This window comes from Jaculus jaculus, chromosome 4 (assembly GCF_020740685.1).
Source record: "Jaculus jaculus isolate mJacJac1 chromosome 4, mJacJac1.mat.Y.cur, whole genome shotgun sequence".
Taxonomy (NCBI): Eukaryota; Metazoa; Chordata; class Mammalia; order Rodentia; family Dipodidae; genus Jaculus; species Jaculus jaculus.
In genome coordinates this window covers 178,552,953-178,697,131 of record NC_059105.1, presented here as the reverse complement: position 1 = coordinate 178,697,131, position 144,179 = coordinate 178,552,953, and the positions used below count along the sequence as shown (strand labels likewise).

General features: G+C 43.5%; 1 protein-coding gene across 1 annotated transcript; it reads right to left on the bottom strand.

The window, feature by feature from the left end:
* Positions 1-31,722: 31,722 nt before the first annotated feature.
* On the bottom strand, positions 31,723-133,888 carry LOC101601260 (nectin-3). Its single transcript, XM_045148423.1, has 9 exons — positions 133,696-133,888; positions 99,282-99,623; positions 96,045-96,341; positions 93,933-94,050; positions 87,338-87,489; positions 70,533-70,671; positions 68,067-68,148; positions 37,106-37,168; positions 31,723-36,139 (listed from the first exon to the last, which is right to left on the bottom strand). Exons 1-9 carry the CDS (start codon positions 133,886-133,888, stop codon positions 35,960-35,962), a joined length of 1,566 nt encoding a protein of 521 aa, XP_045004358.1. The 3' UTR covers positions 31,723-35,959.
* Positions 133,889-144,179: the final 10,291 nt, after the last annotated feature.

The window sequence follows — 144,179 nt, the reverse complement described above, 5'->3', positions numbered from 1 at the left end:
GACATGAGATTGTCACCTGCGTGTCTGGTATAGGAAAACGGGAGGAAGACAAACTGGAGATCAGACATATGCTATCATCATATTATCGTCACCCAGAAAGACATAATTCTGAATACCAGAATTCTGAATGTTGAATCACAACTTCCTTGCAAGGAAATTCTCAAAATTCACAAGCCTCAAAGATTAAAAGCCTGAATATGGACATCTGAAAAACCCGAATCAACAATCCCAATTCTCACAGGAAAAACAAGGCAAATGCAAGAGGTGGGGAGCCAGTTTCGGGGGACAGGATTAGCAGTGCTGGTTGGGGTACACAGGAGAGCTGCCGCATTGTTCAGCAGAGCTTCACTTCCAACCCCACACGTTTCCCAGTCACCCCTGCAGACAGCCTATGTGGAGTCAGTGCCGGTGATCTTCAGTCACAGCCCCTTCCTGGCTTATTGTACACATAGCTGGTTTTGAACCAGTCCGTAACTTAGCTGGGCTTCTTCAGACAAATGTGCCTTTAATTCATGGAAAGCTCCTGGAATTTCATCTGCTGGAAGGAACATGAATGTGTTCCCATTGTGCTGAAATATGGAATTAAAATATATCTGATAATGAACAAACCCATGCATTCCTCATCTGGTTGGCAAACAGATTTTTATTTATAGCTTCCATACACATCCATATACACATCCCAAATGAATGCATGCTTTAGCATTATAAAATCTTCTAAAAATATTTAAGGCTGGAGGGATGGCTTAGCAGTTAAGTGCTTGCCTGTGAATCCTAAGGACCCCAGTTCAAGGCTCAATTCCCCAGGACCCACGTTAGCCAGATGCATAAGGGGGCACACACGTCTGGAGTTCATTTGCAGAGGCTGGAAGCCCTAACATGCCCATCCTCTCTCTCTCTCTCTCTCTCTCTTTCTCTCTCTCTCTCTCTCTCTCTGTCTATCTGCCTCTTTCTCTCCCTCTCTCTCTGTCACTCTCAAATAAATCAGTAAAAATCAACAAAAAAACATTAAAAATTTATTTATTTGCAAACACAGAGAGAAATGCAGAGAGGGAAAGAGACAGAGAGGGAATGGGTGCACCAAGGTCTCTAGCTGCTGAAAATAAACTCCAGATGCATGCACTACTTTGTGCATCTGGCTTTATATGAGTACTGTGCACTCAAACCCAGGCCACCAGGCATTGCAAGCAAATGCCTTAACCACTGAGCCATCTTTCCATTTTTTTTTTTGTTGTTTATTTTCATGTATTTATTTAAGAGCAACAGATAGAGAAAGAGGGGAAGAGAGAGAGAGAGAGAGAATGGGCACACCAGGGCCTCCAGCCACTGCAAATGAACTCCAGATGCGTGCGCCCCCTTGTGCATCTGGCTAATGTGGGTCCTGGGGAATTGAGCCTTGAACAGGAATCCTTAGGCTTCACAGGCAAGCGCTTAACCCCTGAGCCAGCTCTCCAGCCCAATGTGCATTTTTACATTAGCACACTATCTAAGTGGGCTCTGGGATCCCTCCTACAAATCTGCAAATCAATTGGGTCTTCCCTTTGCATACCTGAGAATGATGAAAGAACACATTTTCTGAACTACAAAGGCCCGGGCGTTCTTCCTGTCTCTGTCCCTGCCTGCCTCCCCTCATTCTGGCCAGGGGACACACATGAGGCTGGCTTCCCCCTCACCCAGCCTGGCTGGGTGGCAGGGAGAACATATTATTTCTTGGTTTGAGGGAACTTCCCTGCTTGCCTCTGCTTTATAGTTTGATTACGTGTATGATTTTCCTCTGGTCTCTAAATCTACCACATGTGTATTGCCCTTACACTCCAGATCAACCATGCGGGTGCTTTCTCTGACTCTAGGCCTCTACCTGTGTAGCTTTACTACTCATTTCTCATCTGAATTTCTTGGTCTCTGCCTTGGTATTTTCCCTCTCCTATTCTTCCTTAAGCTCTTACAGTTTGTCCTCGTAACTTCCTTCCATGGGGTAGCACAAGGCAGGAGCGACGTGTTTCTTCTGAATCTCCCTACATACACACCTAAGTTCTATCTCCCATGTGCTTGTGGCTCAACTCCAGTCTTTCCTTAAAAACCTCAATTTAGCCGGGCGTGGTGGCGCACGCCTTTAATCCCAGCACTTGGGAGGCAGAGGTAGGAGGATCTCCATGAGTTCAAGGCCACCCTGAGACTACAGAGTTAATTCCAGGTCAGCCTGGACCAGAGTGAGACCTTACCTCAAAAAACCAAAAAAAAAAAAAAAAAAAAACCTCACATTTCTCTTAAGTGAACCTTATGAACTATGCAGTGTTTTCCTCCTGCATGTGTGGTGTGGTTCCTACTTCCCAAATGCTTGTGACTCAGCTCTAGACTTCTTCCGAGATCACAATTTCCCTTAAATAGACCCCACAATTTGATTTCTCCCTAAATAAACTGAGTAATTCATAATTTATCCTTGTTGAGCTCACTTTTATCAATTTTTTATTGAAAATAGAAATGAACCTAAAATTGGAGTTCATAAACTGAGGGAACCCATCTTTTTTTTTTTTTTAACATTTTTTGTTCATTTCTTATTTATTTGAGAGTGACAGAGAGAGAGAGAGAGAAAGAGAGAGAGAATGGGCACATCAGGGCCTACAGCCACTGCAAAGGAACTCCAGACGCGTGCGCCCCCTTGTGCATCTGGCTAACGTGGGTCCTGGAGAATCAAGCCTCGAACTGGGGTCCTTAGGCCTCACAGGCAAGCACTTAACCGCTAAGCCATTTCTTCAGCTTGAGGGAACCCATCTTGAACCCCCAAATCCTGCATCACCAGAATAGCTATGAATGTGGCCCAACGCATCTGTGGGTAGCAGCATCATGTGGCACTGTAAAAGTGTGGATACCCCTGAGTAATGTACCAAGTCAGCCAGTCATCTGAATGTCCCACCCAGTGCCCTGCCAGATGGAACACATTGATGCTGGCTTTTAGAAGCCTTGGTGGTTTTGTTTTTGTTGCTGCTGTTTGTTTCTTGAGGTGGGGTCTCATGTCTCATGCTAGCCCAGGCTGACCTAGAATTCACCATGTAGTCTCAGGGTGGCCTTGAACTCACAGTGATCCTCCTACCTCTGCCTCACGAGTGCTGGGATTAAAGGCATGTGCCACCAAGCCTTAGTGCCTAATTCCAATTCTGTCATGGTTTAGGAATTCCACTGAAATCATTTTCTTTTGCAAGGTCTACAAAATCTTCACAGAAGCATTTATAAGGACTAATTTCTAAAATGGTCATATCCAATAAGGGCATGAAATGTATATATTTGACAAAAATAATAAAGCTACAAAAAAAAAAAAAAAAGACCACAGTGGGAACAGTTTTGAAAGTTCCAGCCACCAGCCAGAATGAATGTTTTAAAATTTTTATTTTTATTTTTATTTGTGAGAGAGAGAGAAATAAAGCACCAGGACCTCCAGCCGCTACAAAGGAATTCCAAGTGCACGTGCCACCTTGTGCATCTGGCTTATGTGGGTCCACGGGAATCAAACTTTGTCAGCAAGTGCCACAACTGCTATGATCCAGCCCACTATTTTTGTTTGTTTGTTTGTTTTCCTGTTAGATTTGGTGATGAGTATAAAAAGTCTTCCATAGTTAAGCCTCTAGGCAGGGATAGCTCACTAGGAATCGAGCTGCTGTAATAAGGGAGAAATCTTTTCCTTCAGCAAGTATCTGGTTCAGAAGGTTGCTAAGCTTGTAAAATTCCTTCTAATTCTCTGACGCTGAGTGGGTTCTGAAGACAAGCATGGTGGTATGTGTGGAGAGGCAGAAAGAGTAGAGGACTGAGTAATTTGGCAACAATTTTGTGTTTAATTGAAAATGCACTAATCCCTTCGCCAGCATGTGACTTTGCACCCCTCCTCGAAAGCCTCTCGTTTAAATGGGAATTGCATTTAGAGGGTCTCAGCTGCTGAGATTTTTAACCTTTTGAGATGGCCATTTGTGAGATCTTGATGCAGGCTTTTTTGATTCTTAGTGATTTTAGACTTTACTGATTTTCACTTCCAGTATTTTACATTATGCCATTTGAGATTGTGCTTTTGGGGATCATGACCAAACCCCTTTCAAATGTCCACTCCACTTCTTGCCTAGCTGTATTCTTAGGCAAATTACTTCACCTCTGGACTTCACTCTCTGAATCTGCCTTTTCATTTGTAAAAGCAGGTAAAGGAACAAGATCTCTCAAGATGTGTGAGAATTTGCCAAACAATGGCAGTCTTAGGGGATTAGTCAAGGCTTATTCCTTTATTTGGGTTTTCTTGAGTAGAGGAGTGGGAAGTTCAGTTCAAGGCAGGGCGTACATAGTAGTTAACAGTGTTTATCCCGCTGCAAGACTGGCCACTAGGAATGGCAGCTCTCTCCATTTCCATTTATGTAACTGTGAAAGGTTATTCTGCCTCTCTGTTCATCAGCGCCCTCTCCTGGGAAGCTTGGATAACGCTGCATCTACTTCATGAGAATTTCATAATCTGGGGATGGGGCACTTGCTGAGAATAAAGGGGCCTGAGGTTCCATCAACAGCACCAAAACCAAAAAAAGCATTCAATGGGATCATACCAAGCTTCCAGAGCAGCCCCCAATATGCTGCAGACACTAGTAAGTGTGAGCTATTGTTTTATTATTGTTATGGGTTGTTTGAAGCCTTACCGTGCCATCTATTTATATCATACTATATCAGGTCAGTTAGTTTGAAACTTTATTTTGCTGTTTTTCCTATCAGTCACTTAATAAAACAACTTCTTTTCCATTTAAAATGCCTGTGTAATTCTGGCTCTCTCCCTTCCTGCATCATCAACATCAATTTTCCTTGGTGAGTGTGCTTGGAATGAGCGAATCGATGACCTTCATGAGTCCTTCTCAAGAAAAAACAGTGTGTGTGCTGACGTTCTGTCAACTGTCTGAAACATAGCGTCGCCTTGTTTCTCCTGGAAAATCCACCCTCAAGGCTTGCTATTCTCTAGGGTTTCTTTCTGCATTAAGAACCTGTGGGGAAATCCTTTTCCTCTTTGTAGATGATGAGCAGGAAAGCAATAACTTTATCTAGATCTCCATGGGAAATGTATGACAGGGAAGGAACAAAGCTGTTCTTCCTCCGTCTTCTTTAATGGTGAGTCCATTAAAGCTGTTCTGTGACAACAGATTTAAAGAAAAACCCAAGCTTCCTTTTCGGCTTTCTGTTTTATAAAGCAGTACATTTAGTGTATTAAGTGAAAACTAAGCCCAGCGCCGTCACCGAGTGTGCCTTTGCAGAGAGAGAGGGGGAGAGGCTCGGCGATTCTCCCCGGAAGGGTTCAGAGTGGAGTTTGCTTGTGGGGTTCCCCAGAGGGGTCCCCGCTCAGGGCTGTCTACGCGACCCCAAGAACACTCACGCAGGACGCTCTCAGTGCAAACCGCACGAGGTTTATTGAATCCGATGCATCGGAGCTCAACACAGATTCCTCTCACAGGAGGGGTGAAGAGCCCCTAGCAACGGGTTTGGTCAGCTTATAAAGGCTAAAACCACAGGTATGCAGAGTCACAGGGGCTTTCCAGCCGTGGGTCCCTCTGATTGGGTAGGGCGTACAAAAGGTCAGGTCCTCATGGTATACTTTTTACAAAATGGAGGCAGTTGCAAAATGGCAGTTCTGTGATTCAGTGCAGCAGCAAGCAAGCCATATTACAGAAGCTTAAAAAGGCAGGTTAGCAGAGCAGCTAGAAAACAGGGCAGCAGAAATAGGGCAACTTTTATCCTTTCATGCTCAGGAGGGGCCGGCTCTGTAACTCTCCCTGAGCATCCCACACTCCGCTCCCTCTGGCTCCCCCAGGCGGGAGGCCTGAGCTCGTCACAGCCCTCGAAGGAAACAGTAGCCAGTCCCCACCCCACCAAGATGCGAGCGGGTGGTGACAGTCCTGTCCTTTCTGGACTTTCGTGGGGTACGGTGTCGTACTTGTAAGACCGCTGCCTCACAGAATGCTGGCTAAGAGCCGACCATTCTCTGGAGGTCGGGATGTCTGAGTGCAGCCCTGAACTGCTCCAAGTGTGAGCTTTTCTTGGAGAAAACCACGAGATGTTCATTGCAAGAACAGCATGGGAGTTATACCTCAAAGTTGTACAAAGCCACGGTTACACGAGGGGGTCACTACACAAAGGTCACAAGGTCGTTACACAGGTCATGTAGGCAGAGCTGAGGCAAGAAACATTCTATGCTATGTCATCACAGAGGTACTTAGAGACAGAGAGGGGCAGGAAGGTCATGGTACGTTGCACAGAGGGGTCACCCATCCCTTAGATAACAGAAGATAGCTGCATGTTACAACAAGGCCCGTGGTAAGGAGTCCCGGAACTTCCCCTTCTTCTGTCAGCAAGATCAGCTTGAGTGGGTCCTCCGTTATGTGCGCCTGAAGGAGGGTGTGTGACCAGGTATACTGTGTCCCTTTCCATTCCATTTTCCAGGACCAGCTCAAAGCCAGCATGAGCCAAGGTGAGGCTGGGAACAGGACTTTAGACAGTCCCCTAACACAGGGTATGCACAATAAGGAGTCACCTTCAAAAGATTATCATGAGATTTTTCTCCTTAAAAATTCCTGTAAACCAGGCGTGGTGGCGCACACCTTTAATCCCAGCACTTGGGGAGGCAGAGGTAGGAGGATTGCCATGAGTCCAAGGCCACCCTGAGACTACATAGTGAATTCCATTTCAGCCTGGGCCAGAGTGAGACCCTACCTCGAAAAACCGAAATAAATAAATAAATAAAAATAATTCCTGTGAGCTACTGGCCAGGGAGATCCTACAAGCCCCCAAAGCAATACAGGCTATTGTCATTGCTCTTGGTTACCCACAAGAACTAGACAGCAAGACCTTGTTCCTGAAGAGGTCTGTAGTGGTTTGAATCACATGTCCCCAGAGAGCTCCTCTGTGCTGAATGCTCAGTCTCCAGCTGGCAGTGATTTGGAAGGTGGAGCCTTGCTACAGGAGGTGTGCTGTGCTGTGGCAAGGAGTAATATTCAGCCTCTGCTCACACCATGCTTGCCCCTGCCATCATGAAGCTTCCTCTTGAGACTATAAGCCACAATAAAAACTTGCCTTGGGCTGGAGAGATGGCTTAGTGGTTAAGGCATTTGCCCGCGAAGCCTACAAACCTAGGGTTCGATTCCCCAGGACCCATGTAAGCCAGATGCACAAAGTGGCACCTACATCTGGGGTTTGCAGTGGTGAGAGGCCATGGTGTGCCCATTCTCTCTCTTGCTTTCTCTCTCTTTGTCTTTTTCTCACTCTCTCTTTCAAATAAATTTAAATTAAAATATTCAAAATAAAAACCTTGCCTTCCATCGCTGCTTTTGGTCAGGTCTTTTGTGCCAACAGGAAGCAGGTAGCTACAATAAGACCAACACTGTGGTTGAATGACATAGAGAAATAAAGCTGCAAGCTTCCTCCTTGGAAGTACTGTTCAGGCCGCTGGGGGTCAAAAGTCATCAATGGTCCGACCCCAACTGTGGGTGCGTGTGCTGCAATATTGACCTGCCAGACAAGGGGTGCCCAGTAATGGAAACGTGGCAGGACGGTTACAGTGGTAAGGACCACTTTTTGAATGAATCTGAGGTCGGCTCCACGGAAAGGGAATTCATATCTGGTGCTGTATCCTGGCGAGAAGCTCCCAGCAGCACAGGTCGCAGCGTGGGGAGGGCGCGCTGGGGGAGGGTCGTGACTGGCGAATGGATATGTGGCCAAACGGCCTCTGGATATTTCTGTCTAGACGTGTAGTCTAGTGCTGCTGTCAAGCGTGGTCAAAGACACTCGTTTCTGCAGTGGGCAATGGATTCAGGCAGAGAATCATAACTGGCCAAAGTGCCTGGTGTAAGTGACTGCCGAGTGCTGAGACTGAAACATCGCTCCATCGCTCCTTCAAAGGTTCGGGGAGCTTCAGGGAAGACCTGAAAGAAGACTGGAAAGAAGGTGACGTACTGGAAGATGGGGAGAAGAGCTGTGAGACACTGTCTTCTGGATACGCCGTGGTGGCTACGCTCGTGAATTTAAAGCAGGTGGGATTTCCTACACGAGACTGAGGGCCACTGTTTCACCACGGATGATGTTTCACCCACGAGCCCCACACCTACCAGAGGAGCTAATGTCACCTAACGGTTGCTGTGAGAGAGAAGTCAGGTCCATCCGTGGTACGCTGTGAAGATGTACATTCCAGGGCTGGAGAGATGGCTTAGCGGTTAAGCGCTTGCCTGTGAAGCCTAAGGACCCCAGTTTGAGGCTTGGTTCCCTAGGACCCATGTTAGCCAGATGCACAAGGGGGCGCACATGTCTGGAGTTCCTTTTCAGTGGCTGGAGGCCCTGACATGCCCATTTGCTATCTATCTGTCTGTCTGTCTCTTTTTCTCTGCCTGTTGCTCTCAAATAAATAAATAAAAATAAACATTTTTTTTTAAAAAAAAGATGTACATTCCACAGTAAACAACCTTCTACCTATGGTCATATCAGCAATTCTAACTTACCTCAGTGGGTTAAAGAAATAACAGAGAGAAAGCAAGTCTGAAATTAAGGTAGGAATTAGTAAAGAAGAGTGTTGGTGAAGCAGGGAGGGGAATAAGAGAGGAAAGTTGACAGGGAATACAATCAAAATATATGATATACATGCACGAAGATGTCAACATGGAAAATAACTAAAATGTTTAAACAAAAGCATGCAAGAGCTGGAGGAAGGGAGGATCCCTGTAGAGTGCGGTTTTCGGGACGTGACGTGCCCATTGTACTTAGGAGCTCACAGCAGCCGTGGTTACCTGTGCCCCACGTGCGTAGTGGCCTGTCCACTGCCATCACGGATGGGGTGGGGCTGGTGAGGCCCCGCCCCTCCGCCAGGGCTGCCGGCCGCTGAGGGTCCCCTGGGAAGGAGGAGTGGCTCCCTTCAGTGTTGTGGCTGCCCGTGTGTCGTTCATTCGCCAGTGAACCATCCCATGTTCTTACTCACACAACTAATTAATTTGGTCAAAGAAAAATCACCAAAGGGGGTCTGGGTGGAAAGAAGGGGTTCAGCAGGGGCGAGAGGGGAATACAAGAAGGTAATACCAGTGGGGGTCATTGTGATCAAAACAATCATCGACATGTATAAAACTGTCAAATAAAGAGAGGAAGGGGGGAAGAGAAGGGAGGGAAAGAGGGAGAGATGGAAGAGGGAGGGGAGGAAAAAAGGAAAGAAGAAAGAAAGGAAGGAAGGAAGGAAGGAAAAGCTAGTGAGGGAGGAAAGGGAGGGAAAATTCCCTCTTTCTCATGCAGGTTCACCTTTGGAGTCACAGTGCTGCATCCATGAGGTACTTGGCCTATCCTAGAATTCACGGAAAGCAGACTGGTCTCAAAGACTGAGATCTCTAAACTGATCTCTAGACTGCCCTTACACCGAAGAGGAGGTCTTCCTATGCGAGAAAGCCCTTGAAGCTCCTCCATGTCTGCCTAGTTTGTCATCAGACTAGATCACTTTTATATTTGCACCCCAAGCAATATTTAATGTGAGAGAAATTGTTTGTCTTTAGTTGACCTTTGGGGGGTTAAAAAAAAATGAAACTACTATTGAAAAATCGGAGAAGACAGATCTCATGTTTTTAATGCTCATCAAATATATCGAGTGGTCTTAAAAGCTGGGGAGTGAAAAGGCTGCAGCTCCTTTGGGAGTCAGCTTAGAGATAGGAAGCTGCCTGCCCGATGGCCCACAGGTGGTCAGGAGATCACGCGCACAGCTCCCGCAGGAGACAGCAGCAAAGGGAAGAGCTGCTGCCAAGTTTAAACTGGAATCCAGCGACGTGAATAGCAGGGGAAGCCGGGACGGCCTCATCGCTTCTGCAGCCTCCACGGGACAGTCGGGGCTGTGACCACATGAGCCAGATGTTCCGCGAAAGCTTAAACGTCATGCAGCGTTTTGTTTCTTCCAAAGACACGTTGACTAAATATAACTAGATATGATCTAATTTTCATACGGCGAAGACTTTTTTTCCAAGACAAATTGGGGGGAAAGTATCCTTCTCCCACATGTTCTGGTTTGAGGTTAGGAAAGTGCAGCCTTCTCAGTAAGAAATGCTGAAGTCAGAGCCGGGCTGTTTGGTGCTGGCTGATGTGGAAAGGAGAGTGGCTGGAACAGGAGGCGTGGGTCACAATAGCCCTTGCCCAACAGAAGCCTGGGAATGAGGGATAAAGGCTTAAGCCAGATGGGGCAGGCAGCATCCCGAGCCAGTGGTTTATGATACAGCTGCACTGTGGCTCAAAGAACCAAAACCACATGTGGCCCGGCCCAGCCAGGCTGCTGAGCTCGGCCTGCCTGTTTGACTCCTTTATGAAGCTATCCATTCTCTTCCCCACACCCAAAAGGCAGTTGTTTAAGAAAGTCACTCAAGGGCTGGAGAAATGGTCCGATGGCCCAGGTCCCACATAAGCCAGACACACAGGTGGCATTGCATCAGGAGTTCGTTTGCAGTGGCTGGAGGCCCTGGCGTGACCACTCTCCTTCTCAAATAATTGAATGAATACAAATTAAATAACGTGGCTCGAAAAAAGTTTCAAGGAGAATGCAAAGACTTGGAACTAGTGGGAAGGCATTCTTCATTCGCAATGGCAGAGTCTTCCTGTTGGCCTCCTGCATCCTTGGCATCCTGCATCCTTTGCCCCACTTCAGAGCAAGGCTCCAGTTTGCTCCCGGATGCTGGCATTGCAGGAGGGCACAGTGCCCTGTGCCTCACAGCTTGTTGTTGCCTCCGACAAGGATTGCGATCTCCCAAGGGCCAGCGTCAGCACCGTTTAGTTCTGGCCTGCGGACAAGTTCCAGTATGATTGCTGAACATGAGAAAAGAAGAGCTAACATATGCAAGCCATGGGAACTGAAAGGCAGGCCTCTCACGAGACATAAAAGGAAATCTCGCGGAGAGAGGGAGTCTCCCATTAACTGCTGGGGGCTCTCCGACCCCCAACACACCTAGTTGCTAAGAAATATTTTTATTGAACTCTAGCTACTTTCATATTTTCAGTGCTATTTTTTGAGACTATAAAATGAATGCATACTTATTATGAAAATTCTGAGAAAATACAGAAGCATAAAAATAAAATCAACTCTAGCCCCATAAGGGAGAGCTCTTAAGATTTGAGTGTGTTCATTCGGGCCTTATTTTTTTTGTTTGTCTATTTTTATTTATTTATTTGAGAGCAACAGAGAAAGAGGCAGAGAGAGAGAAAGAGAGAGAGAGAGAGAACGGGCACTCCAGGGCCTCCAGCCACTGCAAACGAACTCCAGACGCGTGCGCCCCCTTGTGCATCTGGCTAACGTGGGTCCTGGGGAATCGAGCCTCAAACCGGGGTCCTTAGGCTTCACAGGCAAGCGCTTCACCACTAAGCCATCTCTCCAGCCCCCAGGCCTTATTTGTACAGAACACATGTTCAAACCACGCCACTGTGACATGCCATTACAGAGGCAGTCTTCTGAATCTTACTGTTTTCACTTACTAACATATCATTCATATTTTCCCACACATTAAAATATTCTTCAAAAGAATCTTAATGGCTGTATAATGTTATTAGGTATGTATATCGTTATATGTTCATTTTTCTTTATTATGGATATTTTTTGTTTATCAGTATTTGCTATTTTCAACACATCCTCATGAGTCCCATGTCTGTAGGCTCAATTAATTACAGATGGAAAATATTTAAGGAAAAAATGTGGCTGTATGGAACATGTAGACTCTTGTTTTCATCCTTCCCTAAACAAGGCAGTACAGTAACCGTTGACACAGCACTTACGTTGTGTTATATCTTATCAAGTCATCTAGAGATGCTGGGAGCAGATGGGAGGAAGTATATACATTCTGCACATGCAGATGCAAATGCAGGCCATTTGATTTCAAGGACTCAAGCCTCTTAGTTGTATTAGGTATGTTAGTTACCTTCCCCATTGCTTACAGCTCCAGGTTATGGTCCATCAGAGGGCGAGAGCAGGCGTGGTGACAGGAGCCTGGAGAAGTGGTCATGCTCAGCGCACTAGGAAGAAGCTGGAGTGATAAAAACCGGTGCTCAGCCAGCTGTCTCCTTCCTTTCTTTCTTTCTTCCTTCCTTCCTTCCTTTCTTTCTTTTTTTTTTTTTTTATTGATACCCTGTGTCGGACAGTGCATGGGGAAGGGTAGTGAGACCAAATGAGATAAACTACCCCTCACACTTCAGCCAAGCCATAGCTGAATCCACGGAGGAATTGGGGAGACGAGCAAGAGCGCTCCTTCCATGGTGAACCTGATAATCAGCGCCAGGGTGAAGGAGACAGACCCCGAGGACACTCAACTCCTACCAAAGCGGAGATCCAGAGGCTCCTAAGAACTTGTAACACACAGCTTCAGGTTCATTGAGATGAACTTTCAGATCAGGCACAGTTATAGAGGAAGAGATTTATTGAAGCTTACCGATCCAGGGGAAGTTCCATAATGGCAGAAGAAGCTGGCCTGCCTTCACAGGCCCAAGAAGACAGAGAGAAGAAGCACAAGCCTAAAGGCCAAAAGCCACAGCACACTTCAGGAGCTCCAGCTAGGCACACTTTGCATATCTCTAGATTGAAATCTGAAACCCATCACCACAACTTAAGATCCTCCCAGTGACATTGCCTCCAGCCAGGTAGCCAGCAGATGCAAACTACAAACAAACAACTGAATATATTGGGGGCCATCTATTCTATTCAAACCACCACAGAGCTCATCACTGAATCAGACTTAAAACTCACCCACCACAGCTCAGAAAATTTTGAGGAAGAGAGGAATTGAAAGATTATAAGAGCCACTGGTTGAGACATCACGCCCATAGGCATTCCCTCCCCACCAAAAATAACTGGCTGCTGCTCCCACAACTCATAACCCACAGCCTCATGAGGAATAACTGCAACCCCACTGAGGAGGGGCCCCAATGGAATGGGGGCAGAGGAAGGAAAAGAGGGTAACAACACATGATATATCCATATAACATATGTTGTTAATGATAATAACAATAAAACATGAAAAAAAGTTTATTTATGTGTGTGTGTGTGTGAGAGAGAGAGAGAGAGAGAGAGAGAGAGAGAGAGAGAGAGAACACACCAGGGCCCCTAGCCACTGCAAATGAACTCCAGATTCATGCACCACCTTCTGTATCTGGCTTAAATGGGTTCTGGGGAATCAAACCTGGGTCCCTAAGCTTCACAGGCAAGTGCCTTAACTGTTAAACCAACTCTCCAGCCCAACACTCTCCTTTTATATATGATCCAGGACCCTGACCCATGGGATAGAATTGCCTGAAGTTAAGGAGCTTCCTCCCACCTCAGTTAATCTAATCTAGATGATCTCTCACAGATATGGCCAAAGGCTTGTTTCCTAGGTGATTCTGGGTCCTGTAAAACTGACAACAAATATGAACCGTCATATGTGCACTTTGGTATCCACAGAGATCCCTTAACCATTCCCTTGTATACTGGGAGGCTCCTTTAGGAATATAATAAATATCTTGATACATGCATCTATGTGTGGTTATTTTTTATATTCATAAGGTTGGCTGCTTAATATGACATCACTTGGTCAGAGTGAATCTTTTTACAAAGATATACTATTTATATTCCTAAAAGCAAAAGATGAGTATTATTCGATTTCCTCATTCAAAGATGAATATTGGAGTTTTAAATTTATAGGTTTTTTTTTTGTTGTTGAGCATTGAAAAGTGGACGTTTCATTTCTGTTTATAGGCTCACAGTTCTTAATTGGTATCACTTTTCTAGAACAATAGAATCATGATTGGATATATGGTATATTTTCTGTAAATCAACCTTGGAGAGGAGTGCCTGCCTTCGCTATCACAAACAGAACCACTGTGTGATAACTGTGAATCTCTCCACAAAGAGCTTCAAGAGAATCACAAGAGAGCCTGTGAGGGTGAGCTCTGTAGAACCATCAGGTTAGGTTCCTGTGTGCAAAGTGGTTGGCCATTCTCAAGGCCAAACATCACAACTGTACTTTCGTCAGGAGAATTTGAGATACTGGGAAAGAGGATGCTAGAAAACAGCAAAGAGTTGGGAGATCAGGAGGAATGGAGACAACCTACCTACCTAACACCTTGCTTTGCTGAGGACCTTATTTTCTAAAATATTTTTATTTATTTATTTGCAAGTAGAGAGAGGAGAGAGAGAGAGAAGAGAGAGAATGGGCACACCTGCACCTCCTGCCGCTGCAAATGAACTCCAAGTACATGCGCCACTTTGTGCATCTGGCTTTATGTGGTTACTAGGGAATTGAACCCGGGTCCTTAGGCTTTCCAGGCAAGCGCGTTACCTGCTGAGCCATCTCTCCAGCCCTTCATTCATGATGAGAAGGAAGACTATAGAAATGGTGGTGTGAAAAGGAATCACTACACACTGCTAGCAGTGGTTGTCAAATGAGACACTTGTTAGCAGAGAAACACAGAACCATCTGGTGAGCCTGTCTTCTGTCAAGGAGTGGGTGGTACCAAGATGTCCGTGGGGGAGAGCAGAGCATGCATGGCATCCAGGGGAGAGGGTGGTAGGTCTTACCCAAGAAGACCACAGTTGGCATTAAGGAGTTCCTGGAGTTATTATCCTTGATAGATATCTTTGACCTTGATAGGGTATGGAGAACTAAGTGCATTGCCTACATAAACCTAAGGCTAAATCTGGGTGCTTGGACTCTCAGCTGTGGCTCAGGAGAAGAAATAGCAAACATAAGGACAACTTGGGAGATCCCGGGGATTCTGACAAGTCAGCAGATCGTGTCTTTGAGGACAACCAAACAGACGCGCGGTCACTAGAATTCATTTGCAAGTTACGGGCTACATAAGGATGTTTTCAAGACCTGTGACTCCCAATTCCAAATGTTCTTCTAGTAAGGCCTGGGATTAGGCCCGAAGCCTGCCTATGGATGGAGTGAGACACCCAGCCGTGCCTACTGGGCCACTCTGGAGTGAAGACCATCACGAGAGAGAACAAGAGCGTTATCCTCCAGGTTTGCTAAAGAAAAGCCACAGTACCACACGTGCCATTCTCCCATTCAAGCTCACGAAGAGCTGAAACATCAAATGACAGAGCGCAAGAGATTTATAGATAAGGAAGAGAGGTTCAAAAGGCAACTGGCAAAGACTGCACCCATTAAAGTAGGCAGAGAGGAAATGGGCAGCCAAAATGAAGTGTGCTTTGATACCCAGCACAGGGGATGAGAAAGTTTTGCAGGGAGACATTTTCTAAAAGCCTGTTCACAAATCAAGAGCATGAGATTAATGATGACTTTAAAATGGCTAAGGTATTGAACTGATTTCCTTAATCTGTCTTTAATAAGAGCAATGGAGCCAGGCAGCCGTTTCAATTAGGCAGTAATACAGAGTTTGCAAAAATGTCCACAGCCGCTAAGAAAAACCTGGAGCCTGTGTAAATATGTACCTTGGCAAGCCTTGGCGAGTTTGTCCTTGAAACTGATGCCTAGGAGTAATCCACACACTGCCGGATGAGGGAGGCAGCGTGAAGAGGGGCAGAAGGTTCGGGGTGCCCATGAGAGGAGGCAGCCAACTACTTAGTGCCTAAAGAGTGAACTGTGGATGCTGGGGGGGGTGAGATTTTATACATGAGGTATATGGGTTACCCCCGTTGCCCCTGGGAAAAAGGAATGCAAGTGTGCTACACCTCCAGGAAACATGTCACAGGAAGGTTAGTTGGAACACAAGTAGGCAATTCTAACTCATGATCAGTATCACCGTGTTTCCTGTGGTCAAAACAGCTGGCCAGGTCATCACAGACAGCTAACTGAATTTTTATTTCACCTTGAAATTATTATTTTTTTTAGGTTGGAAACAGTGTGACATCTTTGTACATATGTCATCTTTGTTCTTTCTTTTTTCCCCCCCTTAAACTAACAATTTTGAAGCTCATATGTTACATCCTGTCCAGTGCAACAACTATGTGCCAAACACACATTATACGCTGTGTCGGGGGCTGGAGGGCGGTGGAAGTTGCAAAACTAGCCCCAGTCCAGGTTTTTGTAGAGATTATAAGCTTAGTGAAGAAACAGAAAGTCGGTGAGAAAGTAATGCGAACGAGTGTGAGCTCCCCTATCGCTGTGTGTGAGAGGTGGGTGTTTTAGGAACAGAGGGACAGAGTTGTGCCATGGCCTTGGAACATGAAGTTCTATGCCACAGGAAGGCGCGCTTGCAGCTGGCTTTACGGATGGGGAGGCCTGGGCAGGAACTGCATGTGGGCTCTCTCCCTGAAGAGTGGGGGGCAAGCAGTGTGTGTGAGGTAGGGCGATGGCGGTTTAACCCGGCTGGAAGGGAGCGCTGGAGGCTAGGAAGTAGAGAAAGGGCCAGGGAGGGGGACACCAGCTACAAAGCGGTCAGTGGAAAAGGAAGCAAGCGCGTGGCCTGGTGAGCGAGGGCTTAGCTGTGTGACCTTGAGTTAGCGGCAGCTTTGAAAGAACGGCTGCGGGAGAACTCCTGTTCAGCCATGAAGACAGGTTCAGGGCAAGGAGAGCGGATCCTCTAAATAATCTCATCACTTTACCTGCTGTCGCTGCGCCCTAAACCACCGCACCCTCTCGGCCAAGTGACTGAATTGGTCTCTAGAACGTGCTCCCTGCTGCTGTCCTGGGCTCCTGTGGTCCAATACAGCACGGTGATCAGAAAGATCCTTTGACACTGAAAGCAACCCGATCACAGCCCTGTACTGTGGAGAAGCCTCACCTGGCGCCTCAAGAAGAAGCCCAAGTCCGTGCTTTGCCCCACAAAGCAATTCCTCAACCGGATCGGATCGGATCTCACCTTCTACTCCTCTTCCACCATCGTCTTCAGGTGCTTTCGCCTCGCTCATGGCTGCTCCCAGGCATGACCAGGTCAGACTTTGCACAGCACGTTAGCATTTGCTGATTTCTCTGCCCACATCATTCTTCCCCACAACGTATGGCCCCTTCTCTCTTTTAGGTCTTTTCTTAAATATCACCTTCGCTTTGCTGTGACAGAGTACCTGGCAGAAGCACCGTCGGGAAAGGGGTTATTCAGCTCAAGGTCTCTGCCATCGTGGCAGAGAAGGTGGAAGGAGGCAGTAACTTATTTCTACCATGACCACAGTCCAGGAAGCAGACAACGGAACTGGAAGCAGGACCACCCCAGCAATCTACTCTAAGCCACCCAGGCCTCACCTTCCTAAAGCTCTACAAGCTTGGAACTAGTATGACAAACTGGAGACGAGCATTCAAAACGTGAGCCTGTTAGGGGACATTTGGATTCAAACCACGACATTCTCCCCATGGCCCCTGAGGCTTATAGCCGCCTCCTAATATATAACGCATTCAGACCAAAGTCAAAATGTCCCTATGGTCTTGAGAGTCTCAGCGTTGTTCAGAACACCAGTGTCTTCAGAGACTCAAGGCAAATGCTTCACTGGGAGCCCATGCAAAGCAGTAAAACATGTTATTTAGTTCCAACGTCAGTGACACAGTGTAAACACTCCCATTCCAAAAGGGAGGAGTGAGGACACATGAGGAAAGATTGGATGTGATTATTATAAGCTGTAAAGGCCAATGTGAACTCGTGCACTTCCATGTCTGGCAAGTACTGGCATGATGTAAGATCCAGCAGCCTTAAGTTTGGGGTTCTCTGCCCCGTGGCTATTTGCAGCACACATGGTCTCCCTCTCTCTCTCTCTTTCTTGGCCAGCACTATTTGGCATCTGAAGATATCCCTGGTAGTTTTCCTACATTCCTCTCATCTCCAACATCCTCATGTCTCAAAGAAAACCTCGGCTTCACCCCCATCACTTCGAGAAGTGGCCTCTCAGAATCCGAACCTGCTCCCCATTGCCCAGACTTCACTGGCTTCTATCTTTCTAGAACCTTGGTGCCAGCTTCTATGGTCTTATAACTTGCATTCTGCATGCCTGTGCCAATCCAAGATGCGGCTGAACTGACTGGAGTACTGGCTGGATGCCTGGGTGGCTGAACTCAGAGAGACATTTCCATAGACAGTCATTGTGGAGCAGAGGACCCCTGTGGTTCCATCTTAATTCTGCTTAATATCACTGCAAAAGGATTATCTTAATAGTAATGAGAATTATACAATTGATCTTAGCATGTTCTATTCCATTTAACAGATCATTTAAAAAATACATTTTGTGGTTTCTTATGATAATAATTTTAACCCATTGTTTTACAATCAGAAATCTCAAAAGACCTCATATAAGTAGAAATTAGAAATAAGAAAGAAAAAAAATGGTATAAAGTGATATGAAGGAAGGGAAATGCATGGGAGATAGAGAAGTCTAAAAGTAGAGTGGGCCGACTCTTTCCTAAAGTGCTGCTATAAACAAACACGCTTGCTAGAACTGAGGTTCCATGATGCAGGGGGACGAGGGCGGGGCGCGCGGGCAAGGGCCTGCTGGCTCCCGCCCTGCGCGGACAAGGAGGCTCTAGAAGGCGGCTTTGAAGAAAACGCTTACCCTACGGTCAGATCCACCTGTAGATCCGAGGGCCAGCTGGCCCGGAGGACCCAGCAGGTGTGTATGGAAGCGGGTGGGAGACTTAGAGGACTTGGTGGAGAGAATGAGGGGCGGGTCAGGCGCCGCGTGGTGGGGTCCTTCGTGCAGGAGCAGCTGGTTCGAGCCGCCCGCGGGCTTTCATGAGCAGGAGCGCCGCGCTGCTCCGCGCTCCTCCCGCGGGGCCCTGCTCCCCCCGAAACCGAGCTGGAGCTGCAGCGCTCTGCTCAGCGCTGCTCCGCTTCCCTTCCCATGCCAAGGGCATGCCAAGGACCGTGGGCCCCCAAAGCACCGATGTGGCCGCAATGACTGCTTAGACTCTTGCCAGGACAGGCTCTGCGCAGGTGATCGGCTGGTGGCATTTACTCTCTGGTGCTATATGACACAAACAAGAAAATGCCCCAGACAGCATATTTGTCTGTGTTTCTTTGGGGAGCTTCCATTCTGAGACATCTTTTTTTTTTTTGAAAAGAATTTACTCCTCTTTGTACAATTCTCAGAACAATAGTTTTAAATTTCTAGGGAAGAATTTTAAAAAAGGAACAGAACAATCTTCCCTTGGGATGATAAGACATCGGAGTGTCTATCCCCTTGGAGGGGGGCGCGGGGGTCAACACAGAGAAAAAGCATGCATCCATAATTGAAGCTCGACTTCACCATTACAGAACATTTTTTCCTCAATTTTTATTAACATTTTCCATGATTGTAAAAAATATCCCATGGTAATACCCTCCCCCCTCTTTCCCCTTTGAGATTCCATTCTCCATCACATCCCCTCCCCATCTCAATCTGTCTCTCTTTTATTTTGATGTCATGATCTTTTCCTCTTCTTATGATGGTCTTGTGTAGGTAGTGTCAGGCATGGTGAGGTCATGGATATGCAGGCCAGAAGATTTTTTTAGCTTGTAAAACAACAGCAACAAAAAAGTTAATAGTCAGACACCTTCAATTCCTCTCCTGGTGTGGGAGACAAGCAAGCACACCTCCATTCTCCCTTCATGGAGGGACTGGCTGCCCCAGTGTCCCACGGCCAGGGCTGAGCTGTCGCTCGGGGGCCACCTGTATCCACTGACCGAGCAAAGCAAGAGTCAGCAAGCCTGAGAATTTCAGCCCCATGTGGGCCACGTGCTCTGTGGAGATGCTCCGTAGCTTTTCCATCAGTCTCGCTTCCTGTCTCTCCTCCAGAGACTCCTCTGAGGAGGGACACCCTGCACGCAGAAGTCACGCCCATGTCTACTTCAGAGAAGCCACCTGTACCAGGTCATTGATGAGTGATCCTAGAAAGCTGCTAAGGTGGGATTTTGGAAGCACATTGCTGACTGCAGGACTCACCCGGATGGAAGATTGAGCACTTGGAGGAGTAGCTGGTGCTTCTGACCCCAGGGCTTGACAAGCTAACACGGGCATACTTTCAAGGTCAGCTTGGACTACATATGAGCTCCAAGCCAGCCTGCGGTATAGAGGTTCTGTCTCAAAAGCAAGAATAAATCGATGGAATTCTGGTATCTGTTGGCCCAAAGTTACAGTCCCATGGGTGGGGAAATGGAATGGTAGAGCAATAGAAGAGAATTCAGTAGCTTGTGAGGTTTATCAGTTCTTGTTTTAAAAAATATTTTACTTAATAGGTTGGTATTGTATATATGTAATTACAATGATTGTAATGGGGAGGTAATATGATGGAGAATGGAATTTCAAATGGGAAAGTGTGGGGGTGGGGAGGGAGGGAATTACCATGGGATATATTTTATAATCATGGAAAATGTTAATAAAAATTTAAAAAAAAAGAAAAAAAAAGATGAGAAAAAAATATTTTATTGTTTAGTCATTTGAGAGAAGGAGGCAGATGGAGAAATAGAGAGAGAGAGAGAATGGGCACAGCAGGGTTTCTATCCACTGCAAACAAACTCCAGTTGCATGTACCACCATGTGCATTACGTGGGTACTGGGGAATAGAAACTGGATCCTTTGGCTTTACGGGCAAGCACCTTAACCGCCATGCCATTTCTCTAGCCTGGTTACTCAGCTCTTTAAGAAGTGAGAGGGACATAGTAAGAATGACAGAGAGGTTATAGGAATAGCACTGTGGTCCACTGGTTCCCTGAAGGCAATGAGCATCTGAGAAATTTCTGGGCAACTGAAAGCCAGTGATGACAGCCATAGCCGAAGCGGTGGCTCGGTGGCCTGGAGCACATCCGTGCAAGCATAGGGGTTTGAGGAGGCCTGAGAGACTGCTTGGGTTCGACCCCGTGATCCACATCAACAGCTGGGCATGGCGACAGACATCAGTAATCATGGTCCCTCGGTGGGAGCAGAGGCTGAACTCACCAAGCAAACAAACACCCCGCAAGCTCCCTAATCATGAAGACAGTCACAAATAAGAATGGACAGAAGTGCGAGGGAGCAGAACACCTGCTGTTGCACTCCAGCCACCTCTGGGGAGCACACCTCGCCACAGGGGAGCACACAGGATGTCATAAGAGCATATGCTTCTGCAGACAACCCCCACGCACCCACACTCACCACGGCCCCCACCACATACCACACGCACAAGCAAAAAGAAAAAGAAAAACATGGAAGAAAGAGGAACAATGAGAGAGAGCCAGAGGATTTCCCCATTCATTTACAAAGAGGCCCTCAGATGCTGCTTCAGGAAGTGGACACGCACTGAATCTAAGTGCAGCCCAAAATCCAGGGCTAATTTCAGAGATGACTAAGTCCCCATCCGATTCAGAACTGCTAATGACATCTCGTAGGGAAATGGGACCCTGACAACTGGGATGAGAACACGTGACCAGACACCCCTGCAGAATATGAACCTCCTGAATCTCAGGGTCACCTCTGCTTTGCACTGACTAGGGGTGCTCGTGTGAACATTCCCGAGGAAGGTCTCAGACAACAAACTGGGGATGCCGTGCAGTCTACTAGGCCTCTGAGTCCTCGGGGCGCAGAAAGGCTTTCCCTCCTTGGGGCTAGCAAGTCCATCTTGCTTGCAAACAAGGCAGTCTCTCCCTGTGAAGACAGAATAGCTTCTCAAAACCTACCCCACCCCTACTTCTTTCGTCTAGGCCTGTAAGGAGATGAAGTGCTATGTTGTAGCATCCTGGGCTTGACAAGGGGGAAGAGGAACTCTACCTTAAAGATGACAGGCCCTTGGAAGGTTGTTGGGCGCACAGTCGCATTAACACCCAGTGCTTAAGTGTCGTTATGTGTTGTCCCTTCATTGCCGTGGCTCGCGTGGGGAGCTGGGAATCAATCGAGTTCTTCGGGTAGATTACATGTGACAAATTCTGTGGCCTCATCTGATGACAACTTCCCCCATCCTAAGATATTGACAGACTTTATCAGTGGCACCAGCTCCATGTGTCCTTGGCCCGTGGAAGAGTTATTGTAGTGGAAAAGACCAAATAGAAGCAAGTCCCTGAAACTGCCTGTTGTGTGCCTTCTCCTGGAGAGGGGTCATGAAACAGCTATTCATCCTGGATAGAGGGCACCAAAGTCAAAAATTCCATCCAAGTCCAGCTTGATAAACCAGTGAGTTTATCGGGGTTACTCACAGAAGCATGGGTGACCCAAAGACAGTTACACTACTGAGAAGTCTCCCCTCCTCCACCCCCAAGGCAATTACTTACCTCTCACATAATCCCAGGGAAGGAATGACCTCCTGAGGATCTCCTGAAGGTGTGTGACCCTCCTCCTTCCAACACTGTCCGTGATGGAATGTTCATAGGACTGATCTCCTGAAGACATCTGGCGGTTCCTCGCAGCTGCCTTCTTCTCCTGTTCACGCTGGAGGAAGCAGCCTGACTGTAGTGCATCTCCTCTCCAGACAACCACTAAGTACAACAGAACACTGCTTCCCAGGAGAGAAAGCCAACACTGCCACACGGGAGGATGTGAGGGACAGTGACCCTCATTACATTTCAGATGAACTTGCCCGTCCAGCTTGAGGAGCAACCAGTGGACCGTGCAGGATTAAGTTGACGCGCACAGACTATCATGTAGCGATCTCAGCTGTAGCCACTGTATTAAAGGTGGGATCACGTCTAGAGCTGAATCACGAGGCTCTAAGTTCATGGCTCACCTGGCTATTGAAGATCAGAGAGTTCACAGGTGAAACATTTGGCAATATAGAGTTTTCTGTGTTTTTAAAACTTTTTATTTATTTGAGAAAGAGAGGAAGAGGGAGAAGAAAGAGTGGGGGAGGAAGGGAGATATTGGGTGTGCCAGGGCTTCCAGTCACTGCAAACGAACTCCAGACACATGCCCTACCTTGTGCATCTGGCTTACATGGATCCGGGGAATTGAACCCAGGTCCTTTGGCTTTGTAGGCAAGCCCCTTAACAGCTAAGCCATCTCTCCATCCCCTCTTTGTTTATGTTTTAATTAAAAAAATATTTTACTTATTTTGGGGAAAGGGAGTATGGGCATGCCAGGATCTTCAGCAGCAAACAAACTCCAGATGCATGTGCCACCTTGTGCATGTGGCTTACGTGGGTCCTGGGGGACTGAATCTAGGTCCTTTGGCTTTTCAGGCAAGCATGTTAATGGCTAAAACACCTCTCCAGGCCCTCTTGGTTTTTTGTTTCTTAAATTAAAAAAATATTTTATTTATTTCAGAGAGAGAGAGAAAGTATGGGTGTCCTAGGCCTCCTGCGACTGCAAACGAACTCTAGGTGCATGAACCACATTGTGCATCTGACTCTATGTGGGTATTGGACAACCATGCTTTGGCCATCAGGCTTTGCAAGGAAGCACCTTTAACAGCCGAGACATCTATCCAGCCCCTTCTTTTTTTATTTTTATTTCTGAGACACAGTCTCCTGCAGCCCAGGCTAGGTTTGAATACACTACATAGCCTAAGCTTCAACTATCTCCTGAGTGCTGGCGTATAGACAACTGTGCTGGTGGGAATTAGGTGTCTCCTATAAAACTATGGGTTTTGAATACCTGAATTTATAGTTTCGACCCAGGATTATATTAATAATCCTTGCCTCAGTCAAAATACAGTCTAAAGGAGCTAACCTCTAAATATCCCATATAATGTTTCGTTTATCCAGTACACTAATCCCATGCTTATGGACTTGACCGGGCTAGTAGGCTGTCGTCCATGGCAGAGAATATTAAGGATTCAAGAGGGTAGAAGATAAACTCTCTATATAAAGATTTTGGACCCCAAATTCCATTTATTTAACCCATTCCAGTAAATTGTTTGAAAATCTAGTGTTGAAAGTAGCTGGGATATTTTCTTCGACCATGGGGAAATGAAATATAAGGCCTGAGGCGACATCTCTTTGGGTGTTAAGGACTGAATTTTTCAGACCTGCAAATACTGTTCTTGCCCATATTTTTAGGAGACCAGGGAACCTTTCATTGTTGAGAAAGAATCACGGCAGGAAAGAGATCTATAACATGTCTAGGCAGACTCCATAGTGGGAACATTGTTCTGTTTGGTGAATCTTATGGAAGGTTTCAGTGGGAAAATCATAACATAAACCCTTGGGTTTGTGAGAGAAGGTAAGACTTTTGCATCAGAGAATTATGTGGCTTAAAAAGCAAAGCTAACAGAACACCGTTCTCCTTAGTGTACCCCCTGGTTTGTTCAGAGATGAAAATACCTCAGCATGGGGCAGTGCATGTGAGACTCCCCACTGGGTCCCGAGTCCACTCAGAATTCACACTTGTGAGGTTGGATAGTACCAGGAGCAGTCCACTTTTCCAGTGGAAGTGGTCCCCTTAAATTGCACACGAGCAGGACAAGAGGCATATATAGTCCACCCCCCCCCATGTCACCATTGTGCTTGTGCCATTCCCCAGACCACAACTGTGGTGGTAGGGAAATCCCTCTCCCACCAGCTGTTAAAGGAACGGGAGAACACAGTACTTTAGGGAAGAGGGCCCCACCAAGATCCTGGAGGAGCTATCTCTGTAAAAAGAGAATCTGACCATGTTTAGGGGTTGACTAGTGTGCACCTCAAGGAGCGCCACAGGGATCCTTCAAGGGAGGACTGTAACCTCAGTGTCAGCTCCCGCAAGGTTCCCCACAGCTGCACAAGGCAACCTTGCCAACTGTACCTCCTTCCAGAGTAGCCCATATCTAACAACTGCTTGAGGCAGAGGCCTAAGGACTGCACACTGAAGCCAACTGTAAGAAGCCATGCATGTTGCAGAATTCCTCCATGGGGTAGGCTGAAGTTTTGTTAGGCCTGCCTCCTCCTCTGTCTCATCCTACTTCTTCTTCTCCTTGTCTTTTTTGTTTTTGGTGTTTTGAGGTAGTCTCTCACTGTAGTCCAGGCTGACCTGATCTAGAATTCACTCTGGAGTCTCAGGGTGGTCTTGAACTCACAGTGATCCTCTTTCCCCTGCCTCCTGAGTGCTGGAATTAAAAACATGCACCACCATACCTGGTTTCTCCCCTCTTTCTTTCTTTCTCTTTCTTTCTTTCTTTCTTTCTTTCTTTCTTTCTTTCTTTCTTTCTTTCTTTCTTCTTTTTTCCTCCTTTCTTTATTTCTCTTTCTTTCTTGCTTTCTTCTTTTTTAAGGAATTGGTAGAGTCCTAATGTTTACTCTACAGCCAACCCAACCTTCATATCCTGAGTAGACACAGTTGTGTTGGAGTTGGCTTATGCAGGACTCTGCCTTTCCTTCTCACACACACCACTCCCATCGTGTACCATCTACTGGGGCGTGGGGGAGCCACCCCAGCTGCTTCCCACCTGGCTTTTCATGGGTGACATCCTGTCACCCGGCTCTGGAATCCATTCTCTGCACAGCCAGGCAGCCCTGCCTTGCTCTCTCACAGCTCTAAGCTGCCTTCTTGGACACAAGCAGCCTTGGGAAGCAGGATTCTTTGTTTGCAGAGCAGAGAATGAGACAGCAGCACATTTCCAGAGCCCAACTGCAGAAGGACACAAGATGGGCTGAAAGCACACGAGAGCCTCATTCCTGCAAACCCTGCCTTCACACTTACGCCATGTCTCCAGTCCTGTGGCGTGGCCAGAGCATCAGATATAAACCCTGGGGGGTTAGCCCAGCACAGTGCTTTGTCTGAAAGGCTTCTGTGGAAATGACAAGACAGACATCTGAAAGCAGGGCTATTCCAGGAAATCCTGGAAGTCTGGCTGAGTCACAACTGGGGCTGTCTGTGCCAGGCATCTTTTCCCTGGCAGAAGAGCCTTGCCAAGAGAAGGACTTGCAGAGCTACTCTGTGCAGCTCACAGAGATGGCACAAGATTGCTCAAGACCCTATCCCTGCACATTCCGTGTGGGGAATCTCACATTTGGCAAATCAGTCATGGTAATTGTGAGTATCCTTATTCTAGAATTATCTATGCAGCACAAGGTAGCATGGGACCACTGCTGCTCAGCAAAACGACCTCCTTCTCTTGCCTTTGATCTGACAACAATAGGGTTTCCATGAGTCCCTCACTGAACACTGGGCTTTACCAGGAGTGCATTCAGTTTTATTTTTTTATTTATTTTTATTTATTTGAGAGAGAGAAAGAAGCAGAAAGAGAGGGACAGCATGGGTGCACCAGGGCCTCCAGCCTCTGCAAACTAATTCTAGATGCATGTGCCACCTTGTGCATCTGGCTTACATGGGTCCTGGGGAATCGAGCTTTGAACCGGGGTCCTTACTCTTCAAAGGCAAGTGCTTAACCACTAAGCCATCTCTCCAGCCAAGGAGCACATTTAGACTAGGTAGGAGAGTGCCCAGGAGACTGCAGTAAGAAGGCTCAGTTCTTCTTAAATATACGGCACCATGTGATGCCAACCTGGAAACCGTAGACCACAACTGCACAGGACTGCTGACAGTCTGAGTTATGAACTGCTTATTTTCTGGATGATTCACCATCTAATGCCTCTGGAGCTTTATGTAACAATTTCAGAAGGTATAGAAGGAAATGTTTTTCCCCTCCGTGTTTTGATGGAAACAGAAATCTAAAGCTGGAACCTCTGGAGAGAAGAAACTGAGGAGCCAAACATCTGACCATGTGTTGCATAGCTAAATACTGAGACAGATGCTTCTCTCTGTTATTTTTCATAGTTTACTTTTGTGTAGTTTTTTAAGAGAGAGAGAAAGACAGGGCATGCCAGGGCCTCCAGCCACTGCAAATGAACTCCAGATTCATGCACCACCTTGTGCATTTGGCTTATGAGGGTCCTAGGGAATCGAACCTGGGACCTTGGGCTTCACAGGCAAGCACCTTAACTGCTAAGCCATCTCTGCAGCCCCTCTCATCTTTAAACTGATCACGAATGATCCTTATATGTGGGATAGGCCCTGATCTGCATTTGCACAGCCATTTATTTCCCGTGCATGTGACCTCCAGCTCGTTATATGTATTTTCCAGAAGCCTTCCTTCTCAGATCATAGAATGTCCTCCTTTATTATTTTGGATTTATTCTGTTTTGTTTTAGATTTTTGGGGTGTACATGTTCACTCACTTTGTTCATGCGTTAACCTGTGGTGGCCAGATGGGTATGATTCTAAGGTTGTGAAGACTAAGAAGGTCAAAGGCTTTGAGGTACTCTAATAATACAGTGGAAAGGTCAATATTTGCCCCTGTATCGGATGCTTACGAAAGACCTTCCCTAGCCTTGCAGCCTTTCATCATAGCCAGCAAGATGAGGCTGACATCAGAGATGCACAAGAGGGAGCCAGCACCAGCTCCCAGCGTGAGGGGTGTACTCCTTCCCAACTTCAGGCCCAGTGGCATCACCTTGACAGCTTAAGTGGGCCATAGTAAAGCCTGTGCATCCTTGCAAATCAGCAACCAATGCAGCCAAGTGTGGTATTATTTTTTTTTTCAATTAATCTGATTTATTTTACTTTTTACAGACAGGGTCTTATGTACTCTGGCTGGCCTTGAACTTGCCGTGAGGCTTAAGATGAACTCATGAACCTCCGTCTTGGGTCTTGAGCGCTGGCATTACAGTATGGACACGATGCCTGGTATAAGGAAGGTAGCTCATGGGCCCCGGGCCTCAAATTTTGTTTTCTGGAATAGCAGTTCATCTATTCTTGTGGCACCCTCCATGTCTATTTCTCACAGGAGTCTCTTCTTGTCCTCCACGTTGTTCAACATACACAGCATATCTGTAACCCATCTTTTCAACTTTCGGTCTACTAATTCTATTCTATAGGCCAGAGGTTGACTAGCTGTGGGTGCAATGTAGTCTGCAGCCTGCTTTTGTATGGCTCACGAGCTCAGAACGAGTTTTCTTCCTTAAACAGATGTAGTCATCCAGCAAACACCACTAGCTGTGAGCAAAAGTCAAAAAGCAAACATATGCGGCAACTTCACACAGCCTAGGAGTGCTATAGTTTGTCCATCTTTTGGATAAACAATAATAATGACCATTTAGTACCAAAATAGTTTCATAAAAAAGTAGTTTTAGTGACTAAATATTAATGAGGAATGACAAGCCATTAACTGGAATAAATATAGACTCATTTATAAAAGTGGTAATTTTTGTAAGTAACTACAGTGGGTTGTAAACATACACATTTAACATTTTTATTGCTTAAAGAATAAAAAGCACTTCTGTTAGTATATTTTAAAAAATATTTTATTTTTATTTATTTGAGAGAGGGAAAGAGGTAGAGTGTGATAGATACATGGGCGGGGAGTGCTCCAGGGCTTCCGGCAAACGACTCCAGACACATGAGTCAACTTGTGCATCTGGCTTACGTGGGTCCTGGGGAATTGAACTTAGGTCCTTTGGCTTTGAAGGCAAGCACCTTAACTGCTAAGCCATCTCTACAGCCCCTGTTAGTATATCGTTTAGATCTTTAAAAAAAGGCCTCCTTCAAGAGTAGAAATAATTCAGATGGTCATCAAATTTTATATTTTTCAGTCATGCAATTAGGTCATTGCTTTTACATGTATTTTAGTAATTGGTTTATTGAAAATATTATAAACAAAAAACTTCAGATTATAAGAACTTTATTTGAAACATGTGACAAACCATATAGTTTAAAACTGCAAAAAATAAAAGATAATTTCTAGTGACTTGAAAATAAAGACCATCTAAAAATACACCACATTAACATCTACTATTTAAAACACAATCTCAGATTCAGAGCCAATCTTAGTTTCTTTATGAATTCTTCAGCGTTTGAGCTAGAATTTTCTTCTTTATTCAGCTATGCTGTTGAGTAACTATTTCAGTTCTAACACTTAAAAATCTGACAGGTATTTCTGACTGAGCAGTAACCTATAGCATCAAGTACTTTTTATACAACAAAATGAAAAAAAAAAAACAGAAATGAACTTTCATTACAAAACAGAACAAGCCAGTCAAATACTTCTTTTGCAAACAATGGATGGCACAGAATGCACAGGTGAGCTACAAATATTGCAACGTGAAGATGCTGGATATGGACTAGAGGCACTTGCAAAACGCTTTTCCTCATTCATTGCTGGGCACTCACAACTTTGGTACTGCAAAGGAACCAGTTGGCTTCAGTTGACACAGGGTGAAGCAACGCCCATGGCGAGGTCTTACCAGGGCGAGTGGGGCCTCCCTGGCTTCTGGCTTCTTTTAGGAAGAGCTAGACCTTTCTTTCGCAGAGGGCATTATGTGTAATGATAGGATTTAAAATATCTGGGAGCATTTTGATTCTGTAAGCAAGACATTCAGAGCGCAGGTACAGCGGAGAGCTCAGTGTGAGGTGGGTTAACACAGTTAGAACCAGAATAAAGACTCTTCAGTCAGAGATTATTTTTCAGAAGTAAAAATAGCAAAGCAAGAATAGAAAAAAAAAATCATAGCTATAGAGTTTCTCATTTCTAAGCCAAGGGGGCTTTTGTAAAATCACTTTGAAAGAAGGACTGCTCTTGAACAGAGCGCTTATTCAATCTGCCTCCCACCCATGAAACCCCAGTGAGGCGCTGAGCACGAACAGGGATTCCCCGAGCGGGGCTGGGATGCCAGGTGGTGGAGTCCACATGCGGAGTGAGCAGCCGGGCAGATGTTCCGTCCTACAGCGTTGGCTCAGACTCAGAAGCAGCAGACAGAGGATCAACAGGACTTTTATGGGTGGACAAGTGGGATAATCCAGGGCTCCGGTAGCTATACTTGCCACTTCGCATTTTTTAAAAAATTTTTAAATAGAGGACTTGGAATTTCAAGTAGACAAGGAAACCCGAGATGGACACCCACTCGCCTGGGCATTAGTGCTCAGCTGAAGGCAGTCTACTCAGTTGCGGAAGACCACGCAAGACTGCACAGGCACAAATAAGCCATCTTGTGGGCAAGCTCAAACCCATGCGAGTGCATTAAAATAAACCAGGCACTAAGCTATTGGGAAGACCTGACAAAGGAATTTAACTGAGTCTGATCAATACTCAAGGGCAGGTCCAAAATAAAACTGATCATCACTGGAGAGGACGCTGAAAACCCAAACAGCGATGTCCCCTCACTTTGGAAATCATGTGCGTATCGGGGCTGCATCAGTCCACCGTGAGCCACTAAGGGAAAGTGACCTCGGAGGAAAACACGCAGCCTGCCTCCTAATGGCCGTCCGTCACGGCTGTGGTGGGACAGCGCGTGCAGCGCGAAATCAGCGTGACAAATTGGATGTTCCGGATTCCCAAGGAGGCATCCCTCGGGTCTCCTGTAATCGACTTTCACAGTTAAATCCCTTGCAATTTGAATAAAAGGAATCAAGAGTAGGTCACAGACCAGTGGCGGCATGGGGGCCATGGGGACCTGGCCCCGGAGACGCTGGAGTGGGTGCTGGGAAGACCCGCTTGAGGGCCACTCTTCGGTCTCCCACCTTTAGAGGACGCAATGGGGTGAGCTGTCTCACAGCCGGCTTTTCTTTTTCCCTGAAGGCTGCCTATGTGGACAGTTAGAATCGGATCATAATTGTCAGTCCAGTGATATCTCAGTTCATGTCCAGATGACTTACCTCCCGTGATTCAGGTTCTTGGGGCAACTAACTCTACAGTCATGGGCACGGGAGTCTTGCCGTTGTCCATAAATTGACACAGTGCCTGTGATACACACAGCCTCTGTTCCTCTGACATTACAGAATCGAACTCCACGCCTTACAGCTGGAGGACAGAACTGTGAACACTGCGCGTGTATGTCAGGCGATCACGGATCTTACCCCTAGCCCCCAAACGCTGATTCGCATGACCTGATTGAGATCAATGGACTGGTTTATTCACAGAAAAACAGCACGAGAGTACTACGTGTCACCAGTAGCTTCCTTCCCCCTGGAGGTTCAGAGAGGACTGTGACAGCATGATCCCAACTGACTATGACACAAACGGTGTTTGCAGTGTCTTCTGAACGTTTACATTCTATTTTATTCCAGTCTACTCAGTTTCCAACTGTGCAGTCAAGCGGAAACTTAAGTAGAGGATAATTAATCTAAAAATGGACACGGAGTCACTTAGTGCTAAACCTGATGTTTACAAAGTTAGGCTGTCAAAGTAAAATTTAGATTTCTCCCTCTCTCACACACACATCCTAAGATAGAAAGAAAAACAAATTCGTTACTATGGATGTCAAACTATCAAGTTGTTAACTACAGAGCAGTAAACAGCTCCACGCTAGTGGGAGGGTGTGAGAAATACCAAATTCTGTTACACGGATCAAACTTTATTTTGCCACAGGCTCATTAGTTTTACTATTTACTCTATGGTGGTTGGTCATCCTTAAAGTGTCCTAACCAGGTGCACACGCTTCCAGGGGCTATTGGTATTGGAAAAGCTCTGGTCACTTCAGAAGCTATTACCAAAAAAAAAAAAAAAAAAAAATCATGTATAGCCCAATTCTGAGGTTTTTGTTAATGGGTGAATATTTTCCGTGGTCAACTGAGGCTATGTGGATAGGCCTAAATAGCGTCGGGCACTCAAGCCATTCCAGGAGCACGCCCCGCAGACCTAGGATTGCCCACTCCTCCAGGGGGTGCGTCAAGTCTGGAGGACTATTGCTGGTAACTTCCAGGCAGGACACTCTTGGCTGCCTAAAAGGAGAGTTGTGTCTTCTCCCCTTGACTGGACGGGCTGGGCAGAGGCTGGCTGGGCAGAGGCTGGCTGGGCAGAGGCTGGCTGGGCAGAGGCTGGCTGGCAGGCGTGATTTCAGTGCCCAGTGTCACCTGGGGAGCTGAGGGGGCGGAGAGAGACCCATGGGGGAAGTTGAGAAAGCGCTCCTCTCCCCCTTCTGCCTGCTAAAGTCAATCAACACAACCTGGGAAGGGCGAGCTTACTGTTTTCTTTATTGCAGGAAGCCATGTATTTTATCACAGCTAACAAGATCAGCCACATTCCAGTTGACTATGCTTGCAAACACCAGCTTCTAGTTTGTAGGGATAGAACGCAACTCAGGCTCTTTCACAGAGTTTGCGAGTTAGGCCAGGATGAAGGAAGGGCCTTGTGATTCCAGAAAGGCAACGCAAGCACAAAGCTAAGTCACCGGTGGGGTCTCTGGCATTTGTACTTTCCAGACTGTCCATTGGTCACCTGGCTTTTGTTCCAGATGTCCACGGTGAGTGTAACCTTGCCCTGAGTTCAAGACAGGTGAAATCAACAGGGCAACAGTTTTGTCAAACTACTTTGAGGAAAGGCACGTCTACATTTGTGTCACTAAACTGGAACCAACTAGGGTGGAGTGCCTGCAGGAATTGACTGGTTGTTTTTGTACCTATGGTTAGTCTAATGCACAGGGGACTTACTTCTAAATGTTTAGAGAACAAAACCTAAGTTAAAAAAAGACCTCTCCTATATATTTGCTTTCTAGTTAATATTTCATGAGGTTTTCTTCCATGTAGCGTCTTAGAGCCCTGTTTAAAAATCAAGACAACTACATTGCCTAACATGTAAAGCAGGTAGGAAAAGCTGACTGAACACAGGAATGACCCATGATGGTGTGGCGTGGTGTGGTGTGGAATGAACCCCCATGGAGGTCTTAGAAAGTGAACAGAACAGGGGTCTGCTTGATCCTGTTTAGAGACATTGTTCATGTAAGGTGCTAGGCCTAGAACCCAGTCCACACCACTCTAGCTGTCCATAGTAATTTATAAAACAAGAGCAAACACTGGTTTTAACAGCATGCCATTTCAACTGTAGATAAGCTTCAAAGGCTATGGTTCAGATATGACGCTTTCTGCATAGCAAATGTTTATTCAAATGAATGCTTGACCCTTGCATCTTACATACCAATTATATCAAAATGAAATTTTCACACTGCTGCCTGGCTCTTCCTGGGAACCTTCTGGTTTTCTAAGCACTGGCAAAGGCACTAGAAATCTAGGTTCAATGTGCAACAGTATAGGAGTCATAGGCACTTGTCAGTTCAGAGAGAATTATGATTTGTCAACCGTTATTACCTTGTTCCTCACCACAGTTATAAGGGTTTGACCGGGAAGGCATTATCTCTGCTTCATGGATGGGGACAACTGAAGCCCTAGATAGTCATCACTTTCCTAGGGTTAGTGGTTAGAAAGGTGGAGTAGAACTGTTCCTTTGATTTTTGGAACAACGGTCTCTCTTCTAAACCTCAGGGAGCATGAGACTTGAAGGCAGGCTCCATTGTACAGAAAGAATAGCACCAGGAGACCAGCACGGCACAGGAAAAACCTGAACAATGGCAGCCAAAATTGTGAATTTTAGACTATTATGAAAGACTACATAGGGATTCATTCTCAGCAGAATGATGAAGACAATGTCTTATTTCCACAGGTTAACAAGGCCACAGAAACAAGGGCATCTTGGCACTTAGTTTATAGCGCATTTCCTCAGTCTCTAGTATGTACATGTTACACAGATGCCCAGCACAGAATACATTTTCTATAATGGGTCCCAAAGAGCACACACTTCTTCCAGTTCAGAACACGTAAGCCACCAGGCGTAGAGTGAATGCTCACAGAAGGGACAGCGCGTTGCTGTTAAGGACACTGCGACAACAGTTGCTGCTCCTGGACATTTGCTGACCACGAAATGGGCAATAAACTAAGGCTGTACTGGGGGGGGGGCGGAGGCTGTGTGCTCCTGTCCCCCTGAAGAATAAAGCTGCAATCTGAAGTGAAGAAGTGCTGTGATTTGTTTCAGTGAATCATCTATAGGAGTTATATCCATGAATATTTATCTGTGAATCATCTCCCTTGACCAGAATCACTGACCTTTCAGAGGCTAACTTCCAAATTTAAATAGCATCGAGTGATCTAGGCTGTAGATTCAGGTGAGGTTTGAATGGCAGCTATTGGTTGAGGGGGCTGGTTAATCAAACCTTTTTAAAGCTCTTCTCTATTTAGCTAAGGTTTTAGTGAGAACAGACAGAAGGCACTAGGAAAAGCTATTATAAAGCTTTTGTGATTTGTGGACAGGGCCAACAGCTACCAAATCTATCAGCTGGTTCAAGACATACAACAGCTGATAGAAATGCAGACAGGATTCTGAGCTAGCTGGCTGCAAGTTGTCCACATCCTGAAATTTCAATCCTATAACTGTACCAAGAAAACGGTAGAGTGGGCTCTTCACAGGAGGGGGATAAGGACAAAGGGCTTCCAGATCCTTTTCACTGGCACAAACAAAAATGTCTCCTCCACTCTTGGGTCCAAATTGTGCTTCCTAGCAGGACCTTAGAAACTGCCCCTCACATTAAGGTCTTTTTTAAGCTTTCTGAAGAAGGTGGTAGGCTGCTATCACCCTGCTAACATCCAGGACTTAGGGAGCCCTCTTTTGCGGTCAAAGAGCTCTCTCAGCACAGGCAAGTTACTGCTCCAAGACATGCACGAGGATTCCCATCCCTTGTTAGACAGATTCAGTGTAATTCCAGGCAATGCAGCCACCATCTTCTTGACTACAAAAGGCAATGAACTCTAATGATGCTCTACAGCTGTAACTTCTAAAAGTGCTAGCCCTAACCAAAGAAATGAGCAGGAATTTGATCGTCCTTTTCCTCAGAACTGTTGACCACCCAATTAATGGGGCCAGGGGCCTATTACTACTGACTTCTCTGGGAAAACCAGGCTACAAAGAAAAGGAAGCAAACAGGTAGTGAGGCCAGCACTGCACGAATCACAAAGGGTCTTGGGAACCTCACCAGAAATCTGTCCATCTTCTCATAGCGCAGAGTAGGTTGTACCTGCATTTTATTCATTTTGAGGTCTGTGCCACTTTTTGTTAATAGAGGACAGGCACATAATGTTTGCTTGTTTTTGTCTGTGACACACCTTTCATCTTCTAGGACCAGGACACGCAGTAAAGCCATGTTTTCCTTAAGACTGTGAAGGAGGGTGGGTGACAGACATTTGCACGTGTGCCAGCGACCCCTCTGCCTTTAATCCTTCCGCTCTCAGTACCAGCGGCAATCTGAGCGATGGAAGCTGGCAAAGGGAGATGGCCAAGCTCACGCAGACAGGACCGGGCATCACAGTGTGGCAGGTCACAAAGGTGAGAACTCTTGTGATCTGCCTGGGCATCTCTTGTCTTGCTGACAGGATCATGTGGGGGAGGAGGGACACAGGACATGTGGATGTATCACGCATGCAACACTGAAGTTGCTTTACAATGAAAGGCTTCCAAATTCCCCAACTGGCTGGGCCAAGCAAGAGCCACTTCCCAGTGACCTTCGGGCAGGCTGAGGAGTGCAGGAGCCAGCGCTTGCTGTGTGCACTAAGACTCATCTGAAAGAAACTTCTCGAATGAGCACTGAGCTGGTCATGTACAAGGGAGAGGAAGTGGTCAAGGAGGAGGCTGCCCGCCGTTCTGGCAGGGATTCCAGGGCTAACCTGGCCAGAACAGAAGCGGACTGAAGCGACAAGGACAAAACAGGTGCGGGGAAAGAGAGAGCGAGCAAGAGCAGAGGGTGCTATGCACCATTCATTCCCTGGGACCCTCCTGATGACCAGGTGGGAACACAAACCACACTAACACTGGTTACAAGCTTCTCCCCCCTCCCCCCGCAGGCCTGAAGTTCTGAATTGCCCTTTTGTTGTTGTCTCTTGGCTAGAGACCTCTTTCCTTGGGCCTCTGTTTGCACATAGGCATTGTAATTGTATTAAGCATGTCAGGGAAATCTAAATCCCAGCTAATAATTAGTGAGATGGATTCCGAGCTTGGTTTCCTGCCTGTTTGAATTACAGATGAGCAAGCTGGCCTGTCTGGGTCCCAGAGAGGTTCTTCCTACCATCTGGGCCCTTTCTTGCTGGAGAATCACTGCCCTCGTCACGGGCACATGCTGGGCTTTCAGCTGAGCACAGCTTTGCAGGCCACGCGTTGGGAGCTCACCGCTGACGCTGAAATGCGCACAGCTACAGGCCCATCCGCAAACCCAGCTTGGTGGCTAAGAAACCCTCAATGAAGCAAAGAAATCTGTGATTAGCTCTAGCTCATTCATCAAGCCTTCCAGTACATTTAGACTGAGTTGTTTATATGCCTCAGTTTCTCTCCCCAATTTAAGAATAAACATTTGTTAGGACAAGAGGAAAAAACAATCACACATAGTGTTCTCGGGGGTGCACGCAGGGTCTCTCGGGGCCGTCGTGTTGGTGGTGTCTGCGAGCGCTCCGCTCTTGGCAGCACATCTGCTTGTGCAGGGCGTACAACTGCTGCGTCTTGTCGTCCTGCGCTGGCTTCTGACCGCCGCAGTCGACTCTCCGGCTGTTTAGTCCACTCTGAAAAGTCAAACATTGCTTATGTCAGCAGAGCAGCTGTCTGCATTTTCTAGCATTTCTGGTAAATAACAAGCAAAGCCAGAATTCATTGATGTCTCCATCCCTGATTCATTACCCCGGGAGGAATTAAGCGGTAGAGTTCACATCTGGTCATGTCCAGTCACTTGTTCCTCACAACACCGGAATAAGAACAGCGGTGGCTTCGGACTCTAAAGCTGTGACTAACAGGGGACACGCAGCAGTTCCAGGGTTATGAAATTTGGAATTGTTATCAGTTAAGGCCAGCCAGAGAAGAACATGAACTTCAATTCAAGAAAAAAAAAAAAAAAGGCTTAAGCTACCCAGGTTCAATTCCCCAGAACCCATGCAAGCCAGGATACAAATGGTGGCACATGCATCTGGAGTTTGCTCGGGGTGGCTCAGGGCCTTGGCATGCCTGTTCTCTCTCCCTCTCTCTCTCTCAAATAAGTAAAATGCTAAAAAAAGGAAGCGGGGCTTAAGCTTAGTAAGAATACATGGGACAGAAACTAAAACAAACAAGATACACAAAAATAAACTTCAAGCTTTATCACTGGGGAAACAGGGACGGGACACAGCAAAATGAACTGTCATTTGACCATATGCCTGATGAAACGGAGAATAAAAATGCTGCCCAGAATATCCTTCTGTCTTGACCTTGGGCCACGGCTGGCATTCTAAAATGAACTCTCCACGGTAGTCTGGGGTGTCTCTGACACAGACCCTCTGTCTGGTTTTCTGCTGCATCAGCCTTGATCACTTCTGACATTACTTCGATATAATTTTTAGGTTAATTCTAAGAGTAATCAAGTTCAATGACATTAGCAAATCATAGTGCAGACACTAAAGAGGGTGATGGATAAGGTGGGCTTTTATGGACATTTGGTGCTAGTTTAATAAGCAAGCTAGCCGCTGTCTCCACCGGGGCGCATGCTGGCCAGCACTTACAGAAGGCGGAAGAGTGCCCGCGTCTCTCTCTTCTGACTGCATCCGCAAAGGCCAGTGTTCGGCCTGCAAGAAGCCAGAAAGACACACGATTTCAAGCTCCAGGCACACCAACCAGACAGACTCCTGTGTTTAAAGAGCCAGGCATGTCTGGGGAAAATTGTACCCATGCAGTGAAATATTCCCTGGGAAGCTGGGAATAACAACTGTATAATATCTCTCTCCCCTCTCCTGTTTTCCTGATCCCTGCCTTCGTTTAGAAAGAAAACGTGCAGAATGTCAGTTGTGGGAGTGCTGGTGCAAATCTGGACTTCCTTGAAAGCATAGCACACTCGGTCTTCTACCTTTTCCCAGTCTGCTGCTCTGCATCATATGAGTTGGTTCGAGGGGGGCAATGAAATGTTTCTCTGTGGACATCCATGTGGTCCTTGTTACTTTCTATTCCCTCCACACCCAGCTAAAGGGGGGAGTCATTTTCCCCTCAGCTAAAAAGAGTCTTTCTCTGCCTTGCAAATGAGGATGGCAGATTCTTCAGGCCTCTGCTCAAGTATCGGATCTTCTGTTTGTTTTTTGAGGTAGGGTCTCACTCTAGCCCAGGCTGACCTGGAATTCACTCTGTAGTCTCAGGGAGGCCTTGAACTCACGGCGATCCTCCTACCTCTGCCTCCCGAGGGCTGGGATTAAAGGCGTGCGCCACCACGCCCGGCTCAGGATCAGACCTCTGTGAAGCTATGAACCCCGCTGTCAGACAGAGGTAAGGTGGGCAGAGCACCTCACAGCACAACTGTCCACTTACCGGTCTCTTCTGCTTCACTGGGAATGCTGCCCGGAGCAGTTTATGAGCATTAGCTCATCTAAGTCTTATAAATAATTCTATAAAAGTGATCTCTATTTTTACAGATGCATAAATCTGAAGCTCAGAGTGGTTTAGGTGTCTTGGTCTCACAGCTGGCTAGGAGCTTCGCTTTATTCCAAATACTAGTGTCTTATGTCCCCTGCATCTAGCACAGTGCCTGGAAAATGGTTGTTTGGTAACTACAGTAAGATGACTGAATGTTGCCACAGGGAGGCGCACCCACTATGTTTTGCATTTTTCCATCTTTGTTCATATTTTCCTTTGGCCTGGAAGGCTTGCCCCTTATTCCCTGGCAGTTGAGACATTACCCATTTCTGTTTTTTTTTTTTTTTTTTTTAATTTTTAGGTTTTTTTTATTTGAGAGAATCAGAGAGAGTGAGAGACAGAATGGGTGCACCAGGGCCTCCAGCCACTGTAAATGGACTCCAGATGTGTGTGCCACCTTGAACATATGGATTACATGGGTTCTGGGGAATCAAACCAGGATCCTTTTGCTTTGCAGGCAAATGACATAACTGCTAAGTCATCCCTCCAGCCCATTTCTATTTTGATCCGATTAAAGCCATTCTTTCCCATGCCCTACCCTCAGCGGAGCCTTTCCACATTCCCTGTCAAACTTCATCTTTCCACTTCCAGATTTCCTACCATTTCTTGTTGACACCTCTTCTATAGCACACACCATGCTTTATTTTACAGTCTTGAAGGCCTGTAGCTTTCAATGCCATCAAACAGTAAGCCTGTGCGGTCCACTGCTATAGTCCGCATGTTTGAGTCCCCCCCAAATTTGTGGCAATCTAATCTCTGCTGTGGTGGGACTAGCAGGTGGGATGCTGTGATAAAGACTTTGGGCAGGGACCCCACAAATGGGGGAGATGAGGTGGTTTGAATGTACGCCCCTACAGACTCGGGTGTTGCTTGGGTCTCTGGCTTTCTAACTGGAGGAGGTACCACTGGGGGCAGGCCTGAACTCCACCAAGGAGCGCAGAGCTGCCTGCGCTCTGCTGGGGGCCCCCGCCGCTTGCTGAGTGGTTGGGCTGCTCTTGGTCTCGTGGACGCATGGATGCTCCTCTCTGCTCAAATGTTTGGAAGCAGTTTCTTCTGCCACCGACGGAACTTCTCCTTGGTTCTGTAAGCTGCAATAAATCCCTTCTTCCTCTACACTGCCTGGTTTGAATGTTCATGCCAGTGATGCAGAAATGACTACAACAGAGAGTCTGCACCAGAAGAGTGGGGTGTAGCTGTGGGATGAGTCCGATCATGTGGATCTTGGTCTTCTGGAACTTGTGTGCTGGAGGACATGCATACTTGTGTATGGACTTGGGGGACAGATTGCAGAAGCCACACCGAGCAGTAAGTCAAATTTTATGGGCTATTGTGGTTAAAGTTTGAAAATGCTACGTGCAGAGAAAATTGTTTGGCTAATGAACTTTAAAAGGGGAAGGAAAGAAGGCAGAGATCTTTGCTGGAGTTGGGACACTGGCATAAAGGCTGGTTTTGATGGTCATGTCTGGAGAGTCTGGTCAAGGAAGAATTTGAAAGCAATGGACTGATGTGCTTGCCAGAAGATACAGAGCTAAAAAGATATAAAATTTAAAGCTGGAAAATTTTAAGGAACTTTAAAGTTACTTGCACTAAGACTGGTTGCTGAAGCTGCTGATGTTAAACACACTACCACCATTAACTACTTTACACTGAAACAATGGAAAAGATGTTGGAGGTGATCCCAACTGGGAAAGACTAACTGACAGGACTACAAAGTCTTTATTATTATTATTATTATTATTATTATTATTACTTTTTTTTATTTCTACATTTTTATTCATTTATTTTTCTACAATCTCTTTTGAAAGGAGATGACCAAAAGAAAGGAACCTACTCTTCAATGTCATAATTTATTTCCTCCCTAGATAACAAATGACTGTATGACTACATACCTGGTATTGGTTTTGGAAGCATGGAAGTGGGTCATGAAGTGCACACGTTTCCAAGAACTGCTACTGAGATGCAGCAAATGGAGCAGGGCAAGGTCCCGATAGAGAGGCCAGCGAGGCCACTGTAAGTACCACAGTTTGCAATGGAGACCTAAAGACGCTCTGTGTACAGCAGGACTATACAAGGGCTGCTATGGAGCACTGTTGGTAGGAACTGAAGTTCTTCCCTGGCTACCCAGCCCAGCTAGAGGAATGGAAATTGGAAACCCAGAGAATGTCATCACTGGCTACGGATGCCAGACTTGAACTGCAGGTAGTTAGTAGTTACCCGATGGTTCCTGATTTTACACTGGAAGATTTTTCAGTGTTTTCTTGTGAATTTCTGTTTTGTCAGTTGTCTAAGGGGACAGAGGCACAGGACTAGAAACAAGGAGTGCTGCTCCTGGGAATCCTGTCTTCAGATGCTTAGCTTGTTGGTCCTAGTCTGCCATTCCCTTGTTCTAGTTCCCAGGCTCATTTAGCAACCCATCGGTGACTACTGCTGCCCTCTAACCTGAGCGCAGAAAGAGAGCTGGTGTAGGGATGGTCCAGGTAAGGAATGTATGCCCTGACAGTAATGAAAGGTTCCTGTGAGTGAGAACCCACAGAAGGAAAGCCTCTTACCCATGCTAACCTTGGGACCTGGCATTCTCACCTTCACATTTGCTTTCCTTAGGCCTCACCATTGTGTCCTTGGTCCTGGCACATTCAATAAGGACAAAAGAATTTCTAGAGCCCAACAAGAAAAAGTGGTGTGTGGTTACTACAATTTTCAAGTCACTGACTAGAGGATGAATGAATGGTTAAGCTCATCTCCAGCTCTTAATCCAAAGCTTTACCACTAAATCACTATGCCTCAGAGGAATACATGGATTCAGTCATGTTGAAATCAATACCTTTAGAATGCTATCAGGGAAATGCAAAATAAAATGACCTTGAGATACCATCTCACTCCATTTAGAATGACAATCATCAAAAAATTCAAATGAGAAAAAAAATGCTGGCAGGGTATGGGAAGAGGAACCCTCAGCCACTGCTGGAGGGAGGGCAAACTTGACCAGCCACTTACGGAAATGAAGATGGAAACTCCTCAAAAACCTGAAAGCAGATACATCATTTGATCACTCCTGAGCACCTAGCCTAAAGCCTTGACTATAGAAACACTTGCTCCTCTATGTTCATGGCTGTTTTATTTACAATAGCTAGGAACTGGAATCAACTGAGATGCCCATCAACTGATGAATGGATAACGAAGATGTGGTAAATATACACAGCGGAATTACACTTAGTAGGTAAAGAAAAATGAAATGTGCAGGAAAATGGATGGACTTGGAAAAAAATCATATTAGGTGAGGCAACGCATACTAAGTGAGGCTCAGAAACACAAACACTGCAGGTTCTCTCTCACATGCAGCTCCTAACATGGCACAGCTGAGTTGCTTCACAGCTGTAGTAAGCACCACTGGTGCTGTGAGAGAGTGGAAGCAGGGAGGGGTAGGAGGAGATCCTTGATAGGAAAGGAGAGGGACAGAATACACAGGGGTGGATGGCTCATGGTGAGGGGATACGGGAAGGGAGGGGAAGGATTACACAAAACCAACGATAGCATGAATCAGTACCATAGACACTTTCTTCCTGATTAATTAAAAGATATTAGTGTGTGTGTGTGTGTGTGTGTGTGTGTGTGAGTGTGAATATCCAGGCAGAAGTACTCTTCAGAGGGTGGAGAAAACAACCCTTAAACCCTAGACTATGGCTGGTAAATCACAGTACCAGAAATGGATTACCCTCCACAGAGAACTGTTGGTCAGGAAGGCCCATGAGATCTCCAATAAAGGCTATTGCCAAAACACTTGGTTACCCAGAGCTAAACGGTGAGACGCTATTGCTGAAGACACCGCAGGCTGCGAGCCCAGGACGGGGAGCGGAGAAGGAAGCTGGCTCCCGGCGGCCCTCACCGAGCTGGAAAGGGCCACGTGAGCTGCTGCAGGACCTCCGTCACCAGCAGCAGGAACAAGCAGGGGAGCCTGCGGTGTCAAAGCCAGCCGGGAAAGATGCACACCCCTGCGCGGTAGCGGCCCCCGGGCTGGGGGGCCATCAGCTGCTCTCCACTGGACATGAGGCCTGCTCAGGGGGATGGACCTCAGACCAGGCACTGAGAACAAGGTCAGACTCCTATGGGCAGGAAATTCCTAGACCCCGGAGAGAAGCTCCCACTGTTCCTTGGATAGGAAAGGAGAGTATTCCCATCAAAAAGTCTTTGAAAGGATTATGGTTACTCTCTCTGATCCATGCTGTTCTCTCTCTTGGTTGGAGTATCAGGGTTTTTTTTTTTTGTGTGTGTGTTTGTTTGTTTGTTTTTTGAGGTACCTCTCACTCTAGCCCAGGCTGACCTGGAATTCACTATTCACTATGTTGTCTCAGGGTGGCCTCAAACTCATGCCAATCCTCCTACTTCTGCCTCTTGAGTGCTGGGATTAAAGGGGTGCGCTACCACACCCAGTAGTACCTACTTTTATAGATGACAGCGAATACTGGAGAGAACCAAGATTTACCAGTATAAAAAAAATATAGTTGGGCTGAAGAGATGGCTTAGTGATTTAGGAGCTTACCTACAATGCCAAAAGACCCAGGTTCAGTTCTCAGTAAAGCAGATGCACAAGGTGACACATGGGTATGAAGTTTGTTCATTTGCAGTGGCTGGAAGCCATGGCACACTCATTCTCTATCCTCCCACCCCCCTCGTAAGTAAATAAAATGAAAGATAGCTGACTGCCCAGCACAAGACAAGCTGTCTCTATCAATCCACCAGGGCCCAGGAGCCATTACAGAGAAAATGGCTGTGGTGGTTTGATTCAGGTGTCCCCCATAAACTTAGGTGTTCTGAAGCTAGGTTCCCAGCTGATGGAGATTTGGGAATTAATACTTGCTGGAGGGAGTGTATTGTTGGGGGCGGGCTTATGGGTGTTATAGCCAGTTTCCCCTTGCCAGTGTTTGGCACACCCTCCTGTTGCTGTGGTCCACCTTACATTGGCCAGGGGGTGATGTCTACCCTCTGCTCATGCCATTGTTTTCCCCTGCCATCGTGGAGCTTCCCCTTGAGCCTGTGAGCCAAAATAAATCTCTTTTTCCCAGAAGCTGCTCTTGGTTGGGTGATTTCTATCAGCAATGCGAACCGGACTGCAACAATGGCTGTCTCCTGTCAAGTGTTTCCATTCAAGTGCTGTTCTTCCTGCTATCCTGACAACCTCCTTCAGGAAGACGGTGATGCTAGACACTGGTATATCAAAACTCATCAAAACAGAAAATCAGAGGAAGCAGGTAGCTCCACAATAAGGTAGACTTCTAACATGCCTGCCAAGGCTCAAGGAACATTGTGGACGAGGGGACAGAAAGATTGTTAAGAGACACAAGATGGGAAGGTGTATCCCAAGACCATGTCCCCCAGCCCACTGAGATGACTGGTATATTCATGAGCCCTCTGAGGGGGGCTCTCAATGGAATGGGGGCAGAAGAGAGAGACACAGAGAACCTGATGGGGATACAACCAATATGCAATGGCATAAAATTCACAATAATAAAAATAATTAATCCTAGCACTCAAGAGGCAGAGGTAGGATCGCCGTTGAGTTCGAGGCCACCCTGAGACTACATAATGAATTCCAGGTCAACCTGAGCTAGAGCAAGACCCTGCCTTGAAAAACAAAAGCAAAACAAACAAAAAAAAGATAATAATAATTACTACAAAAAGATAAACATGGGAAAAACAACAGCATATACTAAGAAACATAAGAAAGAATTATCTCCAGCTTTTTGCCAGCAATAATGGAAAAAAAAATGGAGGACAGGAGGTGACATAAAACTTACAACTTTAACATGGTCAATGAAAAAAAAAAATCAAGCTATGCAAAGCCTGACAGCCTGGGTTTGCCTACATCAAGCCAGATGCACAAAGAGATGTGTGCATATGGAGTCTGTTTGCAATGGCAGGAGGCCCTGGTGCACCCATTCTCTCCTGCTTCTTTTTCTCTGTCTCTCTCAAAAAAATAAAAATATTTTTAAAAATTAAAAAAAATCAAGGTAGAGTTTTTATATCCCACAGAAATGTTAATAAGCTGAAATAAAGACATTTCAGACCAACAGCGCTGAGGGTTCCTGTGATGACTAGAAAGAGACTAGAAGAGGTGTTAGAAGAAAGCACTTTAGGGTGAAGAACACCAACTCCAAACAACTCAATTTTTACAAACAAAAAGGAAACATTGTGGTGTAACACAGAAATAGTAAGAATTACTCATCAAGTTTATAACACATGGACAAAACAAAATATCTAACAAGGGAAGGAGAGTACTTGTAAAAATTAAAGTTCACATATTATACTTAAAGCAGTGTAATATGCATTAAAATAGATCATGACAAGTTAAAAGTATGTGAGACTCTAGATAAAACACTAATATAGTAAAACAAAGAAGTGTAGCTAATAATTAAAAAAAGAAGTTATCATCAAATGACTCAGCGTCTTGAAAGAAGATAAGAATAGAACAGATGATAATAGAACAAATGGAAAACAAACTCAAGGTAATAAACATAATACCAACTATAGTAATAAGTGAGTGAGAATGGATTAAGTGTTAACAATTAATGGTAAGAACTTTTAGAATGGGCAACCCCCCATCCAACAGCACATGATTTATCTGAAATTCGTCTGACACAACACACACACATATTAATACCAGAGTTAATACTGTTGCAACATTTACAACACTGATAAGGCTGTTTAATAACATACATAATTGTTATGTTCTCCATGATAATTACATGACAATTATACATTTGAGCCAACTACTCACATGGATGTCTCTTACCATTACAGTACACTGCCCATGGCATTCTTACAGACTTGATGTCACTGGTGCAAGAATTTACTAGCAAGCTTAAAAGCTTATGGCAGACAACAATCTGTAATTTTTATATGATACAAGCTGGAATCAAGACTGGGGAAGTTTTCACAATGAGGCTAACCATCTAGCTTTATAATGAGCACAGAAACCACACAATACCCACTTTTGTGTTTTATTTTCAATACACGCATACACCCACACGCTCTTAAATGAAAGACAGGTATTAAAGAATGTAGATCTAGGCTTTACATATAATTTACTTTCATACTACAGATTTCAACCAAAAGTGCCATATAAATTTGACCTCCTGAAAGCATGACGACTGACAAGGTTTATGATCAGACAGGCCTCGTGTGAGGTATTCCTGATGTCCCACTCTTACACTGTACACTGCCAGTAACAGTACCGCGATTTCCACGTTACGGCTGAAGACACTAAGGTTAAGAATGAAACAGCAATGCTGCCAAGAGTGGAGCACTCAGATTCAAACCCATGCTTTACAGTTCCAAAGTCTGTGCCTTCAGCCATGCCATGAAACCGCCTATCTTGAGTCTACCTCGTCTTCCTGATGTGACCGCAGAAGAGAGCTGAGGAGCGGGAGCCAGCGAGCGTGAAAATGGGGGGAGGCAGGAGGAGAGCGCTGCACCGCTCAGGGCTGGCTGGCTGCGCTCAGCAGCACGCACAGGCTGAGGCGTCATGTGCCAGCACCTTCTGCATTTGCTTGCATGCATTTTCTCTCCTGTGGGATGCTGGGTTTGTACTCTACAGAGATACAGTCACCTCATTAAAATGCAATGTCCGTTCCCTGACTTCGAATGTTAATAATTATAGTGGCAGTCAAAGAAGAAATGACCCATGGCTGTCTTTCCAAATGTAGGTTTAAGTCATGACTATATTTCTCGAGATGGAAGACCAGTAGATGTTTATCCCATACTGCAGCGCCAGATTCTCCTCAAATTCCCATACAACTGATGTCTCACCCAGAAGGAAAACTGTGTCCTTCTTACTAGGGTACTGGCAAATAAATTCAATACTTTTGCTGTGTTAACACTCTCAATCTTAATTTTTCAAAATGAAAATTGATAAGACATTTTAATGAAATTTCTTATCTTGATTTATAATCTCATTTAATCCTCATATTAAAATACATAAGATAGTGAAACCTCACTTACATTGTAATATGCATGCAAAGTATCTAATTAAAGTAACTTATGAAAAAAAAAATGATAGAAAAATACTTACAGGCAAACTAGATACCCAAATGTCAATCTAAGATGTCCCCAACCATGAAGTGTAGCCATTTCCAGGAAATAAATCAGATGGCTATAAGATTTTATGCATCATTTTTTTAATTTAAATTTTTTGTTTATTTTTATTTATTTATTTGAGAGTTACAGACAGAGGGAGAAAGAGGCAGATAGAGGGAGAGAGAGAATGGGCGCAACAGGGCCTCCGGCCACTGCAGACAAACTTCAGATATGTGCGCCCCCTTGTGCATCTGGCTAACGTGGGTCCCGGGAAATTGAGCCTCGTACCATGGTCCTTAGGTTTCACAGGCAAGCGCTTAACTGCTAAGCCATCTCTCCAGCCCTTTATGTGTCATTTTTTATAAACCATAAATATCACAGTCTTGACATAAGGAGGCCACTGACGCTTTACTTTCTTTGTTGTTCATCCCTATCCTAATCATATACCTGAAGATTGACTCATGCCATTTATCTCCAAGTTTTTCCACAAAGTAAACTTCTAATTCCAAGGCTTACCTGTTGGTACAATTTCCTTCGTACATGCAAACACCCTCTAAGATGAAAATTGCCTGTTTTGTATCAGGCACAGGACTGCACCTGAAGCTGGTAAGGGCAGAAGTACCACCTGTCGTAATACCTTGTGAAAGTATAGGAATTCACAGAAAATATGCCAAGAACTGAACCAAAATGGCTTTGGTGGATGGTAAACTCTAGAGCCAAAGCACAGCCTGCATCTAATTCCTCTCTGGAGATCATTAACGTGAACCTTCTTACATCTCGTATGTGACACAACATCTAATTTCCTTCTCGTGTTCAAGTAGTCTGTATCTGAACTTATAAGAAATACAAATTACAGAAAAATTAAGTATTTGCTTCAAAGGTGGCAGTATGTCAGACAGTCATCTGCTCCCTTAAAAACACAATCTTCCTGAACAAACCCCAGTAGTTCAGGAACTTAAGCAATCACTCAACCATTGGCATCTCATGAAGCTGGAAAGTTTCTTCACAGACAAACATACAATAAGCAGAGACAATAGATTACCCACAGAATGGGAGAAAATTTTTGCTGGCTATACAACTGACAGAGGCCTGATTTCTAGAATCTACAAAGAACTCAAAAACCTAAACAATAAAAGTCAAACAACCCATTCACAAAATGGGGCAAAGAACTGGACAGGGAGTTCTCAGAGGAAGAAATACAAATGGCAAACTCACACTTAAGAAAATGTTCATCATTCCTAATCACCAGGGAAATGCAAATTAAAACTACTATGAGATTCTACCTTACCCCAGTTATGATAGAAAACTTAGTACTAAAAAGTCAAATGAAGCCGGGCGTGGTGGTGCACGCCTTTCATCCCAGCACTCAGGAGGCAGAGGTAGGAGGACCGCCATGAGTTCAAGGCCAGCCTGAGACGACAGAGTGAATTCCAGGTCAGCCTGGACTAGTGTGAAACCCTATCTCGAAAAACCAAAAAATAAAATAAAATAAAATAAAAATAAAAAAATAAAAAGTCAAATGAAAACAAATGCTGGTGAGGATGTGGAGAAATAGGAACCTTCATCCACTGTTGGTGGGAATGTAAGATGGTACAACCACTGTGAAAAGCAATACAGAAACTCCTATAAAAGCTGACTATAGAGTTACCAACAGACCCAGTTATTCCCTTACTGAGCATGTCCCCTAAAAGCTCCATGCCTCAGTTCAGAGAAGTTTTCTCAACCATGTTTATAGCTGCTCAACTCATAATAGCTAAGAGCTGGAATCAGCCCAGATGTGCATCATTAAACAAATGTGGTATATCTACACGATGGAATTCTACACAGCAGCAAGGAAAAATGACACAATGAAATTGGAAAATAAAAAAAGGTCCAACCTGGAATAGATCCCTCAGTGAACACACCCAATCACAGGAAGAAAACTGTCACACATTCTCACTCATTGACGGTGAGTCAGCACTCATCTACCTGCATCTTCCCAAGATGCTGACCTGCCTAATAGGCATCTCGAGGACCGGACAATAGGGAGGGTGGTTTGGGGCTGGAGGGGAGGGCAAGGGTATGGGTGGGGGACACAAAACTGGCCCCAAATGTCAATGGTACCATAAAATTCTACATTCTAAAAGACATACTAAATGGTTGAACTTTCATCAGGTCCTTAGAGGGAACACCTGAATCATAGGACCCTGGAGAAGACTAACTGTCTCCTGTTTTTCTCTCTCTCTTTTTCTCTCTCCCTCTTCTCTCTATCTCTTATATTACCTACCATTTTTTTCCTTCTTTTCTTTGATGCTGGCCTATAACTCCCAGTACCAGGATGCAATTAATATCTACAATGAGCTATTGATCAGAGAGACCTCAAGGTTTCCCAAAAGAAGACAGATTTCTGTCAGAGTACCTGATGACCCACCAAAGATTAGTGGTAAGACCCTACTGCCAAAGACGCCATATGCTGTTGGTACAGAACATGGAGTGACCTGGCTGGAATCTGGAAGAGAGTCAGTCCCCAGACAGTTAGCTTGTCTAGTGTCAGAAGGTATTATATGACCAACTGGGGGAAAATGGCCAACATCTGTCCAAGCAATTCATAGTCTAAGCTGCTCAGCTGCAAACAACCTGATGTGATGCTCACACAAGTGCAAAAGTGGCACACAGCTGTGGTGGGAAACCAAGCGCTCTTGATTTGGCTAACTGATCCACTCAGTGGAACAAAACCCATAGCTGGAGCTGAGAAACAAGCCAGAATCATATCCAAAGAAACAAGCCTGCTCTCCACTATCAAGCTCCCAACAATCATGGGCTACAAGAGGGCCTACACTTATTAAATTCTCTCTAAAATAATAATGGTTATCCCATTAATCTGGTGCTGACTTCACTCTCTGTTGGAGAATGTGCTGCTCTTTTTCAGATGGTTGGAAATCCTGAGGAGAGAATCAGCCCATCACACCTCACCAGGGCCCCAGCTGAAACCATACAGTAATTGGGGAAATGAGCAAGAGTGCTGCTTTCTTGGTGAACCTGGTACCAGCACAAGGGTGAAGGAGATAGACACAGAGAACACTCCACTCCTACCAAACCAGAGACCCAGACAAAGAGGCTCCCAAGAACTTATCACTGAAGTAGACCTAAAACGAACCCAACACGGCTCAGGGACATTTGTGGAAGAGGAGGCGGAAAGATCGTTAGAGCCACATGTTGGGACATTATGCACAGAGTCATTGTCTCTTCCCCATAACTGATGGCTAACCCCGCAATGCATGACCCACATTCCCCAAGGAGGAGGGTCCCTGTGGAGGGGGGAGGACAGGGAGGAGACTAAAGATGGTACCAACATGGCTGTATACACTGTGTAAATAACTAATAAATAATACTCCCAAATCCTGTTTCACACAGTGGTTCCCCTCGATTTGTATCTTCATTTACAGGCAACAAGCTTCAATGACTTCAAGGCAGCCTGACAACCCTTACTTTGCAACTCTGCAGAGACAGTTGTGCCGTTCTTATAAAGAAAACAAAAGCAGCTATATATTGTGGGCTGGGAAAATCACTCAGTGGCTAAAGGTCTTGCAAGGCCTGCAGACCTGGGCTCACTTCCCAAGCCACTCATGTAAGCCAGACACAGAGAGTGCGGGACGTATCTGGTGTTCCTTTGCAGCAGTTAGAGGTCCTGGCCTGCCTTGACACAAACATACACACACCCATAGAAATTAAAGAAACAAACACACAAACAAAACAAAACTACAAAGGGCCTTGTGACATGAACCCTCAATGAGCTTACTGAGAAACCAATGCAGTCTAGTGAGATGGATACTAACCCATATGAACCATGAGGAGCCAGTGAGACGGGAGGACTCAGTTGCTTGCCCTGTGAATACTGGACCAACTATGGTGGGGTCAGAGCTCAAGGCCAGACTGCGAAGCCTCCAGAAGAACCCAGTGTCCAGGCTGAGGAACATGGTGGCGATAATTAACGTGTTGGTGGTGATGGTCACGGTGATGACGGTCGCGGCGATGATGGTGATAACAAAAATGACTAGGCTCCCGGAGCTCAGCAGAATGTAGGGTTTGGTTACCTTGTATTGAAAGTGAAGAAACCGCCCGAGGTGGAAAGGGCTATGCAGCCCGCTGGAAAAGGCGCCAAGTCTCACCGGCAGTGCACCCTGCAAAGCTGCATCGCTGGCCAGCCAGACATGTCTGCTTGGTGTAACTGTTTTCCAGTTGGATTTTGGGCTCTCTCCAGGGAATGAAATTCAGGCCAGGTACTAAATACCTAGTCAAGACGACAGACGGGCAGGTCACAAACCCTAGCAGGGGCCACTTACTGCTCTTTGGCTAAAGGAACACATCATGCTCACAAACTGCCCTCGAAAGGTGTATGTTTATGCCCATGAAGTACATATAATTATACCCATGAAATACCTATGTTTATGCCCACGAATCAGGACTGTTTTCACTTTGGTTAGAGACGCTTCTCTTTCTGGACAGCTGTGAAAACTGACTGGGGAGGCTCAAAGCTCATCAGTGGGCTAAGAAGTGACACTTGGATGTTCGGCATTGAGACATCTCTCTCACACCCATCATGGTTAGGGGAACAATGCATAAGAGGTGGCAGGAAGAATGTAAGAGCCAAAGGATGAGGAGGAGTGCTTTGGAACTCTGTCTTTCAGGTACAAAGTGATTGCTGTTATTATTACATTCACGACCTCACACAGCTGTCATTCCCTGTAGAGTAATGCACAAAGACATGCACAATATTGGGTCCAAAGCCACATAATTATGGATGATGGAGGAGGAAAAAAATGACATCAAAATACAAGAGGTACTAGTCAAAAAGAAGGGGTTCAGTAGAGGAGAGGGGGAAAGAAAGCAATGGAACGGGATTATGAGCAAAATACCTTATGTATAGGTATAAAATGGTTTTTAAAAAAGGCCAAGTAAGAAAGGAAAACAACAACATAACCAACGTTAAATCAAGTATATAGAAGCTGAAGGCATGTGGACAAAAGAAACAGAATAAATGTAAGCTTGCCATTTCATTACGGAAAGACCAAAGTGTCCTTTCATTGTGTGTAAGAAAGACATCTACGTTGACGGCAGAGGAGACTGGGTCTCGAGGTGGGCAGGATCAAATTCCACCTGTGCAGTGAAACAGAACTGGCATTTCCCAGGGCAGCAGAGGAGGGAGAAAGAACGCCAGCTCATCTGGAAAAGGGAGTGTGTCACAGGGACTGGCTGCCTGGGACACGGCCACTCCTGAAGGGAGGACAGGGTGCAAAACCCCTGGGTTGGGAGGAAACAGCTTGTCTCACAAACAATGCAGTAACTGTGAGGCTCAGGAAGAGGCAGAAGGTGTAAGATTACCAGGAGACAAGCAAGACTTTATGGGTCCCTGTAGAAAATCCCCATTGAAAAGATCATGTACAGGTAAAAGATCAAGAAGTGGCGACAGCTGGCCATGGCCTATAAATGACAAGGTGTCAGAAAATGGGAGTGCGTAAATGTTATCACGTAAGGAGACTCCATCTGGCTCGGGAGACGCTGGGCACCTGTTGCAGGCTGCGAATTTCAACTTTCCAATTCAGAGATGAAAGGTCGGCCCTGGATCGCATCCAGCCTTTACAAAAGAATATGGTATTTGTATCCAAGCTGCTTGGAAGAGAGGAAGTGAAGACCAGAGTCAATGTGAAAGGCTTCAAAAGTCACAGACGTCTTCCCTGACTTTTCTCTCAGAGCAGGTGGGAGGGCTTTGGGGGAGTTAACGAGACTCAGCAATACAGGAGGAGACATGGGGGTCCTCAGGAAGAGAAGAGCAGAATGGCACAGAGACGTCTGTGACCTTCAGCATTCTCAGAAAGCACGAGCCGCCCTCCTCCGTGCGCAGGGCAAACGGCACGCCATGGAAAGAGGCTGCAAGGAAAAACGTCCACCTGGAAACTTGTGGGCAGAGAAGTCACTAGTGAGTGTTATGGGACCTTGAACACTGAAACTTAGATTATCCAAAGTACTTTTCTATGAAATAAATAAAATCCAAGATAACTCTGCATTCTTTAAACACATAAATGTGGATGACAAGCATCTCATTTTTTCCCATCCTTTTTCATTCAAAGATTAAACATTTGTGCCATCCCATGTGTACTTTAGCTTAGCAATGCACAGGGTTCTGCAGCTAAGTACCAAGGGGCCTGCCTGCCACCTCACGAGGGCACCCAGGCTGGTACCCGAGCACAGCTCAGCAGGAGGCCTGGAAGCAAGGCTGAGGGACATGACAGTGAGGAAGGCAGCTCCAAAAAGGAGGGGACCGTGTCAAGAAGTAGCTCTGCTGTAGACACAAGGAGAAAAGGTAAAATTACAGGATTAAAAAAAAAAAAATCTACTTGCAAAATTCACGGGGAAACGTCATGAAGTCATGTGTCGGAAGAATAAGGCACTATGAAAAAATATCCTCTATTCTAAAATATCATTTTAGTTCAACTGTATTTGGTTCAAGAAGAGAAGGCACAAAATGCCTGAAAAGTCTCTTGATTTTGTGAAATGATGTATAAGTAATTATCTCAACAACATGGCTGTAGGCCTGGACAACAGAGCTAGGACGAGGCAAGGTGGGCGAGGTTGTGAGATGCTCTGAGAGAACCTGTGTTCACTTAAGACTTCACCGTTACTTTCCAACAGCCGACAATATACACGCATACACTAAATGCTAAATACATGCATACGCCTATCAGTCCACTGTTTTGAACAGTCATTTCCTTCTCTCTTGAGGTTCCACCCATATAGAGATAGGGTCATATGATATCCCTGTACCAGCAGCTTCAATCGTCAAGGCCAGCAGCTGAAGTCCCATCACCCGTGGGAAAGGACAGCAGAGCTCCCCTCGGCACCACCCAGCGGGCGTGGGATCCGCAGCTGCTCGAGCCGGAGCTGGAGTTCAACTCACGAACCACAAGGTTCGCAGACACTTGCTCACTCTTTCCATCCTCGGATTCCAAAACGCAAGAGCAAGTAGGGCCTCTGGATTTCTCTATGAACGTCTTCCTTTCACCTGTGGAGTTGCTGAAAGGTAGAACTCTTTTCCTGGGCTCATTTGGGGGCGTCTACGACACAAGTCCAAATCCATGGGCCTCGACCTGTGCTCCAGTGGTCTTTGCTGCCCTTGAAATGCAATGTAGGCTCTTGAGCAACACCCTTGATGGTGGGTGACACGTGTGCGTGGCCCAATTCTCTGAGCTAGCTCATCTGACAGTGCAGACAATAAGTCTGTGTGCACAGGGGTTGTAAAGGTTATGTGAGTTAATATGCATAAAGCACTTAGAACAATGCCTCTCACTTAAAAATGCTAAATAAATGAAAGCTATAATTAGGATTAACATATGTTCTTTCAGTTGGTAGGCAGTAAAGAATAGAACCCAAACTTGGTAACTGTCTATTAGAGGTGACCTTGGGGAAATGACCCCCTGACAGAGCGTGAGTGCAAGGATGAGGGGGTTCATGTACAGTGCTGAAAATCAGCATAAATAAGAGGTATGCTCGATAAGAGCATCTAGCTTCATATTTCCAACCTCCTTCCACCCTACCTTCACTGCCTTTCTCCTACTTTCCCCCTTTCTCATTCCGATGCCTCGTAAAGATGAATAGGATGTCTCCATGGGTTAAACTAGATGGGATTCAGAGGATGTCAAACCAGATGACTTATCAGATAGGCGCCAGAAACAGTCACGATATAACAACTTTCTTTTAGGTTGATTTCTTGGAATACTTAATTCCAATTTAGGGTTTAAAAAAAAACAAAACTATTGTCTCATTCTAGTCAGGTGAGGCCCTTCTAAAGTTCTACAAAGGAAACAAGTAGGCCCTTTGTTTTGTATTCAGTAATTCAATTTGCTTCCTACCCCTTTTTCTTTCTTTCTTTTTTTTTTTTTTTTTTTGAGCTAAGGTCTCATTCTAACTGACTTGGAACTTACTTTGTAGTCTCAGGTGGGCCTCAAACTGACAGCGATCCTCCTACCTCTGCCTTCCCAGAGCTGGGATGAAAGGCACGCGCCGCACGCTGGCTCTACTCTTTCCATTCTGTGCTCGTGAACCTTGGGGGCAGGTATAAATTGCTATTTGTTGTTATTGCTGTGTTTTTGAGGTAAGGTTTCACTGTAGCCCAGACTGACCTGGAACTCACTCTATAGTCCTAGGCTGGCCTTGAACTCTGTAATCCTCCTACCTCTGCCTCTCAATTGCTGGGAATAAGGCTATACACTATACCACACCCTGCTTATAAACTGCATTATGTAAGCGAGATAAATATGAAAGCAAACTTAGAGAAGGAAATCTGGAGTAGTTGTTACAATATCAACAACTAGTTCAGCTCATCATTACAGCATTAGTCAACCAAACGGGTTACAGTGGCATATCACCGTAATTTAATTTCTGGGGACTAATGATGCTGAATATAAGAGCATGTACTTATTGGCCATTAGTACATTTTCTCTAGTAAAACAGGCTACTCAGGGGCTGGAGATTCGGCTCAATGGTTAGGTGCTTGCCTGTGAAGCCTAAGGACCCTAGTTCAAGGCTCCATTCCCCAAGACCCAATAAGCCAGATGCACAAGGGGGTGCACACATCTGGAGTTCATTTGCAGTGGCTGGGGGTCCTGATACACCCATTCTCTATCTGCCTCTTTCTCTATCAAATAAATAAAAATTTTTTTAAAAAGGCTACTCAGGTTTCCTGCCCATTTCTTAAAAGTTGGATCACAGTCTTCCTAATATTGAGCTGTATGAATTCATATATTTCTAACAAAGCTCTCTGTTTGATATTTGGGTTACAAGGTATTATAGTCTGCACTTTATCTTTGCTTTCTAAATGGTGTCCTTAAAAGACTAAATACTTTATATTTTAATTAAGGCCATCCTAACACTTCTTATAGTTCATGTTTCATGGTTTTATGGACTCATACAATTACCTTGTATGGTAGGTATGCCAGCACATTGCTACAGTTTTACATGCAGCTGCATCTCAATGGGGAATAACCATAGAAATAGCCTGCAATTTCTCAGCTCCTACCTAAGGGTAAAGTTACTACATCACCTCATTTTTCTAAAGGGCCATTTGTGGTTACCATGGGAACACATACATCAAGAATAAGGCACTAAAATGTCTCAAGCAAATACATTTATATACCATTTAATAAATAAGACTAACATACTAAATAATTACTTCCCACTAAACATCTAAAATTGGAATTATTACTATCTGTAAAGTGGCACAAATTTCAAGATGGAAAGCATTATAGAGGCAAGGATTTTATTTTGAAAACCTATAACTGTTCTCATTCTCCAAACTTACCTAATACAAGAAATATGCTGCATCTAATAGATTTAATAGTTCAGCTGATGTTCATAGTTGGCTAAGCTATAGTAAAGATACCAAAGAACATTTTAAGCTTCTAGCATTTATGGGAACCAAGCAGTCAGAATTGTACACCAAACATTAGAATATATAATTTAGATACTTAAGAAGGCAACATTTTTGTTATTTAAAATAATTTTTTATAACACTTTGGGGTAACTTTTATTTATGTTAAACTGCTTTATAGAAGATCCAGTAATGTCTGGAATGGGTAACAGCTCTGACGATTACACGCAAATCATATATGGAATAATGCTGACTACTACTAACATGTGCATTAGCAACATGTAGTGAACTGTTAAAAGTATGGACCTAGAATGCTCCCCACTGGCCAGCTGTTAAAGGCCTGGTGCCTTTAGCAGACGAGACTATAAGGAAGCTAGCTAACTGGAGATGTGCCCTCCAAGGGGATTATGGGGTCTAGATCCTCTCCTGCTCCTCTGTCCTTTGCTTCTTGTCACGAGGAAAGCTGGCTAGCTTTACTACACTCTTCCACATAGGCACAGCGCCCTGGAACCACCAATCATGAGCTAGAATCTCAAAACTGATGAGGGTGAGTCAAAACAACCTTCTTTCTGGTCTTTACAACTTAATTATAACTTCAGATATTATTTTATAGGGATGAAAAACTAACTCACATACTAACCAATTTTATAGTTAAATGTTATACTTAGAATCACACAAAAAACGGAACAGCACTGATCTTAATGTTGCTTTTTGGTTTACTATTGTGTATCATGTTATCAAAGAAAAAAAGATCCAAGAGGTAAGTCAAAGAAAGCCTTGGGCTGGAGAGATAGCTCAGTGTGTAAAGGCGCTTGCTTTCCAAGCCCAGTGTCCCAGGTTTGAGTCCCCAGTACCCACGTAAAGCCAGATGTGCAAAGTAGTACATGCATATGGAGTTTGTTTTCAGTGGCAGAAGACCCTGGTGTGTGTGCAAGCACACAGATGCACACACACACACACACACATTCTCCCACTCTTCCTCTCTCACTCACTCCCTCCAATAAATACACAGAAGTGTACACACACACACACACACACACACACACAGGGAGAGAGAGAGAAGAGGCAGGGACAGAACTGACTTATATAATCTACAGCTAAGGTTACAAACAATTTCTCACACAGACTTCCCTATTAGAAAGGCCTTCTACATACTGAGTACTCAAATTTATCTTCTTGAAGCCTTTACTTTTGGTCTTAGCTCTATTTACTAAAACTATATATAAAAGTGTATTTAAGAAAACAGTGGAGCAATGGATAAGAAATTATCACAGAGACCAGCTCTGTAGGAGAAACAGATTAGCAACTATACAGTCATTAGACACATCAAAAGGTCTCAAGCCGAATATCTTGGAAAATTACAGAAGATAGCCTAAAAGAATTTAATATACAGTTCAAGTTACTGTTTGGTTGTGACAGAAATCATTGCAAGGGTTGATCCGAATGTAAGTGTGTTGCATTCGTACTTGGTAACAATCAGCAGGAAAGTACAGCCATGGAGCGTGATGCTCTGGTGAATGTGGAAGTGATTTACCAGGCCTGACGGTTTTTCAAAACATCTGTAAGGGAGCATCAACGATTCAAACTGAAGAGCCACTGCAGCTAAACCCCTTCTTTCTTTACCTCAAAACAACAGGTTTTATTAAGTCTTCAGTAATGAGACAGTTTTATCCTCAACTGTAAGATTAACTTAAACTTACACGTCTACAGTAAAAGCACATAGACCACATATGCTGGAGTCAGAGTTCTTTGGAAGAATGACTGACCAGTGGGCTCACTGCCGGCTCTGAACACGTTCCTGATCAAGCAGGTATCAGTAAGTCAAATAAACTAGTGCACGTGGAAGTGAGTGGGGGACATCTGGCCTGGCCAAAGGAAACAGCTAATCAGTTTGCAATCATTCCCTTCCACATTGAACCAGGGATAAAACACCACCTCTGAGTGATAACTGTGTCTACCACCATGCCTCGGAATAGGAGCTTTGTACTAAGCTAGCTTAGTAACTATGGAAACTTAGGTGACAGGTTGCCAGAGGAGACTAGGTTAAAGATCTCCAAACTCATATAAGGAAACAGAATAATCCAGTGTTTACAAGTAAAATTACTAAGGTCAGCTCAACCAAAGGTCAACTGTGGTCATGACTACTCAAATCAGATGATTCTTATGTTATTCTAGCTATTCAATTTTCTTTGAATTTTTTTTTTTCAAATTTTGGTATTGTAAAGCTTTCTCAATCAGTATGTATTCTGAATTTAATTTAGTTCAGTCAGTCCCCTGTATCTACGGGTTTCATGGCTACAGATTCAACCAACTATGGATGAAAAATGTTAGAGAAACTTTTCAGAAAATATAATTTATACATACGTAAATGCATATAGCTTTTCAGTATTTCTCCTGAATAGCATATTAACAACTATTTTTATAATATTTCTATTGCATGAAGTAATCTAGAAATGATTTGAAGTACACCAGAGGATGTATACAACTTATATGCAAATATAATATATTTCATACAAGAATGTTGAACCCTGTAGGATTTCAGTACCTGTGGGGGAGGTTAGAAATATAATGTCTCTCATATGCAGGCTATTGCACTTCTCATTTCTAACAGGTGGCTTTGCTAAAAATTATGGCCTATAACTACCACTGCTACCTATTTTTTTAAATAACCAACAAATTTAAAATAGTTAAGTCAGGCAGACATGGTGATTGACACACGTCTGTAATCTTGGCATTCAGGAGGCAGAGGCAAGAGGACCTCCAAGCTCAAGGCGAACTTGAGTATCATATGAAACTGAAGCTCAAAGAAATTTTTTTTATGAATTCAAATAGCTTTTCTTTGGGCTGGAGAGATGGCTTAGTGGGTAAGGCACCTTCCTCAAAGCCTAAGAACCCTAAAACTTTCCTTTGCATCTACCTTAATCCTTCCAGTATATGAAGTGCTTTAAAAAACATTTAATCTCAAAAAACCAGAGGCAAGTTTCTTTTACATGAATTCTCCAGCATTCATGTAAAGCCCGATACACTAGGTAGCACATGCATCTGGAGTTTGTTTGCAGTAGCTGAAGTCCCTGGCATGGCCATTCTCATTCTCATTCTCTCTCTCTCCCTCTCTCTCTGTTTGCAAATAAATAAATAAAAATTAAAAAGTGCTTTCTTCAGATTTAAAAAATTCTCAAATTAAAATTTCATTTTAATTAAAATGTTAATTTCTGGGCTGGAGAGATGGCTTAGCGGTTAAGCGCTTGCCTGTGAAGCCTAAGGACCCCGGTTCGAGGCTCGGTTCCCCAGGTCCCACGTTAGCCAGATGCACAAGGGGGCGCACGCGTCTGGAGTTCGTTTGCAGAGGCTGGAAGCCCTGGCACACCCATTCTATCTCTCTCCCTCTGTCTTTCTCTCTGTGTCTGTCGCTCTCAAATTAAAAAAAAAAAAAATTAAAATGTTAATTTCAATTTTGCTTAAGATATTTAAACTGATTATAAAAAAAAATCAAAGGATGGGCTGGTGAGATGGCTTAGCATTTAAAGCACTTGCCTGCAAAGCCCAAGGACCCAGGTTTGATTCCCTAGCACCCACGTAGGCCAGACGCACAAAGTGGTGCATGTGTCTGAAGTTCACTTGCAGTGGCTCAAGGCTCTGGCATGCCTATTCTCTCTCTCTGTCTCACTTTTTCAAATAAAGTAAATAAATTAGTTTTTTTAATCAAAGGGCAGTAAGTCATCACTAAAACTTTCCTTTGCATCTACCTTAATCCTTCCAGTATATGAAGTGCTTTAAAAAACACTTAATCTCAAAAAACTAGAGGCAAGTTTCTTCTTCTTACTCAGTGTCAGTGATACTAAGTATGAAAGTGACATTACACAGAAGCACACAGGTTTGCATAGGGTTCCTGCCTTCCTCTGTCTGATGTCTCTTCAGCCTGCCTGAGTGACTGACTTTATGAACAATTAACTTAATCTTCACTGCAAGGCAGCAAATGTAGTCTTCGTATGAGCAGATCACTGAATACGAAGGAAGGCCACCAGGAAGCGGTAGTCATGCCTTCCTTTCTGGGAGCTTGTAAATAAGAAGACACAAACATTGGAAAAGCAGTAATGTACACAGACAAGTACAAATAGAGAATGCAGGATTTCCTAAAATAATAGATCAGTTTGTGTAAGTCAGTGCCGAGATTAACTGGGAAAACAAAGCGGGAGGTTTATGATGCAGACAGAACTCCATGGAGTTATACTTAGGAGTCACTGAAAAGTATGAATTGGCTGTTCTCCTCTCAGCATTGTTCAGAACACATAACTGACTTAATATTTTTCTTCTAATCCCTTGCTTTATTTGGTACTGAATACTGGTGACTAGAATGAACTTAGCCCTTTTCCATAATTTGATATGTATAACAGTAATAGACACGGACCTGGAGGAATGGTTGTGAAGTGTGGGGCTCCCTTCCCGCCCTCCTGAAACAGGGCTCACTCTCCCACTCAGGCCGTCCAGGCACAAATCAGAAACAAGAACCGCGGTGAGTCTTCAAACCCTGTAGCTAGTGGCAGACTTTGTGTTCAGCCCAAAGTTCCAGGTTCAATCACCAAAATGTCAAATCAAAACTAAACCAGTTTCAACATCTGAAAAATCAACAATCTAATGTGATGCTCACAGTATCTGAATATTTTCATACCAACAGAAATACTGAAATGTTATGATTTCAGAATGTTTTTCTAGAAATCGTATCTTCAGGTTCCCTATATTAGTTTGAGTTTATACATATCCATAAATGGCTTAAAAAGTTCCACAACTTACAAGTAAAAATTACTAAATATCAATATTCTTTTTAGGCAAACCCTACAAAAAATAAGACTGTCTTTTATTATTATTAGTAGTAGTATATAGAGCATGAGAGAGAGGAGGAGGGAGCACTGGCATGCTGGGCCCTCTATCCTTTACAATTGAATTCCAAACATGCACTACCTTGTGCGCATGTGTGACCTTGCACATGCATCGCCTTGTGCATCTGGCTTATGTGGGATCTGGGTAGTTGAACAAGGGTCCTTAGGCTTCATGGGCAAGTGCCTTAACCGCTAAGCCATCTCTCCAGCCCAAGTATAAATATTCTTAGTTGTAATTAGATTATTGGATCCTATGTAGTTCTAGTAACAGTTAAAAACATGACTGTGAAATATTTGATTTAATGTGTTACTGACTTATATCCCATTTTAAAATCTTATTAATCTACTAGTTGTGCTAATTGTTGGTTTGAGAAATGAATCTAACATACAAAAGGCAAGAACTGCTCTCCCACAAGCCAGATCCACTACGGCTAAATCATTCTAACTTGTATATATCTCAGGTAAGATAAAAACTATGATTATCATGTTTCCTGAGTCCAGCAGACACTGAAGTTTTCTTTTGACTAAGGGAAACAACTCTCTTTGAGTCTTTGTTAGCAAATCTAGTTCCCTAACTGGTCATAAAGTTCACAAAGGGAAAATGATGCATTATAAAATGTTATCAACCATTTTTTATTAAATAGAATAGTGAATGACAAAATAGGTCCCCCATGCCTTCAACTCCGGAGGGAAACACGGCATGTTGACATGTCATTGTACATAGTACTTCAATGAAATTAAGAACTGTTGCTCTCCAAGTTACTGTTAAGAAAATTACAACAGAATGGGGAAAATGTTTACAAATCATGTATTTGACAAAGGACTTATACTCAAATAGGTAAGAATTCTCAAAAGTCACCCATAAGAAAGCAACTCAAAGTAGGAGGAGGAGGAGGAGAGAAGGCAAGCAAGCAACCCAATAGACAAGACAGAGAGCAACCCACTCACGGCAATGCGTAGTTCAACCACTGCTTCCCCAGAGAGAAACAAGCAAGACGCTTCCACGCTGCCACTAGAAAACACGCAAGCAGAACCCGGAGGAAATACGGCCACACCTGCATTGGGGCATCTAAATATTGAAAGATGAACGTGTGACCTGCCGTAAGGCTTAGAGCCACTCACCCGCTGATGTTCATAAGTCATAAACCACTTAGGGAGACAGTCTCGCATTTCCTTAAAAAGGTGAACAGACATGTCCTAGACTCCTCGGCTATTCCATTCCTGCAGGCTTGTTCGAGAGAAACGACAGCATGTGTGTACAGCCTGGCTCGCAAAGAAATGGTCCCTGCAGCATTGTCTGTAACAAGCCCAAACTGGAATCAAGGACGATAATGTATCAATAGAAAGGTTAAATATACAAACAAAATGTTGCACATCTGCAAGGTTTATCTCCCTAAAAGGTACAAAATGATCCACATATGAATCTCACAATCACCAGGTAAAGTGAAATAATCAAGGCTTAAAAAATGACGTGTTGTATGACTATTTGTAAAATCACACAGAGTCACTGAGATGGCTGCTACACAGTCTGAAAACGCATTTTTCTTAACTCCTGTTTCAGGAGAGACCACACAGGCACATAATCTTTCCAATAATAATATTGCTGTAATTACTGTGCCTTATTGTTGTTGTTCTTAATCTCTCACTATGCCTAATTTATACATTAAACTATATTATGGATATGCACACACTATATTACGGATTCTCTCTCTCTCTCTCTCTCCATTTATAGGTAGGGTTCTATCTGTAGTTCCAGGTAGCCACGGGGGTCTTTGGATGTCTCTTTCTTGCTGCACATAGAGACACACACAGAGCAGGCAGGCAGTCCATTCCCTGTGAAGGAGGGAGGAAGGCTGGGAAAGGAAGAAGTGCAAAGATTGCCAAGGGCCGATAGGATTCATCAGAAATGATTATGTACATTGTACTGACTGCACTGATGTTGCCTGGTTATGCCTTGTGATAACATATGTAAAACATTATAAATTTCACATTTTTAAACTATATTTTACTTATTTGAGAGAGAGAAAGAGAGAAAGTGATAGAAACAGACAGAATGGACATGCCAGGGCCTCCAGTCACTGCAAATGAACTCCAAATGCTTGAGGCCCCTTGTGCATATGGCTTATGTGGGTCCTGGGGAATTGAATCAGGATCCTTTGGCGTTGCAGGCAAACGCCTTAACCGCTAAGCCATATCTCCAGCCCTAAATTCACATTTTTAATACTAGCATTTTATTTTGTGGCAAATGGACTTCAAAAAAGATGTTCCAGCAAAGAGAAAAACGTCACCCTAGGCATCTGTGTGTTACTAAATTACAAATACCAGGATTTTTCCTTTTTATTAACTATTTGTCTCAGTACTGTTGCATATTAAGTGCTCAGAAGAACCACCAAGGGGGGCCAGGCATGTGGTACTTCAGTTGAAGCCAGCTTGGGCTCCAAGGGCAGATCCTGAACCCACACACAACAGAGAAGAACAGGAGAAGGCAAAGCAAGGCGGTGTGGTCCATTCCTGTGGTCCCAGTGCTAATGAGGCAGAAGCAGGAGGATTCTAAGTTGGAAGCCAGTCAGTCAGGAGTACGCAGTGAGACTTGTTACCATAGCAAGCCAGAGCAACTCAATTACGAGGATTTGCCTCACTGTATATTAAAGTCACAGCGTGAAGCTGTACTAGCTAAAATACTGCTGAGCTGGGCATGGGGGCATTTGCCTTTAATCCCAGCACTCGGAAGGCCGAGGTAGGAGGATCGCCATGAGTTCGATGTCAGCCTGGGCAAGAGTGAGACCCTGCCTCAGGAAAAAAAAAAAAATTGTGCTACGTGGGTTTAATAAAGAGTACACAATAGAAATATAATAAAGAATTTAGAAATAAACCTAGTATATAGAGATTTATTATAAAAAGTCTTCCCAACCATGGAAAAGGGAAAACTTTTTCTGCATTTGAACAACCAGGTATCTCACTAGCTACACTGGTCTCTATTTTCAGACCACAAACAAAAATCTCATATTTAAAATATATCATAAAATTGTAAAACTTGCTTTCCTATATGACACCATGACGCTTTAGCACAGGAGATGGATGTAAGAAAAAGGGTAACTGTCCAGGGCTGGCGAGGCGGCCTGGCGGTTACAAGTGCTGGCTGCACCATTATGACTGCCCAAGTTCACACTTCCACCCAGTGCAGCCGGACGCGCCAACATTTCCCCGGGCTCCAGGAGATCCCCAGACGCCTGCCTGACCAGCCAGCCTGGTGCACAGTGCTGAACAAGAGACCCTGCCTCAACCAAAATGGAACGCTAGGACCACCTTCACGCATGTGCACACTCACACGTATGAGCACACATGTACACACTTTAAAACAACTACTATGGATATCAGAATTCCAAAAATTTAATAAGCGAAGTTTAAGACATTACTGAAACGTTGGCAATGATGCCAGCAGGGAGCTTACCAAATTAGAAATGGCAATCGATGACGGAAACAGAATCTTCTTCATCCAAGAACCTCCAAGGCGTTCAAATGAGCTACTTTCCCACTTACCAGATTTACAAGAAAAGCAACAATAAAACCTTGTACTAAGCAGTGTTGGAAAGGGCAATGTGTTTTAATGTGCTATTTGTGAAGATATGATAATTTGGCCCCTACAGAAATGTAAGAAAGTTCACAATAGTTCTTTCTACTCCTTGGCTTATATGTTTTGTAAATCCAAATATACAGTAAGGTACAAAAAAGTTTTCCCTATAGCAATTATTATAAAAATTAGGGAAATAATCGGGTAAATTTTATATGTAATGGGATGCTACAAAAGTCCAGAGTGGGGCTGGGGAGATGGCTTAGTGGTTAAGCGCTTGCCTATAAAGCCTAAGGACCCCAGTTCAAGGCTCGGTTCCCCAGGTCCCACCTTAGCCAGATGCACAAGGGGGCGCACGTGTCTGAGTTCGTTTGCAGAGGCTGGAAGCCCTGGCGCGCCCATTCTCTCTCTCTCCCTCTATCTGTCTTTCTCTCTGTGTCTGTCGCTCTCAAATAAATAAATTAATTAATTAAAAAAAAAAGTCCAGAGTGCACTAGATAGTCTTAAGTAGAACTCAAACGTGAATGTGTATTAAATCGCTAGTAATCAAGTAGGTTAACAAATCGAGATTGGGATTCCATAAATTTGTGTTCGTGATGTTCTTCAGATTTTGAAATCCCAGAAAGTTTTGACAAAGGTTCCTATATTGGCCACCATCAAAAACTACTGTCCACAATGGAATACATACTAACAAAAAGCACATTTCAGAGTAAAATATATTCTCTGACTCCATTATGTTTTAAATGAGTATTTGGAGATTTAATTAAGAATTATACATGCTTAAAGTGAATTCATGCACAAAGAATAGCAGAATATTGAAATTTGCATTAGCAGTGATCTCTGAGGAAGGAACTGAGATCTCTGGGGAAGGGAAATGAAAGGACTTTTGTAGTTCATAAATTTCTGTAGCATTTAAAAAATATTTTACTTATTTATTAAACAGGGAGAGAGAGGTGGGGACAGAATGGGTGCACCCGGGCCTCTAGCCGCTGCAAACAAACTCCAGACGCGTGTGCAACCTTGTGCATTTGGCTTTCTGTTGGTACTGGGGAATCAAACCTGGGTCCTTAGGCTTTGCAGACAAGTACCTCTAACTGCTGAGCCATCTCCCCAGCTGATATTTTTTTTAAAGGAATATCCGCATGTGTGAACTATATGTTAAGATACACCATAAAAGAAAGCTTCTATTGTTCTAAGTTTATATTTGTTTCCTAAATGAAGACTCATTTCTGTAGGACGTCCATCTAGTAGCACGGTAAGCTGGTGACATTTAAGTTCTTTGCCTCAGGCAGGACTTTCCTTCTACTTCCCGGCACATGAGGGCCACCACCTCGGACACCTCTGCAGCATAACCCTTCCCACTCACGACAAGTGCTTCTTCACATGCCAGGCTTGATTTTCATGAATAATTTGCCGTAGGAGGGAGGGAACCTCCTCAGGGACAAAGTTTTGTGCCATACTCCGAAGCAGCTGGTGGTCAGTGCAGACATACAGTATGTGCTGAAACGGCTGTTTCCTACACTTTCCCAAGGACAGCCACTGAGCACGCCAGCGCGCACTGATGCTCTCAGACGAAAAAGGCACACCTGTGTTTCTGAGATTCCATACGCAGCCTTGACGTCTTAGAATGTATCAGTTGTAAAGTGGGAATGTTGCAGAGTCCGAGCCAAACTGCCTTGGAGTGTCTTTAGTCCTCTTAGTGCCCATTCACTGTCACCTGTGTCTGATCTAACACCCTGCGACTATCAGGGTAGACCTTTGGGAATCTATCAACAGACCCAGCTTGTCAAAAACGTCATCAAGCTGGGTGTGGTGGCACACGCCTTTAATCCCGGCACTCGGGAGGCAGAGGTAGATGGATCACCGTGAGTTTGAGGCTACCCTGAGACTACAAAGTGAATTCCACGTCAACTTGGGCTAGAGTGAGACTCTACCTCAAAAAAACAAAAGAAAGAAAGAAAGAAAAAAAAAGGACGTTGTCAGAGAACATTTGAGGCCTGCACTAGAGATTTCCCTGCTCTGCTATAACAAGCTTATCCCACACTTCCAACGCATTTGCAAAATGTCCTTATGATTTCCCCGTGCTCCCTAGCTATGAAAATGTCATAGGACTGCTTACACTCTGGGACACATTTGGAGTAACCTGTACATGTCTGGACCATGTCACTCATATTTGCCTCAAGAATAAACTATCATTTCCTTTGAGGAGAGGGTCACCCCGTGTCAGCATCAGTCTCTTCTTTACAGCCATCATGGCTTTTTCGGAGCATGAGGCCTGGGTCATCAGGCCTAGTATCTCTGGGAGATCGGAACTATGATTTCAAATAGAAGTTATTATTTTTTAAAATTATTTATTTATTTATTTATTTGAGAGTGACAGATAGAAAGACAGATAGGCACTATTTACTAGGACTACATAGGTTTTATACCCCAAAAGATTTTGTATATTCCTGTTTTCAAATGCTTGATTTCAATAAGCTAAATGATCTCTTTCTGCAGACCAATACTTACTGTGTACTTGCAAGGTATTTCCCATAAGTTTTCTTTGTAAAGTTTTCATGACTTCCCTATATAACTCTTCATTTCTACTCAAGTTTCTGCCTCTCAGTATCGAACTTATTATTAAATTGCTCTAATCAGTGTCTGAATAACTCAACCCTCCTTCACACTGACTTGTGCAGGAAGTCTTCTCTTGAATCCCAGCTTACGAAAAATCGCCATTTGTACCACTGCCAACTCAATCGATCCCAGAAAATAACCTTCCTTTTGCGTTTATTTGAGGGGTGTCAACAGTAAACACAACAGTCACATTACCTTAACTAAAACCCAAGACACATCATCTGAGCCAAGTAATTTTTTTTCTAATTTATTAGCTTTTATAAATATTCAACTTATAATGCAAAGAACCCATTAAACGTAATCATTAATTTTCCCAAGGTTTAAATTCTATGCAATTAAGGCAGCTCTGAAGAAATATCTAATCATACTCTAAACAAAATTCCCAAAGTTCACCTGGAAATCCTCTGGCTCCTTACTAGTTCCACGAGGCAGTAAAATGGGTGCCCTTTCCCAACACGATGCCTCTCAAGAAGTAATGTGTTGACATTTAACACATTCTTACATTCACTTACTTGCACGTGAGGTTCAGGCTGGTGAGGAAGGAAGCTCTGAAAGCAGCAAGCGTGCGCTGAGTAAGACAAAGCGAGGCCCCTGACAGTGGAAACGAATGAAGAGGACGCCGCCCACGTCTACACTCGGGCAGCGGACTGACCAGATGGTGAGCCAGGGAACGGAGCCACCCATACACCAGGCGGGTGAGCACAAAAGAAAACAAAATGCATCCCCCCAAAACTGCAGCCAGGGATAAAAGAATTAAAATATGTGGAGGAAATTTTCCCAAATACCAAGTAAAATGTGTTAATCCATGATTAAAAAATGATGAATCAATACTTTCAAATAAATTACTCTAAACTGATTTTATGATCAATGTTATAATAAATGTACGATGTGGATTAATATTTATACTCAGGATTTTAAATCAGAATATAAACCACCTGTTGCTAAACAAAGGAAGGCTAATGTAACCTCACTTATATTGAAAAGAAAAGCAACTAAACTATAGTGCTCCAAGGGAGCACCTTTTCATCACTCTCTACCAAAATCCTTGAATGTTTCCAGTTGTCAATGTATTAACATGCATAACTGACCATGAATCTGTATGTCAGTGAAACTATATTAACAGGAAGTCTTCAGCTACAAGCTTCTAGTAAAACATCAAATATGGTACTAATTTTGCCTTTCCAATGTTTACATAACTTTTCTTATGAATCTGTGGGAAAAACTTGATCATCTACCTTATTTCTGAGAAATGTTTGAAGAGATCAAGAATTGTATATCATTATATTCCATAATAGTGCTTAATGACAACATTTTGAAAATATAAATGTCAATGGCCTTTTCATCTATTTATTTATGAATAAACAGGGTCTCATGTAGCTCAGGCTGGCATCAAGGAGCCTTGAGCTCCTGATCCTCTTGCCCTGTGTTGCCAAGTGTGAGAATGACAGGTGTGTGCCACCATGACTGACGAGCTGTTTGGACCCGCGCCTGAGACCACGTGAGGTGCTCTCAGAATCACATACCTGACGCAGGTCTTTCTGAGGCAGAGGAGGAGATCGCTCTTCATACGCAGGAGGCGGTTTGTGTGTAGGTGGAAGGTCGATCCTGTGTTGAAAAGGTTAAACAAATGGTATTGCTATATTTAGAAAAAATATGCATGAAGGAAAAAAAAAAACAAGGTTTTCATGAGTTTTGGGGCTTTCTTCCTACTACTACAAGACATAATTATTATCCTATTTCTTGCTTAATTTGGGTATTTTCCTTTAACAGAAGTAGACATTAGTTCTAGTGCTTAACACCAAATTAAACTAATTTACATTCATATAGAAACTTTGACAAATATTTTTAAATAGTTTGGTTTTTAGTTTACCAGGAGAGAGAGAGAAGGAATGGATGCATCAAGGCCTCATCAGTGCCAAAAAAACTCTATAATTATTTACCTCTGACTGTACATGGGCACTGGAAAATCAATCCTGGGCCATCAGTCTTTGTGGGTAAGTGCCTTTAACCATTGAGCACTCTCTCCAGCAAAAATTGTTGCCCAAGTAATCTAGTTCATAATCAATCAGATAAGCATTGCATATTTTCACATTTTATTATGCTATAAGCATCTCCAGGATGGTCAATTATACATTACTGTACTTTTCTCTACACTGTCATCAAAGTGATTTAAAAGATTTTATCTGATAATGATCGAAAAATAACTGGAGGGCTGGAGAGTTGGCTTAGCACTTAAGGCATTTGCCTTCAAAGCCAAAGGACCCCAGTTTGATTCTCCAGACCCCACATAAGCCAGATGCACAAGGTGGCATATGCATCTGGAGTTCATGTGCAGTGGCTGGAGGACCTGGTGCATCCATTCTCTCTCTCTGTTTCTTTCTGTCACTCAAATAAATAAATAAATATTTTTTAAAAAGAAAAATAATTGGAAATACTTCAAAGACTGATTTTCAAAAGGGCTCCCTAATTTTTAGAACATATCATATATATTAAGTTTTCAAATTATAATACTGTATAAATTTTGCCACCTGAAATAAAGAGCCCAACATTTCTTTAAAGAATACACGTTTTATCAAAATGACCTCTTCTATAAAAACTCCCAATAGATATATTTTTAATATTGCTCAATTATAAGAAAAAAAACACATTTAAATGTGCCATAGTTGTTTTATTTTATAAAATAATTAACATGTACACATTCTTGTGCTTTTGGTGATAATATTTTCAGTACTTGTGACTTTCAAAAAACAGCCATCTATATAAGAAGAGATAAGAGGGATGAAGGTTATCGATGATAAGATAAATCCTCAGTGGGCTAGCCATTTCTCAATATGGGCATGAAGTAATATTTAAATGAAAAGGATTCAAAAAGTAAATAAAATAGCTATGTATGGACTTAGTCCTTTGAAACTGCAGAAAAGCCTGAGACAATTAACCACCTGCTAATGACTCTCAAAATATAAAAGAAATCTCATAATTCAGGCATCACATTGAGAACATTTTCCTATCCATTTTCATATACTTATTTTACCTAATGAAAAGCACAGCAAATTTATCACTCCAAGATGGGAAATACCAGTTTGGTGTGGACACTGAGGCTCGTGGAAGTAAAGAAATCATTGTGAGAGCAGGAACTGAATGTAACAGCTGAAACTAACACCCTGGTTCCAAAAGGACCGATGCTTAAAGGAGTGGAGATGTGCACAGAGCACTCTGAAGACCAAAGGGACAGATCCTTTGAACGGGACCTTGTGCCAAAACTATTAGAGGACGCAGAAGGAACATCACCACTGACACCTAACATATCACAACTAACAAAATCATCCTGTTCCATGCCCAACACAATCCTGTGATGCCAGTAGGAAAACTAGCATTCATGTTTTACAGACAAGGTGAAATTAAGCAAATTGGCACAGAGGTCATTTGATTCTGCAAACAGGGAAATATCTGTCTTAAAAAAATCTATCTCAATGATTAGGCCAAAACTTTGCATAATTCTTTAAATAAAAATATGCTTACTCTATAATAAATTCACCAACACCAATCATTTTTCTTAAGTAAAAAGCTTTAAAATAATGTTTGAAAATTACTATCAGGAGTTCAAAGTTGTGTATCTAAGACAAATACGCAAGCTGACACAATTAAAGCTTCTGGGATGTTTTTCCATCTGCACTATGCTTTGTCAAAGGCCTAGATTTCTACTCAGATAGGACATATCAACTGCCACTATGCTGCACTTAGAGCTCTAGGCATGGTGGGTGAACCAAACTGCCCAACACATTTGCCTCTGGCCGGCCCTCGATGTTGCTCAGTTACTAAGACGTAGTTTCCTATGTGCTGATGATACACATCACACAATCAAATCAAGGTTTGACGCTATCCTTACTTCCACGTCCTGGATCATCAACTGTGCCCAAGCAGTGCAAAGACAGATGTGAAGACAGATGGGTAAGAGCACCGCCGAACACAAGCCAAACAAAGCGACCTACACTTTGTCCAGGTAGGATGGCCTCTTCTTCCGAGGAGTCAACAGGACGGTCACAAAGACCGCGATGATGAACAGGGCCAGGACGGCCCCGATCACCGCTCCCGCCATCGCTATGGAAGACGTCTGCTTCAGCGGCACATCTGCAAAGAAATAGCCAGCGGGCACGTGAAACAATTTCAGCAAGTTCTGGAAACTGCATGCTGTCATTTTCGTAGTATGCAAAGAGACTATTTGATGCATGTTATCCCACGGTCAGCTTCAAGAACCCTGGGTAGCATTATGCCAATCCTTGTCCCTTTCTTTCTTATTTTTATTTATTTATTTGAAAGTGAGAGAGAAAGAGGCAGATGGAGAAAGAGAGAGAGAGAGAATGGGCACGCCAGGGCCTCCAGCCACTGCAAACGAACTCCAGACATGTGCGCCCCCTTGTGCAGCTAGCTAATGTGGGTCCTGGGGAATTAAGCCTCAAACTGGACTCCTTAGGCTTCACAGGTGAGCGCTTAACCACTAAGTCATCTCTCCAGCCTCCCTGCCTGTTTCTTAAGCACCCCATCTTTGGATTTTTCAAATTATGGAAACAATATTCCCAATAAGATATCAACAAGCTAATTTGTTGTCTATGGTCAAAGAATGTTTGGACAGAAATAAATGAAAAGATGACAATAATTTTAAGTGCATATTCTAAAAGGTGACTAAAAATCAGTATTAAGAATTGAACAGTAATACATCCACTTACCATTTTCCTTCTACTAAAATGAAACACTATTGAAGAATATAAAACATACAAGGGCAAAACAAATAGTACCATCACATCAGACTATAAAAAGTGGCAATGAATTCTGACAAACTTAAAACAAGATGTTTCAAAATAGAACATGTCAAAATAGCAATAAACACAGTAATGAGAATTTTTATTCTTTGCCTAAAGACTTTTATACATATACAGGTATGAATAGTCTCTCTATATAACTTCTGAATATTTCTTTCCTAGACTATACCCACACATTTAAAAGATTTAGGGCTGGAGGGATGCCATAGTGGTTAAGGCACTTGCCTGCAAAGCCAAAGGACCTCAGTTCGATTTCTCATGACCCACGCAAGCCAGAGGCACATGGTAGCACATGCATCTGGAATTCATCTGCAGTGGCTGGAAGTCCTAGTGCCCGCGCGTGCACACACACACACTCTCTCTCTAATATTTTAAAATAAAAATTAAATAAATAAAAGATTTAATAAATATATTTAGCAGTCAGTACATCTAACAATAATGGAATCTGTAACTCAGTAGGGTGATTCCTAAGTTGGATCAATTGTTTTCATATACCTTTTTGTTTGTTTGTTTGAAACAGGGTCTCATGAATCCCAGGCTGGCCTCGAGCTCCCCAGGCAGCGAAGGATGAGCTTGACATTCTGACCCTCCTGCCTCTCCCTAGCTGTGTATGCTAGAATCACAAGTGTGCAACACCAGGCTCAACATACGCAGTGTTGGTGACCAAACCCAAAGGCTGTGCGCATGTGTGCAAGCATGCTAGCAGCTGAGGCACCCACCTCCGCAGCTCAAAGAGGGTTTTTACTCTTCTAACCAGTGAGACACGGAAGGTAACATTTCACAAGTTATAAACCTTAGATTACAGAACAATCCGTAAGGTCATTTCATTAATGAGCAGTAGAGAGCAAAAAGTGACAAAGAGTGAGTTTGGAATAGGGAGAAGCCCCAAGCAAGCCCTTGTTCGGAAAGAAGGATTGCATTTTTTGGCAGTCACCAGTGTAGACTTGCAGTTTGGTTCGCCTGTAATAAAAACATCTTCGTTTTCATTACATTGCTGTATCCACAGCTTTTGTAAATGTGATTTAGATTTAGGCAACTTGAAATGGGACTAAAAAGCATTATCAGGTTTGAAATGTTTCACCTTACCATCATACAGGGTTTCCATGGGTCGCATGGTGTTTTAAATGGCTTAAGGACATTTTAACTATATTCCTCAAACTTAAAATTTCTTTACCAAAGTAACACTGCTGAGTTTACCCGCGGTCCCTCCCCCCAGCTTCACCGTAGACCGAAGCTCTTCCACCCTTGGTTGCAAGTTACCGACACAATAAATTGCCAGAAGAGGAGGAAAAGCCAAACACAGCGCAATCCTCCTACGGGCATCCTGAAACTCGTGACTCTCACTTCGAATGCAGATCAGACTGTCAATCTTCGATGACTCTAAACCGTACTATCCGGATTTGTACGCATGGAACTGAAAGATCTGAGTCAGTGCAAACTGACGCAGGACTTGTAAATGTGAGAGATTCGGGATGATTTACAGATCTACTTTTCATAGCCCTTTTCCTCAGCAAATACATATTTTCCACCACTGGACCTAGCAATAAACTAGCCAGCTTTGAGTCAGTGTTTTAATGAGATGTCAGCTGAAGTCCGTTCTAAAGTGTGTGAATAGTGCCATCCACCTGTAAGCCATAGATTAAGGACATGCTCCAGCTGTCAAGATATGCTATTACTGCCACATCGGCCACTTAAAATGTCCCCTTTAGTGCATATTTTCTTCTGATAAAGGGTCAGGAGGCCCTACCACTTCTGCACACGTGTACAAAAGTTAAATGTGTCCCGATTTTAGACTGAAGTTCATGGGGTATTTACTTCAAAAGCTTGGGTTACTCTGAGTACACTGAGACTAAGAGCCTCAATCAACAGCGTTACGAAACGACCATCTCCACAGAGGTAAATGGACAGCAAGTGCCTTCGTGAGCTACATTCCTATTCCCCTTATACTAATGATTCTGCTACTAATTGGGAAAAAAGAATATGTTTAAGGTAATTAATGTTTCTTTTAGGATATGAAGTTGATGAATACCAGTGTGACACACAAAGATGTGAAATCTGCATTGAAGTCACAGTATCTTGATGGAAACTGGGAGTAATTTAGTCCACCATGTCCTCTCTGCCATCTGACCTAAACACATACAAACTACACGGTCTCTATTCCAACAACTCCTACAAGGGAAAAAGAAGTGCAGTGTAGATCAGCATGTAAAAACTTGGCATTTCTCCATGCTAACCTAGTTTACAGCATGAGTGACATGAAGCAACATGATCATCACCTGGGATGATGCCCCACAACATCCAGCAGCACCCTAAGAAGCCAGAAACGAATGACACAGTAGTTCCCGTGGAAGGATGGGTGTGGCATCTCTCAGAACAGCTTAGTTCACTGTTTATTACAGCACTCACAAGACCTCACAGGCACTGCAGACTCCCTTCCCAAAAAAGAAAACTGGCGTTCCCAATATAATACAAGTATACTACCTACAACTAAAAGTAAATTCTGGGTATGTCTTCTAAAAGTGTTCAAGATTCCGTTACAAACCAACCACTCAAAGTTTATACATGTGGAATCTTACTTTTTGGAGAAATATGCATATAGACACTAAAATGAACAGAGGTTTTGTCTTTGACATCATTCTGACATAAATGAGTAAAAAATGTGAAAGCCGATCAAGCAGACGAGCGTATCTCATCCATCACTGACAATGAAATCATGTCCCCTTCTCTCTGGTCCCCTTTGACAAAACTTCAGCAATGTATTACACGATTCTAAGGGCAACAGGACAGTCTACAAATTTATCTCATCTTTCATAGTTACTCCTGTATTTTACACAGCTCGTGGGAATTACCACCGTTTTCCCCATAAGTAACTACGAGGATCCAGCCCAGGGTTCTGCATATGCTAAGTGCATGTTCTACTACTGATTTCCACCGTCCGCCCTCCATCCTTCATCTATCTACCTTGTTCTTTCTTGAGGCAAGCCCAACGGCCTTTTTCTATGAGAAGGGAAAGGGGAGGGGATGGATATGAACTGGCGTGCCAGGGCCTCCAACCACTGTAATCAAACTCCAGACGTATGTGCCACCTCCTGTGCATGTGCAACCTTGGGCACTCTGTCACTGTGCCTGGCTTATGTGGAACCTGGAGAGTCAAACATGGGTCCTCAGGTTCCCCAGGCAAGTGCCTTAACCACTAAGCCATCTCTCCAGTCCCGACCCTTCATTTTTCAGCATTCCTTTGTCTCAAAGACTGATTGTGTCTATGCAAAACTTTCATTAGCATTCTTTCCTTTTCCTAGTAAGTGTCCTACTTAATTCAGGTTGGTCTCCTTGGCCTCTCAGGTAACAAATGACCAAGTACATAGTATGAGCCAGGCATGTGCAAACTCAAAGAATGCAAATATGAGGCTCACATAACCCTGGTCTTCACAAAGAAAGGTAAAACTCCCCAAATGAGGTTACAAAATTCACAGAATGGGAATGACCCCATCAAGCACAGAAATATGACTTCTTTGTAAACTGCACTTAATATGGCTGCTGACAGCTCACTGTTAAAGTCTGTTTGCAAGCACACAAGGCCCTAGGTTCAACTCCCACAACCGCCAGCACTACAACAGAAGGGGGTGCTTAGCAGAAACACACGAATTGACACTGACAGCTCCACCTGGTCCATGTGACATTTTTCACCTGTCAGGCAAGGCAACCACAGTGACCTATGGGAGGGAGGGAGTGGGGTATTTTCAGAACAAACATGAGTTGAGGTGTTTCTTCTCAGTATAATCTACATCTTACCACAAATGGAGCTCAGTTGGCGAACCTGTATCTAAATTTAATAATCAAAACTGTAAGGGAGGAAGTGCATGGGCGTCCCACTGGATCGGCACACCTGACCATATGGAGCTAGGAGAACGCCTATGTACTATATACTAGGCAAACATGTATCCCAAGGAAATGTTATTCCTGAAAAATAATTAGCATAGTGAAAACACAACTAAAAATGTGCACATACAAACACCAAAGATCTTTTCTTGATTAGGTACACTGCAAGTAAAACCATGGCAATCTAATGAGTTGTCGTACCTCAACCAAAAATAACTCAAATATCTTACGAGACCAACTAAGATAGCATGGCATTCCCGAATTACCAATTAAGCCACACTAAGCCTAAGGTGGGCGGGTCAAGCGTAACGCAGGGTGAGCTGACTGTGATTGGGAGGACACTGAACACATCTTGGTTGTGAAGGTAAGTCCTCAACCTAGTGATGGGATGGAACTGTTCGTGCGGCCTCTCTTTCAATATGAATCTAGCTGCTGATCATGGAATAAGATTTTCCGAATGATTGAATCAAAAAATATTATTGAGACTTAAAAAAATGAAGCATGGTCAATCATGTTTTTCCAGGGAAAGCATTTTAGTGAGCAAAGAGTTTAACTTTTAAAATAAAGCACATTCATATTTCTCAAATATATAGTGACAAAGACTGTGACATTTAAAAATATTATTTTGAACTATTTCAAAATGTCTACAACAATTTGCTATAGCAGTACAAATATAAATGAAGAACACACTTGTTTTTAGCTGGTAATACAGTCAAGAATGTCCACTGATCTACAGGTTAGGTAACAACTAGACGAAAATGTGAAGCTGTGACAGATACAGGCTGATATGAAAACTCCGGCCAACAGCTATGAACACGAAGGGAGGAAGTTTCAGAAATTTGTCATTTAACTTAAGACTTTGTACATGCATGACTCTCCAATGTGGAAAAGACAGAGAAGAAAATTTTAGGCAAAGGGAATAGCATGGACATCATTATTCAAGTACTAAAGCACACACATGGTAAAATAAATCAATACACCTAAACATTGAATAGGTTTCTCTGTTAATCTATCCTGGTTGCTAAGGCCTCCTGATAGGCAAATATATGTCACCTATGAAGCGATCGTGCTTGGCAAATGAACTGTGACTCTAACTAGAGCTCCACATGTCACCATCACTTGAAAGAGGTACAGAGGGTGACTGGGATGCAACAGGGATAATCCAAACTGGGAAACTATAGAAAAAAATAGAAAACTTCTTTAACAAGTAAACTGAAAGAAAATCCAAGAATTTGAGGGGTTAAGGAACAGACAAAAGATTTTTCTAGCAATTAATATATGGAGCACACCTGATTGAAACTGCAAAAATGACAAAAAATTGAATACTCACTACTTGATATTAGAATAATATTCTTTTGGCATAGCACTGACCCTATGGTTAGTTTTGGAAATTTTTCTTATCCTGTAGAGATACAGAATTTATTTACAAAATGAAGTAGTGGCAAGAGTAACTAGGGAAAAGCTTTTAAAAAAATGAAACAAAACTGACAAAAACTGAAGCTAATAAACGGGTTCCATTATTAACTTGCCTTATTTTTCCATAATAAGAAGAAAGAAGTCTTTCAATAGAAAGTCAACATAGTCGGTTTTTCCTTAGACGTTTCCATAATTGGGATGGCATGATTAGCCATTTCAATATAGAAGTACCATACATGTAAGAAAATGAGGCTTTGAGTTACTCTCAGGTTTTAAGAATTAAGTCTTTTTTAATGGTACTGTCGGTCGGTAAAGCTTTCGGTCAGCTTCCTCCAAAGTGTCCAGATGGAATGAACAGGGCTGTCAACCTAAAGTCGGGTGAAGTAAGATTGTATTCCCACAATGAAACACGTATCTTTGCAAAATAAAATGGGTATTAGTAAGTACTGCTATGCTTAAGGAAATAAATTATCCCTAAGTGTGTATGTGTGTGTGTGTGTAACAGAAAGAGAGAACATGTGTATGTGTGTGTATGACTCTGTGTGTGTGCTGTGTGTAGCCAAAAATTTCTGTAAAATGTTTAAAATCTTCATGAAAACAAATCAGTACTGATGTCAAAGTATGTGTAAACAGAGACCTGTTACAAACTTAACGGTCAGAGTGCTGTCAGTACTATTTTAAAGACGTTCATGAATGAATTTTTTTATTGGTATACCAAGAGGTAAACAATGGCTGCTTGTTCAAAAAGCTTAGAAAATATATATAATTAATAAAAACAACAGAAATAGAAACAAGGAGGCAATAAACAATACAAAACTTCACATTTCTCATCACAACAGTTCATATGCAATAAGTAAACACCACTAATTCAAATTAAATATCTTTTACAATATGTTCTGTTCAAACTTAAAGCCAATTGGTATCCATACAACACTAGTTCCAGGATTCCTAAGGACACCAGAACTCAAGGATGCTCTAACCCTAATAATATACATCTGTGCATATTCTCCTGTGTACTTTAAGTCACCTCTAGATTATTTATAATACTTAATAAAGTGTAAATGTCATTTTGTTATACTGTATTGTTTATTATAATAGAAATACTGCATATATTTAGTATAGATGCATTTTTTCAAGTAATACACAAAATAGGAACTAAAAAGTTCATTTCAACTGAACTTTATAACGGCTATACCAACATGGCTATGCATACCAATAAAAAATGTCAACATATAGGCACTATCAAACATTGCTTTATCTTTAACCTGATGTTAGTCATTTGGGAAGAGAAAGTCGTATGTGTTTTCTATGGTTACTAATTACATTTTGATTGCTAAGTAAAATGAAAGTAGGTTATACACGCATGTACATACAGACAGACACATTAGAAAATATTAGAACAAAAAAGGTAACACAAAATCACAGTCTCATTACAGAAACATACCACTGCAGAGTCTGGGGTTTCTTTCTCTCTCTCTCTCTCTCTCTCTCTCTTTTTTTCTTTCTTTTTAAGAACAACATAATTTCATGAATTGCTGAATGGTAACTATAATTAACACCTAATATGTAGCTTGGTGTTTTTTTAAATTATCGTTGATAAAACTAAAATTAAACCCAAACCCCACATGTCAAAACTGAAAAATAACTCTCTTGTGAACAGCACATTTCAAATCAGCAAATAGGAAAAAATGCTCAGTGTTTTGGCCCTATAAGATTAAAGATTCAGAATGTGTACTATTTTCTCCTTTCTTATAATGTACATGGTACAAATTCCTGCTTATATAACTTTCTTTTACCAGTAGTTATGTCAAAATCAAATCCATTCAAATAAAATGTTTTTACATATGAAATGGCTACATTCCTCTCAGTTGCTATACTTAGACATTCTAATTCCGACAATGTCTTAAGGCAACACATAGATCTATGGTTGCTTGTGCTACTGTGACAAACTGATGGCTATTAGATACAGTATTTAATTATTAAACATTTGACTTATCAAAAAAGAAACCACCTATCAGGCACATGGTAAAATATTAAACCCTTCATTCTTCACCTATAGTCAAAACAAATTTTCAAAGTTAACCTACAGCCTACTGAAGTTTCCGTGTGTGTTAGTAAAAATGGCAGGGAAGTCCCCAGTTCACTATTGAAATATTTTACTAGTAGCAAAGAAACCCTAACGTGAAAATAAAAATGTAAAATCATTTCCATAGTTATCAAAGAATAAATGTAGGCATGGTCTCTACATAGAAAAAATATTCTTTCACCATTTCTAAGATATTAGAGTTTTGTATATCTAAGTTAGCTGTGCACACATCAAGGCTATTCAAAACTTATCTAACCTAATTGGTTTTTGATGATTATTAATGTTAAGGAAGTTTCCATGTAAAGCATACATACATAAATCTCTAGTAAAGATCAGTGCAATGCTGCAAAAAATCCTAAGCACTAGTGAAAGATTCCTTTCAGTATGTCCAATTACCTAGAAGGCATATACTGAACCCTCACTCGCAGGCTTCCTGGTTGCCCTCTCCACAAAAACTCAGCACCAAAACCTTACCACACAACGGCCACAGCATGTGTTCCTCACCAATAAGGACACATCTGGAATACAGTTCTTAAATACAATGCTGAATTTCCGATTATACTCAAGGTGAAACTTGTATAGAATCCAAAATGTGATTATACCACTTGGTACCCTTTAGTTTGAGAGATTAAAAGTTTTATCAAATAAATCACAAATTTGCATCTTTCATGGAGAGAATCTTTAGATCTATCTTTCTTGTGATCAGTTTCACTACTGATATATAAATAAAAAATAAAGTTACTGTAATCACAGTATACTACCAAGAAAGCTTTCTTCCAATGACCTCACACTGAAGACTCTCGGTACGTAAATAGGAGATTATATTAGAACACAGACATTTTTATCACAGTACTAGTTAATTGTATTCCTTAACCTGATATTATAACCATATATCACACTGTGGTTTCTAATTTTCACAAAATACAAAATACTGCTAAGGAAAACCAGTTGATAAACCTTTAGAATAAAGCTTTCACTGATTATAATATTCTATGAACATTTCCCATTTTTGCCCTCTATATATTTTTAGACTGGATGAAGAATAAGAGTGCATGCTTGGGTATGTTTAAAAAAAAGTACCTAACTTGCCTTTTTATTAAAAATAATTTATTTGTTATGATTAGTCTAATGGCATCTACTTCAATGCCCTGGCAGAACAGTTTTCTCTACACAGTGGTTCTTTTTCTAATGAATCTATAGAGAAACATTCTTTGGGTCTTAAAACAGTTGTCATTATTACAATTTTATACAACTCCTCTGCAGAGGCAATTTACCATAGAAAGAAGATTCACATTTGAAGATATAGATAACATATCTTACTCAGAAGTTTACATGATTCTGGAAAATTGTACTTAATGACCTATGTGAAACAAAAGAACAACAAAAAAAAAAAAAACCCTCATGATATTTCCAGTTTTAATTGAAAAAAAAAATCTTCAAACACATACATACATTTAGTAGGAAATGGAGGGAAAGGAGATGGATTGCCAATATTCATCAAAAAGTATTGATTCTAAAATTCAAAATTTCTCATTAAACCCAAGCCTTCAAGTTTGTCTAAAAATTATTTTTGAACATTTACCCGTTTGAACATCAACATTAAATAATAAAACAAGATGGGTTAGAAAATCTTTTCTACAGATTCCCAGCTGCAACATACTGTGTCTAGGTCTGGCACACCAAAATACTAAGATGCTCTCTGCATTGAATTTTAACTGTGTACCATATTTTCATTACTGTTCATATATATAGGAAATAAAGCATTAAAATAAGGTTAATGCTTAATAACAAGGTCATGTTCACAAAATGACTTCTGAACTGTGTTCTAGATCTGAAAAAACTCAGAGCAATTATGACGCTTAGGCGGCATGTACCCTATTCTTACCCGCGTTCCGAGCAGAGAACTGCTCAGCCAGAGATGCTCCTCACCCATGCTCACTGAGTTCACGGCCAGTCCTAGTGCAATGAAGCATCTCTGAAAAGCCACTCTACAGTTATGTTGGCAAGGCTCATTAAAATACAGAGGTAAAGCTTCCATTGGTATAAGAAACTTAGAAGTTAATGTTTGAACATGAAAGATGGTCCATCAAGATGATTTTTAATATAGTAAAATATATATATATATGTGCATATATAAACATTTCTTAAATTAGTTTTATTGTCAATTTTGATGGAGTACCATTTAGTGGTGATAGATTTTGAGAGGTATTTATTTCACAAATAGTATACTTGAGATTTTAGTGTTAGGTAAACATTTAATAAACAATGCCAAGGTAGTTTCTTTTTTTTAATTTTTATACCAAAAAGTCATACATTTAATGTTGACAACTCTTCTTACCTGTGTGCCTCAGACCAATAAAGTACTCTGCATTAAAATTTAAATCTTGAGACAGTAGTACAGCAGTGAAAAAAATGTAAAGCAGCTCAGATACATTGAACCCAGATTTTACATTTTCATTTGTCAGATCAGCATATAAAAGTAAGCTTGAAAATCAACTTGAAAAAGCTTATTCTTCCTCAAGAAAAAGTATGAACAATCTGAAAATGCTCAACTAGTATGACTGAAACACCGTGCACAGTGAAGTCACATTGGGGTGCTAAACATACCACTCCCTCCTGGAGATGACGGAGCCGTCCACGTGGGAGACTAGGTCATCTCCGTTATCGTCATACTGTTCACCACTGACAAACTTCATTCCCATTTTTAGGTCTTCATAATAATCCATCGGTCTTTCAAACCTGCTGAGAGTTTCTACATTGTTCCATTGAGCTTTCTCAGGCTCTTCTAAGTAGTCTTTGCGTATCAGATTGTTCACTGGAGTCTTGTTTTCTTTTTTCACACTGTCTGGGTAAGAATCAAGCTCATCTTGTTGAAGCACATCTATCTGGGACTCTTTCTGCATGTCTGAGGGTGGAATGTAGTTCTTGGCAAAGTAGTCTCCACGAAACGTCCGTCTTCTCCTATAGCAGAATATTCCAGCCAAAACACTCACAAGGACTATGAAGAGAGCCCCTCCCACTACGCTAGCAATGATGGTGCCAATTGTGTCATCCTTAATCGTTGCCAGAGTTGACAATGGGAAGGGCAACTTTTTAGGTTCTGTCGCTAGATCCTCGATGTCGGCAGTCGAGAGGTGCCACTGATCGGCAGGCTGCAGGGTGGTGGTGGAAGGAGGATCTGATGGAGACAGGAAAGGCAGACAAGACACACAGGCAAAGAGTGTCAGTGCGGGCCGATTCAGCAGCAAGGGACAAGACAGCACAGTTAATGAACATGTTCACAGTCACATAGTTTTTCATTCTTCATCTGATTAAGAGTAGAAGGCAGTGTTGCTTTCAGATATTAAAAAAATAACAAAACTGACACTTAGTCAGTCACCAATGAAATGAAAAGAATGAAACCTATGGTATGAATCCTAAATTATTAACGTCCAGGTTTGAGTGATATTGTACTATAGGGAATGGGAGGGTTTTTTTTTTTTCCAGTGTAGATTATTATTTAAGTGATCTATTTATACACAGCCAGCTTTAGACTTCTCATACAAAAAAAACTGAAATCAAATATTTTAAGTGTACATTTTCTTAGCCAATAGCATGAAATGATGGCAGAATAAAAATAAAGTTTTCTTAATATTTATCTTTACCTAATGTGCAAGATCTGAACTTTATCTTTAAAAGAATGAAAAACTATAGAATCTTGTTAAGTGGGCATATTAAAAGCTGTTGGTTTAATAATTCTCTCAAAAATATTTTCTCAAGCAAATAGAACTCTAAAATTTTACTAAGGATATATGCAATAAAGAGTAATGGTTGGTTAATAAAACAAACTGTATTTAAAATTGTGTAAGCCAAATGGGCTTTTATCAAATGAGAATAAGAAAGACAAAGTAAAAATATATTGATAAAAATTATTACATGTAATACCCAATGGATGGAATAGCTGAATATTAAAAATTTAGGAATTTCAACTATTGTTACTAAATTTAATGCCATTACATTAAGACAGAATCTCAAAAAATAGCTAATATTTTAGAGAGAACATTCTAATACCACCTAAATATTAGATGCAAATGAACCTTTTTCTTGACATTGGATTACAGAATAGCCATTAATATTAAAAAGCAACTAAACATAAACAGTAAAAATTAAAGACTGGTTAATTGTCCAGTAGGTAGTATCTGTACGTCATGTTACATAAAATTCTAGAGTTTGAAGGAAAGATGAGTTTAAAAGCTTTGAGGTTTTCATAGATTAAAAAAAATAAATGATCCAAATGGTAACCACCTATAATTAATTTTAAAATGAGTGATACTGACAGTTTTAAAAATGATTGTTAGAAAAATACTAAATCTACATGGGTAAGTTATTCTATAATTACAAGCTAAAGAAAAATACTTACTGAAACAGGTTTCATCACGGAATGCCGTATGTATAGAATGTGGTAAAAATTTAGCAAGTACAATATAAATCTTAACAAATATAACCAATCTCCTATTAGTTTAAACTAAGAGATAATCTTGTCCACTGCTCTGAAGTGAGTGTTAGTTATCGTATATATGTAAGTAAAACAAGAATGAGTTTTAATTTATGAGAATATATATTCACTAGGTGAACAAATTCATTATGAAAAAAATTGTAAAATGAAAGGTGCTTTTTAGTGTAGAAGTAGGCTCATTTTGTATCTACTTCACAGGACTGAAGACACAGACATAACATCATTTGTAAGGCAATTCATGTGTTTTTGTTTTGAGAGAGGAGAATTATAGGACAGCCAATGTCATCTTTGTAATGACTCCAAGAGAAAAATATGTTGAATAAATTGGTACCCACATAAAAAATAAATCAAAGCACAAATCACTTAATTTATGTATTTTTCAACACATAGATTTTTAACATTTTTGGTAGCTTTTAATATGCTAGTTTTCTCAGAATAATAACATGTTTCTGAGCTCCAACCAAGTAGAAGATACAATTGACTATTTTACCACACATCCTTAAAAATTTGGTATATTAAAATTTCAACTTGTGAAGTTCTTTAAACTGTTTATTTTATTAATATTACCAAATTACTGGTTTCAGAGAAATTTAACAAAATATATAAAAGGTTGTCATCAAAAGCTACTTATCTATTCTTATTTTTTCAATGTGTGATGAATGAGACTATATAATTGATATAGTGAATGAAGAATTTAATTTTTTCCCCCTTAGGTAATTACTTCTGACAAATAGCGAAGCCATTAATCTACCTAGAATGGTCATGTATACATCTATAAGATACCTTAACCTCATGAAAATTATATTTAAAAAACTCAAATGGATTCACTCCTATTTCTTTAGGCTTTATAAGGTTGTACAAAATCATGCATTTTGAAAGTAAAAGTTGCTAAGTATATATTCTTGAATTTATATCTCCATGCTAAAATAATGATCTGAAATTTGATTTCACTTAAAATGTAAAAGATTCCTTTTCTACTTATTAGTTTAAAAAAATACAAACATACAACACAAATTCCAGCAGTCGACTGCTAGCATTGGATAAGGAGCCGCTGAGAACATGGGAGGGACCTGCTCTAGAGCACATGCAGCGTCGGAGGATGAGTACTGAAAGCAGTAGTGACCTTGTCTCCAAAATCTCATTTTAGGGGAAAAAAATCATATAAAAATTAAAAAACTATTTGACTCCTAACTCCACATTTTTTCCATGTAAAACTTGTAGATATAAGACACATTTTTTACCTATGTTTTTAAAAGTCATTTCTAAAATTGTAATCTAGTAGTAAGATGAAGATTTTACTGTGTCAGCTGTGACCTCTTACCCTGAGGAAAACTTACTAGGCTCAACACGAGATTTTAATAACAGCAGTATCGCATCTAGGGCACTTGGTGTGCACAGTCCAAGGAGCCCTAAGGAGCTCACTAAACATGGCATAGTATATGGTACCACAAAAAGGTGATTACTTGATGAATATTCTTCTCACATAATGCCATTTCCTTCTGAAGAACTTGGAGACCATTAAAATGTGATTTTTTCATATTTACTCAAAATTTGGTTCCCCATTTTATATTATGGTACATAGTAATAGACTTTGATGTTCTTTGTCATCAGTTCCCTAGTCAAAGAAAATAGTTCTTTGGATCTAATTTTTTTTATTCATGCCACAAAAATATACTAACAGTTATATGCCAAAGATCACTGAGACGACAGGAATATAGCAGTGATTACAGCAGACAAAAACTCCTGCCTTCTCAGGTGTTAAGCTCTATTGCAGGTAAAAAATGAAAAGCATAGAAATAAAAACAAGCAGCATACAACCGACAGTAAGTACTGAAGGGGAAAAAAATAAGAAAACAGAAAAGAGAAAAAAAAAACCCTCCACGAGTAAGGAGTTTTCAACTTTAAATGATCATAAAGGAGGACCTCAGTGGAAAAGGTGGTATTTTGGGTGACTTGAAGGAAAGGAAAGAGCTCCAAGGGCAGCGCGTGGAAGAGCATCCCAGCAGCCGGAACAGGACATGCAGACTGAGACAACTCAAGGAAGCAGATAAGCACAAAGGACATCAGTGTGGCGGAACCAGTGAGTGGCAAGAAGCCCGCACGTGACCACCTGGCTTCGCTGGGGGTCACGGAAGTCCGCGCCAAGTCTTCAGAGAGGAGAGGAAGACCTGGGCCTCCCTTTAAAGGACCACTGCTCCCCAATATGACCACAGGCTGGGGGGCGACAGACTGAAGTGCAGTTAAACTGGCACTGAAGCGGGGAAGAGGCGAGGGCTTCTGATGGCTTGGCATCAGAGCAGGGGGGGAGTGTAAAGTGCACAACATCCATGGGAAGCTGACCCTGGCATGCTCATGGTCTGAGAAACACGTACGAGAAAAAGTGAATGAAGGTTGCTACAGAAGGCCGCACAGCAGATCCAAGAGAACTGTAGCTGACAGAGGGGAAGACGGACAGACAGGCTTACTCTCCAGAGGCAGCAAGAAAGTCAGGGGGAGTCTGAGCAAGAAGGTAGGAGTGCCTTATTCAACCTCTCTATATAGTTAATGATCATCAAACAGATAGTTGGAAACATAAATCAGCAGTACTGAAAAATAGACCTCGAATGCCAAGTTATAAATTTAGACTACCACCAATGGAACTGATATATAAAAGCTCAAATTAAGCCTTGATATTTAAAATTACATAACTATGACATATTAAGGAGAGACTTTTAAGTAATATCTCACACAAAACCGCACAATGGAACAAAAGGTAAATAAATCTTCATGAAATTAAGGTTTAAAAGTGCCTTGTCCTTTAAGAGAAGAAGGAGACTCAGATCAAAGCACGCTGCTGGCCTGACAGCTGTGGACACACCACTCCGTGTTTCCTGTGAAGAATGACTCTCCACCACAAGCCAGGCTCAGGCTCTACACTAACTGCTAAGTATTCACCAGCAAACTACACACACACACACACACACACACACACACACACACACACACACACACTTCTGATTTGGAGGAAAGCAATATATGGATAACACACAAATTGTAATGAGCTTACTATGAGGAAATGTGGGGAAGGGATTCCTTGATCACACAAGCACTGAAAACATACCATGGAAGCAAGTACAAAATTCTCCTAATAATCTTGTTATTTATTCTTATATTCACAGATGAAAAACCTTAAATACCAACTATATAATATGAACCTGTATTTCACTGCTCTCTTTTTCATGCACATTTTTCATGAGTTAGACATGAAGACTGACACATTCTTATAGTCAGTAGAAAGGTAGCTCAAGTATATTTTCTAGATTACTCCACTGGAATATTTACAGCTATTTACAGAAATATTTGTCTAGCTCTTCTGTTTTATTAATGCCAAAATTTAAAGTGAACCAAATTAACAAAACATTTACGATGATGCAAATATATTCTTAAGCGCTTAAGAACTGACAATGAAAAAATATCAAGCTTTACTTCATTAACACATTTTCAATACCACTTAACTCTCAGTAACCCAAAATGGTACACGCCCATTTTGAAGGCTAAGCACTGTTACTTAATAAGCCAGGTTATCAAAAAGTTAGTATCTCAGGCCAGGGAGATGGCTTAGTAGTTAATGGCACTTGCTTGCAAAACCTGGTAGCCCAGGTCCGATTCCTTAATAACCATGTAAAGTGGATGCACAAAGTGACACGTGTCTGGAGTTTGTTTACAGCAGCAGATGAGATCTTAGCACACCCATTCTTTTTTCCTCTCTCATAAATAAATAGGTATTTTCCAAAGTTAGTCTTTTATTTTTCAGACAATTATATGCAGAATAGCCATCACTGTCCTTTGTTTAAAGACAAAGAATATTGAAAGGCACAGTATCAGCAGAATATGTACAACTTGTTACACAGACATTTGACGTTTTTAAAAAAGTAACTGTGTTCTTAATTGCGTATTTCAAGTGGATAAAGATGCTTTATCATACAACTTTCAGATTCCTTACAACACTGCTTGGCAATGACACTACACTGTCTCAAGTGCAGATCACTGGCCAGTATTACACTACAATTGCTACTACAGGTATTTTTATGTACCTCATTTTAGAAGTTAGCAGTAGCTTACCTGAAATGTAGATGACCTTTTGATCACTTCTTTGTCCAAGGGAATTTGTCACTTTACAGACATAGACACCAGAATAATTGAAAGTCAATGGATGAACAAAATGAAGTGTATTGTCTGAAGCCAATAAACCATCAGGCCATTGTCCATCCAACCTAGAGTTTAAAAAGCACGACATCATTTCAATTATCTTTAAATCCCTAACAGGCATTTAAAGTAATATTTTATACTTTTGTCATATTAGTAACATAACCAGTATCTTTCAGATACAATGAATTATTAAAGAAAAACATATAATAGTGGTTGTCATTTTTAAAAAGATGAACTACTGAAATCCATTAAGCAATCCATCATTTTAAAGTATAGATAGGTCAACAGAATAAAACAGGAGAAGAGAAAAAACTGAAATTATATCAGAAAACTAGATGACATATCCAAGTAATTAAAACTCTCAGTGTATTATGAATATACAAGTGATGTGGCTTTAAGTTTCTCAGTGAAAGGCCTTCTTCTCATGTAAATGTAGTAGGATGTGAATACAAATCCATACTGTAGCCACACACAGATGCAGCTAAAGTTCCAATAAGGCTGTACATATAATTTTAGTTGAAAAGTAGATTTTTTTCTACAAAGAAACCAAGGCATGATTTGGTATCTAAATAAACTCTAGGCTAGGCGTAGTGACACAGGCCCTTCATGCCATCATTCGGAGAGGGGAGGACTGATTTTGAGACCAGCCTCAGCTACATCACAAGACCCTGTAACAAGCAAAAACCACTGCAAGAATAACTTTATTTCTATGTGGAGAAAAGATATTGTAATTATGGTATCGATACAGTAAATCATGATTATATAAGAACTCTAAAAACCTTTACTACAATGAAACAAAGGTAAGTATTTTCTGGCCTGAGAGGAAAAAAAAAAAAAAAAGAAATCAAGTATTCAGTTTGAAACTTTTTAAACTATTTAAGATATGAGGACACATAAATAAAATCAAAGAATTCAACTAGTGTAGCTTAGATTAAGCAGATGTTCAAAACTTCACGCACGTCTTTTCTCTCACTCATTACCTGCCATGCCTTCTTGTTCTGACTGTACTGCTCAGGCTACTGAGTTTTGTTCCTAGCCTTCAATGAGGAAAGAAGAGACTGAGTATCTGAGGTTTGTTATTTATTTATTTATTTATTTATTTAGTGGTAGGGTGTCACTCTAGCCCAGGTTGACCGGGAATTCACTCTGTAGTCTCAGGGTGGCCTCAAACTCACAGCAATCCTGCTGGCATTAAAGGCATGCGCCACCATGCCCAGCAAGACTGAGTATTTTCAATGAAATGGCTTGGAAATATAAAACTTTCAGAAATCAGTTTTTGGGTTTTTTTGTGTGTATGTTGGTTGGGGGCGGGCCTTTACTGTTGACAAACAATGTCAGCACTAAATACTCAAGAAGTTTCAGATTTTGGAGCACGTTTTAGGGATGCTCAATCCGTACCTCAGCATCCAGTCTTGAAAAACATGTATAAGCATCAGCTTTCAACAGGTAAAGTCTTTCTAGGATGACAAGAATTATTATGAAGCGTATACTCAATAATTACTTCTGTAATTGGGACTACATTCGTTATTACATTGTAATTACATGGGGGCCAAAACTCAAGCTCCTGTAACTCTATACAAAAATGAAGAAATGTTTCAAGGGCTGGTGGGTTGGCTTAGAGGTTAAGGTGCTTGCCTGCAAAGCCCAAGGACCCAGGTTCAATTCCCCAGTACCCACGTAAGCCAGATGCACAAGATGGTGCATGTGTCTGGAGTTCATCTGCAGTGGCTGGAGGCCCTGGTGTGCCCATTCTTTCTTTCTCTGTCTGTCTATCTGTTTCTTTCTCTCTCTCTTTCTTCCTCTTTCTCAAATGAAAGTAAATTAATTTTTGAAAAGTCTGCATTTTTTTAAAGTAACAAGTAACTTATGCTATGCTCTCATACCAATATTCTTTAAATTCTATTCATTATCTGCACCCTCACAAAATCTCTATGATGTTCTAGTATCAAAAAATAAATCAATTTCTAAGAGACTTAATTCACTTATAAAAGATACCTATAGGCAGACACTGAGGTGACAGTTACATGACTTTTACAAATAGTCAATAAAATAGACATGTTAAGTAATCACTGCTTACTTTTAAGAAAATATAAATTTAAGAGTATTCCATACGTTTAAGCTGTCTTTCCTAAATTCAACAGACTGAACAAATATACTGTTTTCCTTACTTCTAAAAATCTACAGCAAAAACATGAGAACTTATGCATTTACTTACAGCCCATTAAGAAAAGGACAGGGAGAAGCAGCCCTTAACAGATGTTTCAATAAACTTTCATAAATAGACGCTTTGGGCAAACATTTCTCAATCACATCATGGATCATTCCCACCCTGGGGATGACGAGCGGCCCGGATGCCGCCTCGAGGCCGACACTCTGAGATAGGGGTCGCTACAATTGAGCTGCTGGGAACACACTGGAATGCCTCAACAGCCCTCCCTCACAGGGAAAGCGTAATGTCCAGCCCCCAATACTATGGGGCCAAGCTTAAAGGCTCACTTTTAATTTTTGTTTGTGTCTGTTATGATGTCTATGTGTGTAAGGTGTGCACACGTGCATGTGCTCAGGCAGAGGGGCATGTAACATGTGTATGTGTGGGAGGTGGTGTGTACACGGGCCTGTGATCACGTCAGGGTCTCATGATGTGTACGTGTGTAAGACGGCGTGCACACGGGCCTGTGATCACGTCAGGGTCTCATGATGTGTACGTGTGTAAGACGGCGTGCACACGGGCCTGTGATCACGTCTGGGTCTCATGATGTGTACGTGCGCAAGACGGCGTGCACACGGGCCTGTGATCACGTCTGGGTCTCATGATGCGTATGTGTGTAAGACGGCGTGCACACGGGCCTGTGATCACGTCTGGGTCTCATGATGTGTACGTGTGCAAGATGGCGTGCACACGGGCCTGTGATCACGTCTGGGTCTCATGATGTGTACGTGTGCAAGACGGCGTGAACTTGGGCCTGTGATCACATCTGGGTCTCATGATGTGTATGTGTGTAAGACGGCGTGCACACGGGCCTGTGATCACATCTGGGTCTCATGATGTGTACGTGTGTAAGACGGCGTGCACATGGGCCTGTGATCATGTCTGGGTCTCATGATGTGTACGTGTGCAAGACGGCGTGCACACGGGCCTGTGATCATGTCTGGGTCACATGATGTGTACGTGTGTAAGACAGTGTACACACGGGCCTGTGATCACGTCTGGGTCTCATAATGTGTATGTGTGTAAGACGGTGTACACACGGGCCTGTGCTCACGTCTGGGGCTCATGATGTGTACGTGTGTGAGACGGTGTGCACATGGGCCTGTGATCACGTCTGGGTCACATGCTATGTACGTGTGTAAGATGGTGAGCACACGGGCCTGTGATCACATCTGGGTCACATGATGTGTACGTGTGTAAGATGGTGAGCACACGGGCCTGTGATCACATCTGGGTCACATGATGTGTACGTGTGTAAGATGGTGAGCACACGGGCCTGTGATCACGTCTGGGTCACATGATGTGTACGTGTGTAAGATGGTGAGCACACGGGCCTGTGCTCAGGCCGTGGCACGTCACGGCTGGGTGCTGTCCAGCTCCATCACTCTTCTGCCTAGCGCTGTTCCAGCTGAACTTTCTTACTGATTCTGAGCTGTCTGGGTTCTCCTGAGCTCCAGGGATTCTCAGGTTTTGTTCCTGAGACTGGGGTTGATGACGCACACGCCCGTCCAGCCCTTTGCGGGCGTCCCAGTGGTCATCTCGGGTCTCTCGGGTCTGCTCAGGCCCTCCCACTTGCACAGGCGGCCCGGGACTGCTGAGTCCTCCCTCTAGACCAGCAGCTCTAGTTTATGTGGAAGAGCCTCATGCTTGCAGAGGTGGAGTCGAGAAAGCAGCTAATGTGGCTCAAAGAGCACAGGGAAGTCTGCAGTCTGACTTACTGCCGGTCCCCTGAAGGCCAGAATCACACAGGGATAACGGAGTGCCCCAGCGAGAGCAGCTGGAGTCCCTGCACAGCTGAGCCCAATGAATGAACCCGGGCCAGACAACTTTCCCTAGGGGCTGTCCAAGCAGAGAACCCAGGGCAAGTCTTCCAAACCCTTGGAAATGCACAGGGTAGGGAGGGACTACCCAATTTCTGAGATGCACTTGAGAAAACTTTCCTCCTAAATGAGTACAAAACACTGGGTTTCCTTTCCTTTTCTTTTTTTCAATAGATACTATGTCTTTAGGCCCAACTTTATAGAGCAAACTAAGTTTTTCTTTTTGCAAATTTTCCTGCTTTGCTTTTTGCCTGATTTTTCACTATAAACCTGGCTAAAGCCATCTAGTAAAAACCACACCACTAGCTGATTGATGGATGGCCTTTAAGTTTTCTCTACCAGATTAGTCCATTTCCTCAGGACACAGGCTAAATACAGACAAATTCTTATCAGAATGTACCATGAACGACTTCTAATTCAATTGTCAATAGTCTCTGTCCCTATCTGAAACTATCAGGCTCTGCTTACAGCATCCTGGCCTTTCTTTAGCCGGCTTCTCCAAGAGCTGCTAAAATCCTCCCAGAAACCAGTTCCAAACACTCAGCAACTTCATGCTGGGTCATATAAAGGACTTCACTTCCCTGCTTCTGATTTTCTGTTGGTTGGCTTTTCACTGCCATGACCAAAGACAATGTTATGGAAAGGTGTTATGTGGGTTCTGGGTTTCAGTCCAATATGGTAAGGAGGGCATGGTGGAAGAAAGCAGCTCGCATTACAGCAGCCAGGACTGGCAAGGAAGGGAAAGGAAATTCGGAAGTGGGACACCAGAGGACGGCTCGGCAGAGAAACACTTGCCTCTGAAGCAAGAGGCACACTGTTCGGGTACCTACGTCATGCTTGCTGAGTTGTGTCAGGTGGTCACCTGTCATCCAGATGCTTGGGAGGCAGACGCAGCAAACGGTGTAGCTAGAGAAGCCCAATCAGGGAGCTCTGGGTTCAAGGGGACCCTGCCTCAACCAACAAAGTGACGAGTGGTCAACGAAGAACCCAACGACAGCCTACGTGCACACGGACACACACACTCCCACATAAGTAAGTACAGGCATGTAGTACACACACGTGCACCCACACCACAGATGAAAATAACTGCATTATCTCTGGGGAAAAAGAGACTGTACTTCTATCAAATAAATACTGATTTTTATGAAAATAAACAGGAAATGAAAAGGTGACTCAAGTAAGTATAAATATAGCACTGCCCTCCCCCCTTTTTCAAGGTAGGGTCTCACTGTAGTCTAGGATGACCTGGAATTCACTATGGAGTCTCAGGGTGGCCTTGAATTCACAGTGATCCTCCTACCTCTGCTTCCTGAGTGCTGGGATTACTGAATAGGCTCACTGCCTATTTTTTAATGCATTATCAGTGTAAATTGTTTGAACCAAGAAAATATTCTATTAATAACAGCAATGCTGCCATAAAGAGATGGAAGGGGACATATTATGCAATAAATGTTAGAAGCATGAAGAGTAAACAGAAAGAAAAAGGAGAAATGTGAGTGAAAACCTTAACAACTGATCAGAAGTTTAGATATAGGGCATCACGGAGGTATAGATGGAAAACTACGTAAATGCAGACAATCAGTGTCCACAAGGAAACAAAGTGCAGACAAAAGAAGACAGAACCCTGCTACACTATTCAGCTCTTAGTAAACATTAACTTCATGTGTCACGAAGAAGCCAATGTTAACTACAGAGTTAGACCAAAAGTACTTTAACTTAATTCGGTCAACAAAGGATAAAAATGCACACAATGCAGTACGGTTGAGATGGCTCACAAGTTAGTGCTGCTTGCTGCCAGCCTGGGTCTGACTACCCAGCACCCACAGAAGCCATACGTGCAAAGCTGCACATGTATCTGTCTGCAGCTACGAGAGGCCCTGGCATGCCCATACTCACTCACACTCTCTTTTCACAAATAAGTCAATACATAAGTTAATTAATTGTATTTTTAAAAGGATGTGCATCATGATATTTTTGAAGATAAAGGGTTGGGCATAAAATATTAACTCTTGTTAAGAAATGAACAGTGTTAAAAGTGGTAAATCAGCCAGACGTGGTGGTGCATGCCTTTAATCCCTGCACTCGGGAGGCAGAGGTCAGAGGATCACCATGAGTTTGAGACTACCCTGAGACTACACAGTAAATTCCATGCTAGCTTGGGTTAGGGAAAATCCTACCTCGAGAAACCACCCAACCAACCAACCAAACAAACAAAACGTAGACCAAGAAGTAGCACTTTAAGACCTATGGCAGTAATGACCAGGGGAAATGCTAACCTTGCAAACAGCTGCTAGTAAGGGGGAGAGCAGTGGAGCAGGAAGGCCGACGCAGGAGGGGCAGGAGAACACGTAGAACCTTCCACTTCAATCCCCGAGCTGTTGCTATAACCTTACAATGCACTGATTAACAACATTTTTCAATATGCGTTTGAGAATACTTTTCACTTTCAAATAACTTCTCTTTGGAAGTAGGACATTACCTGCTCCACACAGATTTGAAGGGTGGTGGATTTGCATCAGCATTGCACTTCAGATTCACGCCTTTTCTTCCTACAAACCAGTTTCCGTCATATCCTGTTACTGAAACCTCAGGAGCATCTACAGTCAATATAGGACAGGACAAAGGCATTGCTTGTTAAGTGAATTCAATATGCAGAGGTACAGCACTGACACATCAGATCGGCTTTAGCAGAACAGGAGTTTTTCCTATCACTCTCAACACACATAGCCAATGTTGAAGACAGTGCTTAGTGCAAAGTATTTGGCTAGAGGGAGGGAGGAGAAAACGTGCTTGGGACACTATGAGTCCATAATCACACTAATTCTAGTCAGTGATGGTGAATGTGAGAACATTCGTAAACCCAATAACCAAAAGCAAAATAAGTAAGTTCTAGTATGAAAGACACAGGGGTGTATGAACAAAAATGCCTTGTATCAGTTACGTAAACAGTGAGACTGCATTTAAGTACTCTATCATACCAAGTATGATATAGTAAAACCATCTATAAAAAAGTACTGAATCTAAAGGAAATACTGCCTCAGAGATAAAGGAAATTATAAAAATAATATTCCTATAGTCCAATTAACTTAAATGTAATGCCTATGTCCACTTGCGACACAAACGTTTTTAGACTACGTGAGTGCAGTACATTACCTAGGCTAGACAGCACTCACACACACAGGCTTCGCTCAGCTGACCCCAGGACTCATCAGCACGTGCGCAGCGTTAACTAATTTACTGAGCGTGTAGCCGTATCGACCAGCAGCACAGAGGTGTGCGCTCAGAGTATCAACTCCCACGCGTGTCATCGCTCCACACCACTGCTGTATCTCCTAGCAAAGGTCGGAGGCTAGAACTTCAGTGCACATACAGACAGCAAGCTCCTCAAAGTTACATTTTAGTGGATACGGAGAAGATTGCCTGTGGATTCAGGTGTCCCCCATAAACTTGTGTTCTGAACGCTGGGTTCCCAGCTGATGGCAATTTGGGAATTAAAGCCTCCTGGAGGCAGTGTTTTGTTAGAGACAGGCTTATGGGTATTATAGCCAGTGTTCCCTTGCCAGTGTTTGGCACATCCTCCTGTTGCTATTGTCCAACAGCTGGCCAGGAGGTGACGTCCACCCTCTGATCATGTCATCGTTTTCCCATGCCATTATGGAGCTTCCCCTCCAAGTCTGTAAGCCAAAATAAACCCTTTCCTCCCACAAGCTGCTCTTGGTCTGGTGTTTTCTGACAGCAATGCAAAGCTGACTGCAACAATGGCATTTTAAAATATTTAGCTAGATTCTACTGTGAGGGTCAAGGGAAAAGAACAGGATTGCTGAAAAAGGAGAAAAGAAACATCTGGCCTTGGGGGTAGGAAAGGCTATAAAACACCTCCTTAAAGGAGACCAACTCATCATTTTGTGAGCTATACAGAGAACCAGAGAAATAGCTCAGGACTGCTGAAGAGCTAGGAAGAGGCCAACGGTATCAGAGAAGCCAGAACCAGTAAAAGTATTTTCCCCCAAAAAGTTGTAAAAGTAAAATTCACACTAAATTGTAAGAATTTAGTTAGTGAATGGGGGGAAAAAAGGTAAGCATTAAACATGCCCTTAAACCTTATAGAATACCTCCAAATTGTGAAGTCATGAGTATGCTAAGAACATTTCAGGATCAAGTTACTAAGAGAAAATCATAATTATACAGATTTATATTTGAAGAATACTTCAAAAACAAATAAGAAACAACAATGAAGACAGACCTTCAAACTAGCTAAAACTTACATAGGGAAGCACAAGATTCTTACAGAACACCTATCAGTAAGACTCAGGGGAGGAAAATAGCTCAACAAGTAGGTGTTTCCTCTCAGCACACAATGCCCTAAAGCAGCCTAGTTTTAAAGTCATAAAAGAACAAAGTTAAGTAATTTTAAGTTATACAGCTTTTAAGTCACCTGTTTGTTTTTTTTGATAAAAAGTTTTGGATCAAATAACATTTACATGAAAATATTTTAAAAATCAAGAAAAAGAAATACAAGTAAATGTGAAAGGTAGAAAATTGATAGGCATAGCTTAAGATGTAAGCAAATTCTGGCATTTTCTTTACTTACACTGGATATCTAATATGAAAGAATACCGGACGTCCTTCTCTAAAGCTGGATGTCTTACAACACAAGTAATTCGCCTTCCTCTAGCAAACCTGGTTGGAAACAGCTTGTACTGGCTGACGATTGTTGCTGTTTCGTTGGGGAAAGTTGTTGTAGTGGATTCCATCTCACCGAGATCTCCTTCCCAGTCGATACGTGCCACTGGTTTCCCAGTGGCTGCAATACAAATGGCTGCTACTGTTTCATTTCCTCCATCAATTAAAGAATCTGGCCCTTTAATCAGACTCACAGTGGGTTCAACTGTTTAAAAATAAAAATTAGAAAAAAGTTTTATCTCTATCAGGGAAACATCTACATTTGCACAATATAGTATCATGCAGACATCTCATAATCTTAAGGACAACTGCATATAAAATCTATACACACATTTTCTGGGGTAATGCCAACATCTACTGCATTCTTAGAACAAGAGAAGGTCATTAGGTAGGCAAACAAGAAGCCAAGATTTTCTAGAATGTTCATAAAAACAGCCCTTCCTAGACAGACACACGCCACATGTGGAGAGGTAAAGTCTCTCCCAACCAGCACCCAGCTTTAGCTGCTTATTTTTCTTAATTCATTTAAAATTTTCACTTTAAGATGATTTAGATCCATAAGGAATTATAAAGATTATCAGTTTCATGGTTTCACAGCTTGTTTTCACTGTTGGAGAGCAGGGTTATTTCCCGTCTTTCTAAAGTCTTATAAGAAACATTCACAGTCATCTATTTTACACAAGCTTCTCTAGTTTGACTCAGATTATAAGAATAGCTTCTATTGTGCTTATTTTTAATTTTACCAGGTAATATCTAAAGCATTTTCAAAATATTATTAGATATTAGATTCTCAAATCATTTGTTGATCCACACACTCATGAGCTGCTGTTTTTAGACCCTCCAATATTTGTCAATTTTATACACAATGTGATAACATGTAAAGGAGAGTTTCATAGCATACAAATGAATATATAAAGCTTTTATTTGGGGGTCACTTGCAATTTCTACCTCTACCAAATCCATAGAGTAAGAGATAACTTTTCTTACGAATGTACAGATCATATGAGAAAATAGTCCCTTTTAAATAACATGTGGTACAGATATTTTCTACTAGTTTAAAGTTATCTGTCCATTTTTTCCCCTCATCTTTGTTTTGTGGTGCTTGGGACTGAATCAAGGGCCTTGTGAAGGATAGGCCAGAATCCACTCCAGAGCTACCCTTTCAACTTTGTATGTTTTAATGAAAAAACAAATTAATTCAAATGTACTAAAATATATCAGTTTTTATTTTAATGGTTAATCAACAATTGAGGTGGTGTAAACCTGGCTTACAAGTCTTCAGACTTGTGGCTTTTGGCTCACTGCTCTTGTGAGAGTGCTGTCTTGGGCGCACAGAGAGGAGGAGGTGAACTAGAGAGCCCCAAGAAATGGCACTGCACTCAGCCCCCGTGCTCGGCCTTAGCAGGCCGAGGCCAGCGAGTCCTCGTGTTTCTCACGGATCTCAAGACCTGAGTTCGGCATCTAGGATGCTTCTTTCAAATTATTCATTGTCCTAAGGACTCATGTGGCTTTCAGTGCTAGGTTAATTTCTATACTTAATACTTCTGCCAAATTCTAATCTTTATATTCTCATTATGTTGGTACTGCTTTAAAGTTTCCAAAGGTTTTTTTTTTTAATCTTCTTTTTAATTTTTATTTATTTGAGAGCGACAGACAAAGAGGCAGAGAGAGAGAGAATGAATGAGCACATTATCAAGGCCTCCAGCCACTGCAAATGAACTCTAGATGCGCCACCTTGTGCATCTGGCTAACACGGGTCTTGGGGAGTCGAGCCAGGGCCCTTAGGCTTCACAGGCAAGCGCTTACCCGCTAAGCTAGCTCTCCAGCCCTAAAGGTTGTTATTTTTAATATTTCAACCTCAGGGCAAGAGATGGTCTGAACAACTTATACTATCATTTCTTACCCTTCTCTTTGAGAAAGTTATATATCTAGTCATTTTGAAGCACATTATTTATACTTCTTGTTTTAAAAATCCAACATCTACTAACTGATTTTATTAGTCTTTATCATCTCAGGTGACTTCTCTGTAAGGGACTCTTGCCTGTTTAGCAGTCATGTTACTGCCTCCTTGGACCTCCTAAAACGCTAGCCAGAGGCCACCTGACCATCTCTCTACACTTACGGCTTGAGGAGGAAACACTGTGTGGCACACTTTTAAGAGTTCATCCTCTCTTCCCTCATGCAGACGGTAGTCCTTCACTCATTACTGTCCCAGGATTACAAGCTGTTTTATTTATTATTTGTTTGCTTTTCTCTCCCCCTACAAGTGGTTAAACTCGGGCCTTGTTATGTCATCATATTCAGTAATGGAAGAAGTTCGTTTTGAATGGTCAAAGTAGTATTACTGAAAACTCTGCAAACAGAAGAATTACTTATAACCATAATATCCTAAAATAGTTATCATCATAGTCTTCTATTTATTCCCTTTTATTTCTAGATTTTACATATATGTTATCATGGTATATCTGATATTGCAGTTGCAGTTCATTTCTTTTTTCAAGTAGCGAAATTTGCCTAACCATATTTTTACCAACTATGTAGCATTGCCGCAAGAAATAACTAATTAATCTAACAACTCTTCTTCTGTAGGGCATTTACTACTCAATTTTTCTAAAACTGTTTATTTCCTTAATTTTTTCAGCTTCAAAACTACTTTATTCAAACTCTAATGTCACCAAAGATCAAATAATCTATATATACACACACACACAATATTTTTCTTTAACATCTATGCTCTTAGACTTTGAAGAATGAGATACTTAGCAGTCTTTCTTAATCAGTTTAACAGAATTAAGCCCTCCCTCCCTTCTTTTCCTTCCCCCACCAGCAGTGGTGGTGCATATCTTTAATCCCAACACTCACCCCAACGCATCTATTCTCTCCCCCTCCCTCTTTATTTTCCTCTCTCTCTCTGCCAGGAATGCTGGTACATGACTTTAAACCCAGCACTCAGGAGGCAGAGGTAGGAGGATCACTGTGAGTTTGAGGCCCCCTGAGACTGCATAATGAATTCCAGGTCAGCCTGCGCTACAGCAAGACCCTACTTTGAAAAGCTAAACTTGCAGAGAATGTCAAACATTTTCAATCCCTGAAAATACTTTATCATCTTTATTGTCGCTAAAATACACAACTCAAGCATACCTACCCAGCACGGTCACAGCTGTAGAGGACTGGGCGTTGCCAAGGGGGAATGTAACAGCTTTGCATATGTATTTTCCAGAATCGGAGAACCCTATGTTGTGCAGTGTAATTGTTGCATCATGAAGTGAGTAGTTTTTGAACAAGACTCTTCCTTGATACTCTCCTTGAACAGAAAATCCGTACTGAGGATGATGAACCGCGACAGTCTGTGTGGTTTTGCCATGGACCTTCTCCCAAGAAACTTGTGTTATAGTTTCATTTACTTCAATTAAACACTTCAGAGAAACATTCTTCCCCCATACTGCTGTGACATGTGGCTCCACGATAATTGGTCCAGCTAAGGCACCTATGGGGAAAACAAGCACATCACAGTTGTCACAGTGGGAAGCTTGTGGCAGCCTAAGATCATCACCCCCCTCCTGCCCCACCCGGCCCATCTATGCACACACACCCCACAGAGGACCGAAAGAGCTAGGCATGTCTGGGTTGGATCTGACGTCCAAAGAGGGACTATCGAATCAAATGCTTGCCATTATGTGCCGCAACAGAAAAAGCACTCCATTGGCACAAAGCCTGGAGCAGAACGTTCCAGCATCAGGCCTGCAGAGGTGATCCGGCCCTGACAGTGACTGCAGCGCTGAGGGACACTGATGCAGAAGATAGCTGAGTCATGCGACATGCCAACCCAAAGACACAGAGGGAATACACTGGTATGATAACAAAGTTTTGGGGAACAACTTATTCATGTGAGATTTTCAAATCTAGTATTAAAGTATCCTCCTGTAGAACGACTCCATATTAAAAGTCCCTACTAAAATTACTGCATAACAGACGGGCGGGAGAGATGGTTAAAGGGTTCAAGGCACTTGTTTTCAAGGGCTGACTGTGTGGGTTTGATTCCCCAGGACCCACAAGATACTAGATGCAAAATTTACCACTCAAGATCTGACTAAGGACACTACAGAAAGAAGCCAATAATGCACACTGACTATGCACAGCATCCAGGACGGACAAGTCTATCAGGTATCCCAGGCTGTCCTTTATGCTTTATCTCCCTTTCAGGTACTGATATTGACAGACAAATGTAACCCAATACATGCTACACGACCTAAGCCTGGTAATAAGACGGAAAATACGCAAGTCCATAAAACACCCATGGGTAAAATTCTGAAGAGTATGAAAACCTCAATAGCTTACATGAATCAACAGTCTTCCGGCACTTGGAGCTCAGGGCTTCCTAGACTGTCAAATGTGACAAATAAGCGGTGCACTGTCTCAGCGACATAGTGCAGTGCGGCACGCCGGCACAGCCCCAACTGACCAACCAAGTCACACAGATGAGAATCAAGGGGGAAGGAGAGATTCCTGTATGTACACCCTCACCCCCCAGAAGAGCCAGGGCTCAGAGTATCACCCCGTTACTCAGAGAGTGTCTGAAAAGAAGGAAAGGAGGAGGAGAGAAAGGTTAGAAGGGGAGAGAGGAAAGGGGGGAGACAGAAAAGGGGGGGAAAAGAAGACAAAATGGTGACTGATTCAAAAATCTGATTTGGAAATTGTACATTAAGAGGAAAACCTCTCAGCTTGATAGTAAAGATAGAAAAACCACCAAGAAAAGGGCTAATACCCTTAACTAAATAAAGGAATCTTTTAATGAAATATAAGAGGATATATACTTTAGTTAAAAAACCTACATTTTTTTAAAAAAGCTACATTTTAGAAAGTGGTCTTACCAGTAAAAAGTATTAATCTAACTCTTTTTCCAATGTTTATTTTCATTTCTAGGGAGCAATTAGTGAATTTTACTTTCCATTCTTCCTGTCAAGATACCCAGAGTGTTTTTTTTGCTGGTTACACAAGAAAATTCTGGCATATATTTCTTTGTGTAAAGCCTTAAGCCTTTGAGCAAGGCTTTGTATCGGTCAAGTACTGATAATTTTGTTCTTCCTTAGACTCCATGAGCTTCTAATTATATTCTTGTGTGTTTTATTTAGGGCTCTTAGTTCCAAATAAGAGTCCAATATCTTTCTATTTTGGACTAAGCCCAGAAAGTAAATACCAGTTCTAAATGAGGTTCTCTCCCACGGAATCTAGAAATTAGAGAGAAGCAGATTTTCTGTGGGGCTCTTAACGCACACTCCCATCCCAATTCTGGACCGTCGGGTCACCACACTAGCCCCTTCCCACCACGACTGTCGCAGGAGGCAGACCGAGGTGCGGGAACAGTAATGGATCCATTCCACCCACCTAGAACTCAGAGCTCATGATCAAGCGTCCCTCCTGGGCACTGCTCCTCTGGAAAGCAAGGAAAACCAGGCTAACTATTCTGTTTCTGCTCTGCTTGCTTTCTTGACTTACAAGGTAAGTTTTGGATTATTCACTAATTAATTAAATTAAATATAATTCTTTCAGAACAATACAATAACAAAACTTTAACTCTGTAGAGTCTTCCAGAATATCTAATTAGTCATTCACTCAGTATTTATAATGTGTCTAGAAGATACAAAGCATTTGAAAATAAAGACCTTTACAATGGAAAAGAAAATAAAATGGCATATGCTATTACTGTGGGTTATGTTTCCATGTGTATGATGTGCATGCGTGTTCATGGGTGGGTAGGTGCACATGTGTAGGCCAGAGGTCAATGTTGGGTGACGTCTATATGTGGCTTTTACGTGAGTGGCGGAAATCTGAATAAAGATCCCTCTGTTCACATGACAAGCACTTTACGGAACTGAGCCATCTCCCCAGCCACACTACAGTCGTGTGTGTGTGTGTGTGTGTGTGTGTGTGTGTGTGTGTGTGTGTGTGTGAATGTGTGTGTGTGTGTGTGTGTGTGTGTGTGAGTGTGCCCCATTCAGCTGCGATCCATCGTACTGTTTTGAGGCTGAGTCTTCCACTGAACCCACAGCTCGCGGGCTCGGCTGGTCAGACCCGGGGCTCTGGCCGTCTGCACCTGGCCAGCACTGGGATGGACAGCAGGCACTGACTGGGATCCAGGGTCAGGTTCCCGTGCGGGACAGCAGCACCTAACCCGCGGCACTTTAACCTGGGAAGCCCCCAAGGCTTGTTGTTTGCACAGCACAAAGACTGAGCCCTGTCTGAGGGTGACACTCCAGCGTCGGAAGCAGTCCTAGGGAAAAAGGTGCCTCGCCCGCTGCTCTCAGCAGCAGGGGCAGACATGAGAGAGTCACAAGTTCATTCTGCATATGACCTTGTGTCACAGCTCACTTTGATAACCAATGGTAAGTGTCACACATTTCAGGTCACTGTCTCTTTTCAATGTCAGCATCCGCAAAATAAGTACATGCAAATATTTTATAAATGAGAAACATTTTTAGACTCTGTCCAAATTAACTCTTCTAAGGATCTTTAAAGAAGTACTCAGAATTCTCAAAATATAGAATCAAATTTAAGAAAATTACTAAAGTAAGTGCACATTTTCAGAAGCCACTAACAAACTAACATCTAAGCACCCTCACCAACTCTGGCAGGCTTCAACAAGCACATTTTGAAAGAATAATTAATCCAAATTCCAATTGCTAGAAACTGGGCTGGAGAGATGGTTTTAGTGGTTAAGGCCTGCAAAGTCAAAGGAGCCAGGTTCAAAACCCCTATTTCCACATAAAGCCAGATGCACAAAGTGGCACATCCATTCAGAATTCATTCAGTGGCTAGAGGCCCTAGAGTGCCCATTCTCTATCTGCCTTTTTCTCTCTCTTTCTCCCTCTAGTAAATAAAATAAAAAATGCTATTCACAAAAATCCACAGATAGCATTCAGAAATAAAAACAGAAGAACAGAGTCAAATAAAAAATAACTTTTAAAAGCTATGCTGTAAAATAAAGTATTAATCCAAATACAGAAGAACCTTTCCCCACGGCATTACTAGAGAAGATAACTCTGGGATTATAGGAGATTTTATTGCATACTGAAGGAGAAGCCTGACTCAATACCAAAAATAGGCTGACAGAACCAACCACTCATTCATCAGTACACAGAAAGAATGTACTTTGGGCAGACACTTTTCTAAGTAGTGAAAGTAGTGCTGAACTATCGTCCTCTAAGGAGCTTACATTTTAATCCAGAAACAAGGTTAACAAAGTGTGTGTGTGTGTGTGTGTGTACCCAACAGCAAGAGAAGAGCGCTGGTGGAAATGAAACAAGGCACAGTGGCTTAGTTCTGGGTGGACACCGAGTACTTTTTGGTATAAACATGATACGGCCTTTCTAAGTCGATGCCGGACAAAACCATTTGAAAAGTCGGTGGGGGTCGGGAATGAAAGAACATTGTGTTTCCTTGGAGGGAAGTCAGTCGAAGAACAGCAGATGTGCCACAAAGGCAAAAGGACAGAACATGCAGGACCTTTTAAGAGCAGGCTTTCATTCTAAGGACGATGCGACGGGAGGGGTTGGGTGGTTTCTAGCAGAGACACAACACGTTTTTACTCATGTTTTAACTGATCACTCTGCTCAGCTGGGGAGCAGCAAAGACTAAACCACGTATGTGTTACTGTGTTAGGGTGGAAGAGACGGAGTGAACAGAGCAATCAGGATGACGATCTTAAAAATCACCACACAGACTCTTGATATATATACTACAGTTTGAAAAGCATGACAAATAAGACTTTCTGACAAAATGAATAGCAGTTTCTGCAAAAGAAACAAAGAAGGCAAAATAATTCCAAGGTTTTTTGGCAGAACATGTGGCATGATGGAGTTTCATTTCGCAAAGTGAGAACTGGCAAGTGGATCACTGCTAAGAGGGGCTAAGATTTCAAGCACAGCTTTAGACCTCTTGCACATGAGGTGCCTATTTTACAACAACAGGACGCGCTGAACAAGCAGAGAAGTGAGTGAAAGAAAGTGTGCTGCTCCAGATACAGTGACAAACTGGAGATGGAAATTTTGAGTAGCAACCTATGGAAGGTTTATAAAGCCATGAGTCCATTGTTTCTGGATTAAAATGTAAGAAAAGTGAAGTTTGTCGACCCAAATATCTGTGGTAGATTAAAACCTTTAAAGGTTTGGAAGTAAAATAAAATTCAACAAAAGAGTGGGCAGAGGAGGCGGAGAACCATGAAGATATTCTATACACTACCTAAAGAAACACCACCAACAGAGTGAGACTTGTTTCCAAGTGTTGCCAAAAGATCAAAAGTAAAACAGACTAAAAAAAAAAAAAAAAACACTTTTAACAATAAGAAAAGGAATAAACCATACTAAGAGTAAAGAACTTCAACTTGATAAGGAACATCAACAAAGGCTCACATTTGACAGCGTATTTAATGATAAAATATGCAACTTTTCCCTTAAGAGGAACAAGTTAAGGATATTCATCTGTGGCTGGTTTGAACGTATGGCCCATAGACAGGTGTTTTGTTTTTTAATATTTAGTTGCAAACACAGACAGAGAGACGGCAAAGAATGGGTACACCAGGTCCTCTAGCCACTGCAAATGAACTTCAAATACATATGTCCTGGCTTAATGTGGGCGCCGAGAAATCAAACCAGCATCGTCAGGCTTTGCAGGCAAGTGCTTAGCCACATCTCTGGCCTGACAGATGTTCAGTTCAACTGAGCTTACAACTTCAGTGCGGGGTCAGTGGGGGCAGAGTCAGTCCAGCCCGGTCAGCTGTACAGAAGGCAGCTTGGAGCTCGGGCTGCTGGCGCTGCTCTCTCTAAGGTGCCCCCCCCCCCCATTCAGAAAGTCTGGAGTAAGTCCTCTCCTCCCATAACCTGCTTCTGGCTGGATGTCTGTCCCACCAACAAAAAAGTAACTGCGACACCATCTTTTTCATCAGAATACTGAAGGCGCACGTAATGAATGAAGAAAGGTATGCACTGACTTAGAGAGCGGTTAGTGCTCATAGAAGACAAAAACCCCTGTCATAATAGGTAAACGCAAGGCTGCAAGCTACAAAGGAAGTAAAAGTTAATCATGGTCCCTAGAAACAAGCAATGAACATGTTGAATTTGAAATTAAAACCATGGTTCCATTTAAAAATTCAATGCTGCGCTATAAATCTAATAATACTTGCATGCACAAGGCCTATATGCAGAAAACCGTAAAACTCCAACGAAAGCATAGAACTGAATAAAAGGACAGGCATTTCAAGTTCATGGGTAAGAAGACACGACACTGTCAGGATGTCAGTTCTTTGCAAACTGGTATAAACATTCAATGTAATCCCAATCAATACCTCAGCAAGTTATACTATGAATACCAACAAGTCGTTCTATAGTTATATGTGGAGAGGCAAAAAAGACCCAGAACAATCCATACAATTTTGAAGGAACCATACAAGGACAGGGCATTACCTAACCTACAGATGTACTGCGAAACTACACATCCAGATGTTAGGACACTGGCATAGGAAAAGACAGATCGGGCACTGGAAGACCGGAAGCCAGAAAGAGCACCAACAGTCCCCTGATCTGGTACAAAGGAGCACAGGTACAAATACAACAGACATAAGATATTCCTTTCAACAAATGGTGCTGACACTACACACCCAGATACAACCCTCAAACTCTACAGGAAAGTTACCTCAAAAATGAACTATCAGCCTAAATGGAACTGGCAAAACGAAAGCCCTCCAAGGACACACTGAAAGTCTATAGATGACTTTGGCATGGCGATGATCTTTTACATACAACACCAAAGGAACAACAATCTCGGAAAAGCAGTAACTTACCTCATTAGCATTAAAATTCAATGACAAGATAATGAGGAAACTAGCTACGGAACAACATAAAATGTCTACAAAAAATGAGGGAAATAGGGAATGCTATCTAAAACACAGAAGATCTCTTAAATCTCAACAATAAATAAACAGAAAGAGTGAGCTAGGGAGATGGCTCCGTGGTTAACAAGCCCGTTTCCAAAGTCAGATGGACCAGCTTTGATTTCCCATCACCCACGTAAAGCCAGATGCACAAAGTGGCAAGTGCATCTGCTGCTCATTTCCAGCAGCAAGAGACCCTGGCTTCCCCATACACGAGCTCAAATAAACACTTCAAAAAACAAATGAATAAACCAACAAGAGTAAGAAATGCACAAAAGACTTAAATGGATAAAGAAAAGACACAAACATGATAAGAAAACTGGTGAAAAGACTCCAACCTCCCGCAGGACACTAGACCCATGGGTGCCCAGCCCCGCGGACACCCAGCAGCAATGAGGGTGTGGACAGAGCAACAGGAGTGTGGTGTACTCATGGCTCTGAGGTAAATGGCTCACCTACGCTTTCTTTAAAAAAATCTCAGCCTACTCTTACCACATGGCCTAGCAATCCAATGTCTTATTTCCTAAAATGAACACAAACTTACAATCACACTATACCATGTCCATAAACAGTGACTTTATTCATAACTGCCAAAATTTGAAACAAACTGTGTATCTTCCAGAAGATGATTGGACAAACTGGTATATAAAAAAAATGGGATATTAATTGTGCCACAAAAAAACTATCAAAAGCCACAAAGCAGGGGAACATTAAATACATATGACCATGTAAAAGAAGGCAATCTAAAAGATAATCCTGTGCTCTATGCATTCTGCAAAAGCAAAAACTATTAAAAAAAATCAGTAACTGCCAGTGGTTAGGAGGTAAGCAGACATGACAATGGAATTTAAGACAACAACACGCTATCTGGCCCCATAATAGTGAGTTAAAGCCCACGGCTAACATCCACCGCAGGTGAAATTGTGGGCTGGAGGTAACAGTGCCGCGCCAGTGCAGGTCCCTCAGTGGAAACGCACGGACACTCTCGTCCAGTTAGCCACACTGGGGAGACAGGTGCAGCAAAGAAAGAGGAGAGGCAATGTGGGAACACTATTACCTTCTGTCCCAAACTAAAACAGCTCTTAAAAACAAAGAATCGAATGCCATAAGACACCACACAGCAATAAAATGAACTAAGCAGATAGTGTCCTAATGCGGATGAATTTCATACTCACGCTGAGGCAGACAGAATGAAGTTCATGCGGTATGATTCCATCCACATGAACTCTGGAGTGGAGGAAGGCAATTGAGTGCACGCTGGGCGCCAGGGACAGGAAAGGACGCGTGAACTAGAGGGCACAAGCAGATTTGGAGCTGCGACATTTACCAGTGACCATGGTGATGCTTTCATAGGTGCACACTTCTACGGAAATATGCACAATGTATGAGATTTATACTCCTACAGAGCTGGACTTTTAAAAGGAAAACTGGAAAAATATTAGCTATGCGTAAAGTGTGAGAATTTTTATTATAAAAGGAGGCAAACAGAACCCTATCGCAAAGACTATGATGAGACCATGAGAGGGGGAGGGTGTTCTTACTGTTTGACTTTTTTGAGGTTCCCCCTCTCCATATGACTAATCAAATCTAAGACTTATCCTAGATTATGGAGACAATAATAAAAAGCAATGCTATTACCATAATCCAAAGCATCAGAGAAAGCTTTGCATGGATTTAAACTGCAGCGTGGAGGATAAGGTCTCACCGGTGAGAAGACTTCCTTCTGGTCAGCAGGACCGCGAGCGAGGATGAGCAAAGCTCCACAAGGGGCCTGGTGAGGGCGGGAAGAAGGGACGACTCAGCGCAACCGGCACCGCAGGACCGCGGCCGGGCAGCGCTTACCATGTCTCACGACGACTTACCGCGTGTGGTCCTTACATTTAAATTAAAGGCAACTAAATAAAATTTTCAGGACTTCAGTTGCATGAGTCAACCGTCACAAAGGCTCGTGGCGGCAGCATGTGAGAATTGAAGAGGACAGTTACGCAACACTGGTCATAGAACATGCCTAGAAGTTCCATACGGTTAACTTCCTGTAGTTTTCTATAAAGCACTGAAAAAGGCAGCCTCAAGCTGGGCGTGGGGTGCGTACCTTTAATCCCAGCACTCAGGAGGTAGAGGTACAAGGACTGTTGAGGTCAAGGCCACTGTGAGACAACATAGTGAATTCCAGGTCAGCCTGGGCTAGAGGGAGACCTTATGTCAAAGAAAAATTAAAAATTAAAATTAAAAAAATAAGCTAGCCTCAATGAGCTGTTTTTAAAATTTACATTACAGTAACAACAATCTCTGTGTACCAAACTAAAGTAAGAGGAAATGGCAAACTTCCGCAGAAGCATACAAAGGTAGAGTTCAGGGGCTGCTGGACACCCAGGATTCACATACGGCAAGCTTGTAAGTGCCTACGCTAGGTGGTCAGGCGGATCATTGGAGGGGGCTAGCGCGAGCATCCGGCGGGAGGCGTGCAGGAACGGAGGAGGAACTGCGGAACCCCGGGTGCTGCAGGCTTTCTGCTTCAAAGCAGGCCTCCCTCACAAACATACGCCCACCATGACATGCAAAAGAACGTGCATGCAAGCTGAGCCCATCCTAATCCTAAATGCCCTTTGTAAAATATTTTATTTTTATTAGAAAGAGAAAAAATGGGCATAGCCATTGCAAAAGAACTCCAGATACATGTGCCACCATGTGCATCGGGCTAATGTGGGTGTTGGGGAATCGAACCTGGGACCTTAGGCTTCACAGGCAAGCACCTTAACTGCTAAGCCATCTCTCTAGCCCCTAGCTACATGTCTTTTATTTTATTTCAAGGAAGCCTTCCTTGAGTATTTAGTTACTATAATGAAATACACACACACACACACACACACACACACACACACACACACACACAATATCCTTAAGTATTAAATTTAGGGTTTTTTTTCCCAAAAATGTGCTTTTAATCACCTATTCTCAATCACTACCTTAGAATTTTAACTAAGGTCATCATCTTGACTTAAAGCTACCATACAAGTTTTTTTTTAGCTAGACTTGGTTTATGCCTAAAAGGTTTATTTTCAGAATTAAGACACCAAAGAGCAGGAGAAAATGTAGAGTCCACCTCTAGCGGCGCCTGCAAGAGACAAGGGTTAGGGAAAAGCCACATCCCCCGTGACACCTGACAGCTGTCCCAAGGCTCTCGACCTCACGTGCGCTTCTGTGTAGTTGCGTCTCGCGCTGCTTGCCTAGGCAGCCTTCTGCGGCTGTCCTTTCGGCCACACCCGCGGTGGTCCGCCACGTCTCAGACAGCCCAGCCTTTCTTTTTGTAGCCTACTTTCTTTTCTCCATCTCCTCCAACTTTTAACTTTCACTTCTTGCTGTTTTCTTTTCTTTTGTTTGGTTTTGTTTTTGAGGTAGGGTCTCACTCTAGCTCAGGCTGACCTGGACTTCACTATGGAGTCTCAGGGTGGCCTCGAACTCATGGCGATCCTCCTACCTCTGCCTCCCCAGTGCTGGGATTAAAGGCGTGCACCACCACGCCCAGCTTTCTTTTATTTTCCTAGCATGTGGAGGCCAGAGGCTGAAGTCAGGTGTCTTTGTTGGTAGGACTCCACTTTATTAATTGAGGCACTTGGGCCCAGGGCTGCCTGATTTTGCTCATCAATCTAGCTTGTCCTGGGGAATCCCATCTCCCTCCCAGGCAACATACCCACCCGCCCTTAGCTCACACGGGTGCTGGAGATCCGGGAGCTAGTCTTAATGCTTGTGAGGCAGGCTTTCATCCACTGAGCCATCTCCTGCTCCCTCTGCTCTACAGAATATAAACTACATTTTCTCAACATCTGCCTCCTGACCCACGTGTGGTGGAAGGCTCCTGAGTCTGTGTTGCTGCAGGTAACACTGGACTTGCTGGCAAATCACGGTTGTGGCCGCTCAGTCTGTGCCGTCAGGAACAGTAGTGGGGAACTGCAAGAGCAAGTGAAGTCAACTGAGCAAGAAGACTCACATAAAGAAAGACTGGTAAAAGCAAAACTACAACCTGCGAAACACAGCCATCCAAACCATGCTGCAGAAGACGGCAATAAAAAAAGAGAGAGAAAAGAAGCTGCAAACTAACATGTTCTCAAATTACATGACCAAAAAGATAACGCAACAGCTGACATATGAGAGACTTTTGAATTCTACTTTTTAAAAGGACCAGTAATCACACAGAGGACTCAAATGACCAGATGAATTAAAGTAAGGAAATCAATTCTAGACCTAGTCATGAAAGCCAAGTAGGTGAAAGGGTTGAGAACACGGAAGAAAAATTTGCAAGGAATCTCAGATTTTGGAAAGAACTTGTATAAATGAAAGAATTAAGTAAAACACAGTAAAAGCCTCAACAGACATGATGAAGCCCAGGGAAGAAAGAATGCCACAGACAGAGGACAAGGCTGGAGCAGTAGAGTCCAGGTACCTAGAAAGCAAAATCACAAACAAAACCACCTCACACAGTCAAAACTAACATGAACTCTGAGATAAATACAAGAAACTAAACCTAAGAATCCAGGGCAGGAGAAGGAGCTGAGATTAAAATAAATGAAAAAATTCAAAGTATTTATTTGATAAAATTACAGCAATTAACTTTCCAAATCTACAGTAATAGCTATAGGGTTTAAAAAAAAAAAAAAGGCATTTGGAACTGGGGAAATGGCTTAGTGGTTAAGGCACTTGCCTGTAAAGCCTAAGGACCCATGTTCAACTCCCCAGGCCCCACACAAGCCAGCCACAGAAGGTAATGCACGTGTAAGGTTGCACATGCACACAATGTGGCATACACATCTGGAGTTTGATCACAGTGGCTGGAAGCCTTTGCGCGCCAGTTCTCTGTCTCTCTCTCTCTTGCGCTTGCGCGCTCTCTCCCCCCCCCCCATAAAAACAAAAAACAAACAAAAAAACAAAACGGCATTTCGAATCCCAAATACACATGAGCGAGAACTTCTCCATGACACAGTGAAACTGTCAGGAATGCACAGCAGAGACACAACACTGAAAGCTGTAAGGAAAACCACACTGGCTCACGTGCAGGGAGAGAGCTAGGAGCGCTCCTAATCACGCCAAAGACCTCTGACAGGGAACTCTGAATGCGGACGAGACCAAAGACTCTCACGTCCATGGCCTGGCCGGACTAATATTCTCAGAATGGCGACATTACCAGACAATCATCCACATACTCCTTGTCACACTTCAAATGTTAAGTCTTCGCACACTAGACAAACACCCTGAAGGTCACGTGCAGTACAAAGCCTCACAGTAGCCGGAGGTCATAAGCAGGAAGACAACAGCAGACTGACAAGCCACTACAGGACGAGGGAAGGTGACACAGGAGCAGCGCTCCCGCACAGGAAGAAACTTCAGCCACTGGGACAGAGGACCTGGGGTGGAGCACATGCATTTGGAAGAAAAAGAAACACTTCTTTGGCAAATAGTTCTCAGAAAGCTGGCTATTTTCATGTAAAAATAATAAAATTAAGTCCGTATTTCCTGACACACACACACATCAATTCAAAAGACCTGAGACTTTGAAAATACTACAGGAGGGCTGGAGAGATGGCTTAGCTGTTAAGCGCTTGCCTGTGAAGCCTAAGGACCCCGGTTCGAGGCTCGGTTCCCCAGGACCCACGTTAGCCAGATGCACAAGGGGGCGCACGCGTCTGGAGTTCGTTTGCAGAGGCTGGAAGCCCTGGCGTGCCCATTCTCTCTCCCTCCCTCTATCTGTCTTTCTCTCTGTGTCTGTCGCTCTCAAATAAATAAATTAAAAAAAAAAAAAAAGAAAATACTATAGGAAAAAAAGAAAAACATATCAAGACACAGGAACAGGCAAGAATTTTCTGAAAAGGACTCCAATAATAAGGAAATAATACCAATAACTGACATGTAGGATTACATATTAAATTCTTTGTCAGGTACGCATTAGCTGTGATTAATAGTCACAGCCAAAACGACTCCAAAAATTAAAGACAAAATCATCCAATCAACAAAGTGGTTAATAATGAATCAGATAGTGTTCTCAAAATAAGAAATACAAATGACCAATAAGTATTTGAAAAAGGGTTGAACATCCTTAGCCATCAAGGGAAGGTAAATGAAAACTGCTTTGAGATGCCATCTTACTCCAACCAGGATGGCAATCCTGAAGAAAACCAGCGACCGCAGGTGCTGGCCAGTGTGCGGGAGAGGAGACGGAAAAGCAGAAAGGAGACTGGCGGGAGGGAAGCGGTATGAAGGGACGGAAGGGGACGAGGGATGCGAGGAAGGTCACGGGGGACATGCGACGTGAAAGCGAAGGGGTCACCGTCCAGGACCGAAGAGTGTCTTCTGAAGAGACACCTGTGCCCCTTTCCTCTGGCTACCACACTACTGAGACAACAGACTCCAGGAGATTGTAATTACACCAATGATCTCACACTGGGGAAAGGCTGGGACATGGGTGAACCCTATAAAGGGACTTCCCACAATGCTGACAAGCTGTCAGCCTTGCCAGAGAGACAATCGGCAGAGACAGGACTAATCCTGCTCAGGACACATAGGTATGGGTAAACCGAGCCCCATGTCAGGTCCCCAGAAGATGGACTTGGGTGCAGGGGCACGGCAGAGGTCACTGAATCACCTTCGCCCTCTGTCCAACGCGACCACCCTGAATAAACCTCCCCGCTTTCCCTACCCCTTCTCAGTTGACGGACCAGGACGGGAAGCTCACCGGGCTTGTGAGGGCGCTGGCTGCCATGCTCAGAACTCTTCCCGGGGCTCACTGGGGCAAGAGAGGCTGAACCAGGGGGCAAGAGAGATGCAGAGGGGGGTATGAATAAAGTGTACTACTCATAAATCCCAGAACTGTGTGTCCTAAGTAAAAAGTCAGTACACACAAAAATGAATAAACACAAAATATAAATGAAGCATAGATATGTTTCATTCCCAAATAACCAACCTTTCTAACTTGAGCCATAATTTAAGGCTTGAATGTTCAAGTTGAGACCCTTCCACTTCATTAATGGAACAAGAGATCCAAGCAGAAAGCAACGGCCAAATTTATAACTCAAATTATTTCACCTGTTGCCTTTGAACTACAGGGCATTTATATATATATATATATATATATATACATACATACATATATATATACATACATACATACATACATATATATATATATATGATGTACATATATTTGTAATAACTTGCTTAAATGACAAAACTGGTTCCCTAAAATGGAAACAGTTAATGTTAAAAAGAAGGGGGTTAGAGCGATGCTCATGACTGATCGCTTCCGGCACAAGCACAGGGGCCTGGGGGAGCAGGGCTGGCTGCACAGGCCCATGACCTCAGTCCCTTGAGAACAGGGAGCTTAGGGGCCCCTGGGCCATGAGAAGGGCACGCTGCAGGACCAGGGACCAAGTACATGAGAGTGGTGGAAGCGTGCACACAGCCTGCTCGGGCTTCTGTGGACTCACGCATACACCGCACGCGCGCATGCACACGTGCACACACACACACACACACACCCTTACACCTGCTATACATGTACATGCAAAAGAAGTGTAAGGAAATTTATAGTGTATCTAGCTTATTTCACAGTGAAGGAATGTGCCCTTCATATATGACTACAGGCAAAACATGAACCTGAAAAAAACTTCCTGGATTAGAAATGATTCTTTTTTCAAATTTCACGATGCTGAGAGCTCAGTATGAGTAAAATGCGAATGTTTGGCAGAAAGAAAAACTAGGTTGGTAATCCAGTCATTCCACCACTCAAGGACTTCCAAGATAAAAGACGGAGGAGGTCTGCAGTCCCCCAGTCTGCTGGCACTGTTTCTACCACAGGAAGAAGGTGTACGAAACTTTCAAGTACTATTAAGTACTAGTGAAATTAAAAATACAAAATTTTCCTCAAGATTGAAATCTGAAAATATAGTTAACCACAAACAGTAATTTTCCGCCAAATAAACTATTTCTTCAACCACACTTACAAATTTACTCTTGCTCCTTCACTTCTGACTGTCCACCTGTGGAAGCCACCTCTAAGCATATGCCAAGTTTTTACAGCTCAGCATGACAGTTTTTAGATACACAATGTGGTAAGACACAACTGTGGGGATTAAGAGTGGAACCAAAGCTCCGTGAGCGCTCAGGCAGACCGAGCCACACCGAAGAGCGCGACGGCCAGGGACCAGGGCGCCCGCCCATCACGCCTGGCCAGCACGGCCTCAGCAAGACGACGACGGGAGAACACACACACTGGAGCAGACATTAATTACGCGTCCAGAGGAACTGGGAAGTTCGGGTGAAACTGGCCGGAATTTGTAGGCACCAACCATGTTCCTTCGCCCAGAGTCTGGAATGTGGGTATCTGCTAGGCCACGCGTGGCACGCGTGGGCACGGAGTCTAATGGCCCTCGGGGTGAGCAAAATTCACACGTGTTGTCACTTTTCCTGAGGGCGTCAGTGCTTCCTGTGTGACTATGGGCATGGCTTTCCTCAGGCTGCCCGGTGACGCCCACTGTGGGGACAGTGTCTGCATCCTTTTGCTGTAATAACTCGTGGTTTTGAGTTTGTGGAGACACAAAGAACTACTTCATCTGAGGATAAGACCTTCTCAGTCTCTCATCTTGTAGAAGGAGAACACGTAAGAGCTCTTCACAGCAGCAAGACAAACAGTGTCACAGGCAAAAAGTGATTCAAGAAAAAAAAAGAAAGACCCAACGTAAGAACAACTTAACATTTCCCATTTGAATTTTCTTCTCAGGAATTCACACAAGATGGGATGCTTTTTAAACATGCTAAGCCTATGGGTAGAAGATTCATAAGTATAAATGTCTGGTAAATAAAAGTCAGCAGTTATGAGATAAAAATCCCAGTGATAAGAAAACATTAATATAATTTATTTGGTTTGGTTCTTCTTTTCTTTTTGAAGAAAATTGTATTTATTTATGTATCTATCTGCGAGACAGAAACAGAGTGAGGATGAGAGTGCCAGGGCCTCTTGCCATTGGAAACTAGCTGCAGATGCATGAGGAACGTTGGGCCCTGGCCTCACGTGCGTGCAGAGCACGCGCCCCAGGCAGGCAGACAGGCTGAGTGAGCCAGTGCCTTTGCCGCTGAGCCACCCTTCCAGCCGTGCTTGTAGCTTCTTCATGGCGGGTGAGGAAGAGATGGAACGCGGAATGTCTTACTCGCCAGCAGTTTACATTCAGTGACACACGGTAACCACGGCAATGTGAACTGCGGAGGCGCTAGGACAGACAGCTCACGTACGTGAGGAGGTGAGGCTACGTACGGCACTAAAAGCAGTGACAACAGAACCAGAGCTGCTCATTTTGTTTCTACCCTCACACTTCAGTATTTAAACCAAAGTGCCTTACTTACATAAATCAAGCTCGGTAATCCCCAAGGTCTCTACAAAAGCTCTAGCATACACTTTTTTTTTTTCAATTTGGTTTGCGCTACATTAACACTCAGTTTGTAATCAGGTGTGAGAATAACTTTAAAATACCTTACTATGGAGGTGTGCACATTATCAACTTAGTACTTCTCTGCTCCAAATGTTCCCTTCAACATATGCTCTGCGGGAAATGGAGTTAATTTTAAGTATTTCTTCTTTAATGTGAGCATGATATAATACTTTCTCAAGAAATGGTGGTGAGTATACCAAGGTTTCAAAATTATTAAATCTATAGCAAATTCAATTTCATGTCTATAACAAAGGAAGAATCAGAAAATGAAATTAAGATAATTCCAGTGACACTGAAATAAAGTAAAACATACCAAAAATTTCAAAAATATGTTAAAAAGAAGTTAACAAAAATGAAATAAAAAGTATTCCATGTTCATCTACGAGAAGACATAATAGTATTAAAATGGCAAGAATCCCCAAACTGATCTACAGGCTCAGGGCATTTTTGTTAAGCAGTAATTTCCTCCAAGTTGAAACTTTTCATCAGGGCTAGTTATGAAGTTCCAAACTGAAGCACAGGGTCTGTAAGATGCAGGAAGGAGCTTCCTGAAATCCACCAGATCAGAACCTCTCCTCAGGGAATGAGATCTCCATGTTGGGTGGGGGAGCCGTTGTCCAAGCCCGAGCGAAGCTGCCCACAGCGAGCTCAGGCGCCCCACAGCTGGCAGCCTGCCACTTGCTCCTGTAGGCAAGCCCTCACCCCACTGCGAGTGACCCCATCATCTCACTTGCTCACCAAGGTGCCCTCTGGTATAACAATTACTTTGGTCTGCTGTAGGTGCCCTATCTGGATTGAATAGAGGCTGGTTCAGGTCTCTCCAAGGAAAGTTGTAACATTCTCTATTAAATTCAACCTTTAATTCATATGCAAATTGAAGGATAACTATAACATATGGATCAGTCCCAACCACAGTGAAACAATCACACTACGACCTAATGGCCTTCAACAGGAGCATCCAGTCCATTCAATTGGGGAAGACAGACAACAAATGGCCCTACAACAACCCGACACACACCCTGGAAAGAAAATGCAGTTGGACCCTTCCTCACATAGAAATAATATAAAGTCTGGGCTAGACAGACGGCTCTACAGGTAAAGGTGTTTGCTTGTAAACCTGATGGCCTTGATTCAGGTTTAACTGCCAGCATCCATGTAAACCAGATGCAAAAAGTGGCACATGTGCCTTGGTGTGCCTTTCCAAGAGACCTTGGTGTGCCTATACACACACACCAGTACAGGTAAACAAATAAAATTACCTTTAAAACACCAGTAAATGTACACTTAAGTAATGTACTCTGTGGCCTATATCAATAAGCAGCCCAATATTTTAAATAAAGATAAACAATTTTCAGGCAAAAAGGTTTTAATATTTATTAACTTCATTGTATTTTATTTGAGACAAAGGTCCCCTATGTAGCCTAGGATTGCCCGCCTCAAACCATGCAGCCCAGGATGGTCTTGAACTCGCCATAATCATCCAATGTTGGCCTCCCAAGTGCTGAGATTGCTCTTATAAGAGTACACCACCAGTAAAAAGAAAACAAGCCTTCGATACAAACTAGAGAGCATCCGCAACGAGTCATAATGGGTTCTTTGGAAGCTCAACTGTAGGTGATAAGCTAGAAAGACTGATCCAAGAGAAGGAATAAAACAAAAAATGAGGCATCAAAAGATAACGCTTGACTAGAGAGTCTCTAGGCATTAAAAATAGGATATTATGAACAATTTAATGTGAACTGTGAAATTGGAAAAGTCCTATAAACAATGTGCCAAAACTGACACAGTATAAGAAAGCTGACTAGTACTGCACTGAAGATTGAATCTGGAACGTGAGTTTTTATTTTATATAATGAAACAAACAAAAATCCTCAGGCCAGATGGTTCTGCCTGTGAATTTTACTAAACACTTAAAAAAAAAAAAAAAAGAAAATAACAATCTTAAATTCTTACACAAGATAGAAAAAGATACAATGCTTTCACATTATTTAATGAGCCCTATGTAACCTGAAAACCAAACTTGGCAAATGCATTATATGAAAGGAAAAAAATTGTACATGAATTCATCAAGTACAAATAAAAATAGAAAATTAGCTCCTATAATGTAATAAAGAGTATGGAGCCGGGCGTGGTGGTGCACGCCTTTAATCCCAGCACTCGGGAGGCACAGGTAGGAGGATCGCCAAGAATTCGAGGCCACCCTGAGATTACATAGTAAATTCCAAGTCAGCCTGAGCCAGAGTGAGACCCTACCTCGAAAAAAAAAAGAGTATGTTCATCAATATCAAAGTGTGATTTCAGAAACACAAAGATGGTTTAATATTTTTATGATTTATCTCATTATAAAAATGGAAAAGAGGGAAGTCACATGACCAATTGTAAAATAAGGTATCTGGTAAAATTAAGTACCCATTCATGATATTCATGATTAAAAACAAATCCCTAGCCAACTAAGCATGATGGTTAATCTCTGGTTGCCAACTAGACAAGGTTTAGAATCACCATGGAAACAAATCTCATAGTATGCTGGGGATTTTCTATACTAGATTAATTAGGGTGAGAAGTTCCACTCCATGGTCTGGGACCCTGGACTGTACAAACAGGAGAAAGTAGGGGGGTGCAGGGGGAGGAGACACGGTTTAGCAGTTAAAGGCACCTGCCTGTAAAGCCTGGCACAGGGCTGAATCCCCCAGTGCCCACCTAAGCCAGATGCCTGCCGGGGAGCACACACCTGGCATTGGCTGGCAGTGGCAAGAGGCCCCGGGATGCCCTATTCTCTTTCTCCCCTCCCTCCCTCTCTCTGCTTGCAAATTAATTAATTTCTAGAGAGAGGGCGCAGCAATTGAAGGCATTTGCAAAGCCTGATGGCCCGGATTTGATTCCCCAGTTCCTCATGTAAAGGCAGCAGCACACAGGGCCACATGCATTTGGAGTTCTCTTGCAATGGCAGGAAGCCCAGGTGTGCCCATTCTCTCTCTGACTTGTCTCGTCTCTTCTCTCTCCCTCCTTCTCAAATAAGTAAATAAATAAGTATTTAAATTAAAAGGAGAGAAAGCTGGCCAAGCACCAGCACACACTGCTTTCTCGGCTTCAAGAAAATGCACCTTCCCTACCGTGAACTATAAACTTGGAACTGCAAGCTAAAACATGTCCTTCCTTCCTTAAGTTACCTTTGTCAAAACATCTGTCCTAGCAAGAAGCTGACTGATGCACCAAGGACAGAAACTTTCCCTAACGTAAAAGCCATAAAGAGGAAAGGGTCTATTTAAGAGTCTCTATAGAAAGCATCATACTTTCAACACACTGAGCTATTTTTCTCTGAGACTGTGAGTGATACAATGATGCTTAAACCTCATTGCTTTAATTCAACACTGTATTGCAGGCTTTAGTCAGTACGATAAGGTAAAGGACAAGAAAAAACTGCGAAAGTTAAACAGGAATGGTTTTCTTTATTCAATAATGGCATGGTTTTATCAATGAAAAATAAAAAAGTTTGCATAAAATATCAGAAATTAGTAAAGTTCTTGGATTTGAGGTCATAATGCAAATACCACCCCTTTATATGCCTACAAAAATTTTTTAATGTAATTCACAATATAAAAATTAATGTGTACTTCAAATGATTTAGACTAAATTATATCTAAAATTTAAAGTTATCCAAGACTTTTACATACATACAAAGTCTAGAGTTTTAAACTAAATTCTAAAAAACCACAGTGTCATGGGAGAGATGAAGCAGGTTCATGGACTGGAAAACTCAGCATTAGAAAGATGTCAATTTAGTCTGAAATTAACCCACATAGATTTAATGTATTTTTAATAAAAACATCCTGTGGGCCCTTTGTGGAAATTGATAAAAACTATTGCTAAAGTTTATGTGGAAATGAAAAGGGCTCAAGAAATGGGCACAATAAACTCAAATGGGTGGAAGAGCTGTCCACACTAGGACAGCGCAGGACCTGTGAGACGGTGACAGCGGCGCAAAGACGTTAACGGAGGACGAGCTGCGGCTCCTCAAGGGCTCTGCCATGACAGCAGAGCACGACTGAAAGACGCTCGTGAACAAGACAGCGTGAACTCAGGAGTCGTGGTAAAAGACGACGGAGGACGAGCTGCGGCTCCTCAAGGGCTCTGCCATGACAGCAGAGCACGACTGAAAGACGCTCGTGAACAAGACAGCGTGAACTCAGGAGTCGTGGTAAAAGACGACGGAGGACGAGCTGCGGCTCCTCAAGGGCTCTGCCATGACAGCAGAGCACGACTGAAAGACGCTCGTGAACAAGACAGCGTGAACTCAGGAGCAGTGGTAAAAGAGACGGAGGACGAGCTGCGGCTCCTCAAGGCTCTGCCATGACAGCAGAGCACGACTGAAAGACGCTCGTGAACAAGACAGTGTGAACTCAGGAGCCGTGGTAAAAGAGACGGAGGACGAGCTGCGGCTCCTCAAGGCTCTGCCATGACAGCAGAGCACGACTGAAAGACACTCGTGAACAAGACAGCGTGAACTCAGGAGCAGTGGTAAAAGACGACGGAGGACGAGCTGCGGCTCCTCAAGGCTCTGCCATGACAGCAGAGCACGACTGAAAGACGCTCGTGAACAAGACAGCGTGAACTCAGGAGCAGTGGTAAAAGACGACGGAGGACGAGCTGCGGCTCCTCAAGAGCTCTGCCATGACAGCAGAGCACGACTGAAAGACACTCGTGAACAAGACAGCGTGAACTCAGGAGCAGTGGTAAAAGACGACGGAGGACGAGCTGCGGCTCCTCAAGGGCTCTGCCATGACAGCAGAGCACGACTGAAAGACGCTCGTGAACAAGACAGCGTGAACTCAGGAGCAGTGGTAAAAGACGACGGAGGACGAGCTGCGGCTCCTCAAGAGCTCTGCCATGACAGCAGAGCACGACTGAAAGACGCTCGTGAACAAGACAGCGTGAACTCAGGAGCAGTGGTAAAAGACGACGGAGGACGAGCTGCGGCTCCTCAAGAGCTCTGCCATGACAGCAGAGCACGACTGAAAGACGCTTGTGAACAAGACAGCGTGAACTCAGGAGTCGTGGTAAAAGAGACGGAGGACGAGCTGCGGCTCCTCAAGGGCTCTGCCATGGCAGCAGAGCACGACTGAAAGACGCTCGTGAACAAGACAGCGTGAACTCAGGAGCAGTGGTAAAAGACGACGGAGGACGAGCTGCGGCTCCTCAAGAGCTCTGCCATGGCAGCAGAGCACGACTGAAAGACACTCGTGAACAAGACAGCGTGAACTCAGGAGCAGTGGTAAAAGACGACAGAGGACGAGCTGCGGCTCCTCAAGAGCTCTGCCATGGCAGCAGAGCACGACTGAAAGACGCTCGTGAACAAGACAGCGTGAACTCAGGAGCAGTGGTAAAAGACGACGGAGGACGAGCTGCGGCTCCTCAAGAGCTCTGCCATGACAGCAGAGCACGACTGAAAGACGCTTGTGAACAAGACAGCGTGAACTCAGGAGCAGTGGTAAAAGAGACGGAGGACGAGCTGCGGCTCCTCAAGAGCTCTGCCATGGCAGCAGAGCACGACTGAAAGACGCTTGTGAACAAGACAGCGTGAACTCAGGAGCAGTGGTAAAAGACGACGGAGGACGAGCTGCGGCTCCTCAAGGGCTCTGCCATGGCAGCAGAGCACGACTGAAAGACACTCGTGAACAAGACAGCGTGAACTCAGGAGCAGTGGTAAAAGACGACGGAGGACGAGCTGCGGCTCCTCAAGGCTCTGCCATGACAGCAGAGCACGACTGAAAGACGCTCGTGAACAAGACAGCGTGAACACCAGGGGTCGTAGCAAAAGCTGTAATCGTAGGCCAGGCACAAAGATCTAGAGTTTGAGGCTGCACACTGGGAGACCCTCTCCCACTCCCACTCCCCAGGGGTGGACAGCTTTGAAAAGCCTGAGTGGCTATTCAAGTAATTAATGTATACAAATATACACTATAATTCATGAAGATAGAACTAAGAATGAGAGGTACAATGGGAGAAACATTTGTATATAAACAAATGTTACCAGAGGAGTCATATCTGGCATGCATACAAAGTCTCTACAAATCCATAAAAAGACAAAGATAACCCAAGAGAACAAAGAAGGAAGAAAATGAACAAGGATTTCCCCAAAGAGGATATCCAAATGGTCCATAATCTTTCCATCCAGACCTCAGCCACTGGCAAATACAAATTAAAAGCATAACATTTTAATGTTATACAATGATCAGAATGGTGAAGAGAAAAATCTGCTTTACAAAGGTCTGGTGAGGCCACAGAGCAACTGAAACCTGTACTCTACTGGTCAGAGTTATCAACCACTACAAAGACTACTGAAGAAAAAACTGTATCAAGTGACAAGGATGTACACAGCAGTATTATTCATAAAAACTAAAAAGCAAAAGCCCAAACAAATGAACATCCAACACTGGAACCATGAACGCTGCAATAGTCATGGAGCAGTTATTTAAAGACACACTGCTACATGTAACAATGTGGATAAAATCCACACTATCAGCAAAGAAGTAAAAAGCAAAACTAATTCATAATATAAAAGAAAGAACTGTGTTTGTTTCTAAAAAGAGTGTTTAGGACTGAAAAGGGTAAGAGAGGCACTTCTGGAACACTAGTCATGTTTTATTCCTTACAGTTTCATGGATCTACTCATTTTCATGTAGACTTTAATCATTTATAACAGTTCATTCAACAGCAGGCTTATCTGTATATAGTAACTTTTCACATCACCAGTCAGCCTGACATTATGTCCAAACCAGCACCCACTTCGTACCTTCAAGATGTTGTCTTTATCTGGCACTTGGATTTGAGAGTCAGCGCCAAGTATCCACACAATCAAAACAAAATTCATCCCTCTTTTACAATGGGCTTACTTGTGGTCCAGAAAAATAGATCTGCTGAAAACCTAAGCACTTAGAACCCATTATGTGACCTTATTTGAAAATAAGGATCTGCACATGTAATTAAGATAGAACTCATGCTCAATTACCTATCTGTAGTCATCAACATAAAATTACTGTACCACCATCATTCACATTTTACAAATTCAGCTTATGCCAACTCATAATTCATCATTTTATTTATCCTCGACATTTTATCCCATATTTCTACCTAAGGACCATCATCATTAATGCTGACTCACTCTCAAAGATCGTTCAAGACCAAAGCCTCCCTTTCCCTCTCCGACGCCGACCCTCCTGTTTCCCTATCACCAAGGGTCTCTTAATCCTGAGACCAGTCTCTTTTTCTGTCCCTAGATCTTGCAATGCCAGTGTGCCCCTCCCATTCCTTGCCTACAGCTATAAAAGCCTCTTCATAAAAAATAAGCTGAAGAGAAAAATGTTTTCTCCAGCTGTAGAGAACAGAGATGAATTTTTGAGGGGAAGGGTTGGGAGTTTAGGGAGTTGGTGGTCCTAGGGATTTAATTTGGGGCCTCACATGTGCTGGACCCATCACTCTCCTACTGAACTACGCAAAGACTGCTTTTGACTTCCTAAGACATGGTCACACCAAGTTAACCAAGCTTAGCCCCAACAGCCTTGAGCATATGATCCTCCTGTCTCAGCCTCTCAAGAAGCTGGGATTATAATCTTATTCCACCAAGCCCAGCTAATGTCCAGTTTCTGAGTTCAGGATCGCTACCAGAGGCAGTCCTGGGTCAACGTCACCTGAATATAGATGCCTCTGCAGCCTCCTCTGATGCTTGATCTCCACATCTGAGTCACCCAGTAGGCTTTAACAAATTTTCCTCTAACCACAGTCAAGTTTCTGACTTTTGTTAACTGAAAACCTTGACAACTCATCTTAGGCTTCTACGAGGCAATACAGTGACTACACTTAAAGAAGGCTTTCATCTTTAGTGTAGGTGGCTGAACATCTGGTAAGGGTGCCGGCAGGGGCCAGCTCCCGGCGTGAGCACTTTCTACCAGACAGATGACCGGGCTCTTGCTGCACCGCCTCTCGAGCGCATCCAAACCCAGTTACCTCACCAAGGTTTCGCCTGCTGGTCTTGCTATGCTGGGGATTAGGAGGTCAGCGAATGAATGGAGGAGATATTCATATATTTAGTTCTTAAGAAATTATCAATTCTCCCCATCAATTTTCAAACCTTTCTAAAGAGCAGACCCTGATATACTCCTTCACTAGCTCCCCACTTAACTCCTGGGGATTTGACTTTTATTTTCTCCCAATCATCTTTACTAAAATTACTGAGTCTTCAATGTTCTCCCCATAACCACTAAATTTACTTGCCCTCTTATTAAGCTTTTATTTCCTTTCCTTTTTTTCTGAGGCAAGACCTCACATAGCCCAGGTTGGTCTCAAGGCAGCTTTGGAGCCAAGACCAACGTGGAGCGTGTGACCGTCTCCCGGGTCCTGGCTCTGCGGGTCTGCTGGCTCACCTGCCCCTGCAGCGCCGGGGTCACACTCTGGGACCACCGAGCCGGCAACCACCGACCCTCCAGGTTCTGTCCCTCCTCCTCCCTCTAACAGCGTGCCTAAGAAAAACAACTCCATCACTGAAGTTTTCCCACCGCTTCTTTTGCCTGGCCCCCTTTGTCGTCCTTTCTCCTCCAATGTCCGCCAGTCTCAACTCCTTAGATCCAAGCCCGTAACGCTGGTTAATCCCAGCTTTACATCCTAGCGCCATCTTGCTTCAAGTACCACACAGAGGGACAATTAGCCTCCAAAACGTCCTAGGCTAAGATTAAGTAATGCCGACGCAGACATGTAAATTACTTCATAGCTACCTCCTTTCACACGCCAACACCCAAATGCCTCATACTCTACCCATTCCTCCTTTATTTCTATCATACTGTCCTCCACCATACCGTCATTTATTCCAAATCCTCTTCTCGTGAACCCCTTTAGCCTGATTCCCAAAGTTACTACTACTACTGTTGACATATTCTCAGAGAGTTGACTATCTTTCTTCAAAAACTCCTCACTGCCTACCAACCCAATCTCCTCAGCAGCATGTGCATGTGCACATATGTGTGTTTGTGTGTGTGTGTGTGTGTGTGCGTGCGTGCGTGCATTTCCCCATATAAGTCATTCCTGAACACCATGGGAATTCCTTCTGAAGTCCTCCAAACAGTGGTCTTTTTATCTTATGACGGATCCTCTTTCACACTTCTCTTACAGAAGAAAATCAACTTTCCCTTCAAACTTTAGCTAGAAAATTCAGCTCTTCCTTACATTATCCTCCATCGTGAGTGAAAACAATCCCACAGCACTTACTTTCGTGACACTGGGAACTGAAGCCTACTCTCCATGTGCGCTATCAGTGAGCTACATTTACAAGTATATTTTTACTTTATTGCAAAACAGGGTCTCACTAAGCTGACCAGGCTAGCCTTGAACTTGTCTCTGTAGCCCAAGAAGGTCTAGAAGCGCAGCCCTGCCTCAGCCGCCGGGACTACAGCGCCTGCGCCTCCCGTCCAGCCGCAGCACGCTGGCCTACGGGCTTTGCTGACTTACGTGATTACATGAAAGGCTGGGGGGCGGGGGGAGGACAGCTGGCTTCTTTTGTTTGTTTTTTAAATAGAGAGCTACAGTGCAACTTCCATAGCGAGTCTGTAAAGGAGGTTTCATTTAGCCAATTTTACAGATGGTGAAACAGGCAGAAACATAACTATTTAAAACATGTATATGGGGCTAGGGAGATGACTCCGCAGTTATGGGCACCTACTTGCAAAGCCTGTTGGCCTAGGTTCGATTCTCACGTACCCACATAAAGCCAGATGGACCAACTCTCACATGCATATGGACATCATCTGCAGTGGCCAGAAGCCCTAGAGTGCCTTTCCTCTCACACACTCCCCCAGGAAATAAAGTCCTTTCTGCAGGGCGTGGTGATGCACGCCCATGCCTTTAACAGTCCCAAGCACTTGGGAGGCAGAAACAGGAGGATGGCTGTGAGTTCCAGGCCAACCTGAGACATAGTGAATTCCAGGTCAGCCTGGACTGGAGTGAGACTCTACCTTGAAAAAACGAAAATGTAAAATAAAATAAAAACACGTTCTACACACACACACACACACACTTTCTGACAATTAAATTTTACATTCCTTTGGCAGAGGGTAGAATGGAAGAGCGCCGGCCTAGCATGTGCAAGGCTGAGTTTGATTCCCCAACACGGTGACAAAATAATTCTTACATGTCTTAAGGACAAGCATCCATGAAAACACTGCGTTTAGGCCCCCTCCCAAAACACCTCTCTTCTCCAGAAATTGAAAGCTTGCCCTCCAGTCATCTCAGCTGATGGGAGAAAAACTCCACAGAGACTACCTCCAAGGACTGTAGGGGGCAGCAAAGCAGCAGCAGTATCCTCAAAGAGAACCAAGTGCTGTTCTTAAGAAACTTCAGGTTTATTTTCACATTTTATCATGTACTGTCAGGATTAAGGCTGAGGACACAAGACTTTTGAGGGGACAGTGTAGTAAGTTTCATCAGCCATATTATATATTTAATCACTGTCATTATTAACTATAAATACAAAAAACTAACACCCAGATCCTTTGATGTACATAGAAAACACATTTGCTCAGCAATGCAGTTTTAAAATAGTTGTCATCATTACTTCTTCCTTCAAAAACCTCACATATGCACATATACACAGGCACTAAAAATGTTTCCCTCTGAATTAAGTGATTAGAAAAGGGTAACACACTTGTGTGTTTGTGTATGTGCTGACCTGGAATTTGCCATGTAGCCTCAGGCTAGCCTCAACTCACTATGATCCTCCTACCTTTGCCTCCCAAGTGCTGAGATTAAAGGTGTGGACCACCACCGAAGCCCTCCTTGTATTTACTTACTTTATTTATTTCTGAGTCAGGCCTTCCCTTAGTCTGAAGCTTACCAGTTAGCTGGTCAGTGAACTGCAGAGAGCCACCTGCCTTTTTCTCCCAGCACTGGTATTACAAGCTTGCACCACAATGCCTGGCATTTTGATATGTGGGTTTTGGGGGTCCAACTCAGGTCCTCACGCTTGGAAGGCAGGGACGTCACGAAGCTCGCTCTCCAGCCCCAAAGGCGCAGCATTCTCCCAGCCGTCCTCCCACCTCTGCCTCCCAAGTGCCGGGATGAAAGGCGCACACCACCGCCGCCCCTGGCCTAATCATCAGACTTTCTTCCACAAATAGTGTTCCATAGAAATACTCTAGACAGGGCTGGAGAGATGGCTTAGCGGTTAAGCACTTGCCTGTGAAGCCTAAGGACCCCGGTTCGAGGCTCGGTTCCCCAGGTCCCACGTTAGCCAGATGCACAAGGGGGCGCACGCGTCTGGAGTTCGTTTGCAGAGGCTGGAAACCCTGGCGTGCCCATTCTCTCTCTGTCCCTCTCTCTGTCTTTCTATCTGTGTCTGTCGCTTTCAAATAAATAAATAAAAATAAAAATAAATTAAAAAAAAAAAAGAAATACTCTAGACAGGGGATGGAGAGATGGCCCAGTGGTTAAAGGTGCTTTCTTGCAAAGCCTGATGGCTCAGGTTCAGTTCCCCAGGACCCTTGTAAACCAGATGCTCAAAATGGAACATCTTCAGCTCATTTGCAGTGGGGACATGCTGGGGTGCCCTTTCTCTCGCGCGATCTCTTTGCTTGCAAATAAACAAAAACATTTCAAATAAGAGATACTCTGACAAACATTCTAAACCCAAAAGTGGAGAAAGGAATAGAATTTGCAAGCTCAATATATGCAAGCGGTGAGGGAGGTCATCAATGAGAAAAGTCATTCTGACACCAAGTACTTTAGAGTCGTGTAGCCTGGAGACAACAGGATCATTATAGGCCTTAGGAGTAAAGACCAAAGAGCAGAACCAAATTCAGAGACAGTGAATGGCTTAGTGGTAGCCACCAGCCACGATGTATTTGACCAACAAGGGTGTTAGGCATGGCTAGTCCAAACTAAAAGGGTCAGGAAGTACTAATTGCTAACAGGTATCTTGTGTTAAACATATTTGTTTGGATGGATTTCTACTTTTTCACATAGTATTAGGAAACAAGCATTGCACTTCTTATACCATATTTCTACTCTACAGTGCTTCTCAGTGGATGTTCCTACGTGGCAAGCACATGAGAACACATATATGGTGGAGTTTATTTCTTCTGGTAGAGTGGTCCCATCTGATCAAGTCAAATAAAACCTCTGTAAAATAAAAACTGGTCAGGAAGAATCACCTAAAGATGTCTCGCAAAACACAAGCGCCAGCCCCTCAGGCGCTCCCCTCCAGCCCTTGCACAGAAGCTGTGGGTCTTGTTAAGTGCTCTGCTGTTACTGACCCTGAGGACAGGGAGTTTACAGGGCCTATTTCCTTACTCCTTCCACTTCTTCTGAAGAAACCTAGCCCTCAGCCTAAAGAACTTCTATTGGGTGCAACCAGACAATCTAATAAAAATAAAAATATGTTTGATTATTTATACCTTCTTCAAGTAAAATTTAAAATATAATCTTTCTTATCTGCATAGTCACATGCACAAATTATTTTAAGCCAACTAAATAATACAAAGTGCTGAAAACCAGACTACTATTTCTTAGCTAGTCAATCGAATTACATGCTAGTAGGTCTTCAGACACAAGGTCCAAGTCCAGTTTGTGAAGACTTACTCCTAATACGAAAGCTTTTCCTTACTGATCTTAATTAGGAGACTAGCGGCTGATAGGCAATCAACAGGCCTGCAAAGAAAAATCACCTCCTAGATGCTATGTTAAAGTGAACATGCAAAATCCACAAGTAAGTATAAATTAATATCCTTTCCCAGTTAACTACAGGATCTGCAATATGAATATACCTAGAAAAACGGGCAGCTCTCACTAAAACTGTAAATGGATAACAAGTATATGAAACAGTAAATTTCATGATTAAAAACTTGGGTCTCATCCCCAAGGTATCCCACTTATATATGTGCAAATATCTCAGTATTCAAAAATTCCCAAATCTAAATCAATGAGGAGAAAACCTGAAGTCCATCCTCAAAAGGCTAGAAATAAACTAAGGACTAACTGATGTCAGAACCTACTAGAAGAATAAAAACCACAAGTTGAACAAAACTCAGGAAAGCAAATGTATACAAGAGTTTAAAACTAACTGCAAACAAAAGCATATAAGGAATTAAGGAGTAGAATGAATTAGTGGTGCTCAGGTATTCAGAGAATTTTCTGAATGTTTGACCTACAAAACTGTTGAAAAGCCCACTACTACAGGCATACGGGTGTTTGGTTTTACCTACCTACATTTGCATATTGTCAGTAATTATTAATTAAATGTCTCATGTTTGGAAAATCTTACAGTGCTTATTGTCAGTTTTTACAAAGACTTTTACACATTACCAAATAAGCTACACAAAATATATATCATAGAATGTCAGAATACTATTTTTCTTTTTGTTTTTAATTTTTTAACTTATTTATTTGCCAGCAGAGAGAGATAGAAGAGAGAGGTAGAGAGAATGGGCACACCAGGGACTCCAGCTACTGTAAACGAACTCCAGAAGCATGTTGGGTACTGGGGAATCGAATCCAGGTCATCAGGCTTTGCAGGCAAGTGCCTTAGTGGCTGAGCCATCTCTCCAGCTCAGAACACTACTTTTCTTCACCAGGGTATTTCAACCAGCTTAACAAGAACACAGCCAGTTTCAAACAGCTGGCAATAGCTACTACATTTTATTTTGCAGATAACAAGATGCACATGAGAGTTGCTAAGTCACTAAATCATAAATTGGTAAATACTAGTGAGACTAATTCAAAAAGCTGAAATCCAAAATGCTCAAAAAAAATCAAAAACCTTTTGAGCCACATGTCACAAGCAGAAACTTCTAAATTATTAAATGGTTTCATACACAAAATTATTTAAAATATTATATAGGAACTGGAGATACGACTCAGTGGGTAAGCACCCACATAAAAGGCTGGGTGTGGCCACACATGCCTGTAACCCCAACACTGGAGGGGGTGGAGAGGGGCAGAGACAGGAGGAGGATCACTGGAGCTTCCTGGTCAGCTAGTCCAAGCAAAAAACAGTGCACTACAGGGCACGGAGAGCCCGCCTCAGGGAAGTGGGGCTGAAGACTGGCCCTCCTCCAGCGTCTGCACAGTGCACATGCATGTGCACACACAACACAAACAGCACATACTACATACACACCAAGAATCATACAAAATTACCTTTTTACTAAGTGAATAACAGCTATATGAAACAATAAGCTTCATGATTAAAAACTTGGGTCTCATCCCCAAAATATCCCATCATATATGTGCAGATATTTCAATATTCAAAAATTCCCAAATCTAAAACATATCTTGTCCTAAGCATTTCATATATGGGCTATTTGCCAAAATTAAACAAGGTACCAGTAGGTACTCTTTACATATTCCGACATATAACTGCCTAGCTTTTGCAATTCTCATTTCTGGAGCTGTAGATGTAATTGCAAGAAAGATTTTATTCTTTTCTGCTTGCATCTAAATTTGGCTGACATTCCAATAATTCATGTTAAAAATGTGGGCAGCCTTGTATAGGCACTAACCCAATGCTGTGGGTAAACAAAGTCCAAATTTCATCTTCTTTCTCCAATCCTCCGTTGTCAATATAAGCACTAATATTCTGAGTGACCTTGTGGGAAACTGTCAAATTTAAACACATGTTCACTACCACTGAGGGAGGTTTAAGCTAGTTTTCATACTAATACAGGGTTAGCATGACTTCTTCCAATATTCTGAAACCTGGTTATGTGTACATCTCTCAAAAGTGTATCTTGCAAATACTTCTTGACTAATGGCTGCACTGTGTATTCAGTATGAAGATGTCAAGTGTACAGAGAGCAAGCCAATTAATTTGAAATTTCTTTAGGATATCCAACTCGACTTTAAGAATCACCAATAGCAAGCTGGACAGCTTATAATGGACACTGCAATAAATGATACCAACTGAGTGCACTAAATTCCATGTGCTCTGCTTTACTTTTCATTTAATCCTCACAAGAACTCAACTAGGCAGCTATCTCCAGCCAGCAAGTAATCTGCTTCCTCGTTAGGTAGGCCTTTATACCTCATGGGTTAGGGTTCCCTTTCCCAGGAAACTCACCAGATAGCAAGCTCGCTAGATAACCAGCAAACGGGCCTGTAACCACCTCCTTCCGTTGTGTCTGGCAAGGCCCCGTAAGCGTGCTGAGGGCAGGGCACTGCCATGCACAAGTCTAACAAGTGCCTACAGGTCCTTCAGAGACACGGTGAAACTAGATCTTTCACACTGTCCTGTAAATGTCCACGGGGAGAGAAAGCTTGTTAAAGAAGCTCAGTGGTGGAATGCCTGGGGCCAACAGGGCCTTACAAAGGCAAATGGCCTACCTTCCAGATCATCAGCACCACATCCTGCTAATATTCTCAGACTCTCCAGGGGAAAATGTGCAAAGAAAAAAGTAATAAACCTGCATATCCATTAGTTGTCATCACTAAGGAACAGAGAATTTCAGAAACAAATAAGAGAGGCCTGTCGAGTCTGATGCTATATAAACCTACTCTCCTTGAGTTCTACCTAGGAATTTCTGAAACACACGTAACTGGCAGTTCCTCAGCCTCTAAAGTGCCCATGTTTAAAAGTTCAGTTCTTTAACCAGGCACGGGGGAATCCCATCTACATACCCACGCTGAGGAGGCCAATAGGAGTTACAGAGCCACATACAGTAAGTGATCCAGTCTCTCCTTCCCAGGGGGAGTTTGGTTCTTCAAAGGAGACAGTGCTCACACACAGCAGCACTGATGTAATTTCGTATAGCTCTCAACATGTGAGGTCTACCAGTTGTGGAAGATATTTTTAACAGTCAAATGAACATGATGAAGTTAACCATAATACTTAAGACAATGCTAAATGTAAACTTTTCAAAATCAGCAGCAAAAAAAAAAAAAAGGCCGTGTATGATAAAACAGGTATAGCATTCCAGTTACCAATCATAAGGTACAATCACCTTAAAACCGCTTCAATTTGAAATTTGAGTCTACTCAAAGCATTTAAGTACAAGCCAAATATTTTAAGTAGTACTACAGAATATTAATATTACTAACATTAAGAGATCAACAAGTTGTTAGAGTGCAAAAAAAGGGGGGGTTACATGAAGAAAACTGTTTCCATACTTATCATCCCTAAGTCAAGACCACGGTGCCGTACTCAAAGAGTGCATTCCAAAATCGAGGTTGATGGGAGAAACTTTTTCGTAGGAGTTCACAAATTAGGGTGTTATAACACTGTAAGCCAAGAAAGGAGGCTTTTTAACCAAGCAGTGCACAGTACCACCACGAGCCAGTGTCCCTATCAACAACTACATGCAGAGTTGACTCTAAAAACCCCAATTCACACCTCATCTAAATCACAGTCTGTCTGCCTATCCTGCTGCTGTGGTATCAAACTCTTCCAATGCACCATTAGAGGAGAAATCTTAAAAATTCTATTTCCTTCTTCCATGTAAAAACTAATGTGTTTCTTCAAAAGTGTAATTAACAGCTCATTTACATAGCAACTATGGATTACTAGCAAACTCTACCCAGCTTCAGAGTTCCGTTGAGCTCTAAGGAGACACCTATCCTTGGAGCTCTGAAGGGGCGTATATTCTCGGTCCCTAACATAAACCTCAGCGTGTATCCCCTTCCAACCACCCTGGAACTCAAACTGGAAGTACCATCTACAGTCCTGCTCTATGGAACCTCAGAACAGCCAATGCCCTCTAGATCTGGCATCCATGCAAAGGCGAGGGGGTGGGAAGATTAAGTGCCATGTCTTGCCAGCAAACATCTGGGGAGTGGGAATGCAGAAGCACCGTGGACTAGACACATCCCACTTATCACAAAACACGCCAAGTCAACCAGAAAGTGCCAACACAGTACTGAAAAAGTAGGAAACGGCCACAGCAAAGTCCCCACCTGTTACTAAGGGGCACTCAATCTCATCCTAACTTCTCCTAATTAAAAAGGAAAGAAAGAAACTGCTCCACTCACCTACATGTAACACGACACATCGCACCTTGAAATAAATATCGACAAAACTCTAGCTTTTAGTATCTCACGAAATCAGGGAGAAGCCATCGTTGAGCAAGTGTTAAGCATTAGCCCTCCGCCTTCCTCGCCCATTAAGAACCCTTACCCGTGCTGGGGCACTGTGACGTTGCCCAGACATTTAAACTTTAAAGACGGGCGACTCCCCCAAACCACTGCAGTCCACCCATTACTACGTCTTCCTTCTCATGCAGAATTTTTTATTTTTTTCTTTAAAAAGAAAAGAAAAAAACACAGTCCTTTAGAAGTGGGTCTCTCCTCTCCCATCTCCGGGAACAGAACTTACAAAGGGATTAACCTCCCCAATGTACCAAACATGGAGTATTAAAGGCATATTGGGCGGGTGGGAACCGAAGCACTGGATTATTTTGATTTACAACAGCCAGGGCTGGGCCCGTGCAGTCCAGTGATTCAAGCCTGCTCCGGGGATCGAACCCGGTTAGGTTGAAACGAGACCGGGGCACGTCCCACAAGTGCCGGGGCGAAGATGCCCGGGGAAGGGGAGGCGGGCGCAGGCCCTGCGGCGAGGGATGCTGCCCCGGAGGGAGGGCAAGGCCGGGGAGGAGGCGTGGACCCCCTCCCCAAGGCTTCCCAGCAAGGGGCTCCTCGGGTCCCCCCGGCTTTCTTCCGGGCTCGCAGCTCAAGTTTCACCGGAGGGTAGGAAAGAAAAGAAGAAAAGGAGGCGGCGGTAAACGTGCATCCGTGCATGCGAACCTCAGCTACCCAGGTCGGCGCTGGGAAGTTAACGGTCCCGGGGTGGACGGGGAGAGGCTGGGGGACCCGATCGGGGGTCCCCCCATCCCACACACGCACACATACACCCCCATCTCCCCGAGAGCCGCAGCGGGGACCCGGGAGCGAGCACGGAGCCTCCCGCCCGGCCCGGGGCGCGGCGGGGAGATTAGGGAGAAAAAAAAAAAAAAGTTTTTTTTTTTTTTTTTCGGTTTGTTTGTAGATTGTTTCTTTTTTCCTCCATCCAAAGTGCACGGCGCCCGTCCGCCCCGCGGCTCGCGCGGCCCAACCGCCTCCAGCTAACCGCCCCGGCCTCCGGGACAAGCGGCCCGGCCCGGGCGCCCCGGACCCTCCCCCGGCCCCGCACCTACCGCCGGGCCGCGAGCACAGCAGCAGCGGGCACAGCAGCAGCAGCAGCAGCAGCAGCAGCAGCCCGGGCGGCGGCGGCGGGCACGACGACGGCGGCGGCGGCGGCGGCAGCAGCAGCAGCAGCCCGGCGCCGGGCGGGGACGCGGAGCAAAGTTGAGCCCGAGCGCCGGCTGCACACGCCGGGCTCCGCGCCATGCCCCGGCCGCCGCCGCCGCCTCCCCCGGCCGCTCGGGCTCGGGCTCCGGGGGACGCCTCCGCCGCTCCGGGAGGAGGAGGAGGTGGCGGAGGTGGCGGTGGCGGAGGTGGAGGAAGCGACGACGACGGGCCTCCGACTCGCAGCCGTGTCGCCGCCGTGGCCGCCGGCCCACACCGAGCCCCGCGCGCGCTCGCGGGCTGCGTCCACTGCGCCGTCGCCGACGCCACTGGCGAGAGTCTGAAGCCGGGAGCCGCCCGCCCGCCCGCCTCCCTCCGCCCGCCTCCCCGCCCGCCTCCCCGCGCGCCCGCCCGCCCCGAACTCCTGGGAACTCGGGACGCACCACCCCGCCCTCGCGGGAGGGGGAGCCGCGCGACCCTCGGGGCCGCCCGCCGCGCCCCGCCCCGCCCCGCCCGCCGCGCCCCGCCCCCGGGGGAAGCGGAGGAAGAGAAAAAACGAAGAAAAGAACAACTCTCCCTCTGCTGGGGAGGGGGGGGGGGGAGAACCGGGTGGGGTTTCTCCTCCCGGCGCGGCTTTGAGGCGGCCCCGCCCCTCGCTCCCGGCTCGTCCCACACCCAGCCGCCCCCCTCCCCAGCCCGCCCGATGGTCTCGCCCACCCCGCCCCGCGCGGGTCGCCGGCCGCCCGGGCGCGCTCGGAGCCGGAGCTGCGGGCGGGCGAGGAAGAGGGGGCGGCCGCGGGACCCCCGCCGCCGCTCGGCCTCCCTCCATCTCCCTCTCCTCTCCTCTTCCTCTGTCTTTCCTCTCTCTGTCCTTTCCTCTCTCCTCTCTCTCTCTCCTTTTTTCCCTCCTCTTCCTCTCCTCTTCTTCTGTCCTTTTCCTGTCTCTTTCCTCACTGTTTTCCTCTCCTCTTCGTCTGTCTCCTTTTCTCTCTCCTCTTCCTCTCCTCTCTTTTCTCTCCTCTTCCTTTCTCTTTTTTCCCTCCTCTTCCTCTCTCTTTTTTCTCTCCTCTTCCTCTCTTTTTTCTCTCCTCTTACTCTCTCTCTCCTTTTCTCTCTCCTCCTCTTCTCTTTCCTCTCTCCTCTCTTCCTCTCTGTCTCTCTCCTTCTCTATCCTCTCTTCTCTCCCGGCTCTCTCTCGGTCTCTCTCCCACCCCCCGTCTTCTCCCCAGTCTCTGTATCTCTCCCCCTCTCCCCTCCTCCCCCATCTTTCTCTTTCCCTCTAGGGTGTCTCCCCACCGCCGCCGCCCGCCGTGGGTGGTGGGGAGGACGAGCCGGCCGCGGGCTGCAGGACGGCGGGCGTCCCTCGCTCCCTCGGGGCCGCCGGGCCTGGGCGCGGACCCCGTCCTCCTTCCCCGCGCGCCGCGGTGCTCGCGGGCGGCCGGGCGGCGCGGGGCGAAGACGGGGTGCGGGGAGCCCCCCTGGACGCTCGTGCGCTGTCTCCGCGCCCCGCAACAGGAGGTCACGGGCCGCGTCCCTCCCGAGCGCGGCGGTGCTTTCTCTTGGGTCCTTTACTGTTGGCACGTGGGGGGGGGGGCTTTTTTTCTTTTTTCTTTTCTTTTCTTTTTTTTTTTTTGGCTTGTTTTTCTCTTTGCACTGATGGTAGGAAAGTGACCTCGAGAAGTATTTGGATATATTTAAAAAAGCACACCGTGGGTGGAATGTCTGCGGTTTACCGTGAACCCGCTCCCACCCCACCCACCCAGCTGGATGTCCGGCCTGTCCTCCTCGTCCATCTGTCTGGCCGACTTGACCTTGAAACCCGTTATCGGTGGTTGGGGGGGGGGCGAGGGGGCGGGCCGCCGTCCTAAAGGCTGACTCCGATCGTCTCTCCGTGGCTCCTGCAGTCTCTCCACCCGAGAGCCACCGACGAGCTCCATAAAAAGACGATCGGGGAGCAGACAGGAGCCCGAGCCCGGGGCTGCTGAATGGGGCGCGGGGCTCTCGGGCGCCGGGGTCTCCCCCGCCTTCAGCCGCTGGCTTTGGGATGCTTTCGCTCACCTCCGAGGCCTCGCACCTTCCCGCCCAGCCCAGCCCGCCTGCCTCGTTTTTCTTCCTTAACTTCTCCCTTGCCTGGCTTCCAGTCTGGCCGTGCTTAGTCTAACACCTCCTCTCCCTCCTCCTCCCAGCCACCGCTGTTAACCTTTCAGGATGGACTTTTGAATACGCCCTGTCCTGCCTTGCCAGGTGATGCCCGGTGATGCCCATAATTGACGCAATGTTGCTATTGTGACATTCTTCGGCTGGGCGGGCACCACCGTTGTTTCCCTTGAGAACACTTCTTTCTCCCCGTTTTCGCATTCCCTAAACCTAATTTCACTGCTAAATATAGACTGAGCCCACTGCAACTACTGATTATCTGTTTAGATGGCACTTTTAACACGTTGTTGAGAAACAGTTAAATGTTAAACAACCAGAATTTCAATACTGTTAGCCAATTTCATTCTGCTAGACTTCCCCCCCCCCCACCATGGTTCCAGTCTCCAGGAAAAGTAATTTTGCTAGTATTTTTAAAGGTACCGTGGGGCGGGGGGGGGGGGCGGCTATCGAGCAACATGCTAGAAAGGTCCATAAGGAATTTGCAGGTTTAGTGTTTCTCAAAAGGATAGCAGAGGAGCTTTAGAAGTATTTCCTCCATATTTGGGGATATTGAATCGTGACATGCTATGATTATGTTCTCTCACCTAAAGTGAAGAGAGAGCATGGAATAATAGTCTTTGTAGACGTGATAGGATTATTAAGAGCACCATGCTTGGTGCTTCGTGTGCATACATGCATTATGTTCTAATAATAATAATTTGTGTGGATATGGCATCCGCAGCCAGAGATGTCAAAGCACACTCTAAGTTTGTAGGAAGGTGGCAATTATTACTGTTACCCCTTGACAGCTGGAGGGACCTAGGCACAAAGGTTAACTGCTCCCCACATCCGGCCGGACACAAGTGACGCCTTCTAGTGGGCACCCCTGACCCCTCAAGATTCATTCCTCTTTAAGTTTGAAACATTAAGTAAGGCATCCCAACTTTTTACTGCCTACATGTCCAATTCTAATCCATAGTCCCCTTACCCAACGCAAGCTTTCGTGTTAGAAATTATTGCTGGGCACACACAGGCATTAAAAGATACTGTGTTATGTAGTAAAATTCATTTTCAAGGACCGGATTGCTGATTTAAGTTTTTATTTATGAGAGAGCGAGGAAGTATGGGTGCACCAGGACCTCTAACCAATGCAAATGAACTCCATGCACCACTTTGTATATCTGGTTTTAGATGGGAACTGGAGAAGTTAACCCAGGCCATTAGACTTTAACCATCTCTCCAGCCCCAGATTTTTTTTTTTTCATTTTATTTGTAAGCAGAAAGATTGGAGAGAAAAATGAATTCCAGACATGTGCCACTTTGTGCATCTGGCTTTACATGAGTACTGGAGAATCAAACTCAGGTCATTAGGGTCTTGCAGGCAAGCACCTTAACCACTGAACCATCTCTCCAGTCCAGAATTGTTCATTTGTAAAGCCTTTAACGTGAGAACATTCCTGAGATTTAGACAACTCTTTGTTTTCTATCTTTACAGATAAATTCACATTAAATAAAAATCTGGTTGAAGGAAAACTTCACTGTATTGTATTAAGGTTTTGACCTCAGTGGATACTAAAATTATATATTTAATTTTCAAGGAAGCATTATCTAAACAAAAAACAACCTGATCCTAACAGCAACAATAATTTCCTTGTTTGGAATTGAATACTGACAGTGTTCCACTTTCTGCTTTAGAGACTGATTGCCAGTTACCAAGATTCGTTAACTCCTAGCTGAAAAATAAGGGGTGTCATCTTAACAAAGAAGCGAGTAAGCGCAGTGCTGGGCACTGTACATTCACTCACAAGTTTGCGACTGTTAACATTTCCAGCAAAGGAAGCCATTTGTGGTACAAGTTTTTATAACCTGGATAAAGAAGTCCTCGTGGAAGAGATGAACTGTCTACTGTGTAGGAAGCTTGCACTTGATACCATATTTGACAAGCTGATGTTATCCACCACGAATTACAAAACTCTAAAATTAATTATGCAAATATTTGAAAGCCAACTGCAAACCCGCAAAAAGCCTACCACATGCAAAATTTTTCTGTTTTTACTATTTAAAAAAATATTTATTTGGGCTGGAGAGATGGCTCAGCGGTTAAGCACTTGCCTGGGAAGCCTGAGGACCCCCTTTCAGGCTGGATTCCCTAGGACCCACATTAGCCAGATGCACAAGGGGGCACACGCATCTGGAGGTTGTTTGCAGCGGCTGGAGGCCCCGGCGAGCCCATTCTATCTGCCTCTTTCTCTTTCTCAACCTGTCACTCTCAAATAAATAAAAATAAACAATTATTTTAAAAAATATTTATTTGCAAGCAGAAAGATAGAAAGATTGGGTGCGCCAGGGCCTCTGGCCATTGCAAATGAACTCCAGACGCGTGCACCACTTTGTGTATGTGGCTTGACATAGGTACTGGGGAATCGAACCCAGGTGGTTAGGCTTTGCAGGCAAGCGCTTAACCGCTGAGCCATCTCCCCAGCCTCCCCAAATTTTCGATGTTGCTTCTATCAGTTGCAACTACAAAAATCTTCCACTATATAATCATTTTGGCATTTCCCTCATAGCTCCTTTGGGTCTTCACTCAAATTTCACATGATATTAAACTTGCTGTCTAATGAAAAAATCAGCAGAGTTTTATCCCTTGAGCACATGATTGGCCATGTTGAAGTGTAGGCCAGAGGATGGTTTCTCTGCCCACCGCTTAAGCCTCATTGCTGTAGCGCTGCTCCGTCCACTTTGTCTCTCCATTCCATACTTAGGTTTCACACGCTGTTTGTAATGCTAGGGTTAGGACTCTGCAAACCACGTGTCTCCTTGACCAATCGGCTTCCTGCCCGGTTCGATTAATTAATGTGGCTGGAAAGAGTCCCTCAAAGGCACCATTCCCGTTCCCATCTCTCAAAGAACGAGTCCTGAGGTCAAGATAGTCCCTCTGAGCTTCCAACTTCTACAGTCCCCCAGCCGGCCCGCTTTGTCCCCACAGCCTTAAGAGCAATTAATAATAACAACCTCCCTTGCAGATAGACTCCCGCTCCTGGGTCATCCCAGCATTCCCATTTATGACCTGGAAACTCCCTCCAGCCCCCACGTGACATGTCCGTAGACCAGTTTCTTTCAACTGAATGGTTCACTTTTTGTACTTCTTATTGGACTCCAACTGGTGCTCAATTTTCAATGATTACTTCCCCAAACTTTCCATTATAGCAGTTAATTTTCTTTACCTCAAACTGAACATTTCAGAGCCCACATGAATCCATTAATGCAAATAAAAGCAAAAGTCAAAGGAGTAAAACCATTTGGATTGTATTGCCTTAGCAGTAATCTAGGATAAGCAGAGTTGGGTTTGAACCTAGTTTAACTGGAGGGAATTATATTGATGTTCCGCATGTATACACAGGACTTAGCTTTTTGTTTCTTTTCTGGATCATGTCAAACATAAACACAAACTTCTCATTGTAGATGGTTTAGGTGGTTTCTTTCTTTATATGCCTCTGCACTTGAGACTCATCGTGGAGCTAATCATTTGGAAAAAAAAGAATTGGACTTTTCTCTCAAATCAACATTGAATGCAAGCATGCATTTCATGTAATTATCTGCAGTCTACCATTATAATATGCAACTCTTTCATAGTAATGCTGGAATTCCAAAGAACATAGTTTGGGAAAAAAAAACAGTCTGATATTTAGGAAGAAAGGAGAACTAGGGTACAGGATTATGGTTGGTTAAATAATATGGTAGGTTAAATTAACATATGTTTAACCACCTCAAATAATAACAATATTTCTGCACTGATTCACACTATAAGAGAACAGAGAAGGAATTAAAGTCCTGCCATAAAGGATTGGGTGGCCTCACAGCATAAATATTTGGACACTTTAAAAAAATTTTTTTTGTTCATTTTTTATTAATTTATTTGAGAGTGACAGAGAGAGAGAAAGAGACAGAGAGAGAGAGATTGAGAATGGGCGCGCCAGGGCCTCCAGCCACTGCAAACGAACTCCAGACGCGTGCGCCCCCTTGTGCATCTGGCTAACGTGGGTCCTGGGGAATCAAGCCTCGAACAGGGGTCCTTAGGCTTCACAGGCAAGCGCTTAACCGCTAAGCCATCTCTCCAGCCCTGGACACTTTTTGTTTTGTTGGTTTTGTGTTGTTGTTTTTCAAGGCAGGCTCTCACTCTAGCCCCAGGTGACCCAGAACTCACGGTGATCCTCCTGCCTCAGCCTCCCAAGTGCTGGGATTAAAGGCGTGCGCCACCATGGCCAGCTATTTTAACACTAAGTATGACTAGAACTCTTCCATGAGGATGAAAGAAAGTAACAGAAAGAATAGGGGACTGACGAGATTGAAGAGGCATGACACGGTATTACATGTTCTAGAAATTACAGACACGTCTGCCACTGTAGGGGAGCGTATGAGGGAAATAGGACCAGGGGTCAAATGAAGTTAGACAGGAAGCCAGAGACTTTGTACTGCTTCCATTTTTTTTTTTTTAAAGTTGTTGTTGTTTGTTTGTTTGTATTTGTCTTGAGAAAGGGTCTGGCTCTGTAGGCCAAATTGACTTCTCAAGAGATGGGACTGCAGGAATGGGCCATCTCACCTGCTTGAACTCATTTAAACGTTGAAAAGAAGTGTGGATTTTATCTGATAGATGAGAAGATTTTCAGAATTTTGAGTAAGAACGACAAAATTATACCATCAAATAGAAAAATGTGAAGATGGATGGATTATCTGAAGACCTGGGAGAAATAAGCAGGAATTCCATAAGGAAGTTGTAAGAACACAGCAAGAGGAGAGCTGAAAGACTCCTGAATACCAGAAAGTGGCAAGTGCATGCCCCGAAGAAAGGCTTCAGGGGAGTTTTAGCACTGCAGACAGCGGCATGTGACACAGCATCCAGGAGACAATATGGGAGTTGAGAGGAACTTTCCCAAGAGAAGAGTGATGGGAAAGGAACATTCCCAGAAGGTGAATGAGACTAAAGACTCGGGTAGAGGAAGAGGAATATGGACAGATTTGGGAGCTGTGCGTGGTGGCACACGCCTTTAATTCCAGCACTCAGGAGGCCTAGGTAGAATCACTGTGAGTTCAAGGACAGCTTGAGATGGAATTCCAGGTCAGCCTGGGATAGAAAAAGAAAACCCAAAAATAAAAATAAAGGGAATGCAGGACAGAAAATCGGGGAAGAAACACATGACAAAAGCAACAACAATGCAACTGGTGATTTTATAAATGAGGCAAACCTTTAGGGCAAATTTTGTAACTGACTTAAACTGGCATGTTCCTTTCAGCCTTGTTTCTCAGTTTACTCAGCTTATGTCCTTCTCAATGGAAGGGAGGAAGAAGGGAAAAGATCTACTCACCAGTGTTTTAGCTGTTTTATTAGATCCATACTGAATTAGCAAAATCTGCCTGCCTCTGGGTAGGTTCGCACAATGAAAAGCCCTTTTCCCTCCCACAGGGAAACCCGCAGTTCCTGCTATAGCTAAATATGACAAGTAACTTGGCCTTTGATATCTAACTCAGGGCTTCCCCTCAGTCACTGCATGCCGTGCACCCGTGAAGATGCGCGTGGGGGTGCTGGGGTTGTAAGTTGTAATTAACGTTCAAAACACACCGCCGGAGTTTATCCCAAATCTTCTAGTTTGTGATCTTGGATAAGTTACTGGTTCTCCTTTAGTTTTGTTATGTAAAAATAGAGGAAATGGTTATTTCTGCTTCAAAGTATTAAAGGATTCTTCAGCTCATGTATTGCCTTAAGAGTCAGCTCAAAGGCTGGAGGGATGGCTTACTGGTTAAGACTCTTTTGCAAAGCCAAAGGACCCAGGTTCAATTCCCCAGGACCCACGTAAGCCAGGTGCACAAGATGGCACATGCATCTGGAGTTTGTTTGTAGCAGTTGAAGGCCCTGGAATGCCCATTCTCTCTCTCTATCTGCCCCCCTCTTTCTCTAATAAATAAAATAAGTTTTTAAAAAGTGGGAGCCGGGCATGGTGGTACACGCCTTTAATCTCACTCCTCAGGAGGTGGAGGTAGGAGGATCAGACAGTGAATTCCAGGTCAGCCTGGGCTAGAGTGAGACCCTACCTCAGAAATAAATAATAATACAAAGAGTAGGCTCGAAATATAAAAGGCAAGAGAAGTCAGTGGTAGTAGTTGTGTTATTGCTAGATACTGAATTATCCCAATGGACACTCTGCAATCACAAGGGTCCTGAAGAGTCAAAGAAGAGGCAGAAGGAGAGACTGAGGGAGGCTCGTGATGGTGGCACATTGCCGCAGTCAGAGAGGGGCAATATTCCTGGCTTTCCAGAAGGAAGGAGAGGTCGATGGAAGGAACTATGGCTCAACTGGGAGACTAGAAAGACTGACCAATTCCTCCTGGGAACTTCCAGAAAGAAATGCAGCATTGACCCTCCCCCCATGTTAGCCAAGTGAGACCTGTGTTAAGCTCCTAACCTGGGATGGCCTAAGATAATTTATTGCTGAATGCCACTGGGCCTGAAATGATTTTACAGCCAGAGCAGAGAGTGAATACACGTCTCAACTCCTCCATCATTCCTTCGGCTAACACTCAGGCAAGCAGAATCCAGCTTATTTCCAAGTAGCCCCCCCCCAACCTTGCCTTAGTACTACCCTGGGCCCCTCTTTGTCTCCCTCCCGAGGTCTCTGCGGATCTGTGTTCCACCAGGAGCGCCCCTGCCTGCGTGTTTACCCACCCCTCTTTGCAAACTGAAGACGTAATTCGTATCTTAAAGGCAACGTTATCCATTTCTTAGAGAAAACTATTTTGTTCCCATCCTCAACTCATGTTGCCCAGGGTGGGGTTCTTTCCACCTACTTCCAGCATCCAGACCTTTGTTTTGTAGCCTGCATTCAAGCAGCTACTCCTGGGCTGGAACTCGGGTACACACTGCTTTATTCTGCTTCTAACTGAAGCACTTAATTTTAATTTAATGCTTCAAACTTTTTCACCTTTGATAAACCTTTGGCCTTAATGGGAATTTCTGATTTAAGATCTTTTTCTAACTTAGCTCCTGTTTTCCTATTGTCGCTGTTGAATTCTTCTTTGTCTTTGGATTTTTGTCTTCTTCTTCTTTTTTTTTTTTTTCTTCTGCTTTGGTTTTTCTAGGTAGGGTCCCACTCTAGCTCAGGCTGACCTGGAATTCACTATGTAGTCTCAGGGTGGCCTCAAACTCACAGTGATTCTCCTACCTCTGCCTCCCAAGTGCTGGGATTAAAGGCGTGTGCCACCACGCCCAGTGCCAGTTTTTATTTTCTAATACATCTTCAAATCCATTGTTCTCACTCTTGGTTTTCTGTTGTCCTATGCAGAATTGATTTCATGATGAAATTTTCAGGCCTTATCTGCCTGCTATCCCTCACAAGTGATATTCAACATTCCTGCCTTAGGTCAAGTAGGTCGAAAGTTGCATGATAAAATCTCAACAAGATGCCAGCTGTAATTCTTGAAATATCATGTGATCAATCTTCCCTCCAGGGTCATAAAGCCACGCAGTGATCTTTCCAGTCATTCCACTCAGGGCTCTTGCAATGATTGCCCGAATTTTCCCCTTTCTTCTCCAATTTCCATGTACTCTCATTAGTTTAGCCTACTTCTAATTTCCCCGGCAAAATAAAAATAAAACAAAACAAAACTGAAGCCCTTCTAATTTAACTTGTCACCCTGCAATAATTTAAAAGTTCATTACCAACCTCCCTCGCATGTCACAACTTGGGGATGGTCATTATCTCCACAGCTGAGGCTGGAATCACATAGATATAACTCCTTAAAAACAGATCAAACTCTTTGAATAGTACCATTCTTAAAAATGCAAGCTTAGGTTCGGGAGCACAGTTCATGGATAATGGAGCCTGCGTGTTCAGCTGACCTGTGGTGCGCTCTTAGGTCCTGCAGTTATGGGAATTAATGAGCCAAAAGATACTAAAGAATAAACCAAATTGAAGAGCTACTAGCCAGCTTGACAAAAAAGTTCTAGCTCTTTCATGTTTATCTGTTACCATTCTGTGTGTCATTTTGTGTGTGTGTGTGAAATGTATGTAAATATTTTGGCAAACAAGCAGATTTTTGTTGTTTTCTATGATTCTATGATAAATAAATGTGCTTACAATTTTTCAGAATTAGAGCTGGAGAGGTGGCTTAGGTGTTAAGGTGTTTGCCTGTGCAGCCTAAGGACCCAAGTTTGATTCTCCAGTACCCACATAAGCCAGATGTACAAGGTTGTACATGCCCATTC

Excerpts from the sequence above, each read along its gene's own strand:
- LOC101601260 (XM_045148423.1), bottom strand. The coding sequence starts at position 133,888 with ATGGCGCGGAGCCCGGCGTGTGCAGCCGGCGCTCGGGCTCAACTTTGC. Across the intron at positions 70,672-87,337 it reads AAAGGTCATCTACATTTCAG|ATGTGCCGCTGAAGCAGACG; the intron begins GTAAGCTACTGC and ends ATTTCTTTGCAG. Across the intron at positions 68,149-70,532 it reads CCATCCTACCTGGACAAAGT|GATCGACCTTCCACCTACAC; the intron begins GTAGGTCGCTTT and ends TTTTCAACACAG.